Source organism: Calypte anna, chromosome 3 (assembly GCF_003957555.1).
Source record: "Calypte anna isolate BGI_N300 chromosome 3, bCalAnn1_v1.p, whole genome shotgun sequence".
Classification (NCBI taxonomy): Eukaryota; Metazoa; Chordata; class Aves; order Apodiformes; family Trochilidae; genus Calypte; species Calypte anna.
Window position 1 is genome coordinate 29,276,910 of NC_044246.1, and position 144,179 is coordinate 29,421,088.

A 144,179-nucleotide genomic window follows, 5' to 3' on the forward strand; every position below is an offset into this window, starting at 1 on the left:
CAGGAAGCAGCAAAAGCCTCCTAAATCCTCCTTGGCTTACCGGAGCTGCAGAGGGAGCAGTGTCCCAAGCCCTGGTTTAAGGATGAAGTTGTTATTTTCTATTATTATTATTTATTATTAATATTCCAGCTTTCTGAGAAAGCAAACAACAGCATGTAATCTACAGAGATTTTCCTTCTCATGTCAGGCAAAATTTCTCAATAGTAAAGATTTCATATTTTTAGTAGGATGTGCTTAATAAGAAGAAAGAAAACATCCTGGCTAATTTTTTTATTCCAGATGTCTGTAACAAAGTGCTTAGGGGAAAAATAAAGGATAGCATTGCATCTCTTATCTTCATTAGCTTGAACAAGTGTAACTCTGTTATTGCTGATACTAGAAGTTACTCCTTCCTGAGAGAATTAACAAGCTAACCCTTAAAACAAGAGTCTTCAGAAGAGCCTGAGCAATGCACAGCAGTCTGACGTAAGATTTAAGAACCACTTTTCAGTAGGAGCCATAGTGACTTCAAATTTGGCATCAGTCTGGTAGTTGAGAAACAAAAAAAGGTAACTTAAATGTGGACCTAAATGTTAGGAAAGTGTGTGCTAAGAGAAAAGTAAGAGGACCAGCTAAAATGATGAATTGTTTGAAATGCTATCAAGACTATTTAAACATGGCATTACCAGAAACTAAGAGTAAATGTTCATCACCTGTCAAGGAAGATTTAAAATGTACCAATGATAAATTGAAAAGTAGTAATATATATAAACATAGAATTCCAAGAATATATCCAAAATAAAAAAGGCATTTTTAAAATTAATAGAAATCTCATCCAATAAAGTGAAATGGAAAAGACTAGGTTCTGGTAAATAGTTGTTAGTCTACTTGGATTACTAGTTGCTTAAGTAATAAAAAAAGGGGGACAAACCAAAATACTTTCAGATCATTAGAAATAGAAACTAGGAAAATATTTTGATACTTTCTGAGTTGTAAAAAAAATACAAAAATCTGACAAGACCATAATAAACAGTGTTAAATGAGTCTTTGTACCAAATATTTCTAGAGGACAGCCTTTTTGTGTGAAAGAAATCAAAGGAACCATCCCAAACATAAGTGTCACAAGGATACTTTATAAATTTTTTAAGTAAGAAAGACTGATAGATTATCAGCCTTTGGCAACTGTCAGTGTTGATGCAGAATTCTAAAGCAACTGGAAAAAGAAAGCTTTAAGTTATATACTGTGGTATGCAATTTGTTGGCTGAACTAGTTACAGGTTACCGAATTAATAGAAACTTCAAAATTAATAACCAGCTGAATTCACAAGTACAAAATAAGAGTAATCTTAACGTTGGGGTTTTTGGGGTGAAGATGACAAACCCAGAGTTGTTTAGATAAGTGACCAAACCCAAACTGAAGGTGAATCTAATTGATAGAGGACATGGTGCCATGGGTGGGTTGATTCAGATCATAAGTGCACTTCTGAAGCAGGTATCCTGACTATCCCTCACTTACCTTGCTGTAGTTCATGCAGTACTCTGATCTAATTTTGTAATTATACAAAATTAGTATAATATTAAATCACATATGCTCCAGGAGTGCACTACTGATCAGCCCATGAGACTTGACTACGACTGGTCTCTTGCAGTATTTGTGTGCATGTTGGCACCACCTCTTTTACTCTACAAATCTGTTGTTATTGGCCCATTGCACTATTTGCTTAAGTACACATTAGTGCAGTGGGCTTGGATTTCCAGAAATCTTTTGGCTGGGCTATTGCCAAATTCTTGTGTCATCTAGATAGCTACAGGTCTTCTGTGGGCTAACAGCTAATTAAAAGATGGGAAGTGAAGGTCAGAAAAAATATACAGAAAAGCAGAACTAGGGTTTCAGAACACTGGGGTTTTTCAGCTTGCAAAAGAGGATTGAAAGGTAATGTGGTAAAGGTCTGCCAGAAACCTTTTCCATGACTGGCACAGAGATGGTTACAGAGTGGCAATGAACACTCACTTTATCATAGAAAAACTAATTTGCTCCATTTAAAAAAAAAAAAAACAAAACAAAAAAACAAAAAAATACCCAAGCCACAAAAAACCTAACAAATGAAAACCCAACCAAACCTTACTGTACATTCAGGCAAAAAGGAAGTACTTTTTCTTGTACGACACAAACTGTGGGTGTTGGTGTGTATTTGGTTTTCCTGAAAGTATAAATGGATTTAAAAAACAAGAAGAAAAGTTTATGGGAGGAGAAGATGCATGGAAGCTGCCCCAATTTTCATTCAGGATGTGGCCAGACTGTGAAATGGCAGACGTCCCCATGGATGTCTTCCATTACAGTGCTTCTATTCCTGCCTTTCATTTTGGTATTTCAGCTATTGTTAAAGATAGGGTCTGAGATTACCATGACTCTGACCCAGTCCAGAGCATAAGAAAAATAAAATATATATATATATATAAAAGAAAATCCATTTTTATTTATTTTTCAACCTGATGCGAGTAATTCAGGTGGGGCAGAGGAGGTCTGAACCCTGCTTTGTAGTGTCAGGGGACGGTGGATGACCACTGAGTCACGCTGGCTGTGAGGTGGAGAGCAGCAGAAGGGCCTCTCCTTTGCTTCGTTCCCAGTAGGTCAAACTTTGCTATCATGGGAGCCTACTTAAAGACTGGCCCATTCTGGTAGAAAAGGAAAACAGATTACTGCTAGTTGTTGATGAGTTTGAAAGTTAGAGTTGGTGATACAATCGATAACGTTTTCTCTTTAATCAAGGAACATTTGGATGGCTTTTCATAAAACTGGTTAAGCAATTGCTCATGATGATAAAGCAGAAATCAGTAATGACATCCTCAGTATGCCTGCATGGGAGATTTTCTACACTTCTGAACAGAAGTGTCATTAGTCAATGACACCAAGTGTCATTGGTGTCATTAGCTATGTAAAACTGTAGTTAGAAGTGTCACACATGTTCTTACAGTTTTGTTTGGTTTTGTTTAATCCAGATACTACCTAATCCTAACACTTTCAGGTTCCTCATCTATACAATGGGTTTAAGTGAGCTGTCTTTCTAAAGATGTTTGGAGAGTTCCAGACTTAAGTTTTTACTAAGGTGAAATGCACTGTTGAGGCACATAGGAACCTCGAAGAAAAATGACTTGGTAAAAAAGGAACAGTGAGTCTCAACTACATTTCTTGAAGCCTAATACATAGGTACTAGCATAGGAGCTGATTCAAAGTTTTCTGTCAAAGAGAGGTTTTTAACCACTAGACCACAATGACTCAAATGTTTAATGAGATGTATCACAAAATTCTTCAATTCCCTTCTCTCACTTTCTTGTGACTGACAGTTGATCAAGAAGAAAATAAGCTGGGGGCATGAAGGAAGGGTAAAAATCATAGCTGGTCAGAAGGAGTGATTGTTTAGCATCCTTTACCTTCCTCATTCTGGCTGCAGTGCTGGGGATGAACATTGTGGGGGAGGAAGAGAGAAAGAGGAAGTAACAACCGTGGAGGCTTTGCAACCTCAGCAGAAAACACTGATGAGAAATGACAAGCAGCTGAGGCTGGTGCTCTTCCTGCTGAACATGGCAGTGTTGTGACATGACCCCTTTTGCTCTCTTTGGAGGTGTGTTTTCTTCTCAGCAGTCAGCTTTCCTCAGCACAAAGGAAAAAAGCTTCCAGGGAAGTTGATTTGGGGAAACTAAGTTAATCCAAATGAATACAGACTATGCATGTACACCTAATGATAGTATCATTTGAAGAGGCATTACTTGACAAACAGATGTGCAAACAAAAAGATCACGGTATATCAGCCTTTCCAGTCTTTTTTACCAATGTTTCAAAACCTGATCTTCTGCAAGTTAAGGTCTTTTGAAGGCAGTAATTAGGCTCTGCATTTCAGATGGCTTTCTTGTGACAGTGTTTGATGTTAAATGCAGTGCATGCTACCCTAAGGTATGATTGAATTAGAAACATTTTCAGTGACTTCATTTTTTATTGATAAATTGTTGAATTTGAAGATAGGATTCAATGACTGCGTTGACTTTTTTGTCTTTTTATCTTACACCTTACCCTTTTTTTGGTTTCTTTGCAAGCAATTAGATGGGCTGTGTTTAGGAAGCTTAGAGCACAACTCTGGAGTTATTTCACAAAATAAATTTGAAATGTGTGAAAATAAAGTTGTTGTGTTTTTTGTTCCCCCCCCAGTATATTTTCACTTTTAAATCTTTTATTTTTGAAGAAATATATTCGTTTTTTTCTTTTTAATTTTGCTTTTGCAAAATGACCTCAAACAGAATAGGTATGGCTGAACGGGAATACAGAAAAATGTGTCTTGTTGGTTTATCTTTCCTACTAAATAATTCTTTTTCTTCTCAAGCAAAAGGTTATATCCAGCAACTTCTCTCTTTTCTCAAATGATTTTAAAAATATGAAATAGTTGTCTTATTCCTTTTTCTGTCTGTGAAAAAACATACTTTAAAAACTAAGTCTGGATGACTTGGCAGAGCAACTGAAATATATGAACGAAGTAGAAGGATGTGTTGACTTGGATAGAAAAGAAAACTTCTAAAGGAACATATTTTTGAAAGTGTGCAGTGTCTGTTCATTACTGTATCCCTGGCCGTGACATTTTGTGGTTGAAATCTAGCACAGATTTTTACAAACCTGAGCAAATACACAAGGTCTTCTGCACTTGTATTTGTATTCATAGATATATTGCTTTTTGAAAACTACTAGTTAGAGGGAGGTTTGGATCTAACAGGGAATCACAGGCTTATTGTACCGACCAGGCTGGATGGAAGCTCCAGAACTCTCAGTCCAGCCTCCTACTCACATCAGGCTCAGCTGTGAGCTCAGACCAACTCACTCAGGGCTTTATCTTGTTGAGTCTTGAAACTCTCCAAGGACAGAGACTGCACAATGTCTCTGGGTCAGTGGTCCCACTGTCTTCATGAGGGGAGAGGTTTTCTTTGTATTCAGTCTGGGCCTCTGCCTTTTGTGTCTCAGCCTTTTGCCACAGAGAAGAACCTACCTCCATCATCTTTCTGATATTGGTTCCATCCCCTCTTAAGTGGTGGAAGGCTGGTGTTAGATGGCTTCTGGAGTTGTCCCTCCTACAAGCTGACAATGTCTCCATCCCTCAGCTTCTTATTGCAGTACAAATGCTCCAGCTCCAAGCATTCTGGTGTTCCCTGCTGGGTTTTCTTATACTGTGAGGGGGGTGTCCCAAACTGAATATAGTAATTAGATGTGGTTCAGACAAAGCAAAAGGGAATAATTACATCCCTCGATCCCTTGGCTATGCTTGCATCAATACAACACAGGATGCAAACTCACCATACTTCCAGTATATCTGGAACTCTGACTTTCTGTCACAGGATTGGTGATGAAAATTTCATTGTTAATATTTGCAATGGGGAGGTGTTGCAAGTTCTCTGGCAGATCAATATATTTTGAATGTATACACCTGTGACGAGCAGCAGCAGTGTTAATATGACAGAAACTGTTGATTGGTTTTTATCAGAGATGAAAGGAAAGTAGTGGCATAAGGTTGTGCAAGAAGTATCTTTGAAGCAAAGAATGGGATTTAGTATTGTGTATACAAGTTAAACTCTTTGATTAGTATACTGCTGCAATAAAACCAGTGTATAATGTTTAACTTTGGCAACTGTTTGTTTTCAAGACATTTGGGAATTTCTGGTCATTTTAAAGATGCTTTTCTTTTCTGATAATTCTCTCATCATGAAGATAGCTAATATACTTCCCTCCTGTGAAGCATTTAATCTCAGAAACTCCAAATACTCTAGAGGTGTTAATTTGCAATTTTTCATAATGTTCCTCCATGTAGGTAATTACTCTGTGCCTCCCTTAAAAGTGTGGAAGTAAAGCTGTGGAAGTGGTCAGTTCAAAGTCCAGTGTGAGCTGGGACTGGAGCCTCCAACTGCTCATTCCCTGCTCAAAGGCTGCCAGTCCCATGTTGTCCATCAGCATTTTATTCTCAGTCTTACACTGGTATTTAGCCAAATGGTAGAGGTAAAACCACAGCTGATTTAATCTCCTTTGGTTTTGCAAAAAATACTTCTATGAGGTTGATTTCATGTGAGAAAGGTAGAAATGCAAAACTGAAGTGATGTGTATAAAACCCCACCATACTCTCAACGCTGGAGTGTTCAAGGGCTGGTTAGTGCTTTCAGTTCAAGTTCACTTCATTACGTGAAACAAGTTGAAACAGAAATAATCCTCACAGAGGAAGCTGGAACATCTTTATCACTTAGAAAGAAAACTTTATGCTAGTGGGAGTGTTGCTTTCAATCATAAATGTTATGAGCCAGCAGCAACTGGTTTGCATGTAACAGATGGGTATGGCAAATGTGAATCATATTGGTTGACAGAGACTCATCTCATCCTATTTGTGGTCTCCTCAGCCTGTGGCAGCAGTAATGCAACCAATAGGATTTGTTTGTTAGTGGTGTATAATCTGCTTTCAGTGCCTTTTTCATACCTTTTGGTACATTCAGTGGTTACTATTTTGGCTGAATAGGCAAAGGAAGGCTCAAATAATACCTTACTTTCCAATCTGGTAAGGAACAAACACGGAGCATTTTTGAATAAAAAAGTTGCAGTGTCTAATGAGATTCCATTCTCAGCAAATAAGCTGCAAACTGAATCACTTTTTCTGATTCATGTGACAACTGCTGCTAAGCTCAAGGAGAAAATACAGAAGCTATGTCTTGAATTTGCAACCAGGCAGATGTATTCTCCCCTACACAATGACCAGATCAAAAAGATTTGAAACCTGTATAGGAACAAAATGAAAAATAATTTTACCTGCCTGCTTTCTCCATGCCATACTCTTCTGATCTCTAAGAGCTGCCCTCATGTTCCTGGTACATACAATTTTTGGTTATTGTTTCCTTAGTCCTTTGATTCCTCATAAGAGGTTGCCAGATAATGGCAATTGTGAATTCCTACATTTTTGTGGTTTTCCTCACCTTGAGGTTTCTTGTGTCCTCGTAACCATGTTGGCAAGCTGTCAAGGATTTGGAAGTTCTTTTGAAAATCTCTCTTCTGCTTCTGCTTCGATCTCTGAGGTCCCTTCCAACCCAGCCAATTCTGTGATTCTATGATTCATCCTCCCCCATGTCTCTATGTGGAAGCCCAGTGATTTCTACAGTATGGATTTGCACAATTTCATGCTATTTTTAAAACTCTTTGCATCACTTATTCTGCTGAAATTTTTGCTCTTGTGACGTACATGTACAGCACTACTTTAAAGCTTACTGGGGGTCTCTTACTCCCTGTCACTGTTGTGGCTATAAGAAGCTAATAAAACTCAGAGAATAACTTTCTTATGCTGTGAAATGACATGTATGCTTCAACCTAATTTTCATGGAAATCACCTTGTTTACTGCTCTCTGCACACAGCGGATCACTATTTGCTCTACTTCCCAGTGTAATATATTAAATTTTTCACCAAATTCCAGACTCAGTTCACAGCTGCAGTGAGTTCCAAATATTGTGCTTTAACTCATTTCCTTCTGTCCATTTTGTTTATCACCTCCAATTGTTTGTTCCTCTTTTGTTTTATATGACTGAGAGTTGTGTTTTCCCCACATAAATCATAATTTCAAATATTTATGTTGAATCCCTTATCAGTTATGCCACGCTACAAAGCATTGTTTTTATTAAAATCCTTCTTACTACAAAAGCTTTCTTTCCCTGGCAATTCACCATCATTCTTTCCACTCTTTGCTATTTAGTCTTCCAGAATTCTTTCTATTGTTTGTTGTTGATGGTTATTTTGCATAGTATTCTCCGCAAAACTGCCATTGATTTAAACAAAAGCATTCTTAAATCCATTATTATTCACCATTCCTTTCCTAGTTTGTCTGAACATTTTCTATTTTTGACCACATCTGAACATCAAGCAGAAGCAGCCAGTGAACATGTTGTATACCTCCTCTTTTAAGTTTGTTTGCAGCAGCAGAGAGATTTAGTTAATCTGTTGTGTTTTCCACTTCCAATATTATTACTGGAGATTTAATAATAAAGGTACATATATTTACCTCTGTCTTATGGTGAGTCTTCATACGATACATTGGAGAGAATTCTTTACAGACATCACCTTAGCTATGGGTTGGAAAAATGGAAAATTAATCTCCTGGTAAGGGTATGGTGAGGAAGAGAAAGCAACATAAAGTAAATTCTTTAGTATATTCTGAAGGAAATTATATGACTGCTCCCAACAGTGATGCCAGGAACCATCTGAATACCACACACATACACTGCAGTGTGATGCACTGAGTTACATAATCAGTGTAAAAATTTAGGAAAATTTAGGAACTTATTTAGGAAAAATTTAGGAAAGAACCACAACACAATGGTGTGCATCCATAATGGAAACTTTCCTCAGCTTCATCTATTTGAGGGTGATGTTTGTCTTAGTTGGAAGCAGTTGGGGACGTGGCAGTTCTCCCCTGCCTTCAGTGGCACCGGCTCTAAGGTGAATGGACTATAAGTAGATTGTACTGACAAGTCCCCCTCCTAACAAAGTTTCATTTCCATAGCAAAATATCTGCTTCTGGGTGCACTTAAGGTACTTTAAAACAGTGTATGTTGCTCAATATGAACAAGGCTTTTAAGTTACTCCCCACAGACTGATGTGAGTCATCTGTTTTCTATGCTCTTATGCTTCTGCCAAGACTATGAGAAAGCCTTATAATTATAACTGGCATTTGTGGCATCAGCAAGGCCCAAATTAAAATTCTGGATGTCCTACAGGTGGCACTATAATTTCAATATCATGAATAGTAAAGCATTCGCTAGGAGACTATGGATGTCTCCTTTACTTGCCTTTGGACCCTGGAATTTCCCTGCCACAGCAGGGAGAGATCTGAGGAAACAGGAGAATCCCTAGACAGTAACATCCCTCTGTCCTGCTTTGAAGAAACTGGTCTGTAATATAATATTGAGTCAAAAAGAAAAAATTCACTTCAAGTATGCAATGATCTACCTTATTTTAACAATGTCTTTCACTTTGAATGAGCATGATATCTGACAAAGTGCATGATCTCTCATTTCTAGACTAATGTGAGATGTGAAATAAGTAGAGAGCTGTGTAGAGAGGGCAATAAAAATTATTTATGTGTTTGTGCTATAGTTGGATGTTTATTTGTTCTTGAAGTTCACATACCTGTGGCTGACTCTGATACACAAACCAGGAAAGTACCCAAAACTACAAAGTTTTTATGTAACTGATGAAAGTATCTGTCCTGTATTTTTAACAGGGTTATTAATTTTAGCTTGTCATTGCACCATGTATTAAAAAAAGAGAAATGGGAAATGAAGGTTGTTGATTTGAACGTATTAGACCCATGTGCTCTTCTGCCAGCCTTGCTATCAGCCCCATCCCTACCTGGATGGTGTTTCCTAGGATTCACCTTGCAGGTGACCCAGAAAAAAAGAACCTGTAGCCTCTCATGCCCCATCCTTCTTTCTGTCCTGAGGGTTCCTGGCCTCAGCATGGTTGGGCTTGGGCTGCCTTGAGCTCTCCCTCACCTCAGTGTGCAGGGCTGGACCCTGGAGGGTTCCCAGGAGACTGAAGGTGAAGGGGTGGAGTGGGGAATGAGCTAGCAACAGGGACTGCTCTGAGGCAGTGTGCTTTGTTACAGGGCATCTGTAATATGCTTTCTCCTGTCTTTTGCAATACACTTTGAACCTCCTTGTAGAAACATATGATAACACAGCTTTTAAAGTAGTTTCCATTTGTGGAAAAAAACCCCAACAAAACAGAACCAAAAAGAACTACTGATCTGGGAATATTTCTAATTTTTTCGTTCTGTTCCCTACCCCGTTTCCACATACCTTCTTTCTAGGATAAATAGTCCTGGCAGGCAAGGCTTTTAGCACTTGCTTTGATGCCTGGCTTAGGGTTTACGTAGTCATGACTTGTAAAAGAGACACCAGGTTCCTCTTAGGCAATTTCAGCATTGCAACCCATTTCTGTAAGAGTTTCCTCTCTGCTTTGTGAGGTGTGGGAGCTGACAGGACAAGTGTTGCTGGTCGTCAGAATTCCTTGCTGGTAAGATGGTGGCATATTTCTTTCCTTTTAAGGGACAAGTGTTAGTTTTTTTCTCTTGAATGACATCAACTTTCTTTTTTATTTCTTTTTTATTTTTATTTTTAAATGCTTTTAGCGGATGGAAAACAACACGTCGTGCAATAAAGGAAGTTCAAACTGGCCTGTAATGGCACTTTTTAAAAGGGCAGTGTAAAAAAAAATTAAATCTTATGCTTCCTTTTCCCTCCTACCCCTTTTGGTTGAAAATGCAAATGGATTACTTAAAAATAATGAAAAGATTAGAAATAATGGGTTTTACCTGTGGAATGAGGACACAGGGCAGCATGTATGTGAATGATTCGTATTGGGGTTAAGTTTCATTCAGCTAGGTTTTAAATGTGTGAAATGACATAGTGTCATGACAGACAGTCATGACTCAGGTAAATCAGATATTCATGAAGACAAGTATGCAATGGAAATGGAAGCAATTATTTTATGGATTTTAAGTTCCTAGAAAAAAATTTGTGGTGGTGACAGCACTGAGCAGATGGGTCTCTGTTTTAATGTGAAAAGAGTTTTAGAATGCATTCATTTTAGTATTTTTCTCCTAGATATGAAATTGTGTGAGGCAAGACACAGCAAAAGTACTATGTGAATGGGCTTACCCAACAAAAGGACAGCTGGAATTAAAATCTCCTGTCCTTTTCACTGAAGCAGAAAACACAAAATGCTAACTGCATCCCTGGGCCTGAGTTTTCCTCCAAAAAATATACCTTTGGTGAAAGCCAGAGCTCTGTTGAAACATTCAGTTACCTATTTACTTCCAACAAGTCCCTTTTTAGGGTTGCAGGGTAATATGTAATTTTACTGGGGTCAATTATATTTGGAGTTCTTGGAAGTTTTACTATCCCTGCTCAGGAGCTGCAGTTCAGTTCATCAGGCCTTCCCTTTCTGCCAGCTGTTCCATGTTCAATGCTCTCTGACAATTCATAAATGAGAGAGAAACTACTTGGTAACTTACAATGAAACGGTGTTTTTTTTTTTACCTTCTCATGTGTCGAAGTTTTTACTCTTTAGAGGTAAAAAGTGCCTCTCTGGGAAGGTGGGAGTCCCACCACTGGAAAGTCATACTGATGTAAGTGGGAAAGGTGAAAGAGCATATTAAAATGTAAGCTGTCTACAAAAGCATGTTTCATGACAGCATCTGTACCAGAGCCAGAAGGAAACAGAGGGCTGGAAAGATGTTTCCCTCTATAAATGACAAGAGCTACTAATGCCAGGCTGCTAATGTTCACATGAACCTTTTGTGCAAGCTGTTTGCTACTTGTTCCTGTGCATAGTAGGAGATCTGATTTTTTTGCAATGCTGTCTGGTAGCCAGAAACCATCATTTGCATCTTGCTTTTTTGAGTGTTTTTCCCTGAGTGGGTGCATCAGCTGAGTGCTGCATGCTCAACATGGCACAATCTCCACAAGCATCTGTGCAGGTGGCTGGGGAAGGCGTTGAGCTCATGTGAGCTGGTGGGCTTCCATAGTTGTAAATATGTTTTGTTTTGTCCTTGTTAATTCCAGATGTTGCCTTTTGCTATTAAACTGTAATAGTGACTTACTTGTGGGTGAATAGGATGAGATTCAGTAGTAGGACACTGGACAGACAAGAGTACTCTGTGCTTGCTTAATTGGTATGGATGTGCAGCCTGCTGCTGATCATCTTTTCAAGTGGAGCTCCTAGCAGATTCTCACTTGGTGTTGGATCTTGAAGTAAGAGCAGTAACTCAGAGAGAGGGCTGTTTAGCTAAATGACACGTTGAATAGATTCACTAGTCTGTGAAGTCTGTGGAACTGCCTTCAAGAGGTTACTCAATCACCTGCTAACACACCTTGCTCTATTAATGGGCCAACATAGCCAGGAGAATTCATAAGCCTGGAGAAAGTGTCCTGCCTGGTGCATCACTTACTGCCAACGAAATCATGCTGTTTGTGGTTACACAATCACTAAACAGGGAGATAGGCACTAAGGTAATGTTGCATGCAAAACTCTATTATCCCTTTCTGCATCTCAAGTTCCCTCTTGGCTGAAGCAGAGCCACATTTCTGTCTCTTAAGGATTGCTCTCAAAAACAATATGTGCAGTTAAAGGCATAGCTTATCAAAATGCCTGTGTTTGGACGGTGCTTATTATGCCTTAGTGACACACATTTCTAAAAATATTTCCCTTCTGCAGCCTTTAATTGTTCACTCCTCTTTCCCATCATCAAGTTCCAAGCTGGCTGCCCTCCAGTGTCTGCTTCTTTTGCTTTTGCTGTGGGGCATCTCTGGCATAAGTTCCATCAACAGACTGAATTCTTCTGCCATGCTGAGTCTGTCTGTCCTCCTTTAGCTCTATCCCCTGCCTCTGGCTTAGCTGAATCATGCTTCCTCTGTGCATACGTGTTCAGTTGTCCCAATGTTCTTGTCTCTTCCCTCTCCAAAGAGGTCTTGTCAATTGCTTCCAGGGAAGGAGAAATCAGTGTAATGACATGGCCTTGCCTCAACTACTGCTTCTTCTCCTGGAGCAGCTTTTTCATATGGGAAGATCTCATCTTCCTTTGACTTCCTCACCTTGTTTTCCCCCAGAACCTCCTCTAGCATTTCACCCTTTCTTCAGCTAGCATGGGTTTATTTCTTCTATTACATACAATCAAACAGCAAAACCCTGTATTCTCTGTAATCATTTTATCCTGGCACTTACCTTTGATTTTATCTGAAAATCTCTTCTTAATACCTTACTCTTTGTGATTCTGTCTGCCAATGGCTCTCCACCTGTTTTTCTGAGACACAGTTAAATTGCCTTTTAGAAGGAGCTGGCATACCCTAAAATACTGCTTATTGTCAACTTAGAGATCCTGTCCTCTGATCCATTTTTCCTCTGCACCTCATGATCCAGTAAAGTTATGCACAAAATTGTAAAATACCAGGTTGGATGGGGCCTAAAGTAAGTCATATCATCACCTCATACCAACTGAGAAACACCCTTCAATGATAGTTTTCTTGCTCTACTTTGTTGAATCTACTAGACTATTTGTTTACACATTCAGGCAGCATCAAACTAACTCTAACTCTTATTTTGAACTTCCTGGAATCTCTCTCTCCCTGGGATGTGTCTCCTCGTTTTGGAAACATTTGAAAATATTTTATCTCATTTTTCAAAGCCACTTGTTAGGTCAGTAACACCCATCTTGACAATGTCTGTCCTCAGGCACGATGAGACCCTGATGACTCTTGTCTCACTGCTATTTTGGACCCTGTCTGAATCCATCTGTTGCCTCCTGTCTTATAGTGGAAGCTGCCAGGAGCAGAGTCACCTTCTCTTTCTTTCCATATTTCTACAATACCTGACACATAGTACATTATAATGAAAAAGGCATTATAATGAAAAAGTGCATTAAAATGAAAAAATCCCCATTGCTAATACTTCAGATAAGTTTCTTAAACAACATTTTGGGTGGTAAATAATTTTACATAGTTCTTCGCTTTGCTGCATTATTTAGCTGCTTTGTTATCCTCATTCCCTCTTGCAAGGTCTCAGGAGAACATATTCTTTTACTCTTTGGTGCATCCAAGTCTATAGGCTTCTTCCAGGAACAGCAGCTAAGTACAAGCATCATCAAAATATGGTACCAGCTGAATCATATTAATTGTGCTTATTTTCTCTTAATCTAAAGCAAGTGTAACTGCTAGGCAATTCAGTTTAGTTTAAATCTCTTGTAGTTAGTATATCTCAGCCAACACACAATGTCTGAGCTTTCTGTATCTCTCTAGTACAGTCTTGAAATGACTTATGTGGATCTCATGAAATGCAAGGAGAATGAAAATGATCTGAGACAGTCCAATTTTCTCAGAAAGCAACAGTGGGAAGATGTTTCTAGTGTGTAGGAAGCATCACTTCCCAAATTTGTTGTTGAACATCTCGTCAGTTAGGAGCAAAATAGAGAATTGTGATAGGAGCGAAAGGGGGTGAAATAGGGAAACAAATTACTGATGATGATGATGATGATGTACTAGCAATTTAGTGCGCTGTATGGGTTCTTTTCAGGTGTCATTTTTGCACTGTTTCTACCTGGAGTCACGTGGATTGCACCTGAGTGTACTATCAGTGCACTTTAAAACCCTTTTTCTCCTGCTGAGATGAGGATTGAAGCTCTATTCCAAAGTGTTGTGTTGCACATGCCAGTGCAGGGGGGTTAAACAAGGTCTTCCAGCAGTTTTCTGTCCTCTGGATGTGTTGTCGGTGCTCACCATAAACTGCATTTCCAGTAAAGATACTTTGTGGAGAGACAAACCTAGAAATGCAGTGAATCACAGGGACTTAGCCTTGGGTCCTTGCAGCCACAGAAGAGACATCTTGGTCTCATACTGGTTAACTGTTGAGTTTGTAGGGCTTTCTTAGCTCAAATTTTCTGCCAAACTTCCTCCACCTTGACGATTTCTGATGAGAAACTTTCAGGTGGTGGTTGTGTTCTGGCTTGTTTGTCTCCTGGTGTAAACACCTGGACAGCTTTGGAGGTTTGCTTAATGATTTTCCTCCTACTTTTGGGACATAATATTACTTTCTACTATATCACATGATATTATATTTGGGTTCTATATTGCTGCTTGTGGATGTGCAAGGACATCAGGTGCTCAGTTCCTGTCATTTGTCCATTGCTGATTCCACCCTCTTCACTTTTAATGAAGTGACAGAGTTGGAACATATTGGTTGCATATGCAACACATTATGAAATGTGCTGAAAAATTGACTGACATCCAGTTTGAACAGCTGTTCAACCTTCTGACCTGACTTACAAAGCCCTGGGGTGTTCCAGCTTCAGCTACTTTGAATTAAAAATTCCAGCATGCTTTTTATCCTAATATTTGTGGTCAGGTCACCGTCTTCTGCTAAAAATTTGGGCTACCACTTTGGAGCAGCAGACATTAAAAACCAACCAACCAACCCACAAAAATTTTGACAGTGAGTTGTCTGCAGTAGTTTGATTTTCTTCTTTGTAGGTATTTGGATTTTTTCTTCTTAATTGATCTCAACAAATCACAGACTGTTAATCCAAAGTCTGTCTGTTTCATGAAAAGCTGGGTTTTGTACCAACCTTTTTTGTGTGCATTTTAAATTATTGCTAAAATGTATGAAAGTTATGACATGGAAATTTAAGGACTGCAATAGAATTTGAAACATAAATATTTTAAAATCAAGACCGTAGAAAAGCCCTAGGTATGATGTTGTGGTTTTATTCTATATGGTGTTTTTATCATCTTATGCTGGGGTATATGTTGCAATAAAAAGGAAAGATTAAATAAATGAAATATTAGGAAACAATAAAATAAATTTTTTTTTGGTCTAATTAGTTTTTATACTGTTTATCCCCTTCTTTTTTGTGATAAGAAAGCAAGGCTTCTCCTTCAAAGCTGTATAATTTTTAACAAAGCTTGTTATATTTTCTGTTTTGAAATCTCTGGGATGAGAGAGAAAAACAAAATTTTTCTTTTTTTTTTTTTTTTAAATGAAAATATTTATTTCTGAGATATTCTGTGGAACAGAAGTGTGAAGTAGAACTGCTGGTAGCTTGAAGGTGAGTAATCTTTTGGGGGACATGATTATTGTGTTAACTTCTCTAGTATAATGAAACCGACATAAATTTATGTGTTTTAAGATTGTCATATTGGTATGTTAAAGTCACATCAGTGTGATGCTTATCTCGTTCACATTTAGACTTTATTTAGATGTATCTTTAGACATTTCCTAGTCACTGAGAAAATAAGGGGTGAATGGACAGTAACAGCCCTTGCCCAGAAACACAGAGTGCTTACTGAAATTGAGTAGGACTTGTGCATTCAAATGTTCACTTCAGAGTTCTGGGAGCTCCCTGAGGTGTTTCTGGTCCTGCCTGAAATGCACCATCTCCCATCATGAAATAGGAATTCAGATTTGCTCTGCCAGTGATGTGCTTAGTGGAGCTGTATTCAAATCTTTTAATGCTCTTTCAGTCTTCCCAATCTTTTTCATGACTTGAACAAGACAATAATATTAAAACCTTGTTATGCTCAACAAGTCATGCAAAAATATGTGATAAATTATAGTGTTTGATCAGAAGGCACGAGAAACTATCTAGCTGCCGATAGAAACAGGATGTGTCATGGCACTTACTTGAGCAAAGCCTGAGAGATCACCTAAGAAGACAAATACTCTTTTCTGACATGGGGGAGGAATGGTTTGTGTTGAAAGGTGTCATCAAGTGAATTGATTTAAACTGAGGCAATTTAAATTTTGGGTGTTTTGAATCCTTATGTTAGCCCCAGACTCTTCAAGTGGTATAAATTATAGTTCTGTTGCAACGTGAAAGACCAAGCATGGGGTTGCTTTTCTCCAAGCATTTACTGCTCGTTAATTATTTGTACTACCATGTGGGTTCTGTTGCCAAGTTTTTTGTTGCCAAAATGACACATGGTACAAGAGGGAAAACTGAAGTAACAGTTAAAAAAAAAAAGGATCATAAAAATATGAGTAACTATTGAGGCTGCAATTATTGTGGGCTATACATTTCCATTAAATAGATGATAATTCTAATTTGATTTTCTCTTTCTTAGTACTGTTTATCACTGGGAAGTTTAAAAGATACTTTGCTTATTTGCTTTTCTTATATAAAACATGAAAAATATTTATATAAGAATTAAGTAAAAAAAATTGAGGTACTCTGTATTGGAATGCTCTCATATAAATTCAAAATGACATAAACATCTGGAGACTAGTTTAGAAAAAAAACTGAGAAGAGATACAATCTCTCCTAAGAAGAAAAAGGAGTGGCACCGAGACTTAACTTTGCATAAAGAATTGAGAGAGCCAAATTGAAAGTTTGGTGAAATACAGCTTATGACATCCAAAAAAAAAAAAAAAATCTTCTGAGAAAGCCTGGAAATGTTTTTTGTGAAAGACCGACTTCAGTTTTTAGTTTTATGTAAATAGTTTCACCATATTGCCTTCTCCTTTAGAAAAATGCTCACTGCTTTCCTTTCAGATTTTACTGTAATGAAGTCAACAGCAAAGAGCAGGAGTAAGGAAAAGTGTTCATTTCTGTAAGATTCAAGAAGCAAGTGTCTGATGTTGTCAGATTTGCATTTGCAGGAGAAGCAAGTAGTCATCTTTATAGATTTAATTCTCTGTGCAGATGTTCTCGCAATGGCTATAGTGTTTAAAAAACAAGAATCAAAGTAAATTCCTAACATCTAGAGGTGCTAATGACTGCAGAAAAATATTGCAGCAATCTTTGGAAACCAGTAATATATTTTTTTTCCTAAGTTTCATTTCAACCACCTTGTTATTTTACCCATCCTGGACAAGACCCCCTTTTCACACTGATGGGAAACTATCTTTTAGAAGATATTTCTTACAATGTTTTGTGTGGTGTAGCAGGCTTTCTTCTCTGGTTCATTGCAAACCTAAATTAAAGATGGCTGGTAGAAATTTGCTCAGAAATTTGAACAGCTAATGAGAATTAATGTGATTAAAAGAAAACTAAATCTCCTGCTAACATAGCCTAGAAGCAGGGAAGCCGCTGATGATTAAACTGAATTCCCAAGGCAAAGTGTTTCTAAGAGAACCTTCTCATCATATCTTTGAGCTTTTATCCTAGAGGTGACTTTTTGCCTTTCAGCAGTCCGTATCTGGTCTAATACAAACTTATTGAGAACAGAACTGGGCAGGCCTGCCCTGCTTGCTGGTTTGCCTGTCATGGACTTTGGAGAACCTCGATATTATATAGCACCATGTGGACTTGAATGTTGAATTGAGGAATGGGTGCCAGTTAAATTTCTCTGGAGAAGCTCTAATGTGAACAGTCTAGTTTTTTCCACTCTCTTGTTCCTGTGGAAATGCCTTAGTCCCATGGGGAAAAGAAGCTACAACAATCCCCATACCAAGGGGCAATGAATTGACAGGCGATACGAAACTAGGGATAGTTCTACAGAAGAAGGCTACATGTAAACCTCTGTGGCTGACCAGCCTGCATTGTATTGCAGGAGCAGTTTCACCTTCCTCTGAGGTTGCAATTACTGCACCTTGCCCCACTGGGACTGCTAGAAGTTAACATGTGCCCATTGCTGGTGGAGAGGTGGCATTAGAGTACAGCGAACATACTTTGTGAAGCATGAAGGAAGATAAATTTTTTTGTGCTCCTGATCTGCTTTGGAAGTGTGAATGCTAGATTTTTGTATAGTGCTTTTGATACATTGAGCACTGCAGTGTGGAAGAAAGGAGGGAAGGATTCACAACTAACCCTCTGTTAGTAACAATTTTTTGGTGGCCTTTTGTTCTCAAATACAGAAACCAAAAGTGGGCTCCTGTTATCCTGGTGTATTGCACTGCAGTTGTGGCTGGTTGTAATAGGATTTATTGTCCTTGTTAGATCCCTCATTGGGATGACAGCTCAGGAAACTCTGTTTTTTTGGACACTGAAAACTATCCACAGTGTTCTGCAAAGCTGCTGTAACCATAGGAAGGATTGGTCAGCTTCTGCTCTAGCCTTGGTTCTGCTGCCTTAAATGAAATTACTACTGCTCATGAAATGTCTCTGGTAGGTGGGGACTGAGCCCCCCCACGTAGCCCAGCAGTGCTGTAGGCCTGTGGGAAGGTCCTCCCCTGTCCAGGAAGGCTCCTTCTGTTGAGGATGACTTTCATCCCAGTTGCCTTTGGAGGGGGAATTGTGAAAATCTGAAAAGGAAAAATGCCCCTGTGTGTGCTGAGGGAAGGTCCTCAAAGCCAGTCACTCTATCCTTGAAATGGTGTGGGGCAGAGCTGTAAATTGACATGTGCCCAGCAGCATCCTGATATCAGCTCTATCCAGAAGCAATTTTAAAATTAGTCTTATTTTAGGAAATTTGGTACATTTTGATTGCAATACCTTTTCTCTCTCTTTTTTTCTCTTTCATTTTTCCTCTGAACCTTGTCTATCAAATTCACAATTCTTTTCCAGTGGATTATTGTTTTTTTCAATTTTTCTCTTCTACTGGGTGGATAAACCCTTCTGCAGCAAATGTTTGCCAAAACTGCCTTTCAGTGGAGGTGCCTTGGGTTTCTGTCATTTCAGTGATCCATGCTTACAATTAGTAAAGTGATTCCGTGCCTTTGTGCTGGTCACACATACTCCCTCTCCCCACCTTGTTCTCTCTTTAGGTGGTGGACCTTTTAGTGTTCCCTCAAAACTGTGTTTGCTGAGTGGCTGATCTGAAAAATAGAGGAGGGTACAATACTCATTCTCCTCTTTCAAAAGGTTTCAAGAGAAAACCCTTAAATTCTTGTCTCAGCAATGGCTTTTGGGCTTTTTTTTCTGCCTCCTCTCCACGTTCTATCTTTTGGGCTATCGAAGACGTGTACAATCCTGGAAGAGAGCAGAATACCAGGGAGGTGCTTCTTTAGACCTTGACTGTTTCCTTACTCCTTAACTGTATTAACTCTTCATTCATTTCTGCAGCCAACTTAACTTCATCTGCTTTTACTGCCTGCCATGGGAAAAGAGCCAGCTAGGGGCAGTAGTAATTGCTCCTAGTGTTTCTTAAAACTCTTTCTTGGCCTTCAAACACAGCAGCACTAGGAATCAGCTCCACACTATAGGGATCTGGTTGCAAGCTCACACTTGGGGCAGACATACTTCACATTTCGATTTCTCTTTTTTTTTTTTTTCCTCTGTGAGGCCACAGAGGCAGCTGAACCATCTCTCTCCTATTAAACCACTTATTTCTTTCTAGCCCCTATCTTACCGAAGGCAGTGAGTGGTGGGCTCCTCCATCTGCTTGCTCAGAGCTGTCAACACCTGTATCATGCTGCTCTGGGGCTTCCCAGCTGGACTGACAGGACCTGGCTCTGATCCCAGCAGGGTGATGTCTCCAGACCCTTTCTGTCTCCAAGGCGGGAGCAGTGAACTTTGTTCCAGTTTTTCCTGGACCTCTCCCAGATGGAATCAGAAGCTGTCTTTTTGAATTTCTTGCAGGTGAGGGGATTTCAAATGCATTCGAAAATAAAGTTATAACTCATGGTATTGTAATGCAACAAATGCAGTTTCTTGCTACTAGGCTTCTTTCGGCTTTTCAATGAGTAATTTTTATTCAACAAACTTTAATTTATCCATTGTGGTCAAAGCTGAAGGTATACTGTGACAATTATGATTTAGGATTATTCTTCAGTGGACTGGTGGTTTGGTTACCAATGTTAATGGTGAAATCTGTAGTTTCACCTGCAATTGGAAACATGAAGTCATGAGGACCAAGGTGGGTGAGATGCAACTTAACTGGCATGGGACAGCCCATGAACTTTCATGGAAAGGGTCTTAATGTCCATTTGTCATCGCCCCATGGCAAAGCACCAGCTTAATATCCAGTTATACTGGTGAGCCAGGAAATGACAGAATACGTGCAGATTGGGAAACTCCTTGTACAAGTTAAGATTGTTGATTTAAATAGCTAAGTATCAAGATAAGTAACTGACTAGATCTGATTTATTGGTAGGTAATACTAAGGTTCTGTCAGATTAAATTGGTCTCTAGTAAGCCAAAGGACAATTACAAGCTTACAAACCCTGTGTTAATTTCCCCCCTGCATTGTTGCAAGAACTGCAGTTAAAGGTAATAAGCTTATTTTGGTCTCTTATATAAGGTGTCTCCTTGACATAGGACAGTGCTGCAAGCACTGATGTTATCTGAGGCTATGTGATTCCCAATGCCTAGTAAATGAGAGCTGTGGTTAGGAATCATTGATTTTTTAAGGGAAATTTTTGTAGCACTATCCCTAGTTTCGTATCGCCTGTCAATTCATTGCCCATTGGTGTGCAGATTGTTGCAGGCAGTCAAATAAACAGACAGCAAGCAGAGAGGATAAAGGTGGTGCCTGATGTGAGAAATGTAAACAGAAGGAAGGCAAAAAGCTTATTTTCTACATTGTCTTACAGCCTGGCTTGGCACTTGGTAAAATGGATTTTTTTTTTTTTTTCTTTTTGAGTGCTCTCTGTCAATGCCGTAATGAACAGGAACTGAGATTTTGGGTGCTTCTGCAGCACAAATAGTTTGAGTCATATTGCATGTCTCAAATATTTTGCCCAGAATCAAGAAGGCACATGACCATTCTGGATGCCATCTGAGGAGTGCCTGGAAGGCATATCTGGCAGGCTTATACCAATATCATTGCAGATCAACATGCTCACTGTAGCTTGTAACTGGTAAGAGACAGCATCAGGCCTCATGGATTTTGACTTCCACAGGAGGAATTTTACTGATGAATTCAGATTGCTATTTGAATAGCGTTGCTATTTGCAATTAGAATAATTGGATCCTAGTATTTTTTTTTTTCTTTTTTTTCACCCTTAGCATTGCCTTTGATCTTTAACAGGGATATTTCTATTTATTTCAGAAGAGATGATGTAGTCAAATGGAAATGATTGCAAGATATTTCTGATAAGTCACTTGCTGTGTTTCCACGCTGATTGCATCAGCTTTTACTCATGTAACTACTTGTTACTCCTCTTGAAAGAGCGAGGGTGAAGTGGGACTGATAAAGTGGGAACTGATATTCAGTTCAGTTGAATCAGAATAAAAAAACCCCAACAACTTGACAATTTCATCAATAAATCTTTTAGTTGACATATTGTATTCAGTTCCAACTGAAACTAAATTAATTATTTTAGGCACCTCTAAAAACGCTGAAGAAATGTAGGTATGGTTTGCAAATTAATAACATAAATCCATCACCTTTGCTTTTATTTTGTAGATTCACTATGGTTTGTCCTCCAGGAAATGAGAAGTTGAAGTTTGTTTTCTTCTTTATTAAGCCATTTGAAGTGGGAGAGGTTTTGCTGCGCCTTGTTTCCTTTTTTTTTTTTTTTTTTCCACTTTGGAATTTTAGTGAATTGAACATCCATGGCATCAGACTGCAATCCTGCTGCATGTGTTCCATGTGGGTGCCTTAATCTGTAGGCTGGAGGGTTTCCTTCTCCTTATCTTCCCTCCTATATCTTATCTCATTGAAAATGAAGCGGTTTAAGAAGACAGCTGGAATCCCTCATCCTCGTTTTGATTCTTAGGTTGCACTTTTAGGGGTGAGACCTCATTTCAAAGTCAGTGTCTACCAAAGTCAGGACAAGAAACATATATGGATGTCTCCAGGCTGTAATATAGCACTCTGAGTGCTATAAAATGAGGTGGTCTGGGCCAAGTCTTCTTCTGCCTCAGCTGTTCCTGTTAGAAACTGGGACACCCTTCTGGTGGCGTGAACTCCAGTGTTGTCTTCCACTAACCTCTTTCTGGCTTGCCAGGCTCCCAAGCTCAGTTGTAGATTTTGTGGGCTGGGAAGCTCTTCTACCATCAAACCCACCAGCCTTGCAAAAGCTCCTGTGCTGACATGATGTGATAAGCTACCATCACACAGAGGGCACATGAGGGACACAGTTCAGTAGGGGATGCTAATTGTGCAAGGGGATTACTGGGGGAGGAGGTGGACTCTTGTTCCCAGAGACACTCCTGAAGATTCCTGCTAGACCATCCAGTTAGGTGGGTATAGACCAGCTCTACGTAAATTGTCACATATGTCCAACTCCTTCTCTTAATTCACTTGTCTGATTTTGAAAGGATAGGTGCTTTCCCCAAGTGCACCTGCAGAAAAGTGAAAGGAAACCTTTTACTGTAGTGCAAAGATAAACAGGTTATGCCCTTCTGAAATGTTGATTTTGCAACAGTGAGTACACTTGAGCAGACATAAAAATCCTGATGCTATTTCATAATGTGAGATTAGTTAATCTCACTCAGGTTGAGTTTAATTTAGGAGAAATTAACTCAGGTTATGTGTAAGAGAATTATTTCCACGGTGATAGTGGTTTTCATACCTTTCATGACACAGGGAATAATAAACTATATTCTTAACTAAAATGAGACAGAAGTCAATGCTGCTTTTGAAAATTGGATGCTGGCTCAAAGGTTGCTTATCCAGTTTCTGGAAGCTAAACAAAAGTTTGAGTTAACGTCACTGAGAAGGTTCTGCTGAAATTCATGTCAACGTCTTTGGCACAAAACAAACAGACGGAAACATTTCCTTGCCAGTTAAATAACACTTCTCTTGCTCCTAGAACTGTAGCTGATTCAACTCAGTGCACTTTGTATAATTACCCCCCACTCTCTCCAAACCTAAAGCACACATGAAATGAAGAAATTACAGGAAAAAGGCCACATGTCACAATAATTACTATAATTTTGTCCGTTATTCTTTTGCTTTCTGGCACTTGCTATTTGAGGCTTGATGTTAATTTGCTTGAATAACTAAAGGTGTTTCCTCTGCTTGTTTATGCTAGCTATGATTTCTAAACATCCTTGGAATTATTTGCCATAACACCTCTTCTCATCTTGATATTACTTCAGTTTGAGCCACTTATAGAAAGTGCTTATTTCTATTTTGAATAGAAGCAGCTGGGAGCCAGAAAAATGTGTGTTTGTTTGCCTTTCTATTTTTGCTTTGAAATTGCTGGAAGCCAGTAGGCGGAGTTTTATTTTCTGTTTTAAGATTTTATTTTCCAATTAAAACAAATATTATGTACAAAGATTGTCACATATCTTGAATTACTGGTTTTAGTAACAGGAAAAAAATCTTGTTGGAAATCCTTCTGAAGTGTGGCTCTATTTCTGGAAATCCTTTCTTGCTCACTTCAACAAAATCTTGTATCTTCTTCCATTTCACTAAATGATTCTTTCATGAGCAGAGGAGTGAGTCTTGTAGGAACTTTGTTGGCACTAAAATGTTGGCATGTTTTCCTTCATCATGTACACTTCAACATTTCTTTCATCATCTGTCCATTCTACCACCTAAAGAAAAATCATGTAGGAAGTTGACTATTTGTTGTATATACCAAATAACTACTAACTTGGTGTATCTTTGGAAAATAAATCCTAGTTTCTACTGTTACACAGCATAGGTATCGCTCTCCAGAACAGAAAATTACTGTTCTCTAGAAAATGGGTAGTCCAGTATGAGAACTTACCATGTTCAGGAAAGCTAAAAGATTACCTAATTAGAATTTCCAGAAAATATTTGGAATTGTTCATCTGAAGCAGAAACTGAAATGCAGATTTCTTTTAAAGGAAAAGGATTTGTTTTCAATCTTATAGATTTCTTTTAAAAGAAAAGCCAAAATTAATATAAACATACCCCCTTCACTCCTCCCAGAATCTCAAACCCAACCCCCTCAAAAAAAAGCCAACCCAGAAGAACAGTCCCCCAAAAAGAACTGCAGACCCTGAGTCACCCTTGGTTTACTTACTCTCTCTTAATTTCCTAAAATAAAACCCACCACCACAAATCCAAACAATCCCCCAAGGCCCCAAACCCAACCCAACAAAAAGCAACCCCTCAATGAGATCCATGAGCTTTATTACGTTTATTTCACGGAAAACCTTGGATAGCTTTGAGTATTCTTTATCACTGGTTAACTGCAAAATCAGACAACATAACACAGTATTACCTTTGGAACAGATCTTTTTTTCTTTTGAGGGTCTGGATGGAGTGGAGAGGGCTAAGTTGGCAGGTTAAAGAATATTAAAATATTTGTTTTCTACTCTACTGCCAAGACTTGTGGTAAGTGAAAATATAATACAGATTTTCAGTAAAAAAAGCTTTTTCTTTTTGCAGCTTTGCCGCTAAGATTTGAGACCATTCATGGAAGCTGATGGCAATGCTCTCGTAAGTATAATAGAAGTTATGCCAGAGTTACTGATCAGCTGAAGAGATCATATATTTGGGTTTTGTCCTTGTAATCATAGAAGACTGTGGGCAGCATCAATGTTTCAAATCTCATCTGTGTGACAGACCATGCAGTAAAACATAGGCTGCCTCTGTTCTGCTCTAAGGATGAAATAAAGTCTATTGTATGGGTCTGACGCCAGGGGTGTCTTCACTTCCAAGTCCTGCCTCTCAATGGATGAAAAAGCAGTAACTCAGTATACATGAGCTTAGCAAAGGTTTTTCTTAGCCACAACATCTGTCTAGCCCTAGAGAAGTTTAAAGAAAGTACAGTTCTAAGATGAACTTTGGCACCTTCTCAACTTATGTATTGTGAATTGAGTTTCATGAGACATGAAGTCTGGCCTTCATTAGTAGCTCAATGCCCCAACTTTTGCCTGGAAACAATTTTTTTCCTTGCCCCTGAAACAGCCTCATACACCTATGTCAGCCCATCTTTTTTTCTTCTGGGGAATTTCTAGTCTGCAAGCTCCCCAGTCTCTAGCCAGAAGCATTCCCTGGGGCAACCCTCAACTGTTCCTGGAAGCTCCCAGTGAGATGCTGCTCACCTGAGCTTGGTTCCATGAGATGATTGCTCTAGGCTGGCCCTTTGGAAGGGAAGCTGGAAACATGTAGCACCCATGTATTTGCAAATACATGTCTGCTGACTGACAAGGATGAGGTAAGGAAATCCACGATGATGTGGTAATGAGGAAGACCTACCAGCTTCTAATGATTGTGATCCACTGCCCCCAACCCAGGATGCTTGGACCCTGTGATACATCTCCCTCTGACTAGGGAGAGCCAAACACCCTTTAACTGGTAGCTGGTATATGTAAAAGCCAGGCCCAGGGCCCAGCAGTTTGTGTAGAAGGGCGTGAAGAAGCAGAGAAGTAAGGGAGCCTCAGTTGAAATTGTGCTGCTGGTGGTAAGAGGGTAATTTCCCCAGTAGATGTGCCTCTTAGTGCACAGGCTTCCACACAGGTTGAGGTCCAGAGAGTGGAAGAAGAGAGGGCTCTCTGCACTGCAGGGAGTGCTCTGTCTTGGAAGAGCTGTACTGGCAAGTGGAGGAGATACAGGAGGAAGTGAAAGGCCTGTGCAGCATCAGACAAAACAAAAGGCAGATAGATAGGATCTTCCTGGAGATACAAATGCTTGAAGAGCTTCAGTTCCTACCTGCAATGGAGAATCAGGCAGCGTCTACCCCCACTGTTAAGGTAAGCAAAACCTCTGCAAAAGGGGAAGGATGGAAGTCAATAACTTTTAGTACCAAGAGGAAGGCTTCTGCCCCACCGAAGAACCTGCAAATACAAAATGGGTTGACTGCTCTCAAAACTGAAGATGAGCCACATGTGTCTTCTGGGAAAGGACCTGGTGCCCCAAACTGAGAATCATGCAAGTCTACCAAGATGAAATGGTGTGTGTTGGCAATGGATGTCTCCATTCTGCAGAGGACAGAGGCAGCCATCTGCAGGCCTGATCATCTAGAGAGGTTAGCTGCCACTTGGGCCAGGATCCACCATCCTGTGGGGAGACTGCCAAAGTCCAGCCCCCTGACTTCTACCCCATACTGTTATTGTATGTGAATGTGAAAGATACTGCCACTGAAAACCATTATGTACTGGGGGCAGCCCAGCTGGGAAGCAGCTTTGCAGAAAAGGACCTCAGAGTCCTGGTGGCAACAAAGTTGAACGTGAGCCAGCACAGTGCCCTTGCTGCAAAGAAGGCAAATGGTATCCTTGGCTGCATTAGACAAAGTACTGCCAGCACATCAAGGGAGGTGGTCCTTCCCCTTTATTCAGTGCTGGTGAGGCACTACCTGGAGCACTGTGTCCAGTTCTAGGCTCCTCAGCACAATGAAGACTTGGACATACTGGAGAGAGTCCAATGAAGGGACACAAGCTCTTTTCAGTAGTGTCTATGACAGGATTAGGGGCAATGGGCACAAACTGAAACACAGGAAGTTCCCTTTGAGCATCAGGAAACACTTCTCTGTTGTGTAGGTGACTGAGCACTGACACAAGCTGCTCATAGGTATTGTGGGGTCTCCATCTTTGGAGATACTAAAAAGCTGTCTGGAGATGGTCCTGGACAACTGGCTGTAGGTGTCCTTGCTTGAGGAGGGGATGTTGGACTTGATGATGTCCACAAGTCCCTTCCAAGCTCAACTGCACTGCAATTCTGTGAACAGGTAGGTTCTCCAAACTGAAAGAAGTTGGACAAACTGAAAGAAGGGTTGGACTCGATGATCTCTGAGGTCCCTTCCAACCCAGCCAATTCTATGATTCTATGAAGTGCCTCATTGTAGTTGTGACATTTTCTATGTTTTTGCTTATTGATGAAATGAACCTGACACAGAAATGACTCAGTTGCACAGCTCCTTTTGCACCTGCCTCATAGGTGTATTTGCCAAGTGGAACATTATTGGATAGCAAGCCTGAAGCCTGCATTGACCTGTAGGATCACTACCCCATCCAGTTCAGCCCTCAGGTCTCAGTAAACTGATGAATAAACCAAAATGAACTCAAAATGATTAAAATCTACCCTGTGTTGCCAGTCTTGCACAAAAATAATGACCTTCCTAAAGTTGCAAATAACTGTATGTTTTGCATTTATTTTAGAGCTTTCTGAGGAATAATGCTCTCAGATTTTCCCTGGTAACAACAAGAGCTAGAAATAGATCTGGTTTTTTGTGTGCTTGTTTTTCATTTGAAACTGTGATAATGAAATAAATCATTTGCCATCAGGAAATTGTTCATAAATCAACAAAACTGTGGAAGGCAATTTTGTGAATAACTCCAGGTTTCATTGCTGCAGTCTGGGATTAGAGGTTTATCTTGTGCAGAGCAAACCAGATATTTTTTTAAAGATAATTCTGGGCCTCTGAACAGTATTAAAAACATTTAAAATTTGCTGAATTCCAGGTTTCAGCCTAATTTGTTGAAACTTTAATTTGTCTTTCAGGAATTCTGAGGAAGAAAAATCATAAATATATTTTAATTCACAAAATTTCACTCAGCAATGATTTTATTACACCTTTAGCACTATTTTTATCCAGGTTAATTAAATGCAGTGCTGGCTGGGGAAACTGCTTTTCCTGACCTCATTAATATGTGAATCCTCCCACAAGATATGAGGAGATGGGGATCCATCCCCCCACCAAATTGCAGCAGAATACCATAATTGCTGCTGAATAATAAGTGTACATTTGTAAATTCTTGGTACTCTCAGGTCTTACTAGGTAATTTTCCTTCAGTCTGTGTATAAAGCAAGTCCTGACAGATGATTTCCATAGTAAGCATATTAACCCTTTCCTAACATGGGCCATAGACCATGTTATTTTGCTTTAGATCACCAATAAAGTTAGTGGGAAGACCTACTTCTTCCTTGGCTGTTTACAGAAAGCCACATCCCATCCCAGTATTGTTGTTGTTGTACAATTTTATCTTGGTTAAAGATGAAATGACCTCACTGAAGTCTCATGGAGAAGATGTGACATTTCCCCCCTGCATCATTCTTGTGCAAGGAGAGCTGATTCATTTTTGGTTTTCCTAATATCACGTTGGGTATCTCTAAAGGAAAGTAATTAGCATGACCCATTGATTCACTGAGCCCATATGTTATTTCCATGTATCCTAAATAGGGTGTTACTTTCTTTGGAATGTGACACAAGGGACAGCTTGTATAGGATGGGGAATTAGCAAAACCTCCAATAGAGCCAATGTGTTCTCTCATTTCTTTTCTTTTTCTGTTGTCATGGAGAATAGTCTGAGTGAGGCAGGCGTTGGTAGAATAAAAAAAATTAAAAAATAAATAAAAAAAAAAAGGTGACAATTTAGCAGGAATCTTGGATCACTCGTCTCTTTTAAAGCCTCCCACAGGTGTGTTTTTCAGGTCATCTCAGTCAGGTATCAGACAAATACATGACTGTAAGATGTGCTTCTACACTCCAATACTTGCTGCAAAGATCACTGGTTAAAGAAAGTTCTAGGTCTTGTAAATTCTAGTGGCAGTGGTGTCTCCTATTACTGTTTCCAGATGATGTTGGTTTAGTGTCCTTTAACTTGCCTGTGAGAAGAGCCATCATAGCCTTCAAGAATAATATGAAATGGGGTTTTGCTTTCCTGAAAAGCCTGCTAGTGAGGCAGAGGGACTGCATTAGGCATGTTCCTAGCGTAGCTCTGCAGCGGGGCAGGGTAGCTCTCAGCTTTGCATAGCAACATTGTGGCTGAGCATATTAAACCATATATCACCTTATCCAGTGTTTATCATCCAGAGGCCTTGAAACCTTCCTAAAAATAGAAAAAGGTGAATGCTTCTGTTCTTGTGCTAGAGATGGAAAGGTTGAGGCAAAGAGAATCCAAGGGTCTTGTCCACAAACACACCACCAACCAACCTGTCTGGGGAGAATTTACTCCAAAAGCCAGATCTTATATTTCTAATGACCTCTTTTTCAGTCTGTGGTCTTTTGGTTTAGTTTCATTTTGTATGTGTTTGTGTGGGATGAAATATGTAGACTGCGGATGGGAAAATAGAAATCATGTTATTTTTGCAGAGACCAATATTCTCGTGTTTGCCCTGGCAAACTTATGGCATATTTATGTTTTAAATTTTGGATAACATGTCAGTTGTGGTGGTTATGTTTGGTTGATTGGTTGGTTGGTTGGCTGGTTTTGTTTGTGTTTTTGTGTGTGTATGTGTGGGTGGTTTTTTTTTTTCTTTTTAGAAATATCATGAAACTTTTAAATAAGGGGAAATACATTCTCTAAAAAATAATAATTAAAAAATGAGTGTAAAAGCCATATTTTTTTTCTTTTTCAGGATTTCCTAGAATGAGCTAAACAACTATCAGACACCTGGCATGTATTTTTAGTCTCCCCATGTTTGTAAAACCCCTTCATGGAGTGAAATGAAGCATTAAAATGCTAGAGTTCTAACTTTTATTTTTTTAACTTCTGAACACAGAATACAATTCAGCCAAACACACAGCAAAGTAGAAGCTGCCTGTGGGTGTGAAACAGGAAGCACGAGTAGACAGACACATGTATAATAGGGTTACGTTTGCTCTTGCTCAACTAGATATATATCAATTCTAATTAATACATTTTATGCTTCAGCTGCTAACATCCCTTCAGCAGTGAGTGGGTTATGTGTTTTTATCCTGCATATACCACCAGCATCACCACCACGTCCTTCTCTAGCTTCCCCCTCCCCTTTCTACACAAATGTTGCAACACAATCTGAAATTTCCTATTTTCTTTCCTTCCTGCATTTCTTACAGGTTCCCTTGCGTCAGAAGACAAAAAAGAAAAGTCAAGGTAATGAGAGATTGCTTTTTCTTTTCTCTTCTGGGTTCCTCTTTTGTTATTTTCTTCGCATGCCTTATTTTTTGAGAGGGTGAGGATTTTATACTGCTACTCAGCTGGTGGAAAGCTGCTTTTTAATTCCACCGATTCTTGCACCGTTTCTGAGAAAAATGACAACGGGCTGTTCCTTTGGACTAAATCCTTGTGGTATGTTAATTGAATCAAAGCTGGAAATCAGTGAGGTAGAATCAGCTGCCTGCACATACACACACACACTAGTGGTTTTCATGTACTTGGCATAATAGTTTTCTCTAGTTGAGTTAAATAGACAGATTCTTTTCAGAGTACAGCTGTGGGAAGGGAAATATGTGCATGCTTCTCTTCAACGGATCAAAGGCTATCCCTTTAATTTACAAAAAGCTACGTATGGTTATTTTAGCATTAATTAATTTCTGTATTATCTATAGCTTACTGTTTTGTTTCTGCACATCAGAATGCCTTTCAAATGAGTCTGTGTTACTGTCACAGCCATTATAAAACTGAATGACTTCTGAGTATATTTTAAGATATGGTTGGATGCCTTGCTGAGATTGCTAAGTAAGGTTGAGATCTTTAATTGGCAGCAATATCTTTCCTGGCAATTCACTTTTAAACAAGTAAAACACTGTATTTTTAATGGCACAGCGTTCTTTATAATGAGCCGACGGAGGATATCGTGCAAAGAGCTGGGACAAGCCGATTGCCAAGGATGGCTCTACAAAAAGAAGGAAAAAGGAGCTTTCATTGGCAACAAATGGAAAAAGTTCTGGTGTGTGCTGAAGGAGTCATCACTGTATTGGTACAGCAGTCAGCTGGTGAGTACAGATTTCATCCAGCCCTGGGTGCCAGACAAGCAGCATCTGTTGGGAGCAAGAAGAGGGGAGCTGGGGTCAAAATTTAAATGTATCCTGGAGACATACAGACAACTGGGTTTATTTCTCAGCCCTGGCATTTCTTGTAAACTGGAAAGAGTCTATGTGAATGTAAAGCATGCAGAAAACTGTTTTCCACTTCAGCAAATACTTGGGAAATGTTAACTTACTGTCTTGCTCTTTAAATATCTGCTCTTTGCAGATTGGCATTTGAATTTGGGAAAGGTTTTTCTAGAGTGGACAGTTTTCAGACACTCAATTCAACACTCGCAACAGGAATGCTTCTTCATGTCTTAATTAGTTTAATTTTCATAAATCTTTCTCAAGCTTCTCTTCCCATCTCCTTCCACACTGAGATTCATCTGCTTATTCATTTTATTCATTTGCCTTTTTATTTGGTGTCTATCTGTCCCGTATTTACACCCCCCCCACCCACCCCCCTTTTTTTTTTTTTCCCCAGTTTGCACTGGTAGGTTTGCAGGTATGAAGCCTGTCAGTTGGTGATATTTTTCTCCTGGTCTTGCTGCTGGCTCATCCAGAGCATTGTAACTAAAGCTGCTCACATTTTGCTGATTTTTAACTACCTGCTCTAATGAGTCTATTATAAAAGTCAAATCTGCAGGAGGACACAGTATTTTGAATTCAAGGTTTGCCTATATGTTCAGTGGGTGAGCTTTCCTCAGGAGAGCTGGTATAGATAGCATTTGATCTAGCTCAGATAGCCTGCTTTATTTACAGTCATGTGGGATGAAGACAAAGAACAGCAGGCCCTGAACTCCTGCAATCAGCTGAAGAACTAGATGATCCTTGGGGTCCCTTCCAACCTGACATTCTATGATTCTATGAGTTAAAACTGAAAAAGAGGTGGTGGTGAAGATGCAGTGAGAAATCTGGAGTAACCCTTTTAATCAAAGTTTATGACTGAGTGAAAAGAAGTAGTGAGTTATAGGGAATGGCAGGTTTTACTCCTGGCATAATCAATCTCTTACACTTTTGCACTGCTACTTCTAAAAACCTCCCTTCTCATTCAAAAGGTGTTCTGGAAGAGTCCAGAATTGTGGTGTGCAGAGGAATAGGGGATGGCAGCAAATACATAAGTTGAAACTGAGCAGCTCCAGTGTGAAATTGTGGGCAGGCATCAAGTTTCCTAAATTCTGCTCTGGAAATCATTAAAGGATGAAAGATTTAATAAACCCTCACTAATTGTTAGAACATCTTAGGAATTTAGGATTTTAAATGCAATCTGGATTTTTTCCACTTGTCTATTTCCATTGCAGAATCCCCATTAGAAATCTTGCTGTCTCATTGAAGTTACAAACAAAATAGCTTAAACCATAAGAAAAACCCTAAAACAAGCTTTATTCATGGAAAAAGTATTTCACATTCTCCCTTCAGTTGTGGGTACAGTGTTGGGTGGCTATTTTTTGGTGTTTCGTTTTGTTTTTTACAGAATAAAACCTTTGACCTTTCTTAAATAGCATTAAAGCTATGACTTTTTTTTAAAGGGAAAAGTGAAGACAACTCAGCTCGTCATGGGCTGGTTTTTTTTTGTGGTGATGTGGCAGTCTGCTCTAACTTCCTTTCAAGACCAGGTCAAATACCTGGTGAGAGAAAGAAAGGAAAGAAATAGAAAATGTAGAGAGGAAAAAAAAAAAAGCTTTGTTTTTCCAATGCTTGCAATTTTTCTGCTTGAAAGACATAGTCTGGCAGATATACTTATCGGTGGCATTGATACCCTGCAAACCCTTATTAACACTGACTGTTCTAAAAATGCCTGCAGTTGTACTTCTGGCCAAGAAGTGCTAAAGGTGAGCTCACCTTTACATGAAGTTGGGCTGAGGTAAAATGAAGCAGGGACAGGCAAATTATGCATTCCAGGAGGAGAAGGTTTGTCGTCGAGAGGAGCACAGTCATTCATTCCCTTTACTTTTTGTGGTGTGGCTAAATTCCCCTTTCAGGATCCAAGGAAGACATGGTCATGCTGATCCCACTGCATACCCCACAGCATTCACCAGCTGGATGAACTCATCCTTTTGGTTGCCACATGCTCTCCTGCTTTCACTGACTGCCCCAAAATAAACAAGGCTGAAGAATGGATAGTAGCCTCATTCCCATTTATTTCATGTACCCTGAGGAGCTCTCAAGGCTTCAAAATACTGTTGGGTTATGTCAGCCCTGACTTCTCACCTATCACAGTTCATCTTGTAAACCTGCTAGGCAGTAGCCATCTGTTTGCTTTCAACTTCTGCTGACTTCTGACAACCATTTTATTTAAAAAAAACCCCAAGATTTCTTTGGACAATACTACAGTGGTGTCTCTGCATAGTTTTAGATTTAGGCAAAGTTTGCAGAATTGTAGTAATTAGGAGGTGTGGGAAGAAAAGGAAGTATCCTTTACTAAGATATGCTTTCTTGAACTGGTGAGACCAGAGCTATGCTCAGAGTCATATCTAAGATGATTTAGGCCTGTTGTGCTTTCACAGACTTTTTCATCTCCAGATTGATGAAGCAGAAATAGCAGTGACATATTCACTGACTTACTTGATACTTCTTTTTACTTCTATATCTGGCCTGTCTTTAACACTGCCTGCTTTTCCACTTCCTTCAGGGGAGATAATTCCCTGTCCCAGTGGGCTATCCAAGGTGACAACCTCCAGTTGATAACTGTGTTGAAAGAGTTGTTGTCCTGCTTCTCACATGCTTGAGGCTTCTAGTGACAAGTCCTCTTCCAGGCTGAAGTGAAAGATGGTGGTGGAGGAAAAGGGTTGAGGTCAAAGAAACCAGGGCACGCTGTCTGCCTGTAGCTCTGCCTGACCAGTTTCCTTGTGAGAAATAAGTGTGTTTTGTTAGGGCTGTGTGAAAACTTCAGTCAACCAGAAAGAGCCAATTGTTGCATAGCAACGGGGTGCTGGACCTAACCTTGTTTTCTAAAGGATTTAGAGAAAAGAGTGAGTGGGTGTAATTTGTACAAGAATGTGCGTTGTCTTGGGTTTGGATTGGTAACCTCAGCTAACATTGTGTTCTTGGTAAAGTCTTCAGGTGACTCTGAAGCTCTGGGTGTTTCTGTCTTTCTGATTTGGTCTTAAGTTGTGCCAGAGGAGGTTTAGGTTGGATATTAGAAAGAATTTCTTTACAGAGAGAGTGATCAGGCATTGGAATGGGCTGCCCAGGGAAGTAGTGGATTCTCCGTCCCTGGAGATATTTAAAAAGAGACTGGATGTGGCACTCAGTGCCATGGTCTAGCAACCTCAACGGTGGTTCAAGGGTTGGACTCGATGATCTCTGAGGTCCCTTCCAATCCAGCCAATTCTATGATTCTATGATACTCTGGCTCTGGATCTTGCATGTCAGGCAAATTGGGGAAGGAGATACAGGACACGACATTTGGAGATGGTAGTTCCTTCAATTTAACATAAAGCATGCTGTGAAAACCTGAACTCAGACAAAAATAATGGAATGTCGAGAAGGTTCAGCAACAGCATATCAGACACCCTGAGACTCAAGGTTTTCCTTCACTTAAAGCAAACCAGAGCACAGGCAAATCCAAATTAACATTCAACCAGTTATCTGTGGTCCTGAAATGGTGAAGTTAGAGCCCTGGTGGTCTCAGCAGGTTTCAGTAGACTATCCTGAAGTCTCTTTCCATGTATGCTTGCTTTTACTGTAAAATACAGATAGAAAATGGAGAAGGTAAAATTTTATTTGCAGCATGGACACACCCGCATCATCCTGGGGAGGGAAAGCTGTTTGGACTAGGAAGAAACACAGGAGGGTTGGTTTTACAATGGAAACACAAAAAATGTCAGAAAATTAGTGTGAGCAGTCTGACATTCTATGTGCATTCAGTATCAGCAGGCTCCTAGGACAACTGCTCTTTGTTAGAGTGTGGTTCTCTCTTTCAAGTACTGCTCTCTGCAGGCAGTTGCCTTGAAGACAAGTGTTTAAAGAGGATGGTGTCTGCCCCTGTGACAGTTTTAGTTTCCATACTGAAATCCCAGAAGGAATCAGCTGTCCTATATATGAATAGGGGTAGGTGGGGAAAATTGTCGCATATAATCCTAGGCTCTTGGTTTCTTGCATTTGTTGAGATTATGTTGGAAAGTGTTGGCTGGAAAGCAACAGAGGACTAAGTGCCTCTGTCTTGTGTGTGTTTAGGATAGCTTGACAGGTTTTCCAAGTAAATTTGAAATACAGTTTTTCAGAATGTGTCGATGATGGTTGCCATGGGGATTCAGCTGAAAAGAAATATAAATATAAAATCAAAGGGTTGCAGGCTGTGATCTGCTGTCACTACTTATCTTTGGTTCTTTTGTTTGGGTTCCCTCCCCAGCGATCACTGCATTTAAATTGGTCCTCACTCCAACATCTTTGGCAGGTATCATCTAATTGCTGTCTTTTAAACCAGGAACCTTTCACCTTTAAATTATAGTTGCTGCTTGCATGAATGATGAAAAGTCATTGATGCTGGCTGATTGTGCTGAGAGCTTTGAGGACCCGTAGTCCACTACACTGCACAATTTTTTTGAGGTTCTATAATTTGTCTCACTGGTGAACTTGACAGAGGGGACAAAAGACTTAGAAGGCTTAAGGATTGAAGTGCTCCTGGTCTTCTGGGGGTAGCACTGAAACACTGTGATACCAGGAGTACCTTGAACTGCAGGTTGGAGCTGTTCCACAGTAACTAGCACAGTTTTTAAAAAATCTTTTTTCATTATTTAAAAATTGAAAAAGATCTATGAAATTATTTACTAAATTTCCTAAAGTCACAGAATTTAGATAACATACTGAGGCAAGATTAAAAGGCTATTAAGCTCTTTCATTAGACACAGACATTAAGTTTTATAAATATGTTTGAATTTATATTTTTTCTTTTGGAAAGCTGTTTCTGTGAAGAAATGATTACTTTTTTTGCCCCAGGCATTTCCAGAGGCTAGTATTATTGAAATTATTTTCTTACAATTGGGCATAGCAAAAACTGTAGATTTATATGTCAGGCTAGCCTGCATAAAACCCAAAAGAGAGAACAGATTATTCTTTTAAATATCTTGACTAAATAGGAAACAAGTCAAGGTTCTTTTAATCTGAGTTTTTTAGGGCTTGAGAGAAATGTATTAGTGAAATATTAGGATGCTTTAAAGTCATGTTTAAAATAACATTTTGGAGAAGAGAAGACATTTAGGACTTGTATATGTTTTTATTGTTTTAAAATGTAATTTTTATCCCAAGAATGACCAAAAAAGTGACTTCCACATGTTCTATTCCTAGTCCTTATTTGGAATTCTATTTACTGACTGTAATAATGCTTACAAGGTTTTACTGTTATTCTTCGTATTCCTTTTTTTTTTTTTTTTTTTTTTTTTTTTTTTGCTAATTAGGGAACTAGATACCCATTAACACCCTGTTTCCTTTTAGATGGCACATCTGAGATGTGTGCCAATATAGCAATAGAGCACTAAAAAAAATAATGACATGGTTCCTAAAATTCACACCATTGTCCTTCCTTTCACTTGTACATAAAATGAAATATTAACCTTAGAAATGAGTAAATGTGGAAGCACTCACAGAATTAATATATAACCTGACTGCATTAAACATTATCTTTTACCTCATAGAATGTTCTGGCAACTGCATAGGAAGTTTGGATATTTCTCTGCTGTAAAACTGGCAAATGTAAGTTGCTTAAGTCAAAGCCTGCAGCCATATGTCTATCACCAATGTAGAGACTATTCCTCTAATTTAGGTGCTCATTAAATATGTCAGTGGTTCAAGTCCAAATTCTATCTCTGCATGGGTGGAAGCACCCCAGGTGAGAGTCCTCACGTTGATTTACAGGATCCTGAAAATTCAGTAGCACAATAAAAAATCTGAATGATTAATATTTGTGTGAACTAAAACTGGACAGAAGAGACAATGACTTATCTAATGTTGTTGTATAGATTTGCTCTCTTTCTGATTGTCTGTGTAGCACCCTGAGCAATTTATAGGATGCAGAAGAGTGCAATAGCTACTACGTCAGTAGGACACAGTGGCTGAACTGTGAACCATCCCCAGGCCCTTGCCACCCCCTAATGATTTATCTCGCTCGGGTCATGGATTTATTGGTGTGTGGTTGAAAAGGTACCTGGGCATATTCCTTTTTACAGAGTCTTCTTTCTCTCTCTCTCTCTCTCCTTTTTTTTTTTTTTTTTTTTTTTTTTTTTTTTTTTTTTTTTACCCTTAAACTTATGTTATTGATTGATGCTGAGAAATAACTGGCATTGTAAATGTTTTCCAACCAGCAATGAGTGCAAAAAAGGCTTTGTAACCCCATGAAATGCTTTCTTGAGGCTGATCTCTGGGGTTAGACTGGTCTTGGGAACCAACCAGGAGTTTCAGTTTTCTTGCTGCACCTCTTTTAGTAAGTGACCACATTTTTTTTGTACAGAAAGACAGGGGAATACATTATCTCTCTTTAGGGCAGTTGCAGCCTATGAACAGAGCTCCCCATTCACTCTCCCCTACTCATTCACTCCTTCCTGTACATGTAGGGACGGAAATACTAGCTCAAGGTGTAACTGATTGAAATAGACATAAAACCCCTAGAACTTTTAAAACAAGCTGGTTACTTTTTACTTCAGTTGATATTTTGTCTCGATTTTAGTCTCACTAAATTCGAGCTTGTGGAATAGAAACACAAGCTCCCTGAGACAAGTTCTAAAAAAGTGACAGTTAAAAATATAATGGCAGAAAGTTTAAAACTCACAACTACAAATAACCATGTTTCTGTACAAACGAAACTATGTTGCAAAAATCAAGATTTCTGTTTTTCGGCTCAGATGCTAATTAAGGTAGCTGTTTCTTCTGTACTGAGAAATAAACCAAAACACTTCTACCCTTTTAAATTTTGGTCCTGGAGCAGACAAAATAATTTCTCGGTGAACATGCAAAAGAGAAATCTTTCATATTAATATTTAATACATGTAAACTGCAGGAATGATTTATTGTATATCAAAGGACAGATATGCAGAGGTGTAGGGAAACCACCCACAGAAAAATCCATTCTGTACCCATATTTAATTTCTCAGAGATTCATACTTCCAAGCTTTAAAGCTCATAGGCTTGTCTTGATGCATGTATTTTTACAGTCTCCTCATTTTCATGCATAACGTGACTTGAGATCTTGTCAGTCATCTTCCTTTATCCTCTTTGTAATTGTGTGTATTTTACCTGCTTTAACTCAGTGTACTTTTTCAGAATTTTAATGTGCTCAGGCATAAGGGCTAGGAGCAGCAAAAAAGTCTCTTTTGGAAAGTAGTTTTTTCTGACATTATGTGCTACTGGCTTCTGCCTACATCACTGCTCTTCTTAGGAGATGTCCAGGCCCTACTGAGGATGATCTGGTGAATATAGAGAGATGGACTAAATTAAGATGTTTCAGCTGCAAGCAGCAAGAGCAGGGATTTCAGTCTCACTGGTGGCTTCAGTTTTGCTGGAGCCACTCTCATCCAGAGTCCAGCTGATCTGCAACAGAGATGTCATAGTTCAGTAAAACCTCTCCTGTCCAGAACAGGGTGACTGCATATAAACAGTGTACTGTGAATGCCTGGCTTTTTCTATCTCCTGTACCATGTCTGTAAATGATAACTGGAAGGACCAAGCCAGCAGCAGTATTTAGCAACAGAGTTCAGTTGTATGGGACCATTCCCATGCAGAGTTTCACCTCTGGCCATAGGAGCAGCCTGTACTGCCTTTGCCTTGCACATACACAGGCACAGGTAGGTGACCCTATGAGATGGTCTGTGTTACAGTTTCCCAGGAGAAACCCTTCTCCATCTCTACCTAGGATCATTATGGATTACACTTGAATTCCCATCACTATGGATATGAATTTTTCAAATACACATAGCTCATTATATGTGGTGCTGTTATGTATCTGTATAACCCACATACATATGTAATGTCTAATGTAATAAACATTCCTTTGAGATTCTGTATAACATCCAGAAGTGAGTGGATGATACAACTTCTATTCATTCTCTTTTATACCATGTGTGTCTGTGTCTCTTGAAAGGCTTCTCTTTTGAGACCCGAGGTTCAGGGGTTTTTTTGGGTTTTTTTGGTTTTTTTGTTTGTTTTTGTTTTGGTGTGTTGTTTGTTGGGTTTGTTTGTTTTTTTTTTTTTTTTTTGTTTTTTTTGTTTTTTTTTTTTTTGTCGTCTGGAAAAACTGTTGCTGGTCGCTATTGAAAGAGGCTGCGTAATCATTGATGGGTGCAAAGGAATTGTGTTCTTCCACCTTCCCACAATTTTTACTCCTGTTTTGTTCCAAGCCTAAATTTTGCTCATGACATATTCAGACTCTGGACTAGACTTACAACTTACTCATAAATTGTAGCTAAGCGTGCCCTGATACAAATGCTTTTAGGGGAGTAGGAGAGGGATTCTACCTCGGCACTGTTGTGGGAGCTGAAGTTCCTTCATCTTTCAAGCATTTTGATATTTGGAAGTGTACACCAAATCCTAATGCTCATGCTCTGCCACTCTAGCACAGGTAGGAGTGGTGGCTTTATGGCACCCAGGACTTGCCCAAAGATTATCTGGTATAGGAATATTTCTTGTTCCCAAATACCAGCCAAAACACCAAGCGTTAATCTATCCCCATGGTGATAAGCATATATTTTCACACTGAAGAGCTGTCAGAAAACAAACACTTGCATGTTAAATATCATTGAATATTGGACTCTGGTAGTTTACCAATTGGCTGATGTGGTGATGTTGAAATATTTTTGGATTGCAGGCTGAAAAAGCAGAAGGATTCATCAGACTTCCAGACTTCAGTGTGGACAGAGCAATTGAATGCAAAAAAAAGCAGTAAGTTGATCTCTTACCTCCAGTTTTGCATGTTTTTTACAGCATTACAAGAATTGAACCTCAGTAGTACCTGACAATGAAGTGGTGGTGAGCTCTTCTGTGTTGTATAAATAATAAGATGCTAGTTGAGCTACTGAAAGAAACCCATATTGCAAAAACAGTTTTAAAAATTCTTTGCCAGATGTGTTCTGCTCAAGCAATAAATAAAAAAGCAGATCACTATGATAAATTCTTGGTTTTTTTTCCTTTCTCTTCATTAACTGATTATGATGAGTTAGTTGTACTCTGTCTCAGGTGTCTTACCTTACAGGGGGAGGACAACAGTGGCACAAGTAATGCTACTCCCTCTGAGCTGGGACCATTATTTAGGATCCTGTGGTGCAACTTTGTTTAGCAGGGCATAAATTTCAAAATATTTTCTTCAACCTCTATATGCAGCACTGGCTCCCATTGGCTTTTGAGTACACTTCAAAGGTTTGGAGGGCTGTTGTTGCTGTTCAGAGTTATAAAGCTCAGCATGGTTTTTATTCTGTCTCCCCAGAGCAAGCTTTCATTCTTCTGTTCTCATGCTGATATTAGCTGTAGGTGTTCTTGAGACTGTGGGCTTGACTCTTCCAAAAAAAGGGGATAGCTCTTTTGAATATGGGGAGCAGCCCTTTGTTTTCTCAGAGGAAAGGTTGAGTCACACAGTACATGATCATGAGAAATTGTTGCCCTTCACTTCTGCAGCTGCTGGCTGTCAGTGACTGGAAGGAAAACATGTGCTTGTAACTTATTTGGAAGAGGTTAAGTTAGAAGAACTGTGAGGATTGACTGAGGCTGCTGGGGTCCAGTCAATGAGTGTGTGCTTCCATCCATCAGACAGCCTCTCACCTACTGAGGAACAAAAGAGGGAAGCCACACAGTCTTAGGGTTGGAGACTGTGTTTTAGGAAATAAAAAAAACCTCCTCTGAAAAATCTTACTGATGGATATTCAACTAAAAGCATAGCCTGGGGCTGAGATTGTCAGGTTAATTACTGTCATACCCAAGGACTACCTCCATTATGTCTGTTGCAAGCCTGCTGCCCAGTGTGGGACCTCCTAAACTTGTCTTGCAAAAGAGTGAAAAGTCAGTCCATATTCAACTGCTGCAGGACACTTGTGATTTTGTTGTATTATATCTCTTTTTTCTCAACCATCAGTTTTCCATGCTGTGGAGTCTTAGCCTGATTAATCACTCACAGAACCTGTACAATATCTAGGGTAATCCCTGGCTCTTTCCCTGAACCTTTTCCAGATTTATTATACTTTTCTGAGCTAGGGGAAGCAAAGCTGAAGACAGTATTCTAGGTGTGGGTACACTAAATTATATAATGGCCTAATCAAGGTCTCTGTTTTAATCTTCATTCCTTCTTCTTTAGTTCCTGTAGCTTATACCCTCTGAATAATGTGTGGCCTAGGAAATGAACTAAAAATACACAAGAGTTTTAAGGAAAGAGCTATATGGATGAATAATATAATTTGGATTAATATAGTGGAGTGAATATATATTTTAAATAATTCATTCAACTATTTTTTCTTTTCATATGTAAACTAGTTTTCTTCATATCTCTTCTGTTCTTCTTTTCTTAAAGTGCTATTAAGATCAGCCACCCACAGATCAAGACATTTTATTTTGCAGCAGAAAATGTTCTGGAAATGAACACGTAAGTAGGAGTGATTGGCCCTTTTTCCTTGTCTCATGCCTGAGAACTCCTTTGAAAATTCATTCTCTCACTGTCAAGTGACTGTTGACAAAAATATTCAAGGAATCATTCAGTCTATTTTGTTTTCTGATCACTGTATAGAAGGAAAACACTGCTACTTGTTCACTAATGACAGTGAAATTAGAATTGCATTAGCAGCCTTTGATACTAATCTTCTGGACATTTGCTCGTATAGATTCCTTTCCATTAGAGAGGCACCAAGATTTGATAGTAAGTTCATCACCTTGGGAAAAGTGAGGGAAGAAAGTAAAGGGAGGAAAAAGCTTAATATAGTTTGATTCCAGAAGTGATCTAGGACCAGAATATAATACTGTCTGCTTTCAGAGTAGCAAGCAAGGTAAAGAGGGGAGGGTTAAATGGATAGAAAAGGCTGTTTCTTTAATGTAAGTAAGCATTTACTTCACCACCAAACTATGTTACAGCTAAATGATCCTCATTACAGATCAGAAATTTTCTTTCCACATACGTCCATAAGAACAGCAGTTCATTCCTGCAGTTTTCAGTGCAAGAAGTAAAAATGGGTATGAAACTGCCATTTTAGAAACCACTGAGATATCGGAAGTAAATATTACTTGTTATTGATCCAGTTTTGGCTGATTTGGACACATCTCACATTTTCTTTGTAATTTTTACTTCATATTGTAGTCTTTTCACAATGTTATTGCATTAAATGACTAAATACCAGACACAAAAAATTAGAGTGAGCTCAGGATTTTAATCATGGCTTTGCTGCTGATCTTTGTGAGATTCTTCATAGGGCTCTGACTGTTCTTTCCCCTCTATAAACAGCAGACCTCATGGCACAACAGAAAAGAAGATGAGAGAATTTGTGTGACTTTCCCAAAGAAATATAGATACAGAAATGTATCTATACTCTAAATACTACAGTAGTGTACCTACATAGATATTTATTCATAAATTTGTACTCTACAGATGCGTACAAGTAAATACAGATGAGCATGTGTTGCCCTTTTAAAATTGAGCAGCACAGAGCATACTGGTGGGGAGATAATTTATCAGTTCCTGAATGGCAGCAGCTCTCACTGGATCTCCTGAAGAGAGTGAGATCTTGAAGCAGATGGGCTGAAGATGGCTGAGAATAAGGGACTGCTGGACAGGAATGTTTCTGAGAGAAGAAAGGGAAGGACCTAGGGAGAAGGAAAAGGAAAATGAGAGCTAATGGAGGACCTTAGCAAGTGCTAACCTCCAGTTTGGAGGCCAGATGGAAATTCTCAGTGTCTTAATGACACTTGTGAAATGTTTAGTCTCATGTGAGTGAGTGATTGAAATCTATGCAGGTGTCCCAGCTCTTATGCCCCTAGAATGATTTTCAACAAATTCCACTGCTCGACTGAGTTCCATTTTGGCTTAAAGCTAGGCAGCCTAGTGTTAGAACAGTTTCCACCATAGCACACTAATACTCATTCCTCACTGTTGTATCTGATTATGTTTTCCTTGGCAAGGTATAAAATACATGCATTTAATAGATAAAGTACACGCATACTCACGCATATGTCAAAACAGACTAAAAGACATCTGCTCTCTTGGCTCCAGTCCTGCAAACACATATGCATGTGAGTGGTTCCACTGAACTCACTGGGGCATTTGTGTGTCAAGTTACTGTTGTGCATAACTGCTTGATGGATCGTGACCTTTTGTAACTCTTCAAGCATATCTATCTATTAAATCAACAATGGATTTATTAATGCAGTTATTTGCTTCATTAATTTAGCATGTGTTTGCTATTGTCATGCATACATGAAAAGTAAATGTGTGCTGGCTGGCTGTGTGCATTTACCTTGCCAGTTGCACATAGTTACTAGAGATCTGTCTGACCTGGTGGTTAATGAAGTCCTGGATTTTTTTCAGCAAGCCTTTTCTTTTGTTAAGAGTTTTAATTTATTTAAAAACAAACAAAAAAAATCACTGTGTTATGAGAAACTGTTAGAAAAAAATTCAATAATCAACTTGTACAGAAATGACATTTTATTTTCTTGAACTGTTATGTGGTTCTATTGTTCATACTGCAGTCTAAAATCCCAGTTGACACTAATCACACTAGCAGATTTCTCATTGTTCCAGTCGAATCAAGATCAAGACACAGTGTTTTTTCCGAGTTATGAATCTTAGTTCCTGCCCTTCATACATTCCCTCATTAGGGCTTGAGTTTTCTGTCTGAAAGACCTGAGGTTTTTCAGTTGTTTATTTCTTAAAACCTGGATAGATCTGAATGACCTACAACACCACATACAAAAAGTATATCTACAGATTGTTTCTAGTACAAAAAAAATGCAACTGCATAGGAAGAGAAAGAGAAAAAAAACTGTTAATGGCTTAAAACAACACAGGAAGTAGGACTTACTAAAACCAGAAGTAAATAGGGACATAATTGTCAGTATACCTGCTTCTAAATGGCTTATATTCCTAGACTGTGCTGGGACAGCTTTGGCCAGGGCAGTTGACATAGTCTTCTATGGTTCCTATGTCTTCTGCTTCATCCTGGGTGTAAGGACAAGTGAAGAGCAGGACTAAACCACTGACACTGTGTTATAAAACACACACTTTTTCTTTAGCTTCCATGGATACAACTCCTTGGTCATTATTAGTGCTTTTTTTTCAGGATCAAGGAAAGATGTCCAAGGCAAGTAGTCCTCCTCACCACAGGGAGAATTAGTATCCAGGGAACTGGTGCCTTTTTAGAATATGATCTAAGAAATAGAAGGGAACTTTTAACATTAAGTCTTCAGGTTAATGAAAATAAGTGGGGTGATGTAGAATGCATCTAAAAGGGGCAAAACTGTGTCCAAACAGCATGCAACCATACATAACTTTATATTCCCTTTGTTTTAAACACAGGTGGCTAAGTAAGCTGGGAATGGCCGTAGTCCCTCAGGCATCCAATGGGAAAAATGAGGAAGGTATGGCTTCACTGTGAAACTATACCATGTTCTTGACAGTTTTTGCTTGCAGAAATTTTTGTCAGCTCTGTGCTTGCTTTTCCATTGTCAACCTGGGTCCATTTACCAACTGAGCTCAAAGAAATCACACTGGCACAGCACAGTGCAATCACAGAAAAACAAACAGTGGTGTGAAACAGTGCCACTGAGAGACACTCAGTCACCTGGTGAGGGATCTGTAATTATTTTTTGGCAGTTTGCTGGCTTGCTAAGCTTACCAAGTGTGAAGAGAAAGAGCTGTGCTACTCTGGGTTTCAACTGGAGTTGTGTTATGGCCTTGGAACTTGCTGGCTTGGATCTATGTAGACCTGTCCCTGCTGTCTCTTCCATTCTTGGGGTTTTCAACAAAGCAATGTTGGGTAGGGGTGTGGTAATGGTGCATCAAAGCCTACAGTTTCCTTCAGAGCCATGCCCAAGAGCTCATTATGGAATGAGTAATTTAAAAATTTCCCTAGCAACTTATTGTCTTAATTTGCACAGTGACCTAAAAGAAATTTTTGGTGTCAGAACACCTGCATTTGAGTCACAAGCCTGGGCAGGTGACAAAGCAAGTCACCTGTCAGAGCATTTGATAAATCTGCTGGTGAGCACACATGCTGGGAGCTGGTTAAGAATGAGGAGTGCTGTGGGAAGTATTATATTAGCAAACCAGCGATGGACTCTGACCCGAGGTATATGTAGCATCCTCTGGGCTTTTGACTCTCCAGTGCCTTTTTTTAGAACTTCTCAGGTTGGGCAGGAGCTGTCATTTTGAGGGAGAAACTTGTATTTGTGGTAGTATAGACACTTAGGTGGTGCAGCAGGTTTTGTTTAAATGTTCTTCCCTGTATCCCTTCTGTTGTTTCCCAGAATAAGGTTGTGGTTTTATGTCCAGACTTTGGACATGTAATTCCATTATTGATCAATTTGATCTGGCTCTGTTTTACTCTGGTTCCATTTTATACTCTGTCAATAAAAGCAGCTTTGGGGCTGGTAAACATATATGCCACTGGTTTCTGGAGATCCAGCAGGTCTCATCCATTTATTTGTTTTCCTTTCATGATTCCTCATTATTTCTTGTGAGGATACATGTTAATTCCTGTATCCCCAAATTCTTCCAAAATGACTGTGCCATATTTGAACTAATTTTTTAAAATCAAGACAGTCTGATAAAATTGGGATAAAGGGCTGTATTAAGTATTAGGCTGTGGAGTGGGAACTCTATGGTAGTTGCACTCATGGAGAAAAAGTCTCAACATGCTGTCCATGTTTTTGTAAAAAAGGATGAGACAGAAGATGAGGATGGTCAGAATTTTAGAAATGAAAGCAAATTGTTATTCTGTAAAGCCTCAAAAAATTTAGTATTGGTTGTGTTGGCTGAATTGAGAATTATAAACAATTCAAATGAATCAGCCCACTAATCCTAAATAAAATAAAATAAAAAGACAAAATAACACTGTCGTTACCCAGAGTCATATCTATTCTGCTGACCTGGTTCTCCCCTCTGTATCACACACCATAACTCTTCAGGAAGGTCTTGTCAATTTTTGTGTATTCATGTACTTTCTATGCATTTTAACATTTCCCCCCAGACCTCTGGCTCCCAAACACATTCCTGACCAGACCCCATTTGCTGTTTATAGTATCAGAAACATCTGTTGATTCTTTTTATGTTATTCTGTGAGCCTAAAAGGGGAGCTGTAGAAACAATAAAATCTTTACTAAGACTTATTCAAGAAGACCATTAACAAAACCTTAGAATTTGTTACAGGCCTTATTGCAGCCAGTGTCAGTCCTTCATGTTCAGATATGCCAGCATGCATTTCCAGTAAACAGAATGACAGTGATGCTATTTAAAAACTCCTATAGTTCTTCAAAGAGTCTGGGCAGAAAAAGTAATGAATCTCTTTCGGTTTTACTTTAACATCTTAGAAAATTTTCTGTCATCTATAAAATTCTTCTTTCTTAAAACTCTGTTCCCCTCACAATGTGTTTATTAAAATACCCAAAAAAAGTGAAAGAAAACTACACAGGTATTTAGTTAAAAGACGAGATACTCATAGCTGATTTCCCAATGACTGAGCTAACACACCGCTTTCTAGTAGTGTGGACCCACAAAGTCCAGCTCTTACAAAATACTTCCAGAATATAAATAACCCTCACCTGTTTGGGGAAGGAGCTGGATGCTTGCTTCCTCTGGAGAGACTCAGCTGCTCCAGGACATCACAAATGGGAAAGAGCCGGAGGGTCGCTTCCCCTGGAGAGAACCAGTTGCCCTGGGACATCACAAACTGCCATGTCCAGCTGGCAGGGGAGAGGCAGTGCAGAGCATCACCTCTCATGGAGACCACAGGGACAGCCTCTGCTCTTCTGGCAGCTACCGCTCACTTATGTTGTCCTCATTAAGCTGCAACTATGTCTTTGCAGCCTTCATGTCCCTAGCTCAGTGGAGTGGGGGTGTTATCATACTTTCTCATGTGGTATGGGGCAGGACCCAAGTATTTTTTCCTATAGAGGCCGGATATGAAAGGAAAGCTGGCACAAGGTGGATGATTCAGTAGAGGGAAGTGATTTTACCCTGTGGTTACAGCCAGGCCCTAGGAATAGGAGCCATCCAATTTACTGCCTCCCCTTTGCTGTGTCTCATTTTATCAATGATCACCAATGTATTTAATCCACTTTTGAAAAGCATCTGAGAAAGTGCTTTCAACTGCTACACAGGAAGCTGAAAGAAATCACTTGTCTGCATGTCTGCCTCATCTTGAGAGATACTGAGGCTCTATCAGCTTGCTTTCTATTTAAAAAATAAAAATGAGTGGGGTGCATAGTTCTAGAGTAGTGTGTTTATTTTTACTACTAGCACATTTTACTGCACATGTATTCCATACTGTGTGGCATACCTCTGTGAGTTCTGTGTGGTGATGGAAGACTCCCATGAAGCTGCTCTGTGATTTCCAAAGCACCATGGGAGTGATCTATTTTTAATAAAATTTTAGCCAAAACACCAATGCCTGTGCTAGTTCCAGGAAAAATTATGGGTAACAGAGATTAGAGGACAGCATCTACTACTTGCAGCAGGTCTCCCTAAATAATAGCACAAATTAGAGAGCCTTTCTTTTAAAGGTTTCAAAGGGAAGGAAAAAAACCCTTCCCAGATTCATTTGTGTAGCTGTCTAGAGCAGTGCCACCTAATGCTTCCTGCCATAGCAAACTAGCAATTTTGATTTAAAAAGGAAAAATATTGCCATGAAGTAAGAGACACTGACTTGTTATGGCATGGTACTTCAGCCTAGAACATCCTACTTGGTGACCTTTGGTTACCAGAATAACTGAGCATTGGTTTAACATTTTGCTTTTACATATTTTCCATGTCTGCCTCAGAATGCTACAGTGAAAGTGAACATGATGATACTGAAATAACAGACACACCATCTCCACCCTACACAGTCCAGCCACCACCCACTCCTTCGGTAAGTGCTAATTAACTTGTTTCTAGTTACAGCTGGAACAAAAGTTTCTTAAGTTGGTGAACCTTTGAGAAATAACCCAAAACAGCAGCTGTAAATGTTCTCCCTGTGTGCCTGTGAAATGAGGATACACTGACTGACCCTGTCCTGTGGCAGAGGATGCAGTTATTGCAGCCTTCACTCCTGGGAGGCTCACACTGCAAAGAACAGTTCCCTCAGATGGAGCTATATTTATCTTGCTGCAGAAAGGAATGTGTCTACCCCATACATACTCTATGCCATTTCCTTACTACCTTTTTAACACTGACATAGCCTAGTTTTTCATACTATTTTTTTTTCCTTTAGTCCCAAATCTTACTTCTTCTTGTTACTCTAGTAGCATCATCCATTTGTATGTCTTGGGGTTTTTTGGGTTTGTTTTTTTTTTGAGTGAGCTCTTCTTTAGACTGCTGAATTTGAAGCTGCTTTTGTGGCAGTAAAGACAAGTGAAGGGAAAGAGGCCTCTTCTTACAGTGATAAAATCAGTTCTTTTCTCTTGCCTCTGAAAAATAGACTATAATAAAAGAAAATAAACATCCTCCCAAAATCTATACTATTTTTATTCTTGCTTTATTTTTCCAGAACATTTCTTTCTGCCTTGCTTCTTTTCATAAATTGCAATAACGTACTTTGCACCCTCATGTGTCTAATTAAATTGACTTCCCTAGTTATTAGCTACTTATTACCCTATTAATCCTATTTATGTGTTGTTGCTTTTCTCAGCAATCTCATCTCCCTTCACATGTGCTTTAAGATACAAGGTTTACTTATTTCTGCGTCTAGAGATGAGTAATCTGGTTTGGGATGGTAATACAGCTGAAATAAGGAAACTTGAGTTCAAATTATTCCCTTCCCCATCTGAAAGTTAACATCAAGGGGTACAGAGTAATATACTTAGTACTAAATCATCTCATTGCATCCCATGGAAGGGAAGCCTCTGCTGCCTCATTGGTATGGTACATGTTCCTGTATGGCATGTTGAAATGATATCCAGTAGCTTAGGTGGGCAGAGAGGCAGGAATAAATTTGAAATATACAGATGAGATGGAAAAGCTTGCGTGGTCACAGGCAATAAATAACAAAAGGAGCTGCCACGCACAGGGTTGCCTGTCTGGCAATCTTTAAGTAGCTTGCATAGATCTGAGAGCATATGTCACAATGTTACCCACTTGATGGCTTCTGTTTCAGACAGATAAGTCTGACTGAATTCTTCACTTCCTCTCCTGAAATAGCTGTGTAATGTTAATTACTGTAAAACAACCCACCTGGCACCCCGGGGGATGCATGGCATTCACTGCTGTATAAAACATAATACTTTATTGCCTGTATTAACTGGAGGTTAAATGCAGCTGAATGACTACAAGTATTGGAGAAAGGGGGACCCTGGCAATACATCTCCAAGAGGTATTCTGGGCTGAGGGCCGATAATGAAGCGTCTTGAGTTTTATACCTCAGTGGCTTGGCTTTGAGAGGCTTTAGATGTCTTTTCCATCTGCTCACCTTTGGGTGATTGCCTGCATTTTTCCAGATGATGAGCTTTAAACAGGTGCTGTTTTTTTAGTTTTCTGGTTTTCTGGCTTCCTGCTGCTTGTCAGTCTGATTGCTGCAGAGGCGATCTCCGGTTGTCCCCTTTCCCTGTGCTCTTCTTGAGTGCTGGCCTCTGTGTTTTAGAAATCAACACGTAGGAGGCAGGCAATGGTGCATGTGAAGAGGGGGCCTGCCCTTCCCTTAAAGGTTGGTTTCCCTCCAGCCTCCATCTCTCTCAGCTGATTTACTTTCTACTCATCCCCAGCTTAACATCCCTCCATCATGGATGAAGGTTAGTATCTCCTAAGCAAAGCTAGACACCCTAGAAGTGTCTCTTAAGATAACCTCTAGCTGTCATGTGTCTCCTTCCTGTTCAGCTTGCTTGTGTGGTGGGTAGGGAGTACTTAGGTACCAGCAGAAGTGTGTGTGACTGCAAGTCAGTTATCTTTAAATACCCAGTTTAATGGCCCTTCCCCTCTGGACAAGTACTGGAGCAAGAAAACGACTGGATGGATTGGGAAAGCACAGGTTTCACTGTGAAGTCAGTTATAGCACTGGAACTCTTGGTTGGGTCAGCAATCCTGGTTAAACATTGCTTGTTTGTTCACTGTGTAGTTTTTGAACCAAGCTATTGAAGTCCCAGATGTAAAAGATTTGGCTAGATACCCCTTTTGGAATACCTTCTTGAATCTCTTCAGATTGCTACAGCAACAGACACTCATCCTAAAAACCCATCTCAGCATCAAGAGTGCCACAAGCATTGCCTGTGGTTTGGGTTCTTTTTGCCTGGGTTTGTTACTTTTTATTATTTTTACTTTTTTTTTTTTGAAGTTGCACTTCTTGCTCCCACATGTCAAATTGATTTTGCAAAATACAAATTAGGAGCTATGCACATTATGGAAAATCAAAATAATGCTGTCTTAAGTAGAAAGGTCTCCAAAACTCTGGAGGTCAACTCTAGACTGAAAACTATTAGTATGGAAACTAATAGCAATGCAGGTGCAGGCTCTGTTATGTGTTGGAGCAGCAAAGGTTTTGCTCTACTTCTAGCCAAAGTTTTCACCCGGTGTTCTGTTCTCTTGGGTACTGTGGAAGAAAAAAAAGCAAGTGAAGAACAAGTAACTGAGCATCCACATTAATTTCTTCATATGTGAATTAATTTACAGCTCAAAACCCAGCAGCTATGTTGAGACAATAGATTGCAGCAGCCCCAAAAGACCATTTGAGGTGTTTCATGGTGATAATTTTTCCTTAAAAAGTGCCTATAAACTCATTGATCTTCAATGGAATCCTAATAAACTGCTGGCTTTAGAAAGCTTATCTGCTTTCTAAAATGTCTCCAAATAGAAATTTATTATTATATGGATAATTGCAAAGCTTCCAAAGGAACCATTCAAATAAGCTAAATATTGGTCATGTAGAGAAACAACATTCTGACAGTCATCTTTGTTCTCACCTATTTTTTTTTTATTTACCACACAATGAAAATGAAAACAAAAATATATACCAGGGTATTAATTCCAGGCTAGTACCTTTATTGTGTTACCAGCTTGATTGAGTTTCCCTAGCAATACATACTCAGTAATTTTCAGTAGTTCCAGTTTAGTCATAATTTGTTTTAATCCTTACACAGAGCTTTTCTACAGATGTATTGAGAACATAAACTTGCCAGAATTGTGGTCCATCTGATTCTGGCACTGTCCAGCAGATGATTTATTGGCAGAAGAAGTAAATTTCTGCAGTAGCAGATACAAGAAATCTGATTTTCATACAGTGATGATCTCATCAAAATTTCTGATAGTTTCTGCTAAGAATGTCACTGTAAGGCTTTGTCTCCCTTTGTCTCCCATTACTTTATTTTTTTGCTGTCAATTAATAATCTTTCAGGTATTTTTACTTACATTTGTGCGTTTATGTATATATAATGTGTGTATTTGACTCTCTTGGCTTGTCTTCTCAGTGGTTTTAGGTGGCTAAGAAGCAAGCTAGTGCTAGTTCTTACTGTGTAAGTTGCTTTTTTGACCAGATACTACTACTCAATCCATGTAAATGCCTGCTGTCTTTGAAGACCCAGGGATCTATTTGCTTGTCTGGGAAGATAAATACTTTTCAGTATTTTTGTTCTTTCTCTCAGCCTCTCTTCACATTAAATTGTGCATCTATTGTACCCTCTTTTATTTAACTTTTAGCTCAATGGTGACTCCTAGGTGTCTCTGAGACCTCTCATTAAGGCAGAGGGAAAAGTACACTACAGAGTGATATTTGGGTCCGTTTCTAGATTCATGTACTGAAGGATGAATCTTAGCAGGTGAACAGCTAGCACAAATCTTGTACCATTACTCTTTTCTTGCCCTCTGCCCTAGGACTGTCTTGTCTTTCTGCCATTAACTTGCCATCATCAAGCTCTGTGTAAGGATTAAAACAAATGATGACTAAACTGGAACTACTGAAAATTACTGATGTGAATCTATAACATGTAGAACCTAGGAAGAAGAATAACTCAATAACTTGGAAATATTTTTTTTCTTCCCCCCATTTAATTTCTGGAAAACAGGACCAACAGAAGTCTTCTTTCATGTCAACTCTGTCAAGTGAAGCGTCTTGTTCCCTCTCTTCTCCTGAAAGCACTTTCAACTCCCAAGAATCATCCTCTTCCTTGACATCTAAAGTGATTCATTCTGAGAGACAGTCTTGGCTTGACCTAGTTAACAGCTCTGCCATGGAAGAAGGTGATCAGCCTTTAACTTTCTGCGTGCAGATCCACTCTGATGAACTGCCAGACATAGACTGTGGAGATGCAATAGAAAGCCAGGATATCCGGCTTTCCAAACCCAGTGATGGAACCCAAAACTGTATTTTAGGTCTGGAAACAAATTGTCTAGCCGTGCCAGATGCAACAGGACAGAGATCACTATCCAAAGGTGAGCTAACAAGACAAATTTCTGCCTTCAAGCCATAAAATGTGGGAGTTCAGGGATTTTCCTCAACTTCCTTTCCCCTTCCTTCATGTTCTTCACTTAAGTTTTCCAGTGGCACATAATTTATAATAAATATTTTCTTTATTGTGCATTAAATATATAACATAGTTTCTAATTGGTAAGTACCTTTACAGTTTTTCTCAAATTTTCTCTATATGTTAAGATTGTAGCCTCTGTATAGAATTCTAACATAGATATAATTTAATAGGTAGCATTTTCATATCTGTCTTTTAGTAGTTAGGACTGAATCAAAATTTTAAGACACTGTTAGCAAAATGGAATACGTAGAAAGAGGTGAACATGGAGTCAGGTCAATTCTGTTTTGAAAATAGAAGCACTTGCCTTTACTTCCAGTACATAGTCCCTATTTGTTTCATTGAGCTTCATTGTAACCAAGAGGAAACAACTGCAGTCCTGATTCAGAAAGTCCATTATGACTGGATTTGTTTAAGCAAATGGGTAGCTGCATAGATATCATCCTACTGGAATGTACTGCTAAATTGAAAAGGTGGCACAATTCCAGAACTTGGCCATTGTTACTATTAATAACTCTCTGTAGAGGGGCAATGCATCTTGCCTTTTGAGCAAATCTTCTTCCTGTATTATAAACACTTGAAGCATAAAAAGCATTTCTTGCATACAATATGCTGAAATGAGAAGACACGCAGAATGAAGTCTAGAGAGTTGAAATTCTTGTAAAGAGCTGAAGTGAGTCCATTGCTGGAAAAGCTGTTTTGTCTCTGTATGATGCAAAACAAAGTTGCATCCAAAAGCTTAGCCTGAAGGTAATGTAAAGAGGGGACAGATGAACAGGGCACTGAGAGCTGAGTCTCATAAATGATAGTATAAGACACATTGGCTACGTTTTCAATCCCTTTTGTTTTACAGATACCAACACCTTTAGTTTGTCATGTTTTTTTCTGTTTAAAAAAAGAAAAAAAAAAGGAAATCAAGTGAAGTACGGATTTTAACAAATGTGTAAATTAATTTCAGAATGTTTTGCACTCAGCTTCATCTTCTTGACTGCTCTTTTAGAGACATCTGTAGCCATGAAGATAAGTGGGAAGTAAAACCGAGAGTAAGCACATGTACTATTTCAATGTGGTGGAACAGAGTGGATGTTCTGAGAGTTCCCATGGAATCTAATACCCATAAACTCTGACATTACACGTAGTGAAATGGCTAGGGCTGACAGAAATGGGGTACCGAATTAACATGTCACAAAGACAGAGTAAATGCACTGGCTTTTGTAATTTAATCTTCTGGGATAAATTTGACCAAGTAATGCCTTTGGGAATGGTTAATAGATACATTCAGGTGGTTTGTTGGAGTGTAGGCAGTGTATGGCATGGTGTTGTATAGATCCATTGGAACAAGATTCAGTAATTGCTCTTCAGACATCTAAACTTTTGCTTAGATTATGCTATTCTAGTGTTGTCAGCAATCCTGTAATTGTGCATAGGTTAATGTTTTCCATCATAATGTAAGGATGAGAAGTACTTTTATGGATGGTCAGAGAATTAGCATGATATATTCATAATAATTTAAAGCACAGTTTGATTGACTTAGTAATACATTACCTATAAAAATGGGATTAAAATATAAATCAAGACATATTTTGATATATACCTGCCATTCGCAATGTGGTTTAATTTTCCCAGAATTAGTCCTGGAAAAATGAGTCCTTCCATTGCTCAATGCTTAGCTGATGGCCATCAAAGATCACAGAAGACTTCCATTCTAACCACACCAGTGATTTCTGGAATTCCAGAAATAGATAATTTAAATGAGACAGTCACTATGGAAACTGTATAACCTCACTAGTTACTGTCTGCATAGTAACTTGTTGTTGAGCAAGTAAGATGTACACATACACGCATTTTTCTTTCCAGTATCAGCCTGTGCAATATAGGAAGGGGATGAAGAGTGCTGATGTGTGGGGCTTTTGTACTTCTTTGTGCTCCCCCCACTCACCCTTGCATTGGCCATTGGAAAAAAGGAGATTAGTGAAGCTATTCCAATTTGAGAATGAGGTGGAAAAAAGGATTAAAGTAAAGTAGCATTTCAGTTCCGAATGAAACTTATCAGAAAGGATGCAAATCTGATTCAGTGGCTTATTCCCCAACAGTTTCCCACTCCAGGTAGTTACTAAGGATGTGAATGGAAATGAAGTGGGTGTAAAATCTAGCTGCAAAACCTCATGGTTTACAATAACTATCAAGAACACCATTTTTATATGATGTGAAATAAGAATGCATATCTCAGTGGTTTGCTAGTGCAATCACATTGTTTTCTATGTAATGCTTATGAATAGTGCATTTCTGACAGCTTGTCATGTTTTGGAGTAATGGGACTGTGTCCAGAAGGAGACAGGTCCATCTTGCATTGGCATCTGACAGTCAAGTTGACCCTGCTGTAACCAGAACATTTATGGGATCTTTTAATTCACTCCTCACAGAGCTTTCATGTGTGTCCATTCTCTCTCCTCTCTGGGAGGACAGAAAAAAACCTGTCATGCATTCTGCTGTGTGGCTGCATTCTGCTCAGTAAAACCTCAGAAGGAATCACTGGTTATAGTTGATAGCAGCCTAGAATAGAGGTCAAAGTCTTCAAGAACTGAAGAGTTCACTTGTGCTGGCAAAAGTCAGAAACTGAGGCCAGTGTGAGAAAAGTTGATGCCTAGAAGGAGGAAAGAGTAGCTGTGGCTTTGTGGGAAGAGCTTATCTTGAAAATACAAATTTAGTGAATTAACTAGTGAAGAAACCTCACTGATGAGTTAAAAATGAATGAAAGGCTTCTCAGAGATAAATGCATGAATCTCTGTAAGAGAAACAATAGCTTCAACTAAATGGTCATAGATTATTTTTCCAGTGAAAATTGTTTGAAGAAATCTGCTAAGCAACTGTAAGTGTCTGGTGCAAGGAGATGTACCATATGATATTTTAATTATTTTTTCAGCCCCTATTAGTTATGCTATGACCATTCTCAGCCTTAATTCTCAGAGATGATTAACTGGGGAGAGGTTATGTACCAGAGGGTAAAACAAAGTTACAAAAAAGAGCCTTCTCTTTTGAAAGCAGTTCAGCCTTAGGTTTCCTTTTATTTTGTGAATGTATTTAGTATTTCCTTGTTGCAGTTTGCTACATGCACAATGAAAAACGATCCAAAGCTGACTGTGACACAGAAAACATGAAACAGTTTAGAGTACAAACATCTACCTGACTATGTGGTCTGTATCTAAAAACTGGCCTTGCCCCATCTTGAATGGTGAGACATGTTCTACAGCCAAACTCCATTCTTTCAATTTCTTCTAGCAACTACTGGACCAAAAATTATTTGACTACAATGCACCACCACCATCACCAAATAATATGATAACAAAAGGAAGCCATAGAAACTGAGATCTCTCTATAAGAGAAAAGGAATGTGTATTTGTATTTATTTAGGGTTCTTATACTGTAATAATAACATCCTTCCTTGCATTTCCTGAGGGTTTTATGATCAAGTGAAATTAATGTGTCTTGGCATGGAATTTTTTTGCTTCTGTTTTATTTATTCTACTTTAACTTACAGTTGCTGGTAGAAGACTGGTGTGTGCCAATACTTTGAAAAACCTGGAAAGATTTTCAAATACCACTTGAATTTTATCTGGGTTCATTTTACAGGAATGAGTTGGTTAAATAGGATCTACATGCAATCAATTCCTTCTTTTCTCAGAACTGACATCCTCTTCCCCTCCAGAGTCTGCCAGTAATTGCCAGAACAGATTCTCTGGAGTGCACAGGTCCTTTTGTTCCTTCTGGAAAAGTTACAGAAGTTACAGAAAATGGCTAAACCATGGCTGAGGCTGGTCAAGAAATGCTCTGATGGTGAGAAGAATTGTGTAGAGAAAAACTGCGCTTGAATTATTATTTTATTTCTCATCAAAAAGGTTTTGGAAATCAAAGTGAAAATTACAATGTCAGGGTTTTCTGAACTCTCTGAAAAGGAGATAGATTGAGTTGTTTCAAGTTCAGTCAGTTTGTTGAAATGCCATCCCTCACTTCAGAGTTTACTGTACTGTTTCATAGTCAAGAGCATCCAACTGTTTGTGGCAACATACTTTTCCTTTTATTTCTCCCCACTCTCTCCACCTTTAGTTCTGGTTTTGCCAGTGAAGAGTTTGCCTAAGCTTTGCCCTCCTAATTAAGACATTTTCTGTCTTTCCTCTTCTGTAGTTCTTTGCAAAATGTGATTTCCCCAAGGTGTTATCATAATCCCGTTGAAAAGTTTACTACTGCTATAAAGAATGGATGGATGTGGGGTGGTGCATGTAGGTCAGTAAGGCCAAAAGTAATTTAGGATTTTTTTTCTCTCCTCTCCCCAGCATGGGTCTATACATGGTCCCACTGGCAGAATCACTAACAGAGGTGTTGGCACAGCTACAGGACAGGAGGAAGGAGCAGATTTTTTTTCCTAGGATTAATACACAAGTTGAGAGCTGTGAGATCTCAATGAACAGAACAAGTGCTTATAATTCAGATTAGATTTAGTAAAATATGTTATATTGAGGTTGATTTACAACACAAAATGCTCTTATTGCCAAATATTAACAATTTCCATATTTTTACTGCTGGGAAACAATCAGCATGACTTTCCACAGCTGCTTTTTTAAAAGATCTGGATAATTTCAATTTTTTAGGTTTAAAGAACATTAAAGTTGAGATTTCAGGTAGGTTTCTGTACTGCTGCTGCAAGGTGGGGAGTCTCAGTACCTTGATGTGTCCCACCAAGCTGGCAGTTTGCCAACAGTACGGTCGGAGATGAAAACTGAGGAGATGAAGAGCTGGTATGTTGAACCTCTGGCAGCTTGCTCTTGTCAATTATATCTCCTATTAGTTAAAAGGAAGTTCCAGATAAGTGGCATCAAGCTACAAAATCATGTTTTACTCCTCCTGAAACAAAATTTTTCAGAAGTTCTGGCTTACCTGAGTTATTACTTCATTTTTCTCATCCCAACCTAAAAGATTTCTTTCTGCTGAATGTTAAAATATTTCAGGGCAGAACTTCCCTTTTTATTAACACTGGTTCTTTTCCATTTTCCCCACTGTGAAGTGGGGAAAAGTTGAAAGAACTACACAATACTACAGATTTTTTCCAGAATTGCTATGAAGCTTATCAGACTGTGAGGCTTGTTAGTGAAGGCCATGGTGAAAGGATCTCAACAAGACTGATCCTTCCAGTGACATCAGTTAACAGAACTTCTTAAAGTTAATTCTGATAAGGGGAGGGAAAAGTATACAATGCATGTGTTACCTTGTGTGCATGTACATGCTCATAGATGCACCCAATATGTAATATCCTTCCACTGTTGTTGTTTGTTCCTTACCACTAATCTTTCAGCAGGTCCTGAGAGAAAAATGAATATATTTTATCTTTAAAACAGGATGAGATAAAGATATGCTGTCATAGCATTTCAGTTTCCTATCTTGCATGCCTGAGGCTAAAAGTGCTTAGCTTGAAGAGTACTGGTAGAAAATATTATATTTTGAATATTAAATATTCAATATTAATATTATAAAATATTATATTTTGAAGTGATTTTGAATGTGCCTTATGTTAGCTGTGTGACCTGGATGGAAAGACTCACTCCAGAGCACTGCTAGTGGGACACAACCTGTCCATGTTATTAAGAACTGTTGCCAACAGAGTATATCTACCATGATAAACCTTAGGAGGTGAATAAAGCTCAGAGTAAGGGTGGTACATTTATCTTCGAGAGGCTGACACAGAGAATCTTTAATTTTTAAACCAGGACCTGAGCTTGTGTACTAAATGTTTGGGGTTTTTTTGTATAAATTTTTACTTCATGATGGAAATCAAATATTTTGTAACAATTTAGTAATATGGTGTGGACAACCCAGGCTTCATACGAAGAATCCAAATTACTGCTGCCTAAAAATATGGAAGAGGTGAATGCCTGTGCTCCAGGTGGAGGGGAATTAAGCAATATCAGGTTCTGGGAAAATGTGATGTGAATGTTTGAATCTGGAGAAGAAGTCATGTCTGTGCTTAAGCCTTGAGCCACATTGCTTTATTTCTATTATCCAACCTGAACTGGATGTTTTGTAGGGAAAACCAGAAAGCAAACTATAGGTACTTTTGTGGCATTGAGAGGCTTGTGAAATAATAGAATGCATGGATCTGTGAGCAAGCTAATATGTTTTCTTACCACAGGTCATTTTATGATCTTGTTAATTGTTTGCAGACATAATCCCTCTCCCCTTCCTTCATTATCCTTCCCCTTTTTAGATTTACAGCATCAATATAATAGTGTGTTCAGTGGCACCTTCAAGCCTCTAACACATGGGCTTCTGCAGCTTGAGCTTGGCACAGGGCAACTCAGGAACCAAGATAAAAGCCCAGGCAGGTATCAGTCTAGCCTTCAGTCTAGCCTTAATTTATAGAGGTCTGTTGGCAGAAATACTCTTTGTCAATAGCAACAGCATATTCTTCTGTACAGAAGCATAATATTAAGAGAATGTTTTGTTATTATTTAACTGTTGTGGCAGAAGTTCACTGCTTATTGGTGTAAACAAAGATGGAGAACAAAGTACTATATGACTCATACCTTCCTCTAGACAGCCTGTAGGTTTCACTCATTTTTGCTTTCCAACTCTTTCCTGAAATCCCTTTTAGCTGCTTCACTGTCACTCCCTTAATCCACCCAATTTGATGAATCTGGAACACTCCTTTCCCTTTGAAATTACCTGACCCTGATCAGTCCTTCTGGGGGTAGGCGTGGTGGAAGGATAAAAAATAGAAAAGGAGTTTAAGGTTGCATTTTGGAAGGAATGAAGGAACTGAGTGTGTCAGTCATCATATGTAATATCCAGGAGCCTTTTGTTGGGATTTTCTGCCCTCAGCTCCCCTTTTTTGTCTTCAGTGAGTTTTTCTGTCCTCCTTACCTTTGTCTCGGTAGTGTTCAGTGAGGGTGTTTTTATCATGCTTGCTGCTTTGTAACTTTTTTTTTTTTTTTTGTGATACTGAGGAGCCTCAAAAGATACTAATGTGGCCTCAAAAGATAACTGGAGCAAAACCTTCAAGTATCCCCATGGCTTGACTGTTTTTTTAAAGGTGCTGGACAAGACCAATGCATTTTGTTTTTTCTTCTTATCTATTCCTCGCTGGATATCCTATAAAGGCCCATTTATCTTTCAGAGTGATACTGTGCACAGTCTTGATGGGTGATGTTTACTGCAGAGCTGAGCCAGCCCTGGGCAGGAGCTGGCTAATGGAACAAACAGCTGCTTCATCCCAAGAAAGTAGGCAGGAAACCAGTTATAATTACGAGCCTCATGACATAAACCGACAGTTTTCAGGAAATATTACTGCTGTGTATTATTCCTTACACTTGCATTTTTTTTCTATTTCCTGCAGCTTGTTAAATATACAACGGTTCTCCTTTTCCTTCCCCAGCACTGTACCGATGTTGGACGCTATATTTAGCTCTTGTCAAGTTACAGCAGGCTTTTTATAATCACAAAGTAGTGAAAAAAAGGCCAGCAACACAGTAAGGGCAAATATTTGTAGCATATCATAAACCTTTCTTGTAATCTAAATATTTGGAAAGAATGGGGCTGTAGGAGGATGCAGTTCTTTTTAAAAGATTGAGAAGACAAAAAGCAGCCTCTTAAATGTGCTGACATGTTGGATAAGACTTTTTGCTGTGGCATAAGTGGACAAAGAACCTTCTTCCTTTTGTTCAGAAAGTCACCTGATGGAAGCTGATTTTAAAAAGCCAATGTTAAGCTTGTCATTATAAAAAAAAAAACAAAAACAAACAGCTGGTTCAACTGGCACATGGAGGACTGCAGCTGACAAGAACCACCACCATCATCCCTAGAAAAATAAGAATGTATGTTATCCCAGTGGATCTTGAGGGACTCATTAGCACTCTGAAAACACCAATTGTTTTAACCTTTTCCTTTAGCAAACACTGAAGCAGAAAAGCTTGCAGTGTGGATTGAGGAACAAGAAGTGAGTTGCACAGTCTGTTGCTGTAAATGGCTTTCTGCCAAAACACCCCCACATATGCCTGCTACAGTTTTAGTTTCTGACTGTTCATTTTTAAGTTGGTTTATTCTGAAAAAAAAGCCTTTGATTCAGTTTTGATCCTATTTTATGCTATTTTATTCTCAGCTGATTGCTAGCTTTTCCTTTCATGTCCTCTCTGTCATGAAAGATGCTGCAGCTGGGGAGCCATCAGAATAATTAAGGTGGAGATAATCAAGACTTTGTTGTGAGGCACCACAGGCAAATTCTGTACTGCAGTCTGTAAAACCAGGAGTTAAGTATCACGTCCCCCAGGAATTTCTATTTTAAACTGTTTTCTACGGACATTCTTTTAGGGCTGCAGAAATGTTCCTACATTTCATTTCATTGCTCAATATTCTTAAAGTCTGGTTTCAACAACTATCAAAAGCTGACAATGAATCTGTACACCAAACAGATTTCAACCTATGAGTTGACATGCAGAAATGCAACTCACTGTGTTTAGCATGTAGGAAATGGTGAATGGGTGTAAGTGGTATCAAAGTTGTTTTCATTCAAATGTAACATTACTGAGATTTATTCAAAGTCTGTGGAATATTTCAAGCATTAGAGCAGCAGTCTGTCAGTAGAAATACAGGTTGTATCTGTTTGGATCATGATTCAATTCTTAAAAACATCCTAGTTCTGGTAGTACATCTTTCTCATATACATTATTACCCTATAAATTAATATAAAAATTGCCCTTGGTTTTAACTCTAATATTTTTTACTTGGCTAAGTGCCTTTTTGGTGGCTGAACTTAACATTCCTGCTATCTGGTGCCATATTCATGTTCTCATACCCAATTTATTTTTTGCAGATCAGAATAAATGTGATGATGATGAGATGGAGAGACTTTACAAGTCATTAGAACAAGCAAGCCTGTCTCCCATTGGTGATCGTCGGCTGTCAACGAAGAAGGAGCTCAGGAAGTCATTTATCAAACGCAGCAAAAACCCTTCCATTAATGAGAAACTCCACAAAATTCGAATGCTGAACAGCACATTAAAGGTGAGGTCACAGAGAGAGCCAAGGAAAAGCCTGAGAGAAGCATTTTGGCTGAAAAAAGAAGCAAGCCTAGATTTCAGCCAAAATCTAATTACATTTTTGCTTAAATCCTCTGAGAATTTGGTTAAGTTTTTGAAACTGTTTTCTACTTCATTCTGAATACTGATCTGTTTTGTGTTGTTAAATCTGAAATGGAAGCAGAGGTAATTGTTCAGAAGGGACCCAGGGACCCCTCATGCAGAAGTTGCAGCCCATCTGAAAAATTTAATAAAGAAACCTTCTCTTAGCTGGAAAACTTGCAAGCTTGGCTGAATGCACTAAACAGGGGAGCCTTAAAAAAGGAAGAGCAGACAAATTATATTGATGATAAAGGACATGAAAAAATGACCCTGAGCTAAAAAAAGTTCTTGTTATGTGATTATTGGAGAATGTACAGGATGTGCCAAAGCTATTGTAAAGACCTCCTGTAACTAAAATATTTTAATAACAAAAGCATCCTGCTTTTATGTTGGAACCATATCATGAACTGGAGGGGTTCAGAGGGTGTTCTATGAAAGGGTCAGTGAATCTCTCTCAAATATGGGGATTTATGAGGTTATTTACTCACCAACATCAAGTATCTTGGGATTTCAAAGCCTGCTTCTGAATGGTACCAAGGGAAACAGAAAGCTTAACCATAACATTGAAATTGAAAGAAGAATAAATGCAAACCTGGGTTTTCACTTGCTCCCTTTTGAATGCATTATTAGAAGCAGGAATTGAGCAAACTCTTTGAAGTCCATGTATTTGGCTTAAGGCATTGTACACTGGAGAAATGCATTAAAAACCTCTCCTATCAGTACAATCACTGATTTGATTATTTATTGCAATGGGAGGGCTGGCTTTGGCACCCCCAGCCTCTGTTAAACTTCCTGAAGGTTCAGTTGAAAAGACAAGTGGAAACATAGTTATTCTCCTTGCTGTAGGGCTCTAGGCTCTTCTAGGCTCTGTATGAGACCTGATGAATTCTCTTCTTGGTATCAAAAAGTCTTCAATGACCTGGTATTGACTACAGCAGTATTCATCTGCATCAGTAATAAAGTGAGCCTATCATATAGTTGAGTTTAAAAAGGGACACCTGCTTTATGTGTCAGGAAAATAAATTATGGAAACAAACTGCAATTTTTATCTCAGTTAGTAGCCTCCCTAATACATCTATGAAACAGTACAAACAGTGTCTTGTGGGACAATCAATTTAATTAGCATGGAGCTGACTAGAAGCCTAGAAGTCTTACTGCCAGACACGAGCTTTCCATCGACTTAATATTGGAGGTATTTTCTAAGTTGTGATTATCAGTGTTTATAATCTTAAGCTTGTCTTACTGCTTATACTTAATGTGCAAAATAATTTTGTAGTGTTCATAATGTTTGCAATGTGCTGATTTTTTTTCTTCAAAGTGAGAACTTGAAGGATTGACAAGACTAATATAGAACAGACATTTTCTTACAGACACAGAGTTCTGTATTCATCAGTGTTTAAGTTAGCTTATCTGAAAGGCAAATGCCAGCAGTGGGAATGTGCCATATTCTTTGCATCAGTGGGATTCTGTGGTTGTGAAGTCAATTTTCTGAACATGAGATATTGGTAATTTAAAAATCAGGAAAATTTTGTGTCAGATCCGTATTTACTATGCTTTATTTAAAACCCTAGTAGTTTGAGACAAGTGATTTATGCAAGATTCAGTGCAATTTAAATTTTGGACTTTTTTACTGCACCTCTTAACAACAGATTAATGTTGCTGCCACAATATATGATTAACAAGACATGCTTTGGATAGTTTGGAAGAGAGGGAAGCTGTGTGCAGATGCATCACAGGCTTTATGACTGTGGGAAACAGACATAGTGCTACAGGATCATTCCATGGCACATATTTTTGCCAACAGTTTTGTCCACTGGAAATATTCTTTTCCTTTTATCTCCCTATCTCTTGTGCTTCTTTTAGGCTAACTGTGCATACCTCTGCATCAATGCTTGAAACCCTTTTACAAGAGCTGACTCTAGGTCTTGAGGGTCAGACCTTTGTAAACTTTTGAACAAGTTTTTGTCTTTCCAAAACAGCTCAGGATTCATGGGGATTATCACAGTTGATAGTTCATTAAAGTAATAGTGGGATATGGATGTGTGAGCAGCCACTGCCTGCTATCTGGAAGTGTCATAGATGTGTGGGAGTATTTTCAAGGTGTTTTCAAGGCAACCTCTAGCACAGTGTCCTCAGGCATGATGAAACCAGTGGCAGCAAGAGAAGTGAGAACTATTGGAGATGGTGAGAACTATTCCATTGCTGTCACACACAGACTTGGGGAGGATGGAGCTGAGCAAAAGCAGTAAAGGTTTCTTCTTCCACTAACTGTGACTGCTAACTAAGGCTTCTTTATCCTGTGATCCCTGCATGGATAGGCAATAGGGGCTGGAAAAGCAAAGTGGTTTGCTATGTCAGAAAATGTGAAGACATCAACAAGTGTAAACACCTGAAAGAAGGGTGCAAAGAGGAAGGGGACAGGTTCTTTTTGGTGGTCCCTGGTGAGAGGGCACAAACCGAAACACATCCGGTTCTCTCTGAACATCAGGAACACATTCATCACTGGGAGAGTGACTGAGATCTGGGAAAAATTGCCCAGAGAGTCTGTGAAGTCTCTCTCTTTGGAGATATTCAAAAGCTATCTGGACATGGTCTAGGTATACCTGCCTGAGAAAGGAGGTTGGACCAGATGATGTCCAGAAGTCCCTTTTGACCTCAGCCATTCTGTGATTCAGTGACACACAGAGTTTTAGTCTCCCTTTATCAGTGACTGTTCATCATTTAGGATCACATCAGGATGCCCACAATATATGGTCTGAACTGTTCTTGTCTAAAAGTAGAGACCAGATTTGTTAGTAGTATCTGGCAGGAGATGTATTAGCAGCAACATATGCTTTAGCTGCACGTAAACTCAACTGCCAAGTCTATGGATTATAGCCAAAATTATTTTCTGTCTAACTCTCAGAGCATGGACATTTATAATGTGGTCAGGGAATAAGTATTTTTTTGCAAAGTTGAAATTGGTGTGAAGTACTGGCAAAATTGCTGTTGTGTTTAGTTTAATGCTAGTACTAACTTCCAAGACAGTATAGCAATGCTTAATTTTCATGTGAATCTCTCATAAAATTTTGCTAAGAATCCTGTAAAACAAAAAATTCTACATGAAATCATAATCTTGCATTCAACTGGGGCAAATTTCTGCCATGGGCTTAACTTTGATGATCTATGTTCTAAAAATGGGAACAAGTTGCTAGGAGGATGGGTAATTGACCATGTCCTTGTGACAGGGTTCTCTAATGTTCCCGGAGTGTTTTTGTTTCAGACAATGAGCTTGACAGTTTCTGTGGGAAATAACTAATTGTTCTCTTCCTAGTGTAAGGAACATGACCTGGCCACAATTAACCAGTTGCTAGAGGACCCAAAGTTGACAGCAGTGAAGTATAGAGAGTGGAGGAACACAAATATCATGCTGGTCCAAGATATCTATCAACAGCAGGAAGTCCAGGATGTGTCGACAGAGAATAGCGAGGAACAAGAGATGACTCGACAGCCCATCATTGAAAGTGCTATCTGAGGCCATGGTCTGATGCTTCACTGCAAGATTCTTCCCCATGAGTCTTCAAGTACAGGCAATTTAAACTGTTGCATTTTGAGGTTTGTTTTTTCCAAGTGTTCATCAAGAGGAAAACAATCCTTTCTGCAAAGCTTTAATTCTTCCTGCAAAACTCATGTCAAGTCAAAAGGGTGAATCCCTCGAGTTAAAAAAGCATGCCTGCACTTGGACCGTGTGCCTGAGAAGGCTGTTCTAAGAAACAGAAATATTTTTTCATCTCGGGAGAAGTAAACTATTAAGTCCAACTCCTGCAAGCCACAGAACTGTATAATATGAACTGGATATATGTGAGTTCCCTGGGGTTGCTTTAGCCATGTAACTTACTGTTAAAGGAAGCTACAACAATGCCAGAAAGGTTTACTCTACTCTCTACCTTTTTACCCTGTAAGGTAACTTGATGTATGAATTTTTATCTCTACGCTCATTCACTTTCACCACGCTTTTGGTTTAAACTGAGACAAAGAGAGTAGTAATTATGCATGAGTTTATACTACAGATGCTGTCAGGCACCTAGTTTGTGCTCTGCCTGATGTTTTATGAGTTCCAAATTTATTCATGGACTAGATCAAGGTATTGTCTTTCTATGTGAAGAAAAGAAGGTCTCTCAATGTTTGCTAACATGCAATTTACTATTCAGTGAGGCAGCTAATGCTTCAACAAGTTTCAACTTTTCTTATGGACTTGGCAGAATTCCTTGGAAGATTATTTTCTTCTTTCTTATTCTTGACAATTGTGAATATATAAGGTACAAGTTCATCCCAGATCCTACTTAGAAAGCTGATCAACTTGACAAGGCAGAAGCTAAATCATTAAATTCTTGATGTGGATCTGAATGTGTACAACATAGCTGCATATATTTTTGTAAATATATGTCATTTTATGGCTTATATGAATGTGATTATGTATTGTATATCTGTTCTATTTATATATATATTTATATATGCTGATTTTCCTAGTGTAGATAGGGACACATGGACCAGACCAACTCAGATGAGAATGCTTACAGGTTGGCATGAAATGCCTCTTTGGTTTTTGTTCCATTATGAATCACAGTAAAAACTCTACAACTGAGACTATCCTGGGGCATCTGCTGTAGCTTTGATTTCTGCCTTTCTACCTTTGAGTTTTAGATGTAGAAAATCTGTAAGGTTTAGATTAAGAAAAACTATTTCTAGAAACAGTTTTTACTGTTTCTAGAAACTGTATGGCATTTCTGGAAAGTTTCAGGATTCCCCTATGGGCAATAAATAAATGTATTTTAAGATGTTTTGCTGCAGGATTATAATTTTTTTACTTCATTGTTCTTAGAACAGGTTTGGGTTTTTTTGCCTCCCCATTTTATGCATATGTAGAAGTAAAAGGAACCTTGCAAAGTGCTGTCTTTTGAAAAACAAGACAGCCCACTGTTCTCAAATTAATGCCACCATAGGAACTGAGGCAGTTTGCACTTCTGTAGCTGTTTCAGAAACGCATTCTTTGTTATTAGTTTTCAACACAGTTTATCTTTTAAACCAAAATATACTGTACAAATGCAGCCATATTTAGCTCTCTTTATACATTTTATGTTTTATCATAACTTGATTGAGAAAACTGTAGTCAATGGTGTTACTGGGAACGTGAAATTTTTTCCACCTAGGTAGCGATTTCTGACTGATAGTACATTTTTAACACTCAGTGGCCTCCCTTTTAAAGAAGGGGATGTGGAGTTACATTCCAGTGCATCCAAAAAGGGCTGTAGTGAGTGTGAAAAGTGAGGAGCAGATGTTAAGCTACAATAAAGGGGAAACAGCATGAAGAATGTAGGCTCCTTTGATACAAGTTTGATGGGAGAGGATCAGGGGAAATGGGGGCTGGTTGAATGCAGAAAAAGGACTATGCTTGGGATAGCACTATAGCTTCAGGTAGGAAAGGGATTTATCAATGTGAAGGTAAGGGCTGATACTGACTCAGGACTTAATAACTGGGGCTACTCTGCCAGTGAGGAATGAATGTTAGCTGAGACCTGGAAGTGGGTGACAATGACTAAATGAGGAAGCAGGAGTAAAATCCAGGTTGGCTAAAAAGAAAACTGTTTTCAGGAAATTAACATGAGTGGTGATTTCATCGCTTCAGTAGTTCTAGCTGGAAGTTGTAGAAATTAAGCAAGCTCAGTACCTGTTGCAATTTGACTTAGAGATAAATTCCTAAAAAAATCTCTAAAACTGAGCCAATTTTAAGAATTTTTTATTATTATTCTTCCACCATTCCTAGAACACCCTCTGAACAGTAGACCTCTGTGGGTGTCCTACTCCTAAATAAAATTCTTCAAAGAAGATGCCCAGGTGGGAGAGGACTAGCCCTTCAACTTGACTTAATGTCAATAAACTGAGCCCACAGTGAAAGCTAGTAGTGTAGGGATTAATCTGCTTGGTCCACCTCAATTTAAACTAATTTGAGTTGAATAATTGATAAATAATGGAGATGAAATTGAATGTACACTTGAAGTTTTCTCTTGCAAGTGCAGACCTCTATTTCTTATGAAATAAAGTATGTTAACAACCTATTTCTTCAAAAACTTCTTCACTTAGATCTTAATAACAAGCAAGTGCTCAAGTGGCCTCTCAAACTGAGACAGACTAGTCAGTGCCTTGCAGGTTTGAGCAAAGTTCTAATTAACTCCATTTACTGAAGCAGATTTGCACTATACAAAGGAAAGCATTATGTGGCCTGCACATGTTGTGTTGGCTCTTTTCACACTGTGCTTGTATAAACATAGACAAAACAGGTTTCCAAAATACAGAGACAGAAAAATATCCTCAAACTACCCAAATTCTGCTTCTGTTTTTTATAAGATTATGTAGCTTAAAATAGCTTTTCAATGACTCAGATGGCAACTAGATACTTATTGTTGAACTACCGAGTTTCTGAGAACCTGCTGAGGATGGGCTGCATTGCCCTCTGAAAATTGCATAAAATTCTTGTCTATGAATTATGAAGTTGTTATTTTAAGAAATTTCTGTGTGTTCAAGAAAATAAATGTATGAGTTTTATGTAAGTGCAATGCTGGGAGTCTATCTCCATTCTCTTCAGCTACTATTCGGACCCAAAACGAATGGAAAGTTTGGGGAATGTGAAATTAAAATTGTAATAAAATAGGATTCAGTTTTTGTCACAATCAATGTGACAGTTTTCACTTGGTTCATCATTTGTCATTGGGCTGCACAACAAGATGAAAGCCATAATCAGAGAAAGAAGCACGAACAGGCTGAGAGCTACAACAGGTGGATGCAGCAGGGAGAGACCTTGGAAAGAGAAACTTGGACACTTCTGTGCTCCACTTGGTGATGCTTGGGGTAAAAGGTATCTGCTGGTCTGAATTTGGAAGGTCTGCACTGCTGGTTCACAGTGCAGGGAAATTGTGCACACCCGGTGAATGTCTAAAAGCCTTTAACCATCTGCCTCACCAGACTTCTTTTGTGTATATTTTTTTTTTTTTCAGGAAAAAATGTGCATGCACGCACGTGTGCACATGCTCACTTATTCCTTTGTCAGTAAAGCCTTTTGCTATTGGTACAGTTACTGGTGCAGTTATGCAGATTCTGAAGTAACTAATGACAATACCTGATTTCAGCTGTTCCTGCACCCGGTCTCTGCTGGCTTTCTGGAAATCGAATAGGTCTCTTTTGTTGGTGTACATTTCAACAAGCTACAAAATGAGCTGGAATCACATTTCTTTTCTGAAGATGGGAGAGGCTTCATGAGGGGACAGTGACTTGTTTCTGAATCTAGTTCTGATGATTTACAAGTTAATGGGCTTCAACTGAAACAGGAATAAATAACGTGAAACAACATTTTTTCTTCCCAGGTAATTTTATTTTTGCAGAAAATATCTATATTGAGGGAAAAAGGTGATTTAGAACAGCCAGGAGAGGAGGGGAAGAAAAGAAGTGGTATTTTATTTAATATTATCTAGAATTTCAGAATTGTGAAATTATTTCCAATTGCAAAAAAATAGAGCATACTGCATCTGTTATGTGACCCATATGTAAGCTTACATGTCTATTATAGATATAACATGAATACTTGTATTTTTAAACTGAAATTAGCAAGATACTCCATGTAAGCATATTTCGACATAGTTCTGTGAGGAACTCCATATACTGTGATTGAAGTTTGATATGGGAGCTTTACTGTATCAAAGTGACCAATTGCAATGAGGGTTTGCTTCATTTGTATGAGACATATCTTTCTGCTAACAGGAAGCCAAAGTGGTTTTCCTGTGGTAATAGAGCCAACGTGGTATTTCCTGTTTTGTGTGGGGCATTTCAAAGCAGCAGACATTTTAAGATGTCAGTCAGTATTTTCCTGATGGCTTGAAGATTAATCCCATTCCTACCTGCCCCCAACTGACATGTTCTTGCCTTTTTAAGAACCAGCTTCATTATTAACTAAAACAAAAAATGAAATGGAAAAAAGAAAAGGAAAAGCAAAACAAAAAAAATCTCTGAGCTAAAATCAGGCTGAAGGTCTCTCTGCTGCTCATGCGTTAGTGGGAGTTAATCTTGCCAAAAGCTGGGCATTTCAACAATGAAAAAAACCTGTCACATATTGAGAATTGTATTACATTCCTTGAAATTTGCTATGGGAGAAGTTCCAAGACCCGTCTGCTTTGGGAAAATGAATGTTCCAATTTATTTCCTCCTGGTAAAAATCCAAAAGGAGTGGCTTGTATGCTGGCAGAAAGTTAAAAATGAAATATGCGTGTAATTTGTTGATAGTTCAGCAGCCTTGGTGTACTATCTTGAAATGACTGGCTCTAGATGATTTGGCCTTTAAAATAGAAAGTCCATTTCTTTGGGAAATCATTGTAGCTACCACAATGTCTGAGGCTTTTGTACCCCATTTGGCCCACATGAGGTCCATGTTAAGGATGTAGGTGTAGGGCATTTCTAGAGGGCAAATAATTTCTGGCGTCAGAACATAGCTTAGGAGCCATGGATCCGAATTACCTTACAACCTACCCAAATAATTCTGGCTCTTGAAGTTGTGGCAGTTTCATCTTCTCCCACCTAAAAATAAATAGAAGAGGACATATCATGTGCAGAGGAACTAGCACTTAGACTGGCAAAGATGCAGGTAAATCACTTTATTTAACAATGTTTAGCAAATTAACTCACCTCGTGAAATACCAAATATGTATACTAATAGCAGCACTCTTTTGCAAAGCTTTCAGTGCTGAGGACTGGCAAAAAGGAGGAATAGCAATGCCTGTTCTGTTACCCTCTGTGTGGGCAGGGAAAGCCATGCATAGAGGAACATTTGCAAGGCTATCTATTAGGCTGGGGCAGGGCCTGCAGCACCATGAAATACCAAAGCCTAGTTTGATATTTTTTCTGATAAATCTATTTTTTTTCCCCCCACTGGTTTAAAACTCGCAGCATAATGTTTGCAGTCAGCACTGCCTTTTTACTGCTTGTTGCCCACACATGTGCCTTGTTTTTAAAGGAATGATACACACATCTTGCAGAATGAGAGCCTTATGTTTGCACTTGTCAATTAAACACTGAAATGAGAATATTTTGCTCTGCCTTTTTTTTTTTTGTTTTGTTTTTACTTTTCCATGTGGATTTTTCAGTTTACTGCTATGTAATAAAATTAGGATTTGCAGGTTCTTTAAACAAGTAGACTCACATTGGAAGAGACAATGAATGGTTTGACTGAGGAATACCTTCCACTAGTTGGCAATGTAATTTTTCAAGCTGCTGTTAAATTGGTTAATTCTCTCTAATTGGTTGCTGTAGTCACCTGTAAGGAAGAATGTCCTCTTTGGGCAGGCATGGGGTGTTGTTTTTTTATTTTTTTATTTTTCTAAGCTCACAGAGCAGCCTGTTTCAATTAAAAGAGCATTGAGATTCTTGTCAAAAGAATTTCAGTTTAGTTGAACAGGCCAAATGGACAGCAGCACCATGAAGGTGTGTTTCCTAAGAAACAAGCTTATCTAAGGGTTCAGTTGCCCTCAAGGAAGAATGTCCCCACCTCCCTCCGTTTAGCCCATCTCCTACATGCACCCACTGCTTGCTTTGGTCCTAATCCACTCATCATTTGGCACCTCTGCCAGCTCATCTGAGTCAGCAGCAAGAAAGAGACCCATCAAGCTGGATAGTGCTCTACTGTCATGTTGAACAAAATTGGCTTATGGCTCAGTGCTTATCAGAGCCCTCATAAGGGAGGCAGCTGAATTGTGTAGGCAGAAGCATAAGGAAGAAGAGCTGCACAAGATGGAGGGAAGAGGGGGACTTCTTCCTTTTAGGAGCAAAGCAGTAGCTTGACTTAGCATCCCACAAAGCTACAGCTTCACTTTCACCTGGTGATCTTCTCTCTTTTTTCCCCCTACAACACATAGCCGTGAAGACAGCCTGAGGGAAGTTTGCATGCGGGATTAACTGTGATGCCATCTTGTGCTTTTGCTTTCCATGCCTCATGCAGAGCAAAACATTTTGTTTCTGGGCCTGGAAGCCAAACTGTACAAAAAACAATGCTGTATTTCCTAAGGATCCATCCTGGCATGCTTGTGGTGGGAATGTTGGTGCAGGCACTAGAGAGGTAGTGGCTGGGAGGGGAGCACCATGCCTGCACCCATTCACACTTGCTACAAAACCACACCTTGCTGGCTTGTTTTCCTACCTCTTGTTTTCCTCTGGCTTTTGATTTACACCCTCCTGTGGTAGTACAAAATAGAACCACTTCCAAAGTTTTAGAAGAACAGAAATGAGTAGCTCATTATGATTTGGGCATCTTTCTTCTGTTTGCCTCACCAGGCATACAGAGTCCTTGTGAGCCTGGGGTCAACATGCTCAGTGACATCACAGAGGGCAAGATACCATCCATGGCATTTAACCTTATTTCATCACTTCACGTTTTGGAAAGGCTCGGTCATCATTTTTCTGACATTATCACAGGATGTTTCTTTTTGCTGGAAAAGAAGTACCCACTGATAGCTGTTAGGGAGAAAGTTCCTGTGGTGTGTTCCTCTGCTCAAGAAGTGACCTAGCTGTCACTAGGGCATGTTTAAAATTCTCTGACAGAGAATGGGTAGTACATGGCATCCTGCGCATGGTGACAAACTGCTGTTATTCCGATGGGGAAATGTATCTTTCCTCTTTCCCTGCCTGGGCAGAGCTGCATCAGATTCCTAGGTTGGAAACCACTGCTGCTTGCTGCTTCGCAGCCAGTTTTTCTGACAGATAAAAGTGATCCCTTAGCACAGCCTGCTGGCTAGTAGCGATGTAGCAAGCATGGGAGGAAAGACCAGGTTTATAAGAGGGGAAGTAATAGTGTTTCTGCTCAACCTACATCTGAGCAGGCTTTACAGTGAGGTGACAGCCTTTGCTGCAGGTGGGAAAAAGGAGATGTTGTCTGGTCCAGCGGCCTTCTCCAGGCCTGAAACAGAAGTGGGAAACTGAAATCAAGAGCAGCCTGAGGATGAAGAGGCTCTAGGAGGTAAAGGATGTTAATGCCCAAGGGGCCATGGCAGGCATAAGGAAAGGAGAGGTACTGAATCTAAGGAGTAAAAGGTGAGATCACTGCCTTCAGGGAAAAAAGAGGAACCAGTGGAAACCCACAACGTGACATACAGCTGATGTCTCAGGGGATATGATTTTTAGTATCTGGTTATTTAACACTTATTAATCTCAGCCAGTAACTTGCTAAGGCTGTTTTGCAGACCATCCTAAAAGATGAGGGGTGAGAGGTTGGAAGCTGTGGAAAATGCTCCCAGGCTGGTGTTAAAGGCTGTGGCATGTTTATGTCCTTCATGAAATGGATGAGCAAATATAATAGGAACCAAAATCCACTGTCATGCTGTGGCACAGGAAGATGTTGAAAATTCAGCAACAGTTTTTGTGTCTTCTGGCCTTGCAACAGCAACCATGTCCTAGTAATCTATGGCTCTATCTGTGCCCTTGCGGCCCTGCCTTTGAAGTAGAAGATATGTTTCTAAGGTGCATTCTCTTAAAGCTTATTTTTATTACAGGTAGTAAATTCAGTTCACCTCAGCTGACACCTAAGTTCATAAATTATACCAGCAGTGAAGATGACCATGGTTGTGATGGTCTTTCCTGTGTAGTTTGAAAATTTTACTCAGGAAGAGACCCAAATAAGATTTCATACTCCTGTAAATCACATGCACCACCTTTCCAGTTTGATGTGATATATCATCACAGATATATAATATGGATATAATTTGTTTGTGGAATAACTTACCCTGCTCATCTTGCTGATGACAAATGCAGGCAATTCAGGTGGCATGTCTTGTGTGCTGTTTCTGAACTGTGTTTTCTAACACATGAAATAGGATAAATTATGGAGCTGGTTTAAAGAAGCAGGTGAGAGTCTCAGAACTGAAGCAGCAAACAAAGCTCAGCAGTCTGGAGACAAGGACACAAATGATGTATAACTCTTGAAAAGGGAATATGGGAACCTCATTAATTAAGCAAAAGATGAAAGAAAGTCCCATGAGAAATGAGAGGAACAATGAAGGCAGAGATTGTGTGGCAGCACAGATCATATAAAAATCTTAGTGTGAAGGAAGCCTTGGGGAACAAAGTCCAGAAGCAGGAAGGTGTTGGGCTGGTTTGGGAGCATGGCTGCTCTGAGTGATCACAGGATAACCTGGCTGGGCCATATCCCAATCAGGCCCAGATGCTGGGCCAGGAAAATAACAAAGAGTGGGGTCAGCCTTTCCTCTGGCTGCTAGCAACCAAGCTACCTGTTCTTTGACATGATTCTGATTTATGTATTTAGACCCCCAGAGAGCTTCTTTGTCCACACTAGACCTGTTCTACTTGTGTCCTAATTGTCACTTTTGTCAGTATCAACCTTAAATGTAACTTGGTGTCTTTTTAAACCCAGCACTACTGCAGGCTCATCAGTCCTTGATTACATGAGGGTCTACAAAGTAAACAGAGCCTACATACTGCTTCAAGGATTGTAAACATTCCTCTAAACCTCAGCTCCAGTGGTCAGTTTCGTGCCTTGGCAAAGATAGAGACAGAGAGCAGAAATCCTGGATCAGCTCTGACAGAGGAAGTCACAGTTTGACTGTATGAGAAAAAGAGTTGCAAAATTGTTCTTTTGTAATGTACATGGTGACTGGCAAAAAGCACACAGATCCTGTGAAATTGCACAGACTTGGAGACTGGTATCTTGCTTGAGTGTCTTCAGGTAACCTAATCTGCTTCCAGCTAAATAAAGGGACTTTGTTTTCAAAAGATAAAGCTTCACCTTTAGATGTGGATATACTGAAAACTGCTGTATTTGATACATTCATATTGTCAGAATTAGTTTTTGAGTTTCTCATGGGTCTTTTCTTAAATGCACTGAGCCAGAAGGTGGGGGGGTGTAGTCAAATGAGGCAATGAGGCAACCAGGTGCCACTAATTACCAGGTAGTGGGCATGAGCTTGTGTTAAGCCCACCTGTGCCTAATTAGGGTGGGCCCCAACTGCGCATGAGCAGGACTGGGAGGCCAATAAAAGGTGAGACCTGAGACACAGGCTCAGCTCATTCCTGAGCAAGGAAGCAGAGAGATCAGTTGAATCTGCAGCAGTAGCACCGAGCCAGGCTAACCAGTCCTGAGGGCAGCCACCTTGGGGCACCTTTTGTGCACTTCTGTTGGAACACCTGTTGGACCTTGGAGCGCCGTGCCCTAAGAGATGTTCGTCTTGCAACAAGGGTGAGTCAAGTCTGGTGCGGGCAGAGAGGCAGATAAGCCCAGCAGATTCTTAAGGAGTCTGGAACATCTGGAGCTACTGAGAGGTCACAGACAGTTTCCATGAAAGGGCTTCTCTTGGACTTGGACCTTCCTCTTAGGAGCTCTCTTGTAGAAAAATGGCTGTGGGAAATACAAAACAAACAAACAAAAAATATATATAAATGGGTATTTTAGGACCACAAAAGGAGATAACAGTGCAGCCCTTTTGCTATTTATGTTCCACTGCCACTCTGTGCTTTGAGTTGCACCTCCTGCCCTGCTCCCTAAGAAATGCTTTTGGCATCAAGGGTAACACTGTGAAAAACAGTGATGTATGGCAAGGCACTGGGCAGTCAGGCATGTCAAAAGTATCAGTGTAAAATAATGTGTTGATTTCACACCAGAAGGATGACTCTGGTATATTCTGAACAGTAATAAATTTCCTGTCTGTAATTTTGCTGTGCAGAGGAAATGCACATGGGTAGAAAAGATAATTCAAGGATCACCATGTTGGATGTGGATTTGAAGGACCTAAGTCCAATTTCCAGTCACAGATAACACATGTGATTTTGATTAAATCTCAGTCACTGTGTCACCTGTTTGTAACTTGGTAATGAGAGGTGTCTACTGCAGAGGGCTGTAAATCCAGCAGCACTACTTCACTGAGTAAATAGAGAATAACATGGAGCTGTCAATACAGGCTGTGACAAATGAACAATGACATGGTGAACGTTTCACATCTTGAAGACATATGTGTGAGTTGCTGATGGCAGTATGGAATCACAGAATAGTTTGGGTTGGAAGGGACCTTTAAGGGTCACCTGGTACAACCTCTCTGCAGTGAGGAACATCTTCAGCAAGATCAGGTTACTCAGAGCCCTGTCCAACCTTGAATGTTTGCAGAAATAGGGTTTCTATCACCTTTCTGAGCACCCTGTTCCAGTGTCTCACCACCCTCATTGTAAAACAATTCTTCCTTATATCTAGTCTAAATCACATTTTCAGTTTAAAACCATCACCCATTTTCCTATGGGCCTGCTACAGGCCCTGCTAAAAAAATTGTCCCATCTTTCTTTAGGCTCCTTCAGGTACTGGAAGGCCTCTATTAGGTGTCACTGAAGCCTTCTCTTCTCCAGGCTAAACAACCCCAACTCTATCATCCTGTATTCATGGGAGAGGTGCTCAGGTCCTCTGGTCATCTTCATGGCCCATTCTCTGGACTTGTTTCAACAGCTCCATGTCTTTCCTTTGCTGAGGGCACCCAAACTTTTAATCAGGATTTAGGTACTGAGGAAAAACTCTGTCAATCAACTAAAATGCCAGCTGCAGAGGTTGAAATAGTGCTTTGGTAGCCTGAGGTTCTGCCTGCCCCAGCATGGGTTAGTAGCAGCCATGGTCTTTTGGGAATGTCCCAGTCTTTCTTGATAGAAAGATTTCTGTTCACTGTTGTTTGTTTTTGGGTTTTTTTTGTTTGTTTGTTTGGTTTTTTTACCAAAAAAGGTTTAAATATTGGGTCAGTATTTTGTTAAATTTTCCAGACACCATTCAATAATTTTGGCAGTGATTGCTGAGTTGTTTTGTTTTCTCAGAATGATGCTTTTTTAAGATTGAAAGTCTTTTCTTACAAACAAACTGACAGGCTTCCTTTCAATTTTTACTTCATATCAAGCTTTTATTTTCATCATACAGGATCAAATTGTTTACTCTTGTGTCAGAACTGATAGGAAAATGCATCATATAGAGATTATCAATATTGAAATATCCAAACCAAGTGACAAGATCATCACTTAACTTCCCACTGGTATCTAGTCTCTAATTTGAACACCTACTCTTTCTCTTGGACTTTAAAAAATTTTCTCATGATCAGTACTTCCATGTATTACATTTTAGCAAATAAAATGCAAAACTATGTATATTTTCATATATTTTGGCTGAATTTTTACCAGGCACAGGATCATATTCTTCTCCTTTTTTTCTACCATCTCCCCCCCCTCCCCTCCCCCTTGGATTTTTAACAACTAGTGTTTTTCATTTGAATTTTTGGAAGAAGCAATGTATCTGTGAATAATGTTCAATTTAGTTCAGCATAATACAAATTCTCTCTGAATGCTTAACAACTCTCTGAATTAGTTTAGTCAAAAGTGCAGAGATGATACAGGCTGTTCAAATTGAATAACCTTTTGGTGTTCCTTCACTGGAATATTTCCTTGTACACAAGTTTAGAGAATCAAAAAACCCAAAAGAACAGAGAATGGGAGGGCTTAAGGTATGCACCTTTCACGTGTAAGTGATTAATTACTTCAGTGTTCCTGCACATCACTTTACTGTCACAGACTCTCTCTGTAAATATCGATTTTGTTCTCCTCTTGTAATGCTGTTAGAATGCAACATCTTTCCTAAGCATGCCTCCCAATTCCCTGCGTGTTGAGTCAGAGGGAAAAACACAGCCTGGTGCATCTAAATATATTAGGGCTCTGATGATGAGGGCAGTCAAATCTCTCTTGCTCTGAAAGATTTACAAATCAAAATTGCTTCTGTGAATCATAATGTAATTAGAAGCACAGAATGATGGCATTAAAACATTGACTGACACAAAAGTAATTTTAAAATGTTTGAGATTTTTTTTTTTTCAAGAGAGGATCAGACCAAATCTAAGCATCAGCTTATGATGGATCAGTTTTATGCATTGACAATTCTTCTTGGTAATGGAGAAGATAAGTATCATCACCAGATGAACTCTAAACAGGAGACCTCCCACTGGTGTTGCTAATAACTGTAGCCTCCCTCTGTGATGATGGTCTTGGGCTAAATGCAGTTCATTACAGAGCAAGACAAGATTAATTTTTTTTTTAAAGTATTTGATAGAGCATTTATGCAGCCTTTTTGTATTGCCATAATTATCTCTGTCATTTGGAATTCAAATATGGGATAATTGTAAGGAAGCTTTTCTCTCCTAGGAAAGCCATGCAGTACAATAGCAGAGAAACTCCATATTAATTGTATAAAAATAGGAGTAGTAGCAGCAGCAGAATTACACATTCACAGTCATGCCACCTGTGTTTCTGTCCATTGGTTGCATTAATGGAGACTCATATAATCATTTAGGTTGGAAAAGACCTATAAGCTCATCAAGTCCAACTGTTAACATAACACTGTCAAGTACCCCACTAAACCATGTCCCTAAGTGCCACATTTACATTTCTTCTAAAAACCTGGCATAACATGAGGCCATTTCCTCTGTCCAACTGCTTGTGACCTGGGAGAAGAGACAGGCTTCCACCTCACCCCAGCCTCCTTTCAGGTGGTTGTAGAGAGTGATAAGATCTCCCCTCAGCCTTCTTTCTCCAGGCTAAACAGCAGCAGTTCCCTCAGCCACTTTTCCTATGTCCTCTTTCACTGTCTAGAAGTTTAAAATTTGACAGCCAATAGAGTCTTTTTAAAAAATCCATTTATTGATTTTAGAACTTTAGTCTTATCAAGTTAGTTTTTAGGAGACTGAAGACTTTGCTTCACTTTCATGTTTAAACTCATGTTTGCTTATAATTATTCTGGCTTCTGATGACTGTCCTTGGTGAGAGACAGTCATTTGAACCTTGTATGTCTTAATAGAGGCAGATACAAAATCATGGACCTGGAAAAAAGAACTGCTAAAGTAACTGTGACACATTTCCAGATAAAAACAATTAAATGAGTAAGAGGTCCTGGTATGATGCTGATAAAGTGACTAAAGCCCTTGGAGAATATTGAATAAAGCCCTTGGAGCCCCCTGGATGAAGAGGTCCCTACTCCCCTCTCCCCAGTATATATTTTTCAGGAAGAGCACCTAGCATATGAATGCATTTCTAAAATGTCATGTATGTATCTGAAACCTTGGGTACTGTTCTCATTTCCACATCAACAAAGACACTGGTCTTAGCAGGTTAGTTGGCAGCAAGTGATGCACAGTGAATGAAAATTTGGAAATCATGCTTTAAAGAAAGAAGATTAAGAATTGCAAAGGTTTCATTTAATGTATTCAGAGAATTAAATTTTGCAATGGTCTACTTTCTTCTAATGTGCCTGGACCTTATACCAGTTCAGATGAGACTTTCAGTGATAAATACTCTGAACTGCCCCAAAGGAGCCTGCCTTTCTGCCTTGAATTTACTCAAAGGAAAGTTGGGAGAATAAATTCACTAGATCAAAGTTCTCTCTCAAAGCATCATCTCATGCAAACTAAATATTTAAGAGGGTGGCTTCTTAAAGCAGGGAATCCTTAAACTCAGAAAAAGCATTTCAGTAGGCAGAAAGTGAAGCAATAGCCAATTCAGGTAGCTGCTCTGTGTAAAACATATGTAACATACATGTTTTTGATAGGAGTATCATGGCAATAGAATAGAATTTTGTCCTTTAAATTAATTAAAGCAAGAATGCTCTTTCTCCTCACTGTAAATTCTCTTGACCTTACAGTAAATTTTACCAGACAGAGTAAGAGTATGAAATGGTCGCAAAGTTCTTCCTCCAAAGAAAACTCTGTGTCCCACCCTAAACCTGATTATCTATTTACTGTGGAAATCTAGGGGGCTGCAGAGGGCTCTACATCCCAGAGGTCAGCTATGTCTTGTTGGGAAGCTGCACAGAGTCTGTGCAACTTCCCTTGGATCATCAACTGAATTAATCACTGCTGCTTATCTAGGTGGTGGATTGTGCATCAGGGAAGATGTAAGGTCCCATAGTGGGTTTTTGTCTCTTTCAAAGCACCAAAGTCATTGAAAGACTGGCTGGGAAAACTGAATTGTCAGTGCTGCCTAAAGTAGCATCATGGTTCAGGCCATGCTCTGTGGTTCAGATCCAGGGGCCTGAACCATTGTGACTGTCTACTACATAAAAATATGTTTTTAAGAACTGAATCCCCTGTGGTTTCTCTCATGTTATCTTCCCATCTTGTGCTGACACCAACACATTATTTGCTATGTCTAGATGCCCATTTTCTGGCCAGGTGCTGTAGTGGACTGATGAAGTTTAGCATCAGCTTTTTTCTCCCTGTGAGGTCCTCTTTCCCTGTGTCATTAGGCTAGGTCCTGATGTCACCTGGTAGGCTTCTTGAGGGCAACAATTCTTCTCCAGGGGTTTATGCAATCTGGGAACAAATGAGAGCAGTGTGTTCAGCAGCTGCTGTCTTGCTCCCTCTCTCTTCTATTCGCAGAGAAATGAAGGTGCAGAATGAGCATAAAGAAAGGACATTAATATAGAGCAGTTATTTGCTTTCTTCTATAGCCAAAACTTCACTGAGGCCTTGAGTGCTGGACTGTGCAATCACAGATTCACAGAAATTGTGGGGTTTGTTATGAACTTAGCTTTTTTGACAACTCCTGTAATATGTTGGTAATACAAAAAATGTTCAGACCCAGAGTGAGCATAGCATGCCAAAGTTGAAGGCTGCCAGGAGTCCAATAAATAACTAGGGAATAAAAGACATGGGGGAAAATGAAAAGGCATGTCAATCTTTCATGTGAGAGTCCATTACAGAGGAACTTAGGAGATTTTCTGTGTTGCAGCATCCAGGAAGGAGAAGGCTGAAGAGGTATCATAGAATAAAGTGTCAGCTGAAGTGGCTTGGAATTAATGAGGTTTTCCAATAAAATAGGGACAGAGGTTATTGACTCTGTGGTTCTCAAGGAACTCAGATATGAAATTGCTGAGCTGCTGTGTTGTTATTACACACTTTAAAACTGACTTTAGAACTGAGATAATACATATCAGTTGGGAACCTTATTTTTTTAAAAAAAAGATGTGACTGTGAAAAGGTGGATTAATGACAGGTGATTCTAATTTTTTATTAAGCCAGGTGGGTGAAAGAGCAGAATGGGTAGACAGGTGGTGAGCATGCCAGATTAAGTAAGAACTGATTCAGCATTTCAGATGTCATTGGAGGAATTGATAAGTATGTGGGAAAAAAAATGATCCAGATTAAATACAGTGTGCATCAGTTCAGAAGGAAATGTTGGATTTTGTGCCTCACTAAAGGCTTTTCAAAAAACCAAATATCATGGTTTAACTATGGGCCTATCCTGGCTCAAACAAGAACACAAAGTATAATGACATAGAACATTACTTCAGTGAAAGAACTGTCAGACTCTGGAACTGGATTCTCAGGGAAGTGGTGGAATCATCCTTGCTGTAGGTATGTAAAAGATATGTAAGTGTGGTGCTTAGTGACGTGGTTAGTGGTGGACTTGGCAGTGTTGGGTTCATAGTTGAATTCTATAATCTTAAAGGTCTTTTCCAACCAAAAGGATTCTATGATTCTATGAAAAAGGAAAAATTCTCTGAGTTAATAATTGAATGAAAGTGAAAAAAAACAATTATGTGGAAGGGAGGTTTCCAGTGATGTCCCAGAAAGTTGCTGTCCCATCTTGTCAAGCATTTCATGTAAGAAGAGCATGCAGTTAAGCATCAAATCACAGTTATTCATAATAGTCAGTGCTAGGGTGGATGTGACAAAGATCTCGTGGTTTTGGCTGACAGGGGATGACTGCTGGCATGCAAAGCTGATATATAAAAAATAAAGTGTGCATGCACAAAAATCCTGACAGCATATATAAAAAATTGTGTAGTAAATTAGTTGTTTTTAATCAGGCAAAATATTCTAAGGAGTAACTCTGGAAAACATCCATGCAGTACTGTTTTCAGCTGAAAACATCCATGTAGCATTCAAGAGTGTTCAAAATGGCAATTAGTATGCCAGGGATCAGCTGAGAATTTTCACAGTAAAAATGGTAAAATCATGATCAACATGAAGAAGAGAATAAAACTAGCTATGAGTACTACTTACTGAATAGTCATACTCCTATTGTCTTGCTCAAATGTCATACTGAGTGGCTATGATTCAGTTTTAGTTCTCCAGACATAAAGAATAGTTATGCCCCCCAAAAATATCTGGCAGAACTTTAAAAATCAACAAAACAAGAATATTTTAGCATACTCACCACAGGGCTCCCTGTTACAGGATGTTTCAGAAAACAACCTCTAATAATTTACAGACTGAGGAATTTGTCCAGTCACTTCCTGAAGAAAAATTCACCAAAGTCTCTTAAAAATTATAAGGACTGCTACAACAATAGAGGAAATGAGCCTGGCAATATTGTTAGGACACCAAGACCCACTGGGACAAACCAGCTTGCATTTAAGCTAGTAAATTCTTTTAGCTTTCACAATTGCACAGAAACATGCAGGTCAGCTGGAAGAGACACAGTAGTGCTGGGCTCTACCCTGCCTCTGAATTTAGCAGTACATGTGTCCAGGTTGCTTAATTTAATAGGAAAGAGCCTGTGCAGCCTCCATCTGCCAGAAGCTGGAATGAAGATTCCCTGTTTCCCCTGTCTTTCTGTTGCCAGGGACAGGCTCCTGTGCTGGCTGGCTCCTGGAGCTTAGCCCCTACAGCAAGGTCTCAGCACAAGAGTCACATGTGGGATTTGGATCAAAACTGAGTTCTGCCCATATCCTTAATATTATATATATATTTTTTTTAAAAATACAATGACCTATTAAGATTTCCCCTTTTTAAAATAAAAAAGAGAACATGTTGTTTACAGCATTCAGGCAATTAGTCTGAGAATCTTCAAGGTAGTTGTGTTTGCATCAGTTGTTGCATGGCAGTTTTTAAAGCTAAGCTCTTAATATATAGCATAACATGTTAATCAACATGTATTTGAATACAGTAGGTTACCAATGTACAAGAAACACAGACAGTTTATTAAAGGTTTACAATGCAGATACAGAATTTCTGTAATAATATGCTACGTACTGCAAAGCACTACCAATGAACATTCAAACCTTCCGGAAAACAACACCAAAAGAGACATTTGAAATATTTTTGCTAATGTTCTGCTAATAAAATTTGCTTCCTCATATCCTTAGACCATCAAGGTTACAACAACATTACTACTGCTAAAAATATTTACAGTCATGTTGCTCAGTTGGACTATAGAAACAAAAGATACCTTTAAAAATATTTGGCTATGTGGCTATCTCTTGGAAAGTCATAGCATTTTGCCTGTGAGTTTTATTCCATTCTAAGTACAGAAGAAATAATGTTATTTCTTCTGTAATTTGTTATTTTCATTCTGTGAAAGATGAGCTTTTGACTAGTCATGAAACTGATTTTAAGTTTAATTAAACATATTTCAGACCTATCAGATAACATTTTTCAAATATTCAATGCATTTTAGTTTTGTGAGGTTTTTGTATGTGAGCAAGGCAGACTAGTCAGAACTTGTGAGTGAGTAATGGTTCTATATGATAATCCATTTGCATTTCTGATTTATTTTATGGTCATCTTCTTATCTAAATACTAATACTGTGTAGTGCAAAAAAATATGCTGAATTCTTCCAAGTGCCTATCTTATGCTGTTTAAAAATCAGCTACAAAGCCTCTTAGAATGGTGATGACTCTGGTTTAAATTTTAAAGATGATTACAAGGAGATCCTGCTAAACTAACACAAAATTAAGTAATAAATCTTATGATGACACGTGGGAATTCTCAACAGAAAACAGGAAAAAAAAATAAGGCACTTCTGCTATATCTAGCTTCATATTCTGCTGATACACAGGGCTACAGAGTTGCAAGGCTGTGATGAAACTCAAATATTACTTTAATTTACAACTTGCAAGGATTTGACCTTCAATCTTTATTACATAGTCCATGGCAGAAACAAAAAATTTCACATTAGAAGCACATTTTTACATAGATAATAACAATGAAAATAAGAAATACTTTGTAGCTGCAGAAAGAATAAAAAAAACAAAAAAACCAAACCACAACCGTGTTCCATACAGTTGTATCTTACAACATATATTAATCAAAGTACATTTTCCCTTGGTTAACTACTGATGATTTATTTACAAAGCAAGTAACAAACAATGGCTAGAAAATACCATTGCACCACAAATTATCTACATGGATATTTCTATTTTACATATTAGAAAACAGCTAAGGTGGCATTTACTTTAGTACAGTGTTTCTTTCATAAATCTTACTGTATTTTAGCAGCTAATACAAAATGGAGTTGAGCAGCTAATACAAAATGGAGTTGCAGACTGTATTATGTTAGAAAAGCAAATGTATTAAGAGTCTGGTAAAGAAAAAAAATGTATTTTGTTTCTTTAAAATATATAAAAAAGGTCTAACTGCTCCAAGCACTTCACAAAGGGACTGTGGATGACTTACAAATTCAAAATGTTGTTGACAGGGCTGTTGAAATTTGAGGAACTACTTAAAAGAGAAGTCATCATCAGTCTATGCTTGATTGGACAGACTTATAGCTAGTTCACATAGGAGTTTAAGTTAATAGAGTCTATGTTGTTTGGGAATCATTTGACAATCAATAACATGGAACATTTCATTTACTCATCTCTTTCAGAAGACGTGGTAGCTCATTGTTTTGATTTTAAAGTCTTTTTTTTTCTGTGAGAAAGAGAAGCAGAAGGTGAAGCTTGGAGTTTTGTGAGCATTGAAAGGAATATTTTCCCTTTGAAATGGTGATTGTGGGACATGAACTCCTGTAAGAGAAGACATCTTGAACTACAAATATGTTGTTCTAGATGATCTTGTGAGACTTCAGCACACAAAAATAACCTGCACAGAAAACACCTCTACAAACAAACTATAAGAGTAAATCAAATACCCAACAGTATTGTAACTTCATTTCCAATTACTTCCCATCATTAAAAGCTCACCTTCGTTCCTCAAACTACAGTTCTCTAGCCTTTGAGTTTTCATTTCCAACCCTTTTAACAAGACTGTATCTTGCCAAGAGCATGTCAGTTCACTACAGGAACAGTAGCTTTCTTTTAGGCTAATGTATGTATTCCTGGTAATCATGACTCTTTTGAACACTGGAGCCTGGCAAGACTCCGTATCTTGGCTCTGCTGGCTCTTAAGTTTCATGCTTTTGTTCTGCGCAATGTAGAATTGTTGCAGAAGCAAATTTTGACAGACTGGAAAAGCAGGCACTTTCCTCTGTGGTATATTTTTTTGAAGGAAAGTGTATCCTACACATTCCCATAGCTTACAGCTCAGGTAGACTGTGGCACTGGCGTGCAATTGCTTTGAGACCTATGCGGCAGGAGACCCTGTCACGGCAGTGGAGTAGTTTCAGCTTCTTGAAGTTCCAACTGAAAGGAAAGAAATTGCAAATACAATGAACAATTACTTGATTTCTTCCCCCCCACAAGTCTGTGTGTGTGCTTGCAAGTGTTTGTTTTGGGGTTTTGGGGTTTTTTTTGGGGTGGTTTTGTTTGTTTGGTTGGTTTTGTTTGTTTGCTTGTGGTTTTTGTTTTTTAAGAGGGATTTATTTTTCATTTGCAGCTTCTGTCCTGCTTTACAAAGCTAAATAGACAGCTCAGAGAGTTAGGCAAGACTGCTTTTGCCATGAAGCAATGAAGGCAGAGGAAATGATCACAATGAAGTTTGACCTTCAAAGACAAAAAAATATTTGTACATATGAAATTTGAATTCAAATTAGAATATATTTCATACTAAGCCAGTTCTTTTTCTAGAGGGGAACTGTCTATGAATTTCTTCCATATAGAAGGAACTTGCTTCCTCCCTATATTCCTTTTGTAGCAATTGCAGGGGTGTTAATATTTATTTTAGATGATAACTTCTGTGCATTGGCTGACTTTTGGAATTGCAGTTAAGATCTAATTTAAATTCTGTGTGAGCTGGACTTACATCAGCAAACAAACCCAACAGCCTCTCAGCCCCGTGTATCTGCAGTATCCATGTTAAGCATTATTTGCATACAGGCAGCAAGAGCACTGCAGATGTTTTCATCAACTAAATATGATCACTGCACAGCATATCCAGAAAGTCTGTAACCCTTTTTATTGTCCAGAAGATGTCTTGCAGCACTAGAACCTGTTGAGAACAGAGTGGGAGACTCTGCAAATAGTGTGTTTATAGTATGCAGAGTGGAGTCACAGATGAAACCTGACTGAGACAAGAATGTGCTCCTGTAAAAGTAATGGGACAGGGGTATGGATTTGGGGGCAGAGAGAATGGAAAGTGTGTTTTCTAGATGGAGCAGAGAGGAGGCTTTTAGGGCATCTGATTTTGAGATAAATATCTCAAGGCTCCACCCTAAGTCTAATACTTATTCAATTTAACGTGCTATATTTAGGGTTTTTCTTTATTCTGTGTTGGAAATATTTCCTCTCAGCTCCAGAAACTGACCTGATCCTAAATGTGAATGTCCCCTCTGTCTTTTGGAGAAGTCTAGATCCAGAATTAATTGTGAAGACCATATTCACTTTCGTATATATTCATCTTTATGGAATAGGTAAAAGAGAAGCATTTGTTTTGCATTTTTTTGACCAATAAACTTTTTCTACTTTATTAAGGAAAAAAATGAAATTTTTTGTTCCCCATTTATTCTAATAAGAATATTAGAATAATATATTCTGTTCAAGGAATGCCACAAACAAAACCAACCTTTGGAGCCATCTAATAAGTTCCAGTCCTCATAGCATAGTTTATACTTATTTCCTTTCACAGAATAGTCTAACATATTTTGTTTTCTCTGCTACCTCAAAGATTCACAAAGGGCCTATGTCAGTGTAAATCAGATACTTTAGAAAGCCCAGTTTTAAGGACTTAGTGAATTCAGACAAGCTTTTCATAGATATCATTATCTTGCCAGAAACTGCCTTCATACTTTATAATTATTATTGATGTACATTATTATTTACAAAGAAGAAAAGCTAATTTTCTAAAAACAGAAACTAGAATTCAATTTTTCTTTGCTTTAACTTCAAAATAGCTTTTATTAAATCAAATATCCTTTGCATTTCTACATGTGGCTGCCAATCCAAACAATAAGGGCAAAGCCTTCAGGACTGAGTACGAATAATAGGGCTACTGAACATAGGTATCTAAAGCCTCATTTTCACATTTCCATTTGGCACTTGGACACTTCAGTGGCTAAGGAAAATGCATCAGAATCTAAAAAAAATAGTTACATAGGATGACTAAATATGCCTGCAAATGTGCCTATACATAATTTACCTAGTTGCTTGGATGCATTCAAGTGAGACAGCTATAAAAACTTAAATGAGTCACAAAGAAACTAACTGAAACAAATGAAAATGCTTAGATTTCTATAGTTATAAATAATCTGTTTTCTTAAGTATCTAGAATTTTTTTAAATTAACAGATATTAAAAACTATATTTGGAAAACACAGTTTTCAGGGAATACTAGTGAATTATTAAATTCAATTAATCAAAACAATTATCAGTGAGTTTTAAATTTAGAAAAAAATCAAATTGTTTGTTTTATTTCTTATTAATCAGGTTAATGTCAATGACAAATAACCTCAGCATTTTCAAAAGATGGAATGCAGTCCTTTATTACCATTCCCTATCCATATTGGGTCATACAGAGAAAATTAAAAATTAGAACTTTTGCTTCCCATGCAGTTTTTCCAGGATTTCATTGCTCCTGTTCTCTCTTGAGAACCCAAGTCTTTAAGCTCACTTTGGAGCAAATGTCACCTGCACATTTATATAGCAGGAGTTACTTGGATGTAACACAGGATACTTCCCCACAGATGTGAAACATCACAATCTTACATCTCTTCCAGTTTTTGTGTGCCTGACCAGCCTCTTTCCTCAGAACTATGTTGCTCCACTGGGCAAGCACTACTTCTAGAAATGCTCACACCATCTGTGTCCTAGATCAGAGGTTACTTTGTGCATTAGAAAGAAGCTTCATTTCTGGAGAAGGTCTGCACTTGTTCTGCTTTTCCACCTTTTGTAAATGCTGGTAGAATAATGATCAATCCCTTAATCTAGAAGAACTTTTTGTCATTCCAAAGAGCCATAGAGTAGGCCAAAGACTAGTATCTTAACTCAGAATAATATATATATTTATGATGTTTCCTGTTAACTGCCTTTGCAATTATAGAAAACACAGCTGTTCCTTCTGCCTGTGAAGGTTTATTTTTACATGTTCTGAGAGTGTGAGGCCTCAAGCTGTTGAGTGATTGAGTGCTTACAGTTCTCATTAGCTTTAGCAGGAGTAAAGAATTCTCACTTGGCAAGAAAGTGACTTGTAGAACATCAGAAAGTCATTTCTTTAAAAATTACTTGTAATGCTAAATGCTTTGTAATTGAAATTCATATCAAATATTCTTCAAGGTCTTGTCTTTACAAGAAAGACCTTATCAGCAGATAAATAGATCAATACGTATATACTGACTAAGCTTTCTTGTACAGAAAGCACTTATCTGTTAAAAGAATGCTCTGTCAATAAAATAAAAATAAAAAAATAACAGCTCACTGTTTGAACAGTAGTTTGTTTGCAGTTTTTTTTAGTTATCATTTATTTGCTTTATTTTTTTTCTATTCTGAGAGGAAAGGCTGCGTTCACATTGGTGCTTTCTGAGTTTAAAAAATAATAATAATTAAACAATACTAGTGTTATGTTTGTAAGTCCTATCCCAGAGAAACTTTTTAGCACAGATCAGTCCTATAACCTGGTTTGTCTTTCCGATAGTAGCAGACAACAGAAATGTTAATTCATAAAGGAATGTTTGCTGGAGAAAAAACCCAAGAAATGGAGTGTAACATTCAGGTTTGAACAGGGCTTGGTGTGAATGTATTTTATAAATACAGGGGAGGCTGAGAAAGACTGCACTCAATCACTGTATGTGTATGCACTGTATTCCATGGGGAGCAGCAGTGAGAAGGCTCAGGTCAGCACCCAGTGAACGTATTTGGCAGAAATAAACCAGTGGCAGCAGCTGTCAAAACAAGGACTTGGGCAAGGGATGATGGTGAAGAAAGTGGAATTGCACCACTGAAATGTATGGCCACTTCAAACTCTTTCAAATTCCAGACCATGCAAAAAGCCCTATCTACCCATTTGTGAGGGCATGAGCTTCCAAGTGTTGCCTTCTCTTCCCTGGCAGTGGGGAAAGCCAATGGCTAATTGCTAGGAAGTGCTACTGAAGTACTCAAAGCTCGGTAGTCAGATAATTTCTTTCAATGCTACATACACCTTTATTGTTCCATTCATATTGGTTCTTTGCTTTAGTTTTTTTTCTTCTTGCCTCACTCAAACACTCATTCCTGATGTTTGCCTTTCTCCTTCGAACTCTTTCTTTAACCTCCCTTTCCATTCAGCACCTTCCCCTTCTCTTTAAATGTGCTTTACCCCTTACTATTCCCTGAATGGTAACAAACCCAAAACAAACAACAAACCAACAAAGAACCCAACTATGAGACTGATTTCTTCCTTATTGCTACTATAAAGCTCACTCTCCTTGGTCTATTTCTGCACCATCTGTGTCTCTCCCTTGCTGGTGTAAGTTGAAAGATCTTTGTCAGAAGGGCCAACCTTTGTTCTGTGCTTGCTAAGAGGCCAGGGAAACAGACTTTATTTCACTCAGACTCTAGGCAGTACCATATAAATATGTGCTAAGGACAGAAAGTTCAAAGGTTACAGCTCTCCTAAAAATAATATATAGAAGCATAACTAAACATAGAAAATCTGTGCATACACCTGGCACTGTAAAAAGCTGTAATTGTAGTAGATATAGATACCATCCTGTTGTCAGATACATGCACAAAACTCTACTGGGGGTGACAAATGCACTACTTACAGCTGAACCTGTCTAACAAATTTTTGCTACACCTAGTAAATACTACACGTATGTACATATTTACATACATACATGTATGGGCCTATGCCAAGTTTGGCAGTCCTGCTCTGCCACCAAAGCAAGCAGGTGCTAGCTGATCTCAGAGAGCACAGTTTGGCAGAAATAAAGCAGTGGCAGCATCAGTAGCAGCAGCTGCCAAAGCACTTGATGCTGGCGAACTACACTACCAAATGCAGAAGGTGAATAAAGCTTCCCCTTCTCCATCCAGCCCACTCCCTCCTCTTTTCTGGTGCAATTACTGTTTTGTCTGTTTGGAAATGGTGATGTTCTGATCTAGGCTTCCTGCCAGCAGCTGAGTGGCAAGAATAAAATTGCTTTCATAGAAGCCATTGACTTCTGCACCCTGAGGAGATAGATAGCTTGTGGCTGAAGTGGCAGCAGTGACAAACCGGTGCAGGAGAAACCTAAATATATTGCTGAAAGGTGATACAGGAAAGAATGAAGTTCTTCTTTTTAACGATTTTTTTCTCGCGCATGCCATACACATGGATTACTTTCATGAATGATAAGATTTGCCTTCATGTTTGCTTGATGTTCAATGAGGGCTGGGGATTGGAATTCTCAAGACTGGTCAGGGAACACGGATGTTTATGATGTAACAAAAGAGCCTCTTTGCAAAAGCTAAGCAAAACCAGCCTGACTTAATAAATAAGTTTGTTTCTTTTGGTATCTGCTGTGCCATAAAAACCCTACTTCTTAAAGGCTTTTTCTACATGGAAAAAGTATATTCTCAATATACCGTAAATGGCAAAGTGGCACTTCTTAATATATGTGTGTATATATTTATTTATATATAAAAACCTGACCCTAGCCAACACAGGTAATTCCCCTATGCAAGAATTACATGTAGACAAGACTGTCTACTTCTTTCATGTCTTCCCAGACAAACAAGGCCTACATCAGTCAAAAGTGTACAAGTACAGTTTCTTCTCTTTTTAATTCACTGTTGCAACAGAAGAAGGAGAGAGATATGTATTCTGTCCCACTCTTATCTCCCTCAGCAGACAAGTAGTATGAATAGGCAAATCTATGACCATTCTCCAACAAAGCAGTCACCTGTTCTGAATATCTGGCCATTGAAACACTGTTGTGTGCTGTGTATATGTACATATGCTGGACCCAGTGATGCAAGGTACCTTTGAAAGCCCTCAAGTTTCTCAGCATCACCTAGAGGAGGGAACAACTAGCACCATGCAGGACTGGGGTCTCTGTGTACACATAACCAAATTCAGATCTTCAAATAACTACAAATCAGTATAAACTGTGACTTCAGAATATATGTCATCTCCAAGCGGAAGGCCTGGATCCAGAGATGACATTTCCACTGCTAGTCATACCTGATGGTTAGTCCTGTCCACAGTGTTGGCAGTGGAAGCATGGTCACGAGTGTTTTGTCGGACTCGGGTGGAGTTTTGCTGCTCGATGGTTGAGGAAGTGGGGATGCAGAACTCTCTGAAACACCTTTTGAAATTCTCATCTAGAAATGCATAAAGGACTGGATTAAGACAGCTATTTGTATACCCTAGGGCGATACAGAAGTGCCAAGAAACAGTCTGGAAAGTAGTTTCTGGGATGTTCACCAGGGCTTTAATGATGACATAAATGTGGATGGGAGTCCAGCAGACGATAAACACTGCCACCACTACAAGAACCATCCTCGTGATTCTCCGCAGGTTCCTGTCCTTCTCTTTGGAGCCAGATAACATGCGAACACTCTTTAGGCGTAAAATCATCAGCCCATAGCACACAGTAATGATCAGGACTGGCATGATGAAGGCAAAAATGAACACACAGATCTTTAGGAGGTTCTCCCAGTACCATGCAGGGTGGGAGAATGTAAGTGTGCAGTCAATAGACCCTAGAGAAAAAAGAACACAGCAGAGAAGAGCAAGCAGGTCAGTTTTTTGTTTGCTATTCTTTATATATTGTTTTATAAATATTGGCAATTACATGAAAATCTATCAAAGAAATAGCTAAAATTAAGTAATCTGTGACTTGTCGTTGGCACAAACATTGATAGAACACAGTGCTGCAAAATTTGTATGAAATGTGAGTTAGAAAACCAAAACTGATGGAATGTATTCTCTTTTGCAATTTATTGCTTGGAATTGCATGTGTATTGGACAAAAAGACAAGTTGAATTGTCATAAATGCTTATGCGTTTTCACTTTCAGTATAAAATGTAGTGAAAAGAAAGATGGTTTAACCACTGTATATTCAGAGAGTTTAGCATTTCGGGACAACGGGGAAGAGAATGACATGACACTTGGTAACTGTACACAACAGAGGGTTTGGATTAGTGTGGAGATGCTGTCACTTCACAGAAGGTCTTTGAGCACCAGTGATCTAGAAAGCTCTCTGCTCTGTATCACATCCTGCCAGACTAGGCACAACATATCTATGACTGCCAAGTTCAGCAGGAATATTCTGCATAAAGCACAGGTTTTTGCGATGTTGGAGAGTGTATAACCACCCCACAGCAGAAGGCAGGCATGGGTGCTTTTGCAAACGTTACAGTAAGAGTGTGGGGCAGCAAGACTCATATAGATACTCAGAAGGAGTGAGAGTTGTCTGCTGTAAGAGACAGATCATGTGCATTCCAATCAGCTACAGCCAGATGCAAAATTGCTTAAGGGGTCCATTTGTGCTGACACCTTTATACAGGTTGGAGGTCTGGAGTCAATCCAGCCCCTCTACAATAGAGTGAAACAATGCAGGAAGGAGTTTAAACACTGAACTACTCAATTTAGGAATGAAAGCCAGACTTACCGTGTCTGTATTTAGTAGTTGCCATGAACATAACTGGCAGGCCGATGGCAGAAGAAAGAATCCAGTTGCAGACATTGACAATTTTGGCATTTCTGGGGGTACGGAAATCAAGGGCTTTAACTGGGTGGCAAACAGCTACGTAGCGATCCACACTCATGGTGCAGAGTGTAAAGATACTGGTGAACATGTTGTAGTAGTCTATGGATATAACAATCTTACAAAGGATGGTGCCAAAAGGCCATGTTCCCATCAAGTAATTCACACTCTGGAATGGCAGAGTACTTGTTGCTAGAGCATCTGCCAATGCAAGATTGAATATATAGATATTGGTAGCAGTCTTCATTTTTGTGTACCTAGGAAAAAAAAAATCAGCAAAGCATGTGAATTGACAATACTAAACAAAACTGAGTCCAAAGCACCATTTAGAAGAATCTTCTGTGAAATAATGTGCTGTGAAATAATACTGTGAAAAAACATTTGTTCTGCTTTTAATCAAATGACATGACTTATGGTTTATCCACAATAATATTTGCAGTTCAGTGAGGCAAAGGGTGTAAGATAGAAAAGATTCATTTAAATTGTGCAGAGAGAAAGGATATATGTAGAAGAAATTATATTATAGATGCTAAAGAATTGAGAAGCTTGGAAAAAAGTTGTACACTGTACTGAAGGGATAGAATGGCTACTGATGTTGAGTACCAGAACTGTGGTCTGTAGAAATAGAATAAGCTCTAAAAACAGTTTAGAGGGAGGTGAAATACTTTTGTGGTAATTTGCAGGATAATCTTGCAGAGGAGAATGAAAATAGCAATATTTTTATAGACTTCACTGTTACCCAGAACAAAAAAGTTGTACTAAGCCCTCTTTTTGCCATGTTTTTCATTTGTATAAAATGAATGTCTTCTCCATAGGTCTGGCAACAGAGTCAGAATTAGCTGAAGTTGTGTCCATACAGCCAAGCTAGAGGTTTCACTCTGTTGTTAGCAGATATATCCAGCTTTCTCCATTCTGACCCACTCAGGCAGCAACAACCATGAAGGGGCAGTGTCTCTCAGTTGTGCATAGATGGAAAGGCAATGGGGATCCTGCACCCTCTCCCAGTCTGCTAATCCATGCACAGCCCTGAGGTGATTGCCCTGTCTTTAAGGCTAGACAAAAATCATGTTTAGGCATGGCGCTCAGCCATCACACATGGTTATGACAGAATCTATTCTGTCTGGAGAGCACATCATCAGATGATAGAGATAATGTGGTTCTTATTAGTAATTAAAGACATTCTTATGATTTAAAGACAATATTTGATATAGCAAAATCAACCAATATAGAAGCGACTCTCAGGGTAGCCAGAGGATGGGCAGAGAAAAGCTCTGAATAAACAGAATAAAGTCTCTTAATAAGACTGTCATGGGCCTTATTCTAGTTAAATGCTACATATTTTTCAAGTTTTCTGTCTTGCTTACATTGTTAGCTTAAGCTTAAAAGTTCTTGGACTTATTTTTTTTAATGGGCTCTATCCTCAAGCAAGGATTTTGCTTGATGTACTCTGTTCTTTATGTTACTAATCACACTATTTCTACAAAGAAAAGAAGCAGAGGTCCTGTGGTGTTCTAAAGTATTCACCTCCACAATTGCCTAATCAACAAAAGCCTATCAAAATTCACAATATTCTTTTCAGTTAATTCAATGGTATATGGGTGTTTTTCTGTAATGAATACTTCAAGATTTTATAAAGGACTTATTTCTGAAAGGTGCAGTTTGTTAAACATGTATTTTTTTCCAAATTATATACATGTATTATCAGTGTCCACAGGATTATTTTTCTGTTGTAAACAAACAAATACTGAAAGAATTGATTAAAAGTAATTTTAACAGCACAAAAAGTAACAAAATGGAGCTCTTCAGTCCTATGATCTTAGATATTATTACATTTCTTTTTTTTTTCCTAAGGTATCAATCTACTTATCTGCACAAGCAGCACAAACATTTTCATCATCCATACATAGATGTGTATGGGATGAGATTTCTATACCTCATAGGGACCGGATTTTAAATGTAATCAAAGTCACAGGATATCTGTATGACTTCTAATACCAAAAGTACTGTGTTTATAAATGCAATATTTTATCAGACACTGTTAACACACTTCTTTTCAGGCTTGTAGTGGCCTTTCACTCAAGGCCACTAAGGAAGCTACAAGTGAAAGATGTATAAAGAAAGAGTCTTAAATGCAAACTCATGCAAATCTGAATGCTGGTATTTAGTTTACATTGAAATTTCAGCACTAAGTATTATTACAAATATTAAATTTTGCATAACAATAACAAAAGCTGAAAATGAAGACAGAAGTTGGCTTTGGGCATCATGACTTATTTTTACATCTCTGAAATGAAAGACTGTTAGAGAAACATGATGATTCTATTTTTTGTGACTATTCAGTTTGTTATTTCTCTTGATGCATATTCGATTTAATTATGGTCATTAGAATACTGAAAACTATCCCCTTTCTATCTCCTCAGTGAAGGTTTTCTCTCATGAAATATCTGTGCTTATGAAGCTTTTTATATTTATATTTTTTTGGTAGATGATCATATTTACAACAGTAAAAACTTACTTGTCTGGTTAATTCTGCACAGCAAACTCAGCCCTACCTTAATCTCCAGTTCAGCAGAACTGTAAACTATACCTGAAACTTGAAGAGCTGGGCAGTAGAGGTTCACTCAACTGGGATTTGCTTGGAATCAGAAAAAGCAACAGAAAAAATACTGAGAATCCTACTCAAATATTCAACAAGTTCCTAGCACTGAAGAATAAAGTCTCAAAATGACCTCTTCAACTGGCAGCCCATGGGTCACTTGTAGTTTATAAACTAAATAAAAGGTTCACCAAACTAAGCTGCAGAGATCCTCATCTCCACTGCACAGAGTGTAACAGCATCTTGAGCAGGAGGGAGGAGGACCTCCCCTTTCACTTCACAGGTGTGAAGATGTGAGCACACACCTGCCTCTCCTCTTGTTTCTGCACTGACCACTTCAATCCTTCGGTCTCCACCATACAACCTCCAAAAATTTTTGAAGAGTCTTTTCACTGAAGTCTCAGTGTCTTAAAACTAAAGAACAAATAACATGAAGATATTTTTTTTTCAAGAAATTGAATTTTAGTTTGCATCACTCTTTAAGCCTAACAGGCATAGTTTGTATACTGCCAGCTGAGCCTTGTCCCTACTGCTTCTTTGACAAGCCATTTATATCCATGTGGTTTCTTGAAATATACCCTTTTTCAGACCTTTCAGTCCTTCTGTACCACATCAGTTTTATAGCATCCTAGTACTATGAGGGTGATGCAAAGAAGCCAGAGTAGGGGTCCACATTCAGCCCAATTAATATAATAATACCATTACAAATTAATTTGAAAATTGCTCCTATCTGAATAGCAACAGTGAGGAGAAAAGCAGAGTCTTCAGTTCTTAGGAAATGGGCTGGCCAGTGGTTGGTTGGTAATAACTACTTTCAGAAACACAAAGGCGTGCAAGCTTTTGTCCACAGAATGCTAATTTGGAAACCAAGAGAGCTTCAACTGATCTGTGTTCAAGTTTAATGCAAAATATATGAAAAATTGGCTTAATTTCATTGCAGAAAGCAGTTGTTCATGAAAATGGTTTGGCTGTTGAAAGAAACAACAGCCAGCAATTAGGTCTCACATACAGACACTCTGACATAACTCTTGCTGCTGCTGAAGGAGATTAGGTTAGTGTTGCAAATTCATGGTTTTCTTGCATAAATGGCATATTATACAAATGAAGAATCATTATGTGCATACATTAGATTAGTTGAGGCCTCCTTGGGTGGGAAGATTAAAATATGTAAAGTATGCCCAGTTGGACCAATTTAAATAAACATTTATTTCCATGGCTTTTCTGGTGCATCCTGTGTATTCAACTCAAAAACAGGAGAGGGGATTTTTTTTTATTATTTTTTCTTGCTTTCCTGAGGTATCGGGTGCTTTCAGTTTTCATTGAGCTCTTAAGGTTTTGACAAAGGTTTTGTCATATTCATGACGGTTTGGAAAAACCCTCAAAATGTTTTCTGTCTGCCAATTATATTAGTGAGTGAGTTTTGCAGTTAAATGATGTGTCTCAGGTAGGCCATATTCTGGAAAGTGCCTTTGAACTAAAGGGTCTCAAATGCTGGACAATTGACAGCCATCTTATTTTATTGCCTACTTTTTCTTTGGATGGGAGTGAGTCTCTACAGGATGAAAGAACTATCCTGTACCTCAGACACAGTTATGAAACGCACTGTGGAAGAGTGTTACCTATTAGTGTTGAAGTCGTATATATTGTGGATGAGTCTAACCTACCTGTTTGGGAACATGTGATTTAATCCACTTGAAGATTTAGTCTTTGATTTTAACATTCATGGGTACTTCAGAATGCTTGTGCCTTAAGCCATTGAATTCAAGATCTGGGTAACAGTACTATAAATTTCTGCACAGCACTTACACATTATTAGGCAGTCAGGCCACCCAGATTGAAGGTGCCGTTCTGTAATTATCAATCTAATCTACTCATCTTTTTGATTTATGTTCTTCTGAAAAGATTCAAAAATTCAAAAATAATAAGGCCCCAGGGAAAACAAGCAAACAACGAATCGCAAGGGTAACCTCCAGCAGATAGAACATTATAGCAGAGAATTTCACACTTAGTTACAATGAAATTATGTGATTTGAAGTATACAAATTTACTTCCTGCACTGATCCTGACTTAGGGGTAAGAGCAGAACTGGAGGAAAATTTCACTGCCTTAAAGAAAGTCAGAGGCAGCATTTGTTTCCTGCTGCTAAAGCCTTGCATCCTGATTCCCGACATGGTGCTACTCAGTCACTACCATGACTGGCGACAGTGGTTTAATTAGACAGATGAAAACCACATACCAATATTAAGCATCACTTCACATGTCCAGGCATGACACAGTAACCATGTACTAGATCTAAAATCTGAAGGCCTAGTTATTCAGCATACATGGGTAGGAACACAGCAAGACCTTCAGACACATCACGCTTGAGCAGCTTTCCCCTCTCTTCATCACACACCTGCAAGGAGGATGGGCATTTTCTGAAGAAGTTTGAATGTGTGTGCTGAATGTCAATCTGAACATAAGGCATGTAACTGCTGGACTACACTTGCTCCAGTTGCTATTTCTCTCTTCTCCCTAATGCTTTGTTTTCCCACTACCAAGTTCCTTTTTCACTTTCTTCTCCTCCATAGAACACATGAAATTAAGCCAGAATTTCAACACAGCTTACTTCTCTTGGGTTATCTTGCCAGCATCTTTGACTTCCCAGCTTGTCTTTTCCTTGCATCAGGGAAACATCAAAGCATGTGCAGATCCATTCATATTTGCACATAGGACCCAGGCAGGAGGAGTAAGCAGAGTACAGCACTTCTCACGAAGAAGCACTAACTCAGGGTTGTTTCTCCTGTACTCAGAACCAAATAGAGACTTCTCTCAGATCTCAGCTTTGGGAGAGAGAGAGCTAAATAAAAGCCTTTTAGGCAGAGTCAGCTTTCTTCAGACTCTGGTGCCAGTTATTTTGAGATTAAGGTGGCACCAAAAGAGCTGGGAGGGCATCAGCTTTATCCAATTTCTTTTAATTTCAAGTATTGTGTGGGGCTTTGGGCTACAACTTGCTTTCTGCTTTCTTTATGGCTCTCCCTGCTGCTACTGAAAAAAATCATATGGAGGTCCAATTTCTGCAGTTTAGTTTGAATCAGTAAGTTTAGCCTGTGCTCAGAGGAAAAAAAAAAACAAAAACAAAACAAACTTCTTTCTTTAGGAAAAATAGCTGTTTTGGCAAGGAAAGCTGGTCATTTCCCTTGATGTCTGACTGAGAGGATTAGCAAACAAGATTTCTTTGGACAAAACACACAAACTCCACAGTGGTCATAACAGGTAACCTTTTTAATTTTAAAATTACATGTCTATTAAAATATCCTGGCAGAAATTAATGGAACATAAAGCTATTGTTTTTTTACAAAAAGGGGAGGGTAACCAGCCAAGAAGATGTTTTTATAGATGTGTTCATATCAAGTTGTGGCACAAGCTTTGAAAAGGTTGCAATGTTTTATAATCCCTGTTATATTAGTTTCTTTTTCTTTTCTCAGGCACCATAAAATCTGCTCAGGGATAAAAAAAAAGAATATTTATGGTTCAATGCCCAAACAGTCATCTGCTGGTACGCTTCTTTCTTTTCCAACCTAGTTAAATGGGGGGGAAATTATCTTCCAATCATTCCAGGACTTAATGTGGCCTTTTTATTATGCCACCTTTCAGTGAGTCTCTCTTTGTCTGGTGCTGACACACATCTGGGTCTCCACAAATGCTGTTGCTTTCACGGTTATTGTGTAACACACCTCTGAAATAAATCAGCTGTGCTAAAAGGACTAGCTCAAATATTGCCATTATTCAGCAGGGTGTGCTTATTGGTGAAGTTTTTTCTTTGCTAGAAAGCAAAAAGGGACAAAGTTGGTGTCTTCAGCTTAGCTTTCTCCTCTCTGCTTTCAGGGAAGCATAATTGAGAGTAAAACCACTGACTATGTTGATGATAACTGCAGTGACTTTTTTCTAGGATGGAACCAGTACCTAGAAACCAGTTCTTCTAGATGCTGCTCCCTGTTCCCTTAGAGAAAAAACTTCTTTCAGCTGGCATTGCTCCAAACTGCACAATGAGGAAGAGATGCTCCATTTTACACAAACATTTTTGTTTTGAAGTTCTATACCTGATCTGAGATATGAGATCTTATAACTGATAATTGAACACTTTGCAGTAAGAAGGTGGAAAAAATATCCTATTTCATGTCTTTCACAGTTATTTGATTAGCTATGGTCTGTCATCCCTACCTTTTTTCATCCTGTAAATTCAAAGGGAAATATAAATAGAATTTAGAAGTGTTTAATATTAAACGAATGAATGAGAATACTTCCTCACACAACTGGACTAAGCTATGGAATTACCTGCCAGTGAGAACCAATAAAAGCTAACTTCCAAAAGTGAGCTGTGGCTTTGAAAGATAATGATGGCATCCTCACTTATAATACCATAAACCTGAAATTCATTTTATAAACCATAGAAGGCACAGATGTTTATAAAAAGGACTTTGCATAAGATCAGTCTAATGATAGCAATTCAAAAAATGGTTGCTTTCAGGTTGTTAAAAACGTATTTATAATGATTGGATTTGTATTTTGAAGAGAGACATCGAAGTTGTTTTAACTTGGAATCATAATGAAAATAAATAGTGTTTTTTTTTTAAATGTCCATTAATCAGGATCTGTACAAAGTCCATCCTGGAACACCTAAACTTAAAATTAACCAACTTAAAATCTTTAAAAATGTTTCAGAATTCTGAAATTTTACTTTAGAGAAGACTTCTTTCAAAGCAGCTTTGTTTAGAAGTGGTAATATTTCCCAACTTCATTTTTGATTCTGATTTTTATAGGAATGCTGCATGTTAAAAATGCCCACAAATAGCTACTGAATAAGTGCTGATGCAAACTGCAGCTCAGAAAATCTCTCTGCAGTCTAAGGGACTTGCTAGAAGGATTCTCACAGTGATGCCCCTGTTTCTTCCACCCTTTGACTAAACACCAACTGCTGGCTGTGGTTGAAAAGAAGGTTGGTAAGATGGACTAAGATTCGGAGACTTTTTGGCTTACATCACATTGTTTGAGATTTCTTTTTTAAATATGTCATCTTCTGATCTAGAAAAATTATAAAAGCTTATTAACAATGTTGAGCAAGACCTATGCCTGGTGATTTGAAAAATATTGTAAGTTGAAATAAAGCAGTACTTCAGGATTATATTAGCTAATTAGCTCATTAGTCATTAGCTTGCTAATAATTACATAATATAAAAAAAAATATGCAAGTAAATTTTTTTTCTAATTTTACTGAACCATGAAAAGTTGATACAATTTGATCTATTTTTGTAACGGAATTAAAAAACATAATCAGGAAGTGTTTAACATTATTTTTTGTGGGAGCTATTACCAAGATGGTACTTCAGGAAGAATACAGTGGGTCTGAAGCAGATTTATCATGAGATGTTTAATGTGAGGGAATGTTTTCTGCCCAGAAGTGCCTGGTGGCCAACTTGCCACTAGCAGAGCAGGAGTCTGCCCTCTCTGGCTGGTGTGCTGTTCCATGAGTGGGACCTGGCTGGGACTGGAGCCAGGCAGAGGGTCTGGAGGGCTCTCAATCATCTGGCAGCTCCCCCTGCTCCCTCAGGAAGACATGGGTTATTCTCAGGCTGCAGGCTAGTGTATTTTTGGCTAAATTTTGATCATATTCGTATCAATATAAACAAACAAACAAAAAAACCCAAGTGAGAACACAAAGGTTTCACCTGTCTGCTTGCTTTGATCTTGGGGAAGGGAGGAGAGCTGCTTGCTAGTCAAACATTTACCCACTTAGCAGAGGTTGGTAAACTTCTATTACAAACAGCATGCAAACAGGGACACCCGCTTTTCTGTAACACAGGATGCTGAGGGCCACTCTCTCACTATGCTGCTTATTTAATTCAGCTTCTGTGCTCTTCCTGCTCAACCTGACTCCTTCAGATCTGTCCCCAGATCTTATCTGACTTGTGCTGCTGAGCACTATCGATTCATAATTGACCTGAGTGGCATAGGCTGCTGAGGCTTCAGCTAACAGCTCCGAGCAATGGTGTCTTGGGCTAGCGCAGTGATGGTCTGGAAGGAGGGGACCACAAGAGTGACTCCTGTGAGAAGCTGCTGGAAGATTTTCTGGTTCCAACCCTGGCCTGGCCTCTGCCCAAGACCGAGCAGACATGGGAATCTGATGCGAGTAACATATTCAAGAAAGGGAAAATGAAAAAAAAAAAAAAAAAAGAGAGGGCAGCTGTGGCCCTGCAATCAATGGAGGAGGATGGTGGAGCAGTCCTTGAAGGACCGTGGTGGGGTAAATGTGGATTTGCAGCCCTTCAAGTGGGCAGACGTGAATCAGCAGCCTGTGCAGGACTGCAGAGTGGGTCCAGTGTTGATCTGCAGCTGTGGAGGACCCCAGAGTAGGTGTCTGCTCCCGCAGCAGCCGTGACTCTGTGTGCAGCCCGGGTGGGAGCAGTTCCTGAGGGACTGCACCTGTGGGAGGGACTCATGTCGGAGGGGTTCCTGAAGGACTCTGTCCTGTGACAGGGACCCTGCATTGGAGTGGGGGAAGAATGATAATGAGGAATGAGGGGCAGAAACACCGTGTGGGGAACTGACCCTGAACTCCCACTGCCCCTCCCTGTGCCCTGAGGGGGAGGCAGCAGTGATCTGGGCGCGGGAAGAAGGGAGGGGTACGGCGGGTGAGGAAGGTATTAAGATCTGGCCATGTTTTCTCTTTCTCCTTGTAGATTAAATTAGGTTTCTTTAACCTGTCTGGTTTTTTGCCTGTTAGTGTAATTGGGAAATGAAAACCTTCCTGTCCTTGTCTCTATTAACAAGCCTTTTGAATGTATTTTCTCCCCCCTGTCCTACAGTGAAGGAGGGGATGTGAGTAAGCAGAGGTCTGGTTGGTACTGGCTGGGATTAAACCGTGACAAATGGGCTGGAACTTTTTCTTTGCAGGCAGTGAGCAGGCAGGACACACATTCACAAAACTGAATGCCATCCAAATGCTGAGAAGTTCATGCAGCTGTGTTCAGTAAAGAATGAATTTCGTGCATTCCTCTGTTTCAAAGTTGCCTGATCTATTCTGCTACAAGAGACAATGTAATTCTTCTTTCACACTGCACCTTGTAAAGAACATATTTTTTAGAAAAAAACTTGCTTTGCTTCAAGCACTTTCAAGTATGCTAATATTACCAGCTTATTTCTCTAAAGTGACTCTCTCCACTTCATTTTCCTCTTTCTAAACTCTTCATATTTCCTTTTCTGGGCACATGTGAGAATATTTATTCCTCTGGTGGAATAAACATTCCTTCCTTCCTCCTTCCTTTCTTCCTTCTTTCTACAGTTGAAATTTCATCCCAAATTTTGTTCTATTTAGTAAAACTGTTTATATGAAATATGACCGAGCTATGCTGGAGTAACCAAAGCTTTCAGTACTGCAGAGTCGTTTCATATTAGATGATGTCTCAGTCACAATTATTTTCCAAAATACTATTAAGAGGCTGCTTTGAGAATGAAATCACTTCACTGAGGATTTCTTTCCTTGGTTTGTGGTTTTTTTGTTTGTTTGTTTGTTTGTTTTTTAAGCAGAGTAATCTTATACCCCAATGACTCAAGACATTTCCTTCCTCCTGTGAAGGATCATGAAAAGGGTCATGGAGAACCAGAGGCCTCTTTTTTTATGATATGTGACAAAAGTAATAGCAAAGCAATTAAGGAATCACTGGTGACTTAGGTGATTTCAGTGGCTTTTGGTGGAATTACAGTACTCTCAGGACAATTAGCACTGTGGAGAACTGGGGCCCCTAGCAGCTATTCCTTTTTTCCAGACCAGCAATGCTGATGATTTTAATCTATGATCTATTACAGCTTTCTATCATATTGCCTTAATCACAGAGCATATTCTTCTTTCCAGTTTAATGTGTGACTAATAATCCACTGAGTTGATGAGAAAGCTGGAAAAGCCTATAGATTACTGTGTAAATTGATTCAATTTACATGGTACTAATTGTACACTGTCTTGTACTCTGCAGCAGCTAGAAGTAGCATTTGCTGTTGGCACAGCCATAACAACACTGTGTTATGTGCATATATATACAACATATTAGTAATTTACATTTATAAGAAGCACATGAGGAAAATAGATAAAATTTATCTACATATTTTTCAGATTACAGGAAATTCATGGCTGGCAGCAAAGGCTATTACTACAGTCACTCAGAAGGCTTTTTTTGTTTTTTTTATATTTGACAAAGAAACATCTCAGTTGTAGTAACATGAGGTTCAGCCTCACATACAACGCATGTAACATAAAAATTCAAGGATGAAAGTATTCATCTGAACAGGAGCCATTTGGGATAAGGAGGATTGTGGATGACATTTATAAAGGAACAGCAAGGGAAATCCATGGACCTGTTTTGCATGAAGAGCCTGATTTTCATACTGATAATGACAATACATTTTTAACTCCATATTGGACATGTCCACTTTCCAACCTCTGTATGCCCCAGCTAGGATAACAGGATAGCATTGTGGACTTGTAGTGATAGTTCCACATGAGGCAAGCACTTGCACATTGCTGGCTCCAAACCTGTGGATCTGCTTCATGTGGAAAAATTGGAATAATTATAGTGTCTATAAGAATAAGATAATAATAATAATGAAAAAATGCTTGTAATGAAGCTGAGCATGAGATATTAGCTGGAGACAGCATGAGATATTTATACTAGAAGTCAGTTTTGCTTTCAGTGGAGTTGGACTCTGAAAGGTGAGTTGGGACAGACTTTCAAGTATGTAAGTACCTATTTCCCAACTCCTAGAATTTAAAAGGCAAACTGGGTACTGATATCACTTTAAAATCTTATTTCTAGTTGTCTCAATTCTTCTCAAGATTAATGTGAAATGCAAAGTTTTGTTCTTCCAGAGAAGGTGTGACAGGTAGATAAAGAAGCAGAGCTTTATATGTCAAATTCAATCCAGTGAAAGGTTTGCCTGCTATCCATAGCTGGATCCAGAATAAATGAATGTGAGCGTAGATTAAAACAGAAAATAAATTTAAAAATTCCTTTTCCAGATATACTGTATCTATAGAGAAATCCAGGAAGAAAATGCATGCTTAAGTTGCTTAAACCACATATCCTACTCAGCCATCAATATGTAAACTCTTTTTCATCCCAAAATGGTAAACAGATGCATGATGTCAACTAGGAAGTATTTTTGTTATACCAAAAGCTGTATAGGAGACCTGGGTTCAGTCCTGCCAGTGACATAGAATTTATGGATGGTTTTGGAGAAACAATTAAATTTATTTATGTTTCCTTTGTAAAACAAAAATATATTTTTAATTTCTCCTCTTGCTTATGGCTTTAATTTTAAGATGCAATCCCAGGAAAAATGCTTCCTTTAGATAGAAATCTCAGTACAAGTGCCTCATTCTATTTGGCTTTGTGGTGCAAGTGCAATTCAATTTATTATTGTAAGAAATATGAACCTAGTATGAGGTTATGTCCAGCATAAATATGTAGCTCCAGGGACAACCTGTGGCATATTTCTCCGCTGACAGCTCTCCTGGCTCTGTTACATTGTGCATCTGCTGTTTCCCAGAGGAATGCATGCAACACTGCTCAGCTGATTATAGACATTCCTCCTGCTCAGAAACCTTTCTACAGCTGTATCTTTGATTTGATAGCTTTCTTCTTGAATCTACCAAAACCACGGGACAGAATAGAATCTCCCCAGCTCTTTGTATTGAAAATCAACCTTGGAAGTATATGGAAACCACTAGGTTTCTGAATTACTATAGTTTGGACCACATGTTACTTGTCTTCCCACTGGGTCTATGAGCTGCACAGGCTCTGCATTGACATCCCCAAGACATGCTGAAGGAATCATCATCCTCTGCAGCAATTAACCTTGACTCTATCTCCACTCCCCCTGTTTTTACAACCAGCTCATCACAGTGAAGACAACCCAGTGCCGCTAGCCTGCAAGTGATGCTGGGGGCCAGCTCCTGCCTGCGAGCTCCCTGCTGCCCACAAGCACCCATGCTCAATGGCTGCTACTCTGACTCCTTGAGAAATAAAGTGTTCAAAAGGAAAAGGGGCGCTTTCCAGATCTGGGGAAACTGGAAGTGCTCGGGCTGCTCCGGCAGCCTTGCAGCACCGCCGGCTGGGCTCTGTAGAGCTCTGTGGATGCTTGATTCGGAAACAACGAACAGTCACGAAGGATGCGGAGCTTGCTCAGCCCCGTCCCGTCGCGTACCGCCGCCGCGCTCCCGGGAGGTGGCAGTGTTCCCCCACGGAAACCGCCTGCCCCCCTCCCAGGCGGGCAAAGCATCTCGTTTAATTTCTCTTCCACCCGTTTTCCTGCTGTCTAAGGCCATGGGATTTCTCGTGCGTGAAAGACACACTCGTGAGTTACATGTAAAAGCTCGCGGGCGAGAAAGTTGCGAAGCGCTGCAGCACAGTCAGAAAGCCGGGATTACGGATAGCGGCCGAGATCCTGGCGTGTTTATACAGTTGTAAACACATGTATTTATCGATACGTATCTATAGGTATCTATATATATGCATGAGCATATGGAGACTTGAGACAGAGGATCTATTAACCTGGGTAGAAAGAAGTGTTTAGCCGCGATGCCACCTACATTTTGCTTGTTAGGGAAAGGCAAGGGGAAAGAAGCGTGGATGTGTGCCCAGTGTTCGTGTGTGCCCCTGTACCCGCACACCCGCACAGTCCCTTTAAATCCTCCCTCCTCAGCGGAGAGGTGCAGGATTCTGGCCTCGTTGGCCAGAGCATCTCGCAGAGTCAGTAGAGCACCCCCGACTCAGCCCGGACGGTCCCCATGGCCCCACCACAAGTTTCTCTTCCCCGATAACTCGCTCCGGAGCTTTCTCAAAAGCCTCCTTCCCTTCCACGCGGGAGCAAGAGCCCCATTCGCACCCCTCGGCGCGGTCCTTTGAGCTCTGCCTGTCGGAGAGGGACCGCTGCATCCCCTGCTGGGATGTCGGCCCGCTGTCCGGGCAGGGGAAGGGCAGGGCAGGGAGAGGGCAGGGAAGGGGAAGAGCAGGGCAGAGCAGTGCAGGGCGGGGCGGGGCAGGGGAAGGGCAGGGCGGGGCGGTACTCACCTGACGATGACATACATGACCAAGAAGTTGCCGAAGAGCCCCACGACGCAGACCACAGAGTAGAGGGCCATGATAGCGATGGCTGTGACCACGGAGGGGCCGCCGCCCGCGGGCGCGCAGGGCCCGCCGCCACCCGCGCTGCCATTGCCGCCGCCGCAGAGCTCAGAGCGGTTCCAGCCCGCCGCCACCGAGGCATTGCCCCAGGCTCCCGGCGGAGCGACCCCGCAGGGCGGCACGGCGGAGCGGCAGGCGGAGGCGTTGGGTGCGAAGGGGACCTCCGGAGCGCCGGCGAGGAGCGGCGCGGAGCTGTTGCCCAGCAGGTAGGCGACAGCCATGGCGTGCAGAAGCGTCAGCGCTGTCACCGGATCTCCGCGCCCGAGGGCTGATGCCCAGTGCGGTGCTGGCGCGGTGCGGTGCTGCTGCTGCTTCTGCTGCTGCTGCTGCTGCTGTTGCCGCCGTGCGCGGTGCCGGGTAGGCGGCGGCGGCACCAGCCCGCCCCGACGGCGTGCCCCGCCACTGGGTGCGGACACATGTGTGCGGCGGGCGGGAGGGGCGGGCAAGGGAGGTGGGGTCTGAGGCGGAGGAGCGGAGGAGGGCGGTGGAGAGAAGAGGCTTTCCTCCCGCTCTCCCTCGAACTGGCTCCCGCGGGGCGCATCTGGTGCCGAGCGGGGCGTGTCAGCCCCGCTGGAAGGCTGGAGCAGGCAGGGGTGGGCCCGCAGGTTTACCTTTCCCTGCTGGTGGCACTTGATTGCAAAGCGCGTAACACGTTCCCTTCCCGAGAGCCACAGGCATCGGTGGCAAAGATCTGAGAGAAAGTACGGGGAGACACTGGCTTCTGGGACTAAGGACCGGGGCAGGGAGATCAGTACACGCCTGATTAACGTAATGAGTCAGGGATCTTGACAAAACCATGTCTTCTGTTATTATAGAGCTTGGAGGAGAGATAGCTGAGCCTAGTAATAAAACGTGGTGAGCTGCATGGCACCACGCTGGAGAAAGGGGTGAGTGTGAACAGAAATCTTGGAAATTACTCGGATCTCATGAGTGCTCAGGATTTTCAGAGGACTTTCTCTTCCAGAGCTCCAAGGATGCTATATCCTAAGCATTGGTGTGATTTTTATCAGATGTGATAACACTGACAAGGATTATCACATCTGTTCTCTGTACTGTGCATGCATTGTACCAGGAGCTTGATAGGCACACTGTTCGTTTGCATCAGCAAATTTCCAGGATAAGTTTGTTCAAGATGAGTGCAGAGATGCATCTCCAGGATAACCTGCTGGATGGCTGAGCATGAATAACTAGGACCTGCTTCTTTTACTCTTATTAGTGAATTCAGAGGGGATCCTTGATAAGGCAGAAAGGTGCTTTCTAGTGAGCTGAAGGGAGATAGAGTGGCAATAATTGCTCTTTGCTGCATCATCATGGACACATGCTTCGTACATCTGCATACCATGTGCAGAGCACTTTCTGCTACTTCTCAAGTGGTAATGGAAGAAATGGAGGAGAAGCAAGCTGTGTCCTGATGGAAAGATGCAAAAGCCCACTCATTTTACTCCGAGTAGTCCTTGTGTTTCTGTGGTGCAAGTAATGGGAATCAGTGCTCATTATGGCAAGGAACAGTGGCAGAGGCAGACCAACACTCTTCCAAAGTATCTCTGATCATTAGCAGAAGAGGAAAAAGGAAAGAGAAAGGGAGAGGGGAAGGGAAAGCAGTGTCACTGGACTTTGAGAGGGACATGGATCTGCACAATAGGTACTCCCTTTTTTCAAGTTATGCACTGTCAAGTCTCATCAGACATACAGTAGAATAGAGAAAGAAAATCAAGTAAGCTGTTAATGGCCACTTTTTGTGGATAGCAAATTTTACTTCATGTCCAGAGAATATTTTCAGCATCCTTTATTGGGAGAAGAGAGCCATTTAGCATCATCTTCAGGGAAAGAACTTCAGAATAGGAGTTACATTGTTACTGGAAAAAAAAAATGTGCTCAAGGCGAAATTAAAGCAAGAACTCAGAGATTTCACACGGTCAAAGTCACTGCCTCTTTATCCCCTTCTGGAGTGTAGCATGCTTAGCAATACACAAGGCTTTAAACCTGTGCCATTCTCAAAGACTTTTATCTCTGGGTAAGTGCATGACATTCAGCAGCCTCTCTCTGCTTGCCCTTTGTCCCCCCAAAGCCATCAGAAGAGTTTAATATAAGCCTGGACACAACTAGTATTTAGCTCTTTGAATACACCTGTTCCTGGCAGTGGAAGAGATGGGGGAACAAAAATCAAGGCTTCTAGGAAATCCACTCTATATTGTATGTTATAGACAGATTTGTATCATACACACTGTCAGAAGGGCCTTTGTTGCATTAGAAATGGGTGTCTTAAAAAAAGTCTATAACATAGATGCCTAAGTAAACCTAGTGTTATGTAGGAGTCTTTATAACTAAAGACAGAAGAATTTTTATGTTCCATTAAATCAACCTTTTGGCATGTGCAGGTGAAAACTTGGGCTGGCAAAAAGCCCTGGGAGTCAAGCCTGTTTCAGATAGGCCTCATTAAGCAAAATTTCAAGGTAGGGGAATAATAGTTAAATGCACCTCTTTGTGAAGCTATTACTAATGGTATTTCTCAAGGACATAGGCAGTATGAAGTAAATTGTTACAATAATGCTTGCAGATGGTGAAGGACACTTTAAGTATAATAATGCCTGGGACACTTCAAATAATTTCAGAAAATGAAGGACAGTGTGGTCAAGATTCTCCTGAAAAGGTGTTTGCAGATCAGAAATTCCTTCTTGTGTGTAGTAGTGTAGGGTATGTAGAAAAGGGAAATGAGTAGCTTTGAGACACATACCAATTAAATGGATGCCTCAACATTAAGTTGAGTTCAGAATCCCAGCATCCATCTTAAATCAGATTTTTGCTTGTCTCTTTTCTGCCAAAACACTAGCAAAAAGAAAGTTTCTGGAGCTCTAACTAGTAATGGATCAACTGAAGTCTTGAGAAGGACTGAAGACTTGCAGAGAATTTTACAATGAAGTACTTTGTCAAAGACTGTCCTAGGAGTACTCGTTGGTGAGGTGACTCCAATGCAGTTATGTAAATATTTGCACCACAGCAGCGACTCCTAAACTAAATGAATGTGTGTCTTGCTTACAGTCTAGTTCAGAAAGACTGCTGAGATGGGCTGTTGTGGTTTGGCACTCTGTAAAGGTGGCCTGTAGAGTATCAGCATGGGACACACATGACCTGTGTCTTCTAGGAGCAGGGCAAGAAGGTGTCTGGAAGCAAGATGTGCTCTTTTTCAGTATTGCTGGTGGAAGTGATCCTCCTCCTCACATTGTGTTACCTAAGAGCCTGTGCTCTTTCTATGTGTCCCAAGCACAGTGAGGAGCAGAAGATATGCAGGAGAGGGGAAAGAGGGCACCAGCTCAGTAATCCCAGAGTCATTTGCATCGTAGCTTTCAATCTGTTCTGAAGTCCTCCAAAGACACATCCTCTTTTCTTCCTCAAGGACCTCCTCAGGGTGATACAATGATAATATTTGGAAAGCTGCTGTAAATTCTGGGGTGCTAGGAAAATGTGACATGCTTACTATAGTTTGGAGTCATGAACTTAATTTTATGCTTTAACAAATTTGTTTCTAGCATTTTTACCTTGCTTGCAAGCATATGGATAATAATAATAATGTACTGATAACTCATCTATAAGGCTGATCTCCAGTCAATAATTTTTATGGAAAGTACAAGTCTTTCTGTTCCACTTTTTTCTTCTTCACATTATAAAAATGGTTTCAGTTATTTGCATTGTTTCTGTATTAGTGATCTAGGTCACCTGTGTCTCCATGCTTAGTTGTGACTGTGACAGATAAGGGTAATATGTGGGGTGTTTAATACTGAATCCATTACTTGAAAGTAAGACCTTTAGGTTCCAGGGTATCTGAGTTCTTTCACACTTGTGAAAAATGTATATTTGAAGTTTAATAAATGTAGTTATGAATGATAGCTTCTGTGTTAGAATGACAAATTTTTGTATAAGAAATGTTTGTATAACAAGTCTGTGCTTGTATAGCACTTAGATATAAAAAGAAAGCCTAACAAAGGGTGAAAGCATAGATAGGTATCCTGGCACATGGGAAAGGTGGAGATGGTTGATGGCAACCAGCATGGCTTCACCAAGGGCAAATTGTGTTTGAGAAATTTGGTGGCTTTCTCTGATGAGGTCACAGTGTCAGTGGACAAGGAGAGAGCAACTGATGTCATCTATCTGGACTTGTGCAAAGTGTTTGACACAACATTCTAGTCTCTAAATTATAAAGATATGGCTTTTATGGATGGATTGCATGGTGGATAAGGAATTGGCTAGGTGGTTGTGCTCAAGTGGTAGTGGCCAATGGCTCAGTGTCCATATGGGGAGCTGTTATGAGTGATGTTCTCAAGGGTAGTTCCCCTTATTCACCCTGGAGAAGAGAAGACTCCAGGGAGACCTTATAGCATCCTCCCAGTACCTGAAGAGGTCCACCTCACTATCTGCTTACCTAGTCCAGACTTCACTAGTTTGTAAGGATGTTATGGGAGACAGTGCTGAAAACCTTGCTGGAGAGAAGATAAGCAAAATCCACTACTATCGTCTCATTCACCAGGCTAGTCAGTTCACTGTAGAACACTAACAGGTTAGTCTGGCATGATGCCTCCTTTGTAAGAATCTACCTGATCACCTTCTTGTCCTTGAGGTGTCTGGAAATGGCTTCCAGAACGATTTGCACCGTCACCTTCTCAGGGAATAAGGTAGGGCTGACCAGCCTGTCAGTACTCAGATCTTTCTTGTTTCCCTTCCTGAAGAGAGATGTGACATTTGCTTTCTTCCAGTCCCTTGAAATCTCCCTTAATCACTAAGATCTTTCAAAGATACCAAAGAATGAACTTACAGTGACATCAGCCAGGTCCCTCAGTGCTCATGGGTGTGTCCCATCAGAGCCCATGGACCAACTTGTATACATGTTTCTGAATATGATTCTCCTCCCCTGGGGGTTGGTCTTCCTTGGTTCAGACTTTGTCAAAGGGCTCAGGCCTGCAATTTGATTGTTACCCCAGTCTATCACTTCCTCACTTAACTATTGGTCATCTACTCTCTCGTCATCACTCCTAGCTCAAAGTCTTCCCACAGGGTGAACAACCTCTGGGACTTTGCTCCACTGCAGGTGCATCCAACCTGTCAGCTCTTGATCCTAAAAGGGTATATCATTCATATCATATCCCTGGTTGTATCATTCCTAGAGCCATGAAGTCACTCATGTCTGATATGCTCCAGGTCTCCCCTAGCTGCTGTGGTGCAGGGAACAAAACTGTAGAGAGATAATAAAAATACCATACACCTTTCTAAAATTCCGTAGCTTAGAGAAAGAAAGATAGAATGTCGAATCTGAACAATTGTCTTCCCCAATGATAATCTCAGTACTGGGATACGAATCTCATTTTTTTTTTTTAAGTTTAGGCACACATGGTAGCTTGCTCTCAAGGCAAAATCATGATCTTCAGCCCTCAGGAAAGCCAGCTGTAAGCTTCTAAGTTCAGAAAATTGAAAATATTTGGATCCTGACTACTGAAAAGATGGAGATAGAAGGAGACAGAATTTGATTTAGAGACAGAATTTGATTTAAACAGCTGATTGACTTCCCTTAGGGCAGGTCTCCTGTACAACTAAGCATATTTATCTCTGTTGACACCTCCTTTAGTCAGATTTAGTCAAAATATTAGCCTTGTCTTTTGGCACACAATAGTGAGGATGTGCTTTCTATCAATGAGGGGAGAAGTCCAAAAAGCGCAAGCACTGAGCAGCAGTAACTTCAGTCACAGTTATCCATACATCTTCTGATACACAATTTCCAATGTCTGATTTCTCAGTGACTTGTGAAATTACTCCTCCCCGTGTTGGCTAAGGTAACGGTTATCTGTTATTCCAATCTTAAATTTATGCAATTTAAGAAAAAAATACATACTGAGTTAGTTTACAAAGCTCCCTAGTGAAAACAGCTTAATTACAAGAGCTGAAAACATCATGTTAAAATTAAATCTGCAAGATCCTGCTGGTTAGCACTGTTTTGTTTTGTTTTTTTTTAAAGTGATAGTAACTCTTGCAAGATCAATATTTTGTTAAATTCCAAGAAGACAACTTAAAATCTAAAAACTGGCAAGGCTTTGGCAGATGTCTCTTCCCTTTTAGTTAGTGGCATCCTGGTGCATGCATCACACAAGTCATGCTGCACAAAAGAGAATTGCTGCTTCTTTGTGTTATGATGTTTGTACTTTATTGCCTTTTTGCTGCTCTTTGCTCACAAGGGGTGAATATACTGAGGCAGCATGAAAGTGCTGAAAAAAGTGTGCAACTGAAGCTGGCAGATGACAGCACAGAGCCAGTGGTTTACTTGATTCAAGAGGTGCATGCTTTTTCTTCTACGAAGTTCATTGGAAGCTGAGATGCATTTTAAGGGTTAGTTAGGTTTAAATATTCAGTGTTCAGCATCCTAATGGATCATCCTGGTAATGTTTCTTGTAAAGGGATATGTAATTTTTATAAGCATTCAATAGGAGTTCAATTTCTTGTGTTTTTCTAGAATGACCTCCAAATGTCTTTCGTGAGCTTTAGGTTACTGAATTCACTTTCTTCTCTTCAGTTCCTTTAGATACTCTTTTATTTTTAATACAGTTGCCTTAGGAGTTGCACTTTGCATTAAATGAACTCGAGTAACATCCTGTCATGGGCAAAAATATCAAGTATTGAGAGGATCTAGCTCAGCCAGATGTCAGCATAGTTACGCTCTGAGAACCTAAAATTAAGAACCTGGCAGTTTTTCCTTAATCCTGGAGAAATCTGAGATCCACAGACACCCTTAGCGTTGCTCAGAAACTTCTTGCTTAAGATTAGATGAACTCAAACCTCCACAAAAGGAAAGCAAGGATAATAGTGGTAAGGGCATGTGCATTTTAGAGATTTCTGGGTTCTTGGGAGATTTCTGGTCCTGCTGCAAAGACTTATGTATTTTGCATTAAGTGATAACAGCGGAGAGAAGGTCTTTTTTGAATGATTCTTTCATTACATTATATATTTATGTTCTTACTTTCCTCTTCTTCATCCATTGAATCTTTCATTTTCTCCTGTTGATAAGAAAAGTTCTACAGGAATAGCACACTACTTTCCAGAGGTTTTGAAAAGGTAAAGGAAGGATTTGAACCCCTGCCCATCATTGTCCTGGATTACTAACTGTTGTCTAAAATCAATTCCTTTCAGCTTTGTATTCAAAGACAAAACTCTTATTTTCTCATCAGGGTTTGGGAGAAGGATCAAGAAAGTGGAGGGCAATACCTTTTGCTACCCCTGAGGCACCCAGAAAGGCAGGATGTCAGACTTACCTTTGTTCTTGCCATATCATGTTGGCTAACATAGGGAGTCACATCCCTGGGGGTCAAAGTTTGGTGGATCTAACTCTGCCTGTATGGTAGACAGGGAACAGAGAATCGTGGACTACATGTTGTTAATTCAACAGCTAGACCAGGTAATCAGCTAAGGACATGGTGGCCAGTGTTGTTATGGTTAAGTCAGTGTTTTAGTTTTATGCATGTTTCAGTCTTGGCTCTAAAGAAGTTTTTTTTAATTTGAATAAGTCCTACAGACAGTATTTTAAATTTAAATCTTAATCAAGGAGTTATAATCTCATTTTCTTAACACTGGAAAAGTTGAGAACATGTTTTCCAGAGTTTTGTGGGAAGATAACTATTTTTGTTTTTCATATAAGTATTGATTTTTAAATTCTACAGTGATATTTTGCCTCAGATAGCTTCTAATATAAAAAGCCAATGGCAAAACCAAATGATCTTTATGGATTTCTTCACACACCAGCTTTTTATTTTGATAGCAGCAGGAATATGCTTGCTATTAATGTAAATATAAAAAACTATTTCCTAGAATAAGCTTCTGCCATTTAGAAAATATAAAGAACAGTCACGTTTCAGTGTTCCACTAGGGAACCATATATACTATATGAAGTTGGTGGAAGATTTCCAAGGGCTAGTGAAAAATTTTATTAGATAGACTGTAAATTACTATGAAGAGAAGCAGAGAAGAGATGAAGAGATGAATTTTTTTCTCAGCTTATGGACCTTAAATCATAGAAAAATATTTTCTAGGAAATATGACGTTTCTTAATAAGGAGTAAATGTGTTATTTTAGGAATTTATTTGCCTTTTTTTCTTCCCCAGACCAAGTTGCATAAAATATATTAAATAGTTATAACAGAGAAAGCCACAGATATGCCCTTCAAATACCCTTCTAGAGACACCACTGGAATGAGCCAAAATAAAAATTCAGCACACCACCGTACAGCTTTTATCTCTCTATTCTTCCATATGCAGAGGAAGCACACTTCACCATATCTACAGTAATTTTAGAAGCTCATATAAATCACAAAAACAGTGTCCTCACAACAGTTCTTGCAAAAGACTTCAGTAACCAACCAAACTGGGAGCAATTACCTGCAGTCATGCTGTAGGCTCTTCTTTTCAAAGCTTCCCACAGTAGCTGAGAGAGGGAGATGAATTAATCTCTCTTTTGTCTTCCCAGTAAGTATCAATTAGTGTAAAAAAAGGCACTCTATTTGCCAGCCCATGGCAGTAATTGTTGTTTGTTGCCTGATCTCTCTGCTATGGCAATGAATACTCAAAACAGTCCTGGAAACATTTTTGTGTTCTCTTGCTGTGGGCAGCTCGCCTTGCTTCATTTTTTCAGAACTGGCTTGGAAGGCTGCCTGTTTTCTGTAACTGAGCACTGTACCTTAAAGCTTGTATTTAACAGATGTAGATTAGAAGGCAGAAGCAAGACTAAAGACTAAGAAATAATACATAAACAATATGAAAGGAAGATACATGCTAGAAAAGCTTGAATTCCACTAGGAGTCTAATACCAAACTCTGGCTTCTGATCAACATCAGATACAGCCGCAGAAACTCCTGTGAATAGTGAGGGAGGCCATGAGTTTATGCCAACAATTGCTTTGAGATGCAACACAGCTCAAGTGTCAAGCCTTCAAAGGTCAAGTCAGCAGTTTAGCCACAAAGCATCAGTGTTGCCAATAGGTTTAGATAGGTGAACACCAAATCAAAAATCCTTTCCAAAATATAAAGTTTCACACTTCTGTTTGGTTGCCATTTATCAGCAGATGCTAAATACTTTATCCTTGCAGTGTTATTTGGAAATTGAACTGCTACTAAGGTAAGTAACTGGTTAGTTATCCACAGCAAAGTGCAACAGCTTCTAAAAAGAAAGAACTTTCACTTCCTCTTTTATATTTGTCTGTTCTGCTAAAAGTTGTGCTTAAGTCTTTTCGATCTCATAGAAGAGATGACCTTGGGCCTTCCAGCTCTGGGGCAGATGTTCTTATTCTTGAAGTGCTGGTTAGGCTTTATGAGGGAAAAAGCATCACAGCAGCAGCAGTGATTTATAGAGTGACATGGAGATGGGCACCCAGCATTGGAAGAAGTCATGGCTGTGATTTTAAAATGGAGGGAGGCAACTCCCTGGAATGCAGGGTAAGAGAACTGAAGTCCCAAGCAGAACCACTGATTTTGGTGCTCAGATTCCCTTAAACATTTGCAAATGATTGCTGTGAAGGAACTCTTTCATTTGAACTCAGCCCACTCAATCCTCTACAGATGACTGTTGTCAGATAATAACATTGTCTAAATGAACTACCTTCAGCAGAACACTGACATATTCCCCTGAACTTCAGCTTAGATTTATGACAGAAAACACAATACTTCTTTTTCTGAGTTTTCTTACTTGCACTTGTCCTTGTCATACCTTCATCAAATGTTCAAGATTATATCTTACAAATATTGTGTCTCTACATATTGCAGCAAAGAAAGACACTTAGATTTCACTTTTCTTCAGAAAGGAGAACTATCTTGGGGTGATCATTCTTTCACCTGTGGCTTTCAAGTACATGGCCTTCACTTCAAGGAAAGAGGTAAAGAGTTGTAGCCTTGTTCCTACACTAATCCATTTTGAATTATGAACCTGGTGATGAAAAGAGATATTTCAGGAGAACACAGAGTTTTCCTGAATAATGTTTGCAGAGTGGTATATCTGCTCAGCTTATTTCTTTGAAGCAAATTCAAGAGTCTGCTTACAAACAGGTAGTAATCTTTCTTGGTTCCACATGGCACAGGATTTCAGTGGCACATGAAGATATAGTATTGCATTTAGAGTGCCATAAGGGATTTGTGTTGTGAGTGCATGCAACCATGCATAGACTTTGAATTATTGTCCCTTTGTCAAATGTGTAATGGAGTCAGCAAGCTGCATATCTAGTCTGAGTCAGAGTTCTCACATTTGTGTAGGCAGTATGATAGTATTACTTCAAGAGAATGAATGGTTGTAAGTATGTCCTGTATTTATTTACGTATTTTTAAGAAGTGACATAAAATCTAAAATTTTAAAGAAAAATTTATTTCTGATTTCTCTGGTTTTTGTTCTGTCTTCCTTCCTTTTCTATTTTCCATGTCTTAATAAGTAGACTTCAGTTACTAAAAAGAGAATATAGGAGGTGATTCATTTCCAAAAAAACACAATAGTACCAAGAAAACAACTGCAAGTGAAGTTTCACATTTGTTTATATAATAAGAACTTGTAATTTCTCATCAATTAGTGACTGCAAAAGCTAATTCGAAGCAGCAGATGACATGTAGGAAGACGACCTTTTTTTTGTGACTTAAGTTCTGGATGGTAACAGCCATTGGCTATAGGAAGGTGTCGTGTTGGGATACACTGACATTTGGAGTAAAAGAAAAAATAGTCCTTTTTTCCTCTCCTTTGAATTTTAGAGATGTTTTTTATGGAAACCTCCATAATTTCAACTGTATTAGAAAAATATTTTCTCTCTGATTTCTCTTTCCTATGAAATGTCTGTAGTCTATTAATCTGAGATGTCTTGTAATCTCTGAAGTGTGACTTTGATCTTGTCTTTGCTTCTTAACGGAGTGAAGAAGCATATGCATTTTTTGTCTGAGGTAAATGAGAGCACATATGGGGAATACAATGAAAAATTGTGTGATGGATGACTAAAACCAAGGATGTCATAGTTGCTTTTTTTTTTTTTTTTCCATTTTTAAAAGTTTTTTATGTATTTGAGGTACTTGAGTTTATAGAATAGTAATATCCATTTTATCCTTATTCTTGCCCGTTTTGGCTATGTAACTCTTAGCATTGCATTCAAATGGTAAAACTGTTCCTTTTGTGGGTGCCACAAACTGTATATACTCTAAACTCTAAATCAGAAAGAAAATAATGATCCAGGGATGCTGGAGTAAGTAAGGTATAATTGCACTGAAATCAGTGGAGGTGCACAGGGCAACAGGAAGTTGGGGAAAGACTTGTCAATTGTCATTATCTGGGGGAACAGATTCTGTCTGGTCTTTTGGTTTACTTAGACTGCAGGTTCTGGGGGGGAAAGGTTTTCCTTTTACTAGAACTGTATGGACCACCAGAGCAAAGTTTCATGGCAAACAAAGTCACCCCAATGTGGGGTTAACAAGGAGAAAGGAAACAGCAGCTTTAATCCCTCCACCTACCCAGTAGTTCCTGGGGCAACACCATCTCACACTGCATCTATGTCAGGGTCCATGAAATTGGGAGGTTATGACAATAATCATATTTGATGGTATATGACCACATATTGACAACAAATGCTGTGGGATGTAGAGCAGAGACACAATGGATTGCACTTCTTCCAGACTTCGGTGCTCATTAATGGTTCAGTAGATCCAATGCAAAAGCAAGTCTTACCTTCCTAGAAGAAACTGCAACTGAATTCCCTTTGTTTTATTTCAAAGTAATACGCTGTCATTTCTCAAATCCTATTGAAGTGTTTATATACTGTCAGGTAATTTCTTGTTTATCTCTTGAAAGCTAGTACATTTTACTGAGGAGCTGAAGCATCCATTACATCTTTTATGAATCTCAGAAGGGTATTACAAAGTTCAATTAACATTTGGGAAGTGTTCTGCAATCTTCACATGACAAGTACAGTGGAAGCACACAAAGTGGCTGTTACCCATTGAATGCATAATTTTTCATGGATATGTATCTTTAATCAGGTTCCTCTCAGGTAGGAGTGTTCTTTTCTTAGAAAGTCACTTGACCTGGTGCAGTGGTCAAACACAACATTAGAAGGTTTGAGTTTTCTCCTCATTGAAATCACTCACAATCGAAGGGAGAGTGACAAATCATTGTTCAAGGCTTTATTTATATTAAAATCTTAACAGTTCTCAGTCCTGCAACTCATAAGATCCTATTAAGTCTTTGAAAATAAGGACAAACGAAAGGAAGTTTAAAAGGCAGGAATCATGATCCTGCCACTGTGAAGATTTCATTTGCCTTGTGTGACTGTCTTTGCAGTTCCCACAACACCTGTAAGGTCAAGTAGGGTAAGCATAGTAATTAGAACATGAATTTAGAGTTCAGATCAGCATTGTAAGTTTGCCCTTTGATATGGCAGATCGTGGGAGGACGGACTGCCAAAACCTTGAAGTTTCATTAGTCCTGGAATGAATCATTTGCACAGAAGAAAGGCTGAAGTCAGTGTGCCCTCTCTGAATGAATAAAGGCTTTTTATATACAGCTATGGTGAAGCTGGTTTAAGAGTACTCAGTGATTCATGCTTTCCAATAGCCCACTTGATCCGTCGGGTGGTCCTTCTGATGGATGTAAGTGTGCAGGAGAGCACTGTGCCATCAAATTCTATTTGGTGTTAGGGTATAAGCACAAAATAAAATACAAGCAAATGCACATATTCCTTCTGCTGTGATACAGAATTAATTGCAGTTGACTTATTTAAGTCAGCAATGAGCTTATTTCTCCCCTTGCAGGTCCTGCTAGGAAAGTTTTCCTTTATTCTTGAGTATCATAAGAATGCAGCAACTTCTCTGATACCACCTGCTGTTATTTCAGCCCAGCCATAATGAGATTCCCTTCCTGCCAGGAACTGAAGAAAGTGTCCTAGCTTTTGCAATGTGTACAAGAAGGAGAGAGAACAGAGATACAATTGGAGGTACAGGAAGGACACTGAATAGTGTGTGAGAAGGATTTCTCCCTCCTGAAGAAACTTCTGTCTCTCCATTGACTGTGTCCATGCTGGGCTACACTAGACCTCAAAATCTATAGCACAGGTGCCTCTGTTAAGTTCCCCAAACCAATTAAAATTAATGTAGGCTTCAGTTTCCATAATCCTTGTGTGATAACTTGCCCATGAGAACGTTATGTCCTGTATTATCGTGGGATAAGCTGAAATAATTTTGGTTGACTAAAACTGTAATCTTTTCAGGCTGAGGCAACAGAAGTTTGACTTAATTTTATCTATTTCTTTTCTTCCATGGCATTGTAAGACAGGAAGGAATGGCTTACTTGCTCTATTGAGTGTAAAATGAGGTAGATTTGCAGAAGCCAGTGGACTTGTGCCTTTTCAAGACAGCTTATACTATATTCTCTTGAAGGCATTCTGCTTAGATTGCCTTATAAGTTTGTGGTATAATAGAATTCCAACTTTATCTTTTGGAATAGACTGATGCATCTTGTCACAGCCCTGGAGGGGGATGGGGTAAGCTTACAGGTAAGCTGAAAAAACTGTGGGGAGGTGGTTTGAGTCCCTGTCTGTGTGAACCTGAGAAATGAGTGGGGGAGAAAAGATGAGTTGATCTGATGTAACTTGCTGCTAAAAGGAGTTGTTTGCTACTCATTTCTTCTGCTTCCACACACCAGTGCATGGAGAAAGGAATTGAGCCCTGAGCTTGGGTTGGACAGATTGTCTGTCTTGTTCATCACCAGAGAGCTCCTTGCTGCTGTCAGCATGCACTCAGGTCCCAAACTGTGCCCTCACTGTGTTGGGTGCCCACTGTACCACCAGCCTCTTCTGGCAGGTACACTTGGGATATGCCAGGGCTGATTCCTCATTTGGCATATGTTTTTAACTTCTGATTTGAACTTTAGGTAGTGGTATAGAAAAATATGAGTAGATTAGCTTTATGCACTCTTTTATAAGAGTGAAGAGCTGATTTTGTCCCAATGTGCTGTTAGAAGAACCCACTATCTCCTTTTTAAAGTATTTGCTCATTCCATCTAATAGATACTTGTGTGGCAGAGGGAATGGGGCATCATTACCAGACATTTCCAATCATCTTAGGAAATAGATTTCTGTCCTGCAGGCTGGAAACCATTCATGTTAGAAAAAGAGTTTGCTTGTAATCTTAGAACTGTGTTAAAGGATGTATAGGCACAGGTATCAATGTTCACTTTATGTGACATTCTTTCATATACGGATCAAAGAATCATAGAACAATTTTTATTGGAAGTGGCCTTAAAGATCATCTAGTTCCAACCTTCCTGCATGGGCAGGGACACCTCCCACTATAAGCTCAAAGCCCAGTTCAATCTCTTCTTGAGCTCTTCCAGGGAGTGGTCATCCACAGCTTCCCTGGGCAATCTGTGCCAGTTCTCATCATTGTCATAAAAAAGAATTTCTTCCTAATGTCTAACCTATATTTACCCTCTTCCAATGTAAAGTCATTTCTTCTCATCCAATCACTATATACCCTTTTAAAAATTCCCTCTCCAGCTTTCCTGTAGGCCCCTTCAAGTACTGGAAGGCCACTTTAAAGTCTCCTCAGAGCCTTCTCTTCTTCAGGCTGAACAAGCCTGCCATCATAGGAGAGGTGCTCCAGCTCTCTGATCATCTTTGGGGCCCTCCTCCAGACTTGTTCTATCAGCTCCTTGACTTTTCTGTGTTAGGGACTCCAGAACTGGACACACGACTGTAGGTGGAGTCTCATGAGAACAATGTAGAGGGGGAGAATCACCTCCCTTGACCTGCTGGCCAGACTTCTTTTAATGAAGCCCAGGATACAGTTGCCTTTCTTGACTGGAAGCACACATTGCCAGCTCATGTAGAATTTCCCAACAACCAGCACCCCAAGACCCTCTTCTCAGGGATGTTCTCAAATCCATTCTCCGTCCAACCTGTATTTGTGCTTGGGTTTGCCCCAGCCCAGGTGCAGGGTGATACAGCTGACCTTATTGATCAATATAAGATTCGTATAGGCCCACCTCTCAAGCCTGTCAGGGTTCCTGTGGATGGCATCCCTTCTCTCTAGTGTGTTGACCACAACACACAGCTTGGTGTCATCAGAAAACTTGTTCATGGTGCTGTCAGTCCCACTTTACATGTTTACAACAAAGACATTAAACAGTGCTGGTCCCAGTGCCGATCCTTGAGGATCTCCACTAGTCACTGGCCTCCATTTGGACATCAAGGCATTGAGCACTACTCCTTGAGTGCAATCATCCAGCCAATTCCTTATCTACCATGAGGTCCATCCATTGAATCCATATCTTTCCAATTTAGAGACCAGGATGTCATGTGGGACAGTGTCATAAGCTTTGCACAAGTCCAGATAGATGACACTAGTTGTTATCTTGCCCACAGATGCTGTGATCTCATCATAAAAAGCCATCAAAATTTTCAGGCCTATTTTGTCCTTTGTGAAGCCATGTTGGTTGCCAGAAACCACCCCCACATTTTCCATGTGCCTTAGCAGAGTCTTAGGAGTATCTGCTCCATAATCCTACCAGGCCCAGAGGTGAGACTGACCAGCCAATAGTTCCCCAGGTCTTCTTTTTTTCCCAATTTGAAAATGAGGGTTATGTTTCCCCTTTGCAGTCAGTGAGAACTTCAGCAGGTTGCCATGACTTTTCAAGTATGATGGAAAGAGGCTCTGCAACTTTAAGATTGATCTATATTTCTATTTTGGCCTTAACTCCTCACTCCTACAAAGCTGACCAAACTTGTGGTTTTTTTCTAACATTAAAAATAGGAGGAAGGAGGAAGAAGGGAAAGAAAAAGAGAAGGCCTACCTGTAGAGACATATTACATCTACAGTACCTGACTTGAGTTGTACTGTCCTCCAGATAGACAAAAAAATTGTCTCCTTTGGCTCCCTCTGAAATCTTTCAGGAAGAGTACTGTGAAAAATGTCGCTAGTCTATTCAGAATTGAAACTGGGGACAGGAAAATATAAGTGGCTCATTTTGATATAACTAATATATGTTCCAATCAACTCCACAAATTAAGAGCATAACTGCCTTCTCTGCCTGGCCAAAATGCTACTTTCATGTAGAATACCTTCTCCTCATGTCCAAGCAAGGTTTGGATGTAATTTACAAGTCCAGCAGCTAAAAGGCAATTCAATTTTGAAAGTGAAAATTTCAGTGATCAACTTCTACTTGCATCTGTTCTGTCTCTTTCGAAAATTACTTTTCCCTGTATTGTCCTGGTTTGAGAGGACCAAGATAAAAATTGCTAAAAATGCATTAAAATGGCCAGACCAACCTGAGCCCACCCGGGCTCCACCAGTAGGTACAGGGCTGTGGCAGTGGCAGTGGGGGAGTAGGTGTGCCTGTGGGGAGCTGGGTCAGAAGGGAGCAATCACAGCGCTCCTCCCCACGATGCTCAATGTAAGGTGGCTCCTCAGAGAGCCTTATCCTGGCCTCTCTGGCTGGGGTGCTGGCTGGGGTGCTGGCTGGGCTGGTGTCTTTTTGTCAGTTTGTCAGTTTGTCATTGTTCCCTGTGCTGCTGGTGTTGCTGCATCCCGTTTACTTGCTGGAGAAGCCCACTGATTGTTTTCTCCCACCTCCCTGAGCCTCCCTGGCTCAGCTGCTCTAAGATTTCTTGCAAACTGTCCCTGGGGCCCTGGGCTCAGGCACCCCCATCTGTTGCCTAGTTCTGTTTGGAACTTTTCTGGGTAAGAAATAATTATGGAATGTAGGTTCTGTATTTGCATATTCATTTATGTATCTGAAATCTTCACATATTTTTTTATATTTTTATGTAATTCACCATTACTGTTGTTATTTTATTTCATTAAGCCTATTCTAGGGATTTTTTTTTTCCAACTTTGAAGTCTCTCTCCGTTATTCTGCATTTTATCTTCCCCTGAGAGTGTGGTGGGAGGGAATAGAGAGCATCTGTCACCTGCTTATTGGCTAAAACCTATGACAAATACATTTCTCAAGCCCACCAAGACTCCCTTTCTGAAACATATAAAGCAGAAATTCATTGTCTCAGAAGTTTATGTTTTTAAAAATTTACTTTCATTCAAGTTCAAAGAATCATAGAACATTGGGTTAGAAGGGACTGCAACAATCATCTGGTCCAAACTTTCTTGGCAAAAGCATGATCTAAAAAAGATGGCTCAGAACCATGTCCAGCCAGATCTTGAGTGTCCAATGCTGGGGAATCCACCACTTTGCAGGAGAGATTATTCTAATGGCTAGTGGTTCTCTTTGAGAAAAATATTCCTCTTGTATCCAGTTGGAATCTTCCTGGGAGTAACTTGTACCTATTACCCCATGTATTTCTCATGTGACTCCATGTAAAAGGGGAGTCTCTGTCTTCTTTGTAGCCACCGTTTAAATACTAGAACATGGTGATGAGGTCTCCCCTAAGCATTCTTTTTTTCCAGGCTGAGCAAATGCGGCTCTCTCAGCCTTTGCTTGTATGGCAGGCTGCCCAGTCCTTTGATCATCTTCTTGGCCCTTATCTGGACCCTCTCCAACCTGTCCACATCTTTTCTGCACAGTGGAGACCAGAACTGAACACAGTATTCCAGACGTGGCCTGAGAAGTGCTCAGAAGGTTATATTCTTTAGAGTTTTCCCCTGCCCTCTTGTTGTGTTTTCAGGGAGTCTTTTGTCATTGCTGCTACATAGTGTCCTTAAATAGTAAAAGAATCCTGTTCTTATGGTTTATGTAGAGTAAATCATATCAGCAGTTCCACTGAACCCAGTGTTAAGCAGCTGCTAAAATTAATATACCATCTTCTGACGTGTTTCAGCAAAACTCATTCCCTTGAAGGATCAAGGCTGTGTCTTCTTGGGAAAGCCATAGTACAGTTTATGGTTCACAGTACTATGTACAAGGTAAGAATATAAAGATTTTAGCCTGAATCCTGACTCTGACAGTGGTTAATAGCAGGTGGTGTTGATGACAGGATAGCAGCATGACAAGCATGTAGCACTGCTTCCTGAGATTTTCTTCTGATTTCCACAGGTTTTCATTTGAGGGACTTCCCAAAACTGAGGATTTCTTTGCATTAGTTAAGACATGATTTATTTTTTGTCTTGGTATTCAGCTTATCCCATTTGAACCTATGTAACCTCTTACCATCCAAGGCATTTAGTAGTACATGATTTAACCATCCATTATGTGAGAAATATGTCCCTCTGTAACTATGAATCTGATACATGCTGCCTTCTACTGAGTTGTTCCAAAAAGAAAGCATAAGAAATTGCTCTCCAGTCACTGTTGCAAAGCCAGTAAGGAATGCTTAGATCTCTTATTCCCAAGAACATTTTTATATTCTTCCATAACCACACACCTCCCCTTACCCCCAGGCAGAAGGATTTTTGTTATAAATATGATGATTATCAGCTATAATAATCCAGGAGGAACTGTCAGTGAGCCTTCTCTGGGTCCCATTTGTAACCTTGTATTTTATTTTCATAGATGATATGGTATGTGGTAATGATGTTTTCTTTTGTCTGAGAACAGTACACCTATCTTTTTCTTTACATATTCATCAGAAATCCACTGTCAGCTGTAAATACAACAGAATTGAATTGTAGGCATTTTATACTTAGCCCTTTCTTGTCTGAAATACATTAATACCCATCTGTACTTAATGTAGTATTTTCAAATGTCAGTGTTTCTTCCACCACCAATACATCATGCCTACCAGTAGACAATATGATTAAGGATGGAATTCAATGATTTTCAAAGATATAATATCATGATATTAGGGATGCAAGCACTTTCTACAAAAATTCATATTTTTTCTAATATGATATTCTGATTTTTTTGGTCAGTTTGCCAGCCACTACATATGCATTCTTAACTGTGACTTGCTGACCCCTAATTAGTTTTCTGATTAACCTGATGTCATGCCATTGTCAAATCTCAATTTAAAGAGCTGTTGTTGGAAGGATGCCAGTGTTTGAGTTTTCTGTTTTGGCTGGGTTTGCACAAGACTAACAGCATCTTTTGTCAAGTCTGTAGCAGCTTTTGCCATTACCACAGGGCAGCACTACAGGGAATTCTTGTTATTAATGAAACAGGGACAAATTCTTCCCTGTTCACTGCTTCAATGCTTGTTGCAACTTTACAGTAGAAAGTAGAAAGGGGCAGCATTGCTGATGTAAAAATTATCGATTTGCTTGTATGCTTCTCACTTCAGCAGTGCTCAGACTAATCAGCAGAGGCAGGAAGAAGCTAACACCTTCCAGGTTAATTCCTAGGTCTCAGGCTGGATTGCCACCAAGCAAGGTCTTTCAGGATGGTCGTTTCCCAAGTGCTGGCATGCAAGCAAGCACCCTAACCATGCCGTTTCCCCCAGCACACTTTACTTGTACATCTAATATTATCTTTGTAAATAGTTCCTGAAGTGGGAATCACTTTCTCCTGTTCATCATTTTTGCATTCAGAGAAGTGGTTGTGTTTGCTCCTTAAAGCTGCACCTACTCTTTGCTCAGTATTGTCCTTTATCATGTCAAAGCTGAATGGATTTCCTAGGCACGTCGTCATCTGCTGTTCCATTAAGAAAACTAATGGGACAAGGCATGTAAAACCAGAGAGCCTTGGGGTCCTAAAAAAAAAGTAAAAAAATGGAAAAGCATATTTTCTTCACCTCCTCCCACCTCCCCATTCTTCACCCCTGCCTCACAGCTTGAGGAAATATGGTTTAGGACTGCTAATCTTACATCATTTGATTTCTCCTCAGGAAGAGAGTTCTGTTTACTGCATAAGCAAAAACCAATGGATGGATTAATTTTTGGTGTTATTTGAATTTTTTGCAGAAAAAATTGGAGCTGTAGATATGCTTAATGAATGTGAAAAAGTCTGTGGCCTTAGTATATGAACTCCTGGTTGCAATTCAGCCAGAGTGGTATCCATGCATTCACCTCCTATTTAAATTATGTGATTTAAGTTAATTAAAATCAGGGCTGGATCTAATAATAAACAAAATTCACAGTTTCTTCAGGTATTGTGTTATTTATACATTTAAACCAATTCTGTTAGCAGCCCTAACTGTAGAAGTTAGTGTCAAATAATATAGGAAATAATATATAACAACCACTAGGGATAGAATAAGGTATTAGTAGCAAATCATATATTAGTAACAGTTTCAAGTGCTTTATGGCAGCATAGCTTTACTTAGGCTGAAAATTAAATTACTAGAAAACTGACATGATAAAAAAAGTAAGTTAGGGATTTCCATGAGCAAGAAATTCTGTAGAACTAGCTTGACTGTAAAGGATGCAGTGGAGATAAATTTTCTCTTATTTTGCTCAAAAGGTATCCAGTAATTTTATATAAGTATGTACATGTATATATAAAGTTTATTTTATATATATATATAATATATATAATATATAACAATATATAATAATATATATATACTATATATATATATATATATAGATTATTTTATAGTAGTGATTAAAATTATAAAAGAATAGTCCTTTGCCAAGGTCATGTTCTTCTGCCACTGAATTCATATACATGCTGAGTTTCCCACATGCTACAGAAACATCCTTGAAACTTTCTCCTGATCTTAGGCAAAATTTTCTGCCTCAATGAGTTGGATTTAAATATGGCTTTGACTTCTGAATTCTAGTAGGCTTTTTTTCCATCTCACATCTCACAGTTATTTTTTATTTCAACTGGTATCCACACAACCACCAAATTACACCACAGCATTTTAAATGCTGTTCAAGGCATCGTCAAGTAGCTAGAAAAAAAATGTAGCTTTGTACTTCATAATTATGTCATCCTTTCTTTCTCCTAAATACATAAGCTACAGATTGTGGTATTACTCCTTGCCTGAAGTTAATCTTAGTAGGTTTCCAGCTTTCAGAGAAAAGGAAGACTTTTTTGGAATTCACTTCTATCATGCAATCATTTTAGTAACCTGAATCATCAAAATGATTGATATCAAATAACTTTTTGCACTCAGTATGGTGAGATGCTAGTTTCAGCCTTGCCTGACCTGTGGACTTGAATAAAACACAGGGCAGAAGGGTTGAGGGAGAAGGTTTGGTTTCATTCCAAAGAAGCTAATTCATGTTTGATGGATCTGTTTTATTTTCTAATAGCTGAGCTCTTTTTAAATTGCAAAAACCTAGGAGTAGTATAGCAATCAAAGTGTAAACCTGATCTTTGAGGCATACTCTGGAGCTGAGGCAATATAGTGGGCTGTTGCCCTACATGATGCTTTGGAGATTTTTTTGTCACACAGAAGACAGGACCTCACACTGCCTGGGACAAATCTCTGGCCCTGTGGAGGATTGTCTTCCTTGGGGACATCTGAGATTAGCCACAGGACATCATGGGATCTTCATCACTGGAGAGTTTTAAAAGAGCTGGAGACTGTTCCACCCATCATTCGTTAAAAAATAACCCTGATCAGAGAGGCATAGATTAAATTACATGACCTTCCATTTTTAGGGTAATTTTTTTTTCCATTCACTGTGAATAGTGTTTTCCTTAATTCCTAGTTTAATTGTGTTTGAAACCAGAGATGAAAGTAGGGTGTCTTTACAACTTTTCTCTCAAATTCTTAGTTATCACTGAGAATTCCTGAAGGTTTTATTCTGCAAAGTCAAAAACAAGTTGTAAAGAGAACTGACTGGCAAACAAATAGGAGATGACTCATTAGGTTGACTTTTGCTACTGACAGTTCAGTCCTTACAAAGATTTCCGTCCAAAGTTTGTTTGAGAACAGGATGAATCTCCTTCTGGTGGCAAGGTAAGGAGTTGCCAAATAGGCACAAATCTGAAAAGAATGAAATTGAACATTGTGACTCTGGCAATCTGCTCACTGGTATATGAAAGACAAATATTGATAGCCTGCCCTATGCTTTATGAATTTTTATACAAGCAACTAACAATATACATCATAAATCTGACAGCATTTAAATAAACATAAGAAATTAATCTGTAAGCAGGCCCAGTTTTGCATTTCTTCTGTGCAAGTAATTCCCTCCAAGATTTAATTGTTATTTAATTGTTCTTTGCAGCTAACTGTACTGTATATAGATATCGACCACTAATAGATTATTTGAGGGTTAGAAATATGGTCAACTTTCCATGGACTTAATATTTTTGCAGTTTTTGGTAAAATAATTGTGAGGGGAGAATGCAATGGTGAATTTTGGGCAGGTGCAGACAAGGGTTATTTTGATGAGGAGAAAGTGTACAATATTTGCAGTTTCTTTAATTTAGCATAAATAAAAATAAGAAAAAGAAACCCCCCCCCCCCAAAAAAAAAACAAACAAAACCCTCATAAAACAAAACAAAAGCAAACAAAAAACCCCCAAACAATACAAAGTTATTCTGTGTTTAAACAACTGTGCATTCAGTTTTGTTTGGTGATCATGACATACTGAAAAAGGAGACTTCCAAACCACTACAGATGTCTGCTGTGCATGATTCAGAGAAAATACTGTATGGAGATGCATGCATTACAGAAATGTTGTTGTGGCAAGATCTGTGAAAAGAATATAGACATCTGAATTAAGACTTAATGTTGGATTTTGGCACTGACTTGATTTCATTTCAGCTACCCCCACTGGCAGTTACCTAAAAATATTAAATAAAACAACTAGTGTCTAGTTTGCTACCCCTCAGCCGATAGCAGTTTTTCTGTCAGATGAAACACTGTTATAAGACAGTATGATATGCACGTTTCATTGCAAAGAAAAGGAAGTCACAATGAGATGTCACAGGTATTCCTCTGCCTGTCTAGATTGAGGGATTTGATCTTGTGGTCATTTTCAGAGCTCACTGCCCAGTTTGCAGGCAATATTGCAGTGATCAGTGCTTACTTTCCAAACAGAGGTCCCCTTGCTAAGCAAGAGCTCCCTGGTTACAACAGATCTGCAGAATTATGCACCACCTGCCATCACTTTCCAGGAATTCATATTTTCTTTCCCCAAGGACTGTGGTTTTTTCTTAGGAAATGTTGTCAGGCTCTTCTGTTACAGTTGTGGTATTTATTGTTCATACAAGATATGAGCGTAGTTGTGAAAGAAGGTTAAAAAAAAAATCAAGGTCTGATCTTTAGGTTCAGGTTTAGGATGTTCACCTAGGAGAAATATAGCTTGAGGTTCCTTTTTCAACAGTCTTTTGGGTATTTATGTCAAGCAGTTCTGTCTAGAATACAGAAATGATTTGTAAACCTCAGGAGTCAGGAAACCCAGGACTCCTCATTTTCATCTGAATGATCAAACTACTAAGCCACATTCTTGCTAATATCCTATCTTGGCTCCAAATTAATCATAAGTATTCTTTTCCTAGATGTTATATTCACTAAGCAATTTACAGACAACAGTGTTGTGGATTTAAAAAAAAAAACCACAATTGAAAATATAAAATAAAAACAATAGATAAAACCCCAACTGAATAATTGAAATATAACAACAGTAACAGCAACAACAACAATAATAATAATAATAATAGAATGTGCAAACAAGTGATGCACAGTGCAACTTTTTACCACTCACTGACCAATGCACAGCAGCCCCTGGTATTATTAATTTTTTTTTTTTACAAAGGCCTGTCTCAGTTTGCATCAAATTCTGTCACCAAGTAAGAAAGCTATGAAGAGGTTTATGCCCTTTTGATTCATCCATGTTCAAAAACTTCACTTAAGTAGAGTCCCTGTTTTAAATGTATCTCAATAGTTTAATTTGAAATATGGCTAAATATATTTACAGGCTGTTGCAACTAATTAGTCCCAAATCAAAAATAAAAAGAATAAAATAGGAGAATGCCTTATTAGAGAGGTTAATCTAAACATTATAAGGTGTAAAAATGAGTCTGAGTGAGCTAGGAACTGTAATATTCCTTTTCAGAACCTTTCCAAATTCTCATTTGGTTTAAAGGCTGCAATCCTGCTCACTGAATTGTTCACATATTGCCTCAGCATTTTTTTTTTAATTCATCACTAAAATGTCTTTGGAAGAAATCTTGACTTTAGTCATAGTGACATTGTGGAAAAGGTGCACGAATGCATTTAGGTAGCTGTAATGTTTCTTTATCTTGAATTAATTTACACTATATTGATTTTTAACTCTAATACTGCTTCATCACCCTGCTCATTTGTGTCCTTGCTGTATGAGAACATTAAGGCAAGAAATGTTGGTTAGGATCTAGGGAGATGGAGGAAAGAGATTGGGTTTGTACCTCTAGCGTATTTTGTGGACAGGTTCACCCAGTTTGCAAAGGGAGGTTTTAGCACTATGTTCCAGGTAGGAGAACTGTAAGATGTGGTGGAAAGACAAAATATGTTTATACCTTGAAGTGTATATCTCAGCTGAGAGAATTTGCCATGTTTGCTTTAAACCAGCTTGCTTGGGCACAGGAGCATTGCAGCCGTGGGAGCAGTGCAGGGCAACTACTGTGCTATTCCCTTGATAACTGTAGCCTGGGAGGACAGCCTTGGATTATCCCAACAATCTTCCCAGCAGCATTCCCTTTCTGAGGTGTGAGGTTGGCTCAGAACCCAGAGGGGCTTTCACATTTTTGGTTTGCAGTAGAGAGATAGAACTTACCCTCTGGAAGTCATTTACATCAGCAGGAGGAATAGAGAGCTGAGAGACATGCTGGTGGTTTTGCTTTTCAGTTTCATGTGAAGCTGGTGCTTAGGAATTTGCTGTAAGCTTTTGATTGATTAATTTCAAAAACTGTGTTTAGTTAGTGTTTCTTCATATATTCAATACTTCTCACCCCAAAGCCAACTGAAGTCCATTGGATTTTTTACCATATCCTAGTGAGTAGTTTGTCTTCATCTGTGCTACAAATGGTCAAGGGTAAGTTATGCAGTGTCTCAAGATGGCTCATGTTTTATTAAAATCTAATTTCCTCAGGGTGGATAAATGACAACATTTTGTGAAGTAGTTTAAAGGATCTGAATGTGTTTGACAAGCAATGATTTTAACACAGCTAGAAGCAGCTTGGACCATGCTCTGCTTTTATCTTGTATCCTTGTATGAGTTTATGATAGTATCATTGCCCTCTTACAACTTTTTAGCAACATGATTATTCCCTTCATGTGCTACCTTCCCATCATATAAATTACTTCACTAACACCTAGTTCATTGTGAGCTACAAAGTAAGTAGTGTTTGAACCTCGGCTGTCATAAATCAGCATCCTAAGGTGACATTTATGGCCTTTTGTCAACAGTCAAGGTGGTATCTATGAGAAATCAATTAATTTTGTTGCCACATGGCCCAGTAATATCACTATCGCTATTACCAGTAACAACTCACAAGCCCTATGCTAATTTTGCAACCTGAGTAACAATATTTTTAAGGATGTAAGTGCTTCAAATAGGTATATGGGTCAGAGGCAGATCTACTTTTAATTTACTGGTCTCTCAGGGATAAGCAGTGAAAAGCACTTTAACTTCCATTGTGGCATGGGAAACCATCAGTGTAAAGGCAGATTTATCAAAGTGAAGAATTGCAATGGTTGTCAGGAGATAAATTTATTGATACTGATGATCTTAATGAGACCTCAGACTACACAACTCTGGTGAGGCTCTGACTGGTGAGTCTCAGCTGAGCATTGGAGCTGACTGTGGAAAATCTGGGGCCTGGCAAATGATGAAAACTAGTAACAGACAATTATTTTTTTAACAATGTAGTTCTATAAATATGCTTTTTGTTGTAGGAAACTGTCTATGCTTCAAGTGGCTGTCTAGAAAACAGAGTTTAAAGAAAAATCTTGCCTCATATATCTTCTTATATATATATATATCTTCTCATGCCTCTTCTCATAATCGAAGAGAGTTGTTAAAACTACTTGATTACAAACACACAAAGTACATAGTGCCGGAAATATTTATGCATTATTCCTAAAGAAAAAAAAAATTCTTGAGAACATCTGTGAGTCTAGCACAAGTTACCCCACAACTATAGGAAGACAGGAGGGATTGGATGTAAATAGCTCATAAATTCTTAAACTGTATTTCCTTGTCATTAAGAAAAACCAGAATAAATATGCCTCTTGGTTTTGGTCTATCTGATCCATTTTAAAGCTTCTTTGTAAGTATATTACAAGTTTCTTGGTCTCATTTCTAGAGTGGCTAGTGCTCCCCACCACAGAGGTATACTTACTGAGATTGCCTGTCACTTACTGTTTCCTAGACTGACATCTGATGAATGGAGTCAAAGAAGCAACCACAGGTCAGATATCCTTGATTGCCTTATCTGCAACTTCTCATGCACTGAATCAAAATTTCTTGCTGATTCCTACATCCTTATTGTTCTTTTCTATTACATTTTTCCTTCTGCCTTCTGGCTTTGCTCTCTAGCTAAAAAATATCCAAAAATGAACCCAAGGTGACAGGGTGAAGAAAACAACCAACTGGATGGGCTTCAAGTCTCCTAAAAGGAGCATCAGCATCAGTAAATGAATAGTTTTATAGCAATAGGTGTGTGATGCCAGGGTTTAGACCCAGCTTGAGACACCAGCTTATCCCAGCACAGAGCAGCAAGCTGAGCAGGGGTACTTTGTTTTCCTTTTGCCATTCATCTTCCTGTCTCATTTTGTTTGAAGAAGAAAGAGCAAGTGACTCAACAAAAGTGAGATCTATGGCGTTATCCTCATTGTGGCTTTTGCCTAAGAAGGGAGACTTTAGCCAGCAAACTTCCCTCCAATGTGTTTTTTATCCTATACAAAAAACAGAGGGGAGGAGGGAGGAAGTAAAGGGACTTTTTGTCTTTTTCTCACCTACTACTGATTCAATGTTTGCTTACTTAAATAATTTGTCAAGCAAAAATAGGTACCTGACAATCAAGCTGAGGCATAAATTTCTCTGGACGTCGCGGCAGTGAAGCCCCTATGGCTCCTCCCCATGGAGAGAGGCAGAATTTGGGCAGTCTCCTGCTCCTCAGATCCAGCCAGACCCTAGGCAGGCTCCTGCACCCAGCAGCCTCACCCCTGGGGGGTGAGGAGACTCTGACCCAGGCAGCGGGGCAGCTCCGGGGGTTCCGAGCCCTGCAGTTGCCATTGCAGACCCAACAGGTGGCAATCACATCCCGGTCTCTGCCTCTGCCTTTTTTTTTTTTTTTTTTTTTTTTTTTTTTTTTTTTTTTTTTTGAGCCTGATGTAGTGCTCTTCTCCCTGTCAGAAATCTGAAATAGAAGAAAGCAGCTGCAAACAACACCTAATGCCAGAATCTTTTCTCTCTCAGTGACTACCTGAAGTCACGCCATGATCTTCTGGTCTTCATAAGTTTTAGCCTGATGCAGGATTTGCCCGTCTAGTTCTGTTTTCATTTCCATCTTTGTTTCAGAGGTATGGAAAAATAACTACTCTCAGAAAATGAAAGGATGGGGGTGGAGAACAATGCTGTTAGTGAAGCTGAAGACTTCACTCATTTCCATGGAAACATTCACATCCTAGCAACAGCTTATTGATAGCATGATGACATGGGAAGACAAGAGCCGATGCCTTTGACTCATGGGAAAACAAGGTGTCCTGGATTTCTACTTCTTTATCTCCTCTTCTTTTCCAAAAATACATTGGGGTTCAATGTAAAAATCCCCGATCAACTTTTTTTTTCTTAACTGATTTTGCTTTTGTATTGAAATATTACTTTTAAGAAAGTTGCTATAGTTGAAGAATTATCATCATAAGCAATCTGGCCAGAATAAAGCATTAAAATTCAGCAAAAACTTTTTTGACATTAAAACTCCTTTTTTTTCTTTTTCTTTCTTCTTTTTTTTTTTAACCTTTAGACATTTGACAAGTTGATTTTGATTAACTGAAAGCATCCAAAAAGTTCAATGTATTTTCTGCCCACTTCCCAGAACTTTAGCTGCAGATGACATTCATAAGATGCCACTCAGTGGGATGCAGGATGGAATTGGCTGCAGGTCATTTTGTATTATTTGCAATGACAAGGTACAAGAAGATTCTCCTGGGTGAAGGTTGAGTATCACAGCAGTCATGGTGTGTGAAAAAAAGATATCTGTGAGATCAAGGACCATACCACTATCGGCGTTATCACTGTTAGTATAATTTTTTTTTTTATTTTTTTTTTTTTTTTTTTTTTTTTTTTTTTTTTTTGTAGTGTGTGGTTGCTAGAAATGCTTCCAATGATCATTTTGTAAAAACAGAAAATGTAGCATCACTACAGTGTACACATTTGATTAAGAGCTTTGCTGAAATGGTTCCACTGGACTCATTGAACATTACATTTACTGTGAGAAGAACATTGAATAATAACATTTCCACAGCTAATAGAAACCACTTTTCAGAAATGTGACCCTTTATCTGTACACGAATTAAAAATGGAGCTAATCAAATATCCCAAGAGAAATCAGTGTTGTTTACAGAGTTTATAAACCCTGTTTATTTATCTACCCTTTCTGATAACAAAAATAAGATTTTCTGCTATTTTTTTTTTTTTTTTCACTTCCAGTATTTGTCCCTTTGTCTGCAAGGACTGCTTGGCTGATCAGCAAGCCAAGTGGTATTCTATTAGTAATACTGCATTAGTTTTGCAATAAATGAGGTAACTACTGCTGCAAGGCCATTAGAGGAAAATTTAGAATAATCTGAAGGAAAGGCAGGATACAATAAGAACAGCACCAAAATAAATGGAGATTTTCATAACTGCTGTTTGGGTACAAGATTTCTATAGGGAGACAGAAGCAGCATCTAGAAAAGAAATATGACAATTCAAGCAGTACTTAGACTTTAGGATCCCCTATGATCACTATTTTCACTCTAACACCAACAGCACTTCAACTAACTTGCTACCTTCTGCCCTGATTTCAAGGTCCCTTCCGTGTCTGCACTGCTCTGTTGCTGCATTTCCAGTGCAGGATCTATGTGAGTTAGAAAGCAGAAGGCTCTGGCCAACATCTTGCTTACTTTCCAGTAGTAAGCAATAAATCAGAATTAATCCTAAGAGCAGAAACAATACTTGACAAGCTCTTCCCTGTTGGCACAGACTTTTCCACTGTCTTTGTGGTGCTTCTGGCTATGATTTCCACTCTCAGGTTTTAAAGACAGGAAGGGATGGATGTAGGGAGAGTCTCAAAGGACTATAGTGGAGCCTCCTCCATTTCCTCAGGCAAAGCAACATGCAATGTGAATGGTGAACCAGGGTCTGCTGTGGTTTCACTTACTCATTTGTGCATTGGAAATTCTTTTTCTCATTCTCCATTCATGAATGTATCCCTCTTAGTAAGGGGCTAGGGAGGCAATGATAAAACAAACACTTGTGTCATGTTTGGGAAGGGAGCATCAATTTGTGTGATAGGATGTCACAAGGTAGCTTTGGTGAAAACGTGTTTTTCTCCACTTTACCTTTTGGAGTCTTTACAGGTTTGAAAAGGTACATGTTTTGGTAAGGAGGAGACAGGCAGGGATCAACTGCAAATTTTGCTACTCTCTCTCCAAAGCAGAATCAGGGAACTTTTCTTCTTGTCAAAATTTGTAATTACTTACTCTTTACTGAAGAATAATATGCAAAAATTACACTTCAAGCATTACAGGAAATTTGATCAACTGTTTTAGGTTTCTTGCAGGATCTGGGGCAAGATTAACTAGTAATTCACATTAATTCAGGGCCTGTGGTACACATCCAATGCTTCTGCTCTCCTTATTTCTCTTAACTGACTTTTTGACTGATGGCTTGACTGATGTAGGAGAATGTCCTGTTCCTTTTTTTTCAATTGAAGGTGTGTTACCTGTTAATACCAGATTGATTAGTCAACATTAGCACCTGGGAATGCCTTTATTTTTATCACTTCAAGCAAATATGTCTACAGCTGGAGGCATAATTATATGCATTACTGAAACACATTTTTGCTACTCTTTAATTATATTTTGACAGAAAAGAAATGTCAAGGGAGTAGCACTTGCTTTTCAGCTCTGAAACACTCATATCTGCTGTAGACATTTGTCTCTACTTTGTCACTTTATCCTTTCAAAATCTTACTTTTGCTGCCTTACAGCTAGTGTCTTGTCATAGTTTCATGATTTAATACTAAGATTGTATAGAAAGATTCCATAGAGGGGTAGCTACCAATTGCATTCTTTGAATCAATAGGCCGTCTTCATTCAGTTGCAAAAGTGTGGAATCCAGTGGGCATTTGATGATTTATACTGGATGCAAACCCTGGGCAGTCTCTCTTAAGATTTCAGTCCTGTCCCATGCTTCTCTCTGTCAAATCCAGCTGAGTCTCCATCCTGTGAGACAGAGGTAAGAGGTATTAGTAAGGGTCACATATGATTTTTGTGTGAGCATTTTGATTCTGTTTTTCTGTTATTTATTCAGGTGTGTATCAAACAACTGTGAAATTAAAACTGGAAATGTCAAAAATCAATTCTTTCTTTCTGCTATAGAAGAGATAAAATTTATGACTGTTTGAATTACTTTCCTATGCAACAGCCAAGAACAAATCTTATTTGCAAGCATTTGAACACATCTGAAACAGTTAAATTTGGTGCAGATTTGTACCAATTTGATGAAGTTAGAGTTTGTCCCATCATTAGTAATCATTTCCATGTTAAAAGATTAATTTCTAGGAGGTGAGATCATCCTTAAAAACCATCCAAAGACAATTAAGAGAACCCAGCTGCAAGGGAACATGGGACAAACTGTCAGTGGATTTATGACAGTAAACACCAACTCAATAGCTGTCACTTTATCCCAATAGCAAGAATTTACTGAGGTCTCTTAAGCCACGTATGGCATTTTTAGATCTAAGCTGTACTGAGGTGCTGATGAGGACACTGTGTACCAAGCTGTTTTCCAAAGGTGTTACATTACTTGTAATTGAGAAATACCCCAAGGGAATGATATACTGTCTGTAAGTGATGCTGATGATTTGTGTGTCATGTTTCCCATAAAGATATTGCTGAGCCAGAGCTCTGATAAGATGTTAGGAGGCACTGTGTTGCTTTGAAGAATTGTCATACAAGGCACAAATGAAGTACAAACTTCAGGATCCTGCTGTTAATTGTCCCTGAAAGTGCTGCTGTACCTTTTTAGAAATGAGAAGGGATTCTGCTGAGATTTGTGCATGCATCACCACACCTTTTTTACCTGCAGTTCTGGTTGATCACTGAATTGCTGCTTATTCTTCTTTTCCAACTTCTTTCCAGCATCCAGTTTGGAACCATATCTCAGGAACATCATGTATTTACCCTACCATCCGTAGCCCTACAGTAGCTTAAGATCATGAAATCTGCAATATAGAAAAAATACACAAAACCACAGTTAAATGAAGACATGCCACACCCAGTGTCAGCAGTTTCTTCTCTCTCTCAAGTGGAGCTCTCTTTGCATTTGTTTTCTTAGGCTCTTTTTCCTGGACCTGAAGGAATTTTTCCTGGATGCATGAAGGAGTTTCAGCAGGAGAAAAGAAAGCAGTGGTAAGCAGGAAAGGGGAGGCCTTGTGTGTGGCAATGTGGAATATGGAACCTTCTGGATGAGTTAGAAACAGAGGGAGAAGGATGGATATTATGCAGGGAGTTGATGGAATAAATCAGAGTAAAGTAAAGTAAAAAACTCATGCTCAACTTTCAGAAAACATGCTCAGCTTTCAGAAGCAGGGGAGAGTGTGATTTTTTAAAGCTGGGGGACAAAGTGGCATCTGACTCTTGTGGCTCTAGAATGGCATGAAAGCTAGCTGATTATAATTAAGTTTCCAAGTAAGTTCTTTTAAAGACAATTTTAAATTGAAGTAGAGTCTACATTTGCCTTCTACAGTCAAATTATGATGTTGAAAGTAGTTTCTGTTTACCTTAACAGGAAGAGAACATGAAAGGAATGGGAAAACACAGGAAGTAAATCAGCACGAAAATCTTATAAAATACTCAGTGACTTTATGACACTCTTTCTGCTTGCAGTTCTCAGTTAGAGACTTTTCTATGCTTGCCACAGACTAGTAATAATAATTAAAAAAAACAAAAAACAAAAAACCCCACCTAAAATCCACCCCCTCCGCCCCCCCCCCAAAAAAACCCCAAAACCCCAAACCAAACAACCAAAAAAACTCAGAAAGAATACTCATATTCATTTTTCATGCCTTTGGGACATGTGAGAAAATTCTTTGGACTAGTTCATTGATCTTAAGTTCATGCCTAGCTACTTAGCATGCCAATGGTATGTTTAAATCTAAATAGGTAACAGATAGACTTTCTGCTGTGGCATTGTCTATGATTCAGGTTATCACGGTACTTTTCTTCTGAGTTGCCTTTTAGGCCTTCATGGATTTGAAATCTAAAATTGCTCAAATGAGACAGCTTTGGTTTTGATAAACCATTTAAACCAATGAGGTGATCATCAGTTTGTACCGGGAAAGAAAAAAAAATCCTAATTCTATTGCTGTAGAATAAGAGACCACAGAATGAAGCTGGAAAGCCTGATGTTTTCTTCAGTGTGAATTTCTGAGTCATTTTGGGTCAGAGATCAGAATATAATTTACAACTGAAATATACTCTTGCATTTAACACAGACTCATAGGTGAGAGGTCACTGTCCTTGTCCTGTGTGCTTGCAAATGCAGCTGAAGAGCTTGTTCTCCACCTAGGCTTTGCTAAGTGTGCCTTTAGACCAAGTGAAGAAAAGCAGATGTGAATAAAATCATTTATAGGTACTGAGGTTTGATCTAACTCACACGGCCTCAGTATTGCATTATTTTTTATACATGTATGTATGTATCCTTATGTGTGTATGGTAAAGGTGTATGCCTGATACAGCATATGTAACCTGGGGGAATAATATACCAACTCCATTTAATATTTTCTGTATAGTGTTAAACCTCCAACCCCGAAAGAGAACTTAAGCAACCAAGTAGGTTAAACTCATTTTTTCCTAAGATTTGGAAGCAATAGTGATGGGAAAATTAGATTCCACATAATACCTTTATCCTTCATGTACATTTTCACTTTAGTTCATGAAAGAAATATGCAAGCTTCAATACAGAATGAGACTATTGGGGCATTTTTCTTCATACACATACATAAGCTCAAATTCAGCATTTTCCTCTGTAATAAGGAGCCTGCATCTGTGGTTTTCCTTTGGTTCACTACAGTGAGGAATCAAGCAGGAAACAGGGGTTCAAATCACAATAGGAATTTCTACCTCACAGCTTGTCTATGCCATCATTCTGCAGCTGTTAAATAGTGAAATTAATCTAAAGGCAGAAAATGTTGCCATCCTGCAAAAGGAAGCACAAGGTTTTAATGCTTCTCAGATAAAGAGGAAACTAAAACACACATTGTAGTGAATAATACACAGTACCAAAATGTCTGAAATTCTATAGAATTTTATAGAAAGAACTAAATTTGATTGCACATGCTTTTCACTTTGGCAGGCACTTTATGTTCCAGATGAGCAAGGATCTTTTTCTCTACAGAATCTTGGTAACCACCTAATCTCTCCTGAGTTCTGTGAATTTCACACTAGGGATTACTGTTTGTATGAATTTCAGCTTGTACTTCATGCAGCTGGCCAGAGATGGTGCTGAGTGCTTGGGTACCGCCGAGTGAAGTGCAGTGGGAACTTGAACAGAAGAGACTCGGGGCATTAATCAGAGCTACACTCAACTGCTGCAAGTTATGACTTTGACTGAATTTGAAATTAGACAAAAGGACCCGACTTTTAATACTTAGCCAAACAGCAGCAAATAAAATGATTTTAGAAAATGAGAAAAGGGTTGGGAAGCTGTTACACCAGGAAGATTTATAAGTTTTGTATATTTGTTGATACTTTATTGCTCAGTGAAATAAAGGTAATCTCCTGGAGGTGAATTAGTCTAGCCTTCATCAGGTAGGTAGTGGAAAAGGAAATAAGCTCCATTTACTGGTACCACCTGTGCGCTGCAGATTATTTCTTACTGTTTTTTCTTAATTGCTCTTTCATTTAATCTCTCTCCTTTATTGCAGTGTAAAAGTGCAATACTGTGGCACTTGGGGCAGATGAGAACTTGCACCATAAGTGGAGGTCAATCTCTGCAAACCTCTCCTTTGCTATGAATTCTTGTCCAAAAATAACCCTACTGAAGTCAATGCCAGGGATCATGGGGTTAAGGGCACCTGAGGCTTTCTGAGATGGGCCTGGAAAGTTAGCCTGTCTTGCTACATGCAATTGCCTTCTCTAGCTCCTTCTTACCTGTGACTTTTATGCTCTTTTCTGATTCTTGTAAATATCCCCAGAATATCAACAAAAAGTATGGACAAAACTGATTGAAAATTCCCTTTCACAAGTGATTTTATTGTTTTTAAAGTTTTTATTTTGTGCTTGTTGCTTCTAGCAGTCCAATCAAGCCCTTCTGATGCTGGACCTGTGGTACTTATCTCATTCATCAATAACAGGAGCATGTTCCCCAGCTGGGGACATTCTGATAGACCAAGAAGGATTTGTCCCCACTGAGCTCTTCATCAATACTTCTTGATGGCTCCAGGATGTCTTTAATGCATAGACATTCATATAAATTTGGAGTAGCCTTAGGTCCTGGTCCCCTGACTGCCCAGGCAAGGAATTTGTCTGAGCTGGCCAAGACGTTTTCTGGCCTGTGTCAAAGCCAACTTACCATGGAAACTAGTGCATAGGGAGAGTGTATTTGAGTTTAGTCCTGACAGGTCCTTGGCTTGCTGCTCAGTCCTATAGTGTAGGCATTGGCAAAGCAGAACTTATGAGGCTGTTGCAACCCCATTCTTTTCCACATCCTCTCTTTTTCATGTGTGTGTCTGCCATACCCTAAATTGAATTCCTTTTGACCTTAGTTTTCATACTACAGTATTATTTATTTATTTATTTATTTATTTTAAATATTCAATATGCTCCTAGAGTTATATCTAGAAGATTGTATGGAACAATGCTTTCTTCCTCAGTTTACCTTCCTTTTCCTGTAGAGCAAAAGATCTCCTTAAAGACAGAGTTTTGCAGGCTTGTGTTATTTCCTTCCCATTCAGTATGACATCAAAGTTAATCCCTTTCCCTCTCTTTCCATCTCAAGGCTGCTGTCCTTCTGCAGGGATGTTCTGACATCAAGTGATCAAGTATATCTAATAATTTGACTCTTGGACCATGAGAGCAGTTTTTTCCTTCCTAACCAAAGGATCTGGACTGCTCATGAAGTCTAACAGGACTGTCAGGAGGCTGGGAATTATTGCAGTCCGAAACCAAGACAATTTTTGCTCACTCTCACCTCCAGGATAATTTACTTGAGGAATCTGAGCAGTTTTCAGATATTTATGGAAGCTATTACACAATGAGACGGGTAGCTGGGAGAAGGATTTCTGAGGAGGTTGCTGGCTGTGTATCAGTGGCCATATCAGTAGCAACTGTGCTGGCCTCAGGTGTCGTGGCTGACCTGGGAACATGGGGCTTCTCTCCCATAATAATAATTTTTTGGGGGGACTGCTACAAAGAGAGGTTATTTCCTTCCCCACGGGAGTTTTGGTGGAGGGGTTATTCTAAACCTGGTGTGTTTATGAATGTGCTTGGGAATAGGAGGAACATAAGCATTCAGAAAGTCCTAAGTGGTACAATATGCATTTTATGAACAAAATGAGCAGATGATTAATATGTGATCCTGAGTTTATTGCAGGAGCAAGCAAAAAGAAAATATGGAAATGGGGAAAAACTCCAAATACCTATATATTCTTAACTGCTGCTGAATAACTGGCCAATATTCAAAAGCAAGTTAGTAAAAATAAACAATTTGAAAGTGGAAAAAACAGTTAATGGCTTTTTTTTTTAGTTGTGCAACAGTGATATTTGATTTACGTAAAGTGGGCTTGGTCAGTGAAAATCTTAGAAAATAATTTTCATAGTTAATAGGACAGGCTTGATATGAAGGAACTGTTAATGGTTTCTATATTTTCTATTCTACTTCCTTGTTGGTTTTGGGAAAATGGCAATTCTAAAACTTTGTGGACCAATAAAAGGGAGCACTACTTCCACCAGCACATGACTTGTTGAAATTGCAGAAGCTACAGAAAAATAAGACCTATCTTAACTCAAAGACCTCCATGGGGAGTACCTTGAAGTGGAAAATATTGGACCTATTCACAGTCTTTTGTAGATTAACAAGGGAAAGAGGTCTTTATTCATTCCAGTACTAAATCATTTATTTCGTCTCACAAAATGAACTATAATTGGGCAGATGAGTGGAGCAACATGACAATACAGCACTGGATCTGATCATACTCTTTCTGTTATATATTTTTTCCTGCACACCATATACATACAAATAACAAGTCAGTAGAGGGTGATTATGACCTAAAGGGTCATGTTTTGTAGGCACAACATGGAAGGCTTTTTGGTGCTAATGAACAATCTAAATAATTTCCTTTAGCAAATATGTCTTGACACCTTTAAAATCCAAGTTTTGCATTCCTTTACAGGCATGGTACTGGACACCAGATAAAGAAGTTATGAATCAGTCGTGTTATTTAGACATGTGAGAGAAAATTATGCAGAATCACAGGATTGTCACGGTTGGAAATTATAATAGGGGGAAAGTAACTTTGAATTAATACATTCAGTGCTCTATCACATTTAAATAATAGCAAGAAAGACCTTTCAGCTGTCTTAGGGTATGAATTACAAGCTGTTCTGAGAGCTTCTGAAGTATGTGTCTCTATAATTCACTCTTTCAGTGTCTCAGAAATGTGGGAATACACCACAAACAGTGAAATAGCCGCCTGTCTCACTTGTCCGAAGATGTGTGAAAATTTCTGTACTGAAATTGTTGTCCTGAGCTGCAGTGAAGACCTTCTGCTTGTTTGTTGATAACAATGGCACTTGTCAAATCTTCTCTGATGTATTTTTTTGCCATTTCTTATCTTGTTGATTGTGTATTTGGCCCTTTGTCAGCATGAACATTTTTCTCTATGATCTCTGACACATGAGACACTTTCCCATATAGCTATCAGAAGCCTTATTATCTTGCCTGCTTTTTCTTTTTCATCTGAAAATATATCCTTTTCACTTGCATAACTTGGGAATGGGAAGGCAAGAATGTGGATTAGATTCCCAGTTTCAGCCTTGAGCTCAGCTCCTGCAACTGCTCTCCCCTGTGCCCAGTGTGCATTTTGGGTGTGCATTTACATCTATGCCCTCCTCTAGCCTGCTGCAGTGCAAGGTAAAATGAATCAGTTCACCTCAGTTTTTTATTACTGGGAAAAGTGTTCAGACTAAGGTACAGAGGACAAATTGTTTAGAAGGCTTTTTTGTAGCTCTTCCTCTATTTGACAGTAAAAGCCAGTACAGTTTAAATTCCTGTTACCAGGGGGTGAACGAGGGCTTTGTGCCATAAGGGAACAGCAAGTTTCCAAGAACAGGTTTAAAGAAACAAGCCAGGGTGCCAATGCACAGTGTTATCATCAACTTTGATGAGTAACCATCCTTATTCATGCTCGTGGATTCTGCTAACCAGGTGTGTCCAAAGAGAGAGCTACCTCCTGTTACCACCGTGCGGGAGCATGCACAAGAGCAGTTAAGCTGTCGTAGTCATATTCCAATTTCAGACCCTTGCTTACCACTGGAAAATTTGTCTGTGTGTGCCTAAGGGCACCTGTAATAGGTCTGGATTCTGTCGTTTCCAGTAAAAGCAGATGCATTCAATTTTATGTGCATAGAAATGAACCAATACAGTTCCTTTTTAAATGGAAACTGGTTTAGACATTGTTTAAACTGATGTTTCTGCTTTAAATTTGTTTTCTTAAGCCCCTTTTG

General features: G+C 39.2%; 2 protein-coding genes across 2 annotated transcripts; one reads left to right on the top strand and one right to left on the bottom strand.

Annotated features, from left to right (window-relative positions):
• Window positions 1–24,748: 24,748 nt before the first annotated feature.
• Window positions 24,749–65,792, top strand: IPCEF1 (interaction protein for cytohesin exchange factors 1). The gene is made up of 10 exons (XM_030447518.1): window positions 24,749–24,772; window positions 30,093–30,129; window positions 30,802–30,971; window positions 39,802–39,875; window positions 41,491–41,562; window positions 44,479–44,540; window positions 47,940–48,028; window positions 52,146–52,512; window positions 61,462–61,652; window positions 65,082–65,792. Exons 1-10 carry the CDS (start codon window positions 24,749–24,751, stop codon window positions 65,280–65,282), a joined length of 1,287 nt encoding a protein of 428 aa, XP_030303378.1. The 3' UTR covers window positions 65,283–65,792.
• Window positions 65,793–91,086: 25,294 nt separating this feature from the next.
• Window positions 91,087–106,410, bottom strand: OPRM1 (opioid receptor mu 1). The gene is made up of 3 exons (XM_030447228.1): window positions 106,319–106,410; window positions 92,525–92,877; window positions 91,087–91,613 (listed from the first exon to the last, which is right to left on the bottom strand). Exons 1-3 carry the CDS (start codon window positions 106,387–106,389, stop codon window positions 91,087–91,089), a joined length of 951 nt encoding a protein of 316 aa, XP_030303088.1. The 5' UTR covers window positions 106,390–106,410.
• Between the last annotated feature and the right edge of the window lie 37,769 nt (window positions 106,411–144,179).

What these genes read in the sequence shown, in the direction of transcription:
- OPRM1 (XM_030447228.1), bottom strand. Translation starts at nt 106,389, where the DNA reads ATGGCCCTCTACTCTGTGGTCTGCGTCGTGGGGCTCTTCGGCAACTTC. An exon ending in GTCATGTATGTCATCGTCAG is followed by an intron (nt 92,878 to 106,318) that starts GTGAGTACCGCC and finishes TTTTTTTCCTAG; the next exon opens with GTACACAAAAATGAAGACTG. An exon ending in AACTACTAAATACAGACACG is followed by an intron (nt 91,614 to 92,524) that starts GTAAGTCTGGCT and finishes TTTTTTCTCTAG; the next exon opens with GGTCTATTGACTGCACACTT.
- IPCEF1 (XM_030447518.1), top strand. Translation starts at nt 24,749, where the DNA reads ATGGAAGCTGATGGCAATGCTCTC. An exon ending in CAATGGGAAAAATGAGGAAG is followed by an intron (nt 44,541 to 47,939) that starts GTATGGCTTCAC and finishes TGTCTGCCTCAG; the next exon opens with AATGCTACAGTGAAAGTGAA. An exon ending in ACAGAGATCACTATCCAAAG is followed by an intron (nt 52,513 to 61,461) that starts GTGAGCTAACAA and finishes TATTTTTTGCAG; the next exon opens with ATCAGAATAAATGTGATGAT.